This window comes from Camelus ferus, chromosome 11 (assembly GCF_009834535.1).
Source record: "Camelus ferus isolate YT-003-E chromosome 11, BCGSAC_Cfer_1.0, whole genome shotgun sequence".
Classification (NCBI taxonomy): domain Eukaryota; kingdom Metazoa; phylum Chordata; class Mammalia; order Artiodactyla; family Camelidae; genus Camelus; species Camelus ferus.
The window spans coordinates 44,398,072-44,510,572 of record NC_045706.1 but is presented as its reverse complement, the minus strand read 5'-3'; the positions used below and the strand labels follow the sequence as shown (position 1 = coordinate 44,510,572).

Below are 112,501 nucleotides of genomic sequence, written 5' to 3'. Positions count from 1 at the left end.
TTCTATATATGTTATTTAGGTCAAGTCTGTTAATTTTCTTATTCAGATCTTCTTTACCTTTAATGATTTTTTTTCACCTTAGAAAAATTTTTTTTTGGTGAGAATGCATAAGATCTACCCTCTTAGCAAATTTCAAGTATTCAATACAGTATTGTCAGTTATAGTCACTTGCTGTATGTTAGATCCTCAGAACTTACTCATCTTATAACTGAACATTTGTACCCTTTGATCAACATCTCATTTCCTCCACCCCTAGCCCCTGGCAACCACTATTTCACTCTCTGTCTCTCTAAGTTTGATTATTTTAGATTTTGTATATTTAGACATTATTTGTCTTTATCTGTCTGGCTTATTTCACTTAGCAAAACGCCCTTCAGATTCATCCAGGTTGTCACATATGGTAGGATTTCCGCCTTACTCTGGGCTGAATAATAGCCCATTGTGTGTATATATGTATGTATACCACATCTTCTTTATTCATTCATTTGTTGTTGGATACTTAGGTTGCTTTCTTATCTTGGCTATTGTGAGTAATGCTCCAATGAGCATGGGAGTTCAGTTATCTCTTATCATTTGATTTCCTTCAGATATATTCCCAAGAGTGAAGTTTCTGGATCATATGGTAGTTCTATTACTAATTCTTTGAGGGGCTGTTTTCCATAATGGCTGTAGCAATTTACATTTCCAGCAACATTATTCAAGGATGAATTTTTGACTGCTTGTTTTATCACCTAGTAAAAAAAGTAAATTCTCCCACTATTCTTGTAGACTTTGATATTCCTCCTCTTAGATCTGTAAGTTTTGCTTTTATATATTTAGGAGACTTATAGTCAAATACAGTATGCAGAATTTGTTTGAACTGTGATTGAAAAATGTATTTTAAGACACTAGGGACATTTGAACATAGGCTAAGGAATCACTGCTAAATTTGTTGGATGTGGTGATATCTGCTGGGGATACATACTAGGGTTTATGGGTTAAGTTTTATAACATTTTTATAGAATTTGCTATAAAGTAAATTAAGAACCAGTTTGGCGTTCAAATATTCATTGCTTTAAATACTTGGCTTCATAGAGTAAATATTCTATCAATTGATTTTTTTTTCATATTTGATTCTTTATAATTTCCTTTTATAAAATGTGTTTTTTACTGCATTCATAATTTCATTGCATTTGTATGTCAAAGCAACAACTTTAGAGAGAAAATCAAGAAATTTGAAGTGATAAAGCTTATCACCTCCTAAAGCTTACCACTAAATTTGGGAGGCCACACTGTTATACATAGTCAAGAGGAAATTTGGAACAACTATTGGACAGATTTGCTTAGTGAACTTATATCTCATTTTATATTCATTTGTTCCCATGACACTTATTTAGCTCTTTTCCCTCATGGTACCTTACAATATTAATGAGAAATATATTTCTTTTAAGGTTTGTATACCAAAATGCTTCTTCCTTTTCACAAAGATATGATAAAGATGACTAGCAAAAATGTGATTTATCACATGCTAAATAAGTAAAACTGCTTGTTTTCTCATGGAAAGCTGACTTGGTATTATGTCAGATGCCTTAGTCAAACATAGACAAGGACTCCATTTTTTTTAAACCACTAATTGATCATTTTTCTTTCTGTCTTTCTCTATAGATGAGCCAACAAATACTCTGGAAAAAATAATACAGTATATGCAGTTGTGGGTGGATGGAAATGTTTTCAGAGTGAAATCAGAAAACCCTCATGACGGTTAATTTTATGTGTCAACCTAGCTGGGCTAAGGGACTCCCAGATAGCTGCTAAAATGTTATTTCTGAGCGTGTCTCTATGAGGGTGTTTCTAGAAGGGATTAGCATTTGATTCAGTAGACTGAGTAAAGAAGTGTGGGTGGGTATCATTTAATCCATTGAGGGCATGGACAGAACAAAAAAGGAGGATGAATGAATTCCCTTTTTCTCTTCTTGAGCTTGAACATCCATATTTCCTGCCTTCAGTTGCTGGAGCTCCTGGTTCTCTGGCCTTTGGACTTTGGGACTTACACTAGTGGCCCTCTGGTTTTTAGGCCTTTGGCTGTGGACTGGGAGTTGCACCATGGGCTCCCCTAGTTCTCAGGCTTTCTGACTCAGACTAAATTAAACCTGCAGCTTTCCTGGTTCTCCAGTTTGCTGATGGCAGATTATGGAACTTCTTGGCCTCTATAACTGTGTGAGGTAATTCCTATAACAAATCTCCTCATATATATTTTATATATATGTGTGTATATATATACATATATACATCCATATACATCCCACTGGTTCTGTTTCTCTAGAGAACGCTGACAAGTAGAACCCATAAGAAAAAACTATATTAAAAAAATTAAAACATTCTCTGACTAAGGGGAGCTTTCTAACTAAGATAAGTTTGCTAAGATGTACACTGTCATTAGTGCCCAGGGACATGAGCCAGTAATCTTCAACACAGGAATCATCCAGCAAGTCTGTGAGCAACAAAATATAAAAAGAGAATGCCATTGGGAGGACATTCAATTAGAATTGCCTTTTGATCATGGAGAACATTTAATGGAAACTAATTATTTTTCCTTTATTCCATGAGTTTGAAATCACTGCCGAGTAGCTCTTAGAAAGTTTGTGCAGAGATATTAAAAATGCCATTTGCCAATTGCCTGAGCTCACTTCTCTATACTCAATATGATGGGTACTCATTTTTCCTGTTTTCAGATGTAGAGATTGAAGTTAAGACTTCCTCATATCCAGACAGTGTAATGATAACAGCAACCTTTACTGAATAAATACTATGGGGCAGGCAGTATGCCGCATAGTTTACCAGCATAACTGTCTTTGTATGGACGGTAGGATTATATTCATTTGACGAATGTGAAAACTGAGTTTCTGAAAGTGTAAGTGACCTACCCAAAGCTCTATTCTATGTGCTGGATAACTAGGATTCAATCTTGGATCCATCTGGCTCCAAACTCTGTATTCTTTCTTGTGTATCATAAAGCTGTCGACTGCCATGTGCTTCAGATTAAAACGAAAATTTAACTACCTTCATGTGGGATTGTTTTAGAACACATTACTTAAAATTTGTTCTTTTTCCTTTTCTTTGCCAATTGTTTTATTTCTTTGCTGTTTAATTAGTTTTTAAAAATTATAAAAGTATGCTTGCATGTGCATTTTTTAAACATCGAATAGTAAGAAAGGTATAGTTAAAAGTAAAACTTTCCCCATTTATATCCCACATCCTTCCTAGACATGGCTGCTATTAAATTCCTTACGTAGTCCTTTTCAGAAAATTTCTGTCTATATTAAAACACACACACATTTTTTTTTTACTTAGGTGAATGTATATTTTGCATATTGTTCTGCACCTTTCTTTTTTCACTTAATATGTCTTGCACTTTTTTCCACACAAATATATGTAGTTCTATATTTTGATTTTAATGGATACATATATTCCATTGTATGGATGTTCATCATCCAGGTAACCAATCCCTATTAGGGTTGCTTCCTTCTTTTCTTTTCTTTCTTTCTTTTTTTTTTTTTTATTGCAGACAGTGCTGCAATTATCAGTCCTGTATGGCTATCTTTGCATACTTATGTGATTATCTATCAAACTGAAGTAGGTGCTTGAAGATCAAGGATTACCCTCTAAGCAAGTCTTAATTTTGGCTCTAATAAGTAATGGGGCATACATTTCAAGGGACCCAAGAGACCCAGAAGTCAGTTAAAAGGAATTGTTATACATCATCATTATTCTCTACTCAAAGCAGTTTTATTCAGTATCAGATATTACCACATTGGCTTCAGTCTGCTGCTGGTGAGAAGTCTTTCAAATATCTGAGCTGTCTGGACTCACTGTGTTTTACCAAGATGATCATGGAGGGTTTTGCCTATAGGTGAATAACATTCTTCAAAGGACAAGTAAGTTTTGATTCTTTTAATTACCTTTCTTAAGGTAGAAATTATTGGGGTGTCCCAAGCCCCTCACTCTAATTGTTAAAGTGATGTTAAATAGCATTCTGAGGAATTTTCTTGAAGAAAGATTTTCCATAGACTCTGCAGTCATTATACATCCAATTTGTTGCAATAACATGAAGTTGTTTTTACTAAGAAAAGAGCGTGCACATCGTGATACATCTTGCTTGTGAACAATTGTTATCTCACAATCTTTTTCCTCAAGACACAGAAAGATCATTAAAAATATGGAACGTGTTAACACAGAGATTTGACTAGGAAGTTAGTGGAATGAGGGTAAATTCCTATAAGCAGAAATGTGGACTTAAATGATATGCCTTTAAAATTTTGATAAGTCTTGTTAAAACACCATCTAAAAATTGTTTAAATGTATATTCCCACAAACTTATACTGCTCTGAACACCACCTCTCTCCACACACACATTCTCATTCTGGAAGTTACTAATGTTCTAATTATGGAAAACATTATCTGTAAAATATGATATCTTATTTTTCAATTGCATCCTTAAATTATGAATGTGTTTTAGTGTCACATATTTCTTTTACCTGTGGACTGCCCAACTAAGAATTTCTTTTCAGCATCTCAAAGGAAAGTGGGGAAATCATCTCAGGATGATGAAGAAAGACAAGTCCAAATTTCCTTTGAAGAAACAGCTTCTTTTCTGTAGGACTGTTCAGATTTTTTTAGTATACTCATGTGCACCATGACCAAGAGAAGGGGTGGAAGAGAGAATTGAAGGAAAATCATTTCACACTCTTCCCCACCCCCCACTTCCTTACCACAGCAGTTCATAATGACTCCACCTCTGGTCCCTAGATGGTGTGGAAATATTATTTATGAGCATATATTTCTGCATGTAAAACTATAAAGTAAAAGTTTGTTGTTATTCATTATACAATTGTGTTATATATTTATTTTTAAGAACTATCTTATGTGATGATCAAAAAGGGGGTTAGATAGTGTAACAGATTGTCTGCAAAGATAACTGTTCCTTCCATCAAGCAGTGAAGATTGTTTCCCCTCCCCTTGACTCCAGTTGGTCTTGTGACTAGCTGTGACCTACAGACTTTTTATTCTATGTCTATGAATAGTCTAGAGGTAAAAGCACCTATTATAAAGGAAAATTCTAAGACCTTTGATTATAGGGTATTGAAATTCAAACCCAAACTTACATATATGTATGTGGTGTTTCCCAAACTTCTTTCAATATAGAAATGTTTTGTGTGTGTGACCTCTATTAACCTCTTTCAGCAGCAATAGGACACATTTGGGGAATGCTCTTTTAGAAAACTGCAGAATTTTTATTAAAATGGGCTAAATGTCATAATGAAATATTGAACACTCCAACCATGAATACTACATGATAACTTTCCAAAATCAATTCCATTTCCTTAATTAGAAAATTAATCATTTGAGATTATTAAACAAATATGAGGCAAGATTAAAATGATGATTTTCATTTCCTTATGGGTTAATTTTTAAATATTTAACAAAAATAGAATAATACTCTCAGAGAAGGCAAGATTGTAGCTGAGATTTAATTTAATTATATGGTAACTAGGCTCCAAAATTTTCAAACACTGTTGTTAACATTCCTGCCTCCTAAAGGCAATATTGACATTCATGTGAATAAAACCATCCTTCTTCTATACCCACCTGGCAATAAGCCATGATTTTCCAAAGAGCCAGGGACAAATAATTATTTCAAAGACTTTTGCTAGAAAGAAATTCTTGCTTTCTTAGGAGAATAGACTTTGTTCTGCTTCACTGTCTGATTTAACACCACTGAAACTGAAAATGTATTATTTCTACTTCCTATGAGTAGTTGAAAGACTCTCTTCTATCCTCCAGAGTTTGTTCCAATTGGTTCGTCAAATTAAGATAAACCAGCAAATTATTCCAGTCACTTAAAGATTTGGTTAAAATACAGGAAGATGTCTCTTCTCCCCAAATTCCTATTCATGGAATTTTGTTGATAGCAGCCCTCAAAGATCATCTTCCTCTACATTCTCATGTTGCCTGCATATTAGGGTGAGGCATCCAATTAAAAAAAAAAAGATTCCCAGGCCCCACTCCAGCCTAATCTCAACAGAGGGAGGGGAAGCAGACATAGATATCCTTAAAGACACTTTAGAGGTTCTAATGACGATTGCGCTATTGAGCAAGTCCATCCTGCTCACTTTATAGACGTGTAGACTGAGGGCCAGACAGCTAAGTGCGATGTCGCCATTTTGTTTATTTATGAGGCCATCCAGACTGGAGCGGTCTCAACAAGTGGTGGTTTTCCAGCTTGTGCATGAGTCACCAGGGTTGAGGGGGTCTCACGGGCCACCTCAGGGTGAAAGGGGACAGGGAGGGAGGGGGAGAATCTGATCTCCCACCAGAACACTCCGCCTAGCTGTTAATATATTGAGGTTCTTCATATTTTGTTTTAAGAGAGGATTCCACTGTTACAAGTATGCCAAGTTTGAAAAACCACTCTAAAAAAGTAAACATCATGTGTGCATTTGTGATGTTTGTTCAAGTATCTCAGGAGCCAGACAACAGTTCAACTGTTAATGAAAAGTAAAAACAAAAGAACAGAGGAGTGTTTATTCTTAAATCACATTTTTTTCAGGTGCTTTATGAGCCCTAAGGGGCTATCTAGACTCAAATATTTGTACCCATGGAAAGTATGTGTAGCAGGGAAGAATCTCAGGCCACAAGTGCAAGGTTTTAAAATGTATTTCATCTTTCTGCAGCTGACTTAATTTTTATTTTTATGTTTATGTTCTATTACCCTGGTATCTGATGCACTTTGCCCCTGCTCAGGGTATTTAGGTGATTCCAAGACATCAGGGAGGGATTGTGGTCCCTGATCCTTGTCTGCCTTCAATGGCATTCTCTGAAATTTCCTTCTTCCCACCTGGCCTCAGGTCATAGGTACACATGGATCTCATTCACTCCTGATGGCAAAGTCCCAGATCCAGCTCCTACCAGTGGCCTTTGTCCATTGCTTGGTCTCTCAGGAAAGCATTCTGATTCCCCCTCAGCCCTCCTAGATTTGGGGGACCATGTGAGGGTGTCTCATGCTCCTCTGAGCAGATACCCCTCCACCATATCTATTGCTTCCTCACCATGCTGCTGAGGGAAGGCCCATAAAACTTACTGCCAGTCCTGGCTCCATGCTGGACATGCGGCACAGCTCTTCTCTGTCACTGGAGCCCAAAGACTTTTTGAGGGTGAGGACCAAGGCCCAGGGCCCTTTTCAGAAAACAATAGTGTCTAAGTATGCTCTGATTTCTTCTCTCTTATGGATATCATAGTTGAGAGGATGGGGAAACTATCTTGAACTAAAAATATTTTCTTCCAAAACCATTATTCTGTTCTGAAGCCTTCAGAATCCAGGATCTTGCAACTCAGAACACCTCTCTCAAGACAATTTCTCCTGCTTTCATTCTAAAGGCCTATTTTAATACTCAAGCTCAGAGAATTGCCTACTTGTTCTTCCTTTCTTTTATCTCATCTCTTTCCTGTAGTCGCCCCAGTAGAGACAAGGAGAGTGATGAGACAAAGGAGGACAGGGAGAAGAAACTGCATCAGTTAATACATCAATGTTGTATCTTTCTACACATGCACAAGGGGGAGATACTGATAAGGTTCTGATCATCTCTTGACCTCTCTTCAATGCTTATCACTGTTCCATCCTTTTCTCCTTGTTGCATATATTCTCTAACCAGGACTGGCTACATAATTTGGGGAACCCAGAACAAAATAAAAATGCAAGGCCCCTTGTTCAAAAATTCTACTAATTTCAAGACAGCTATGGTAGAACATTAAGCCAAGCACAGGGACCTTTGGAATAAAATGGCCTGGGTGACTGCACAGGTCACACCCATGAAGCCAGCCTTGTTTCTAACCTTAAAGCACTTATTGAATGAGAAACAGGATGTTGGAGAACAGGAAGACATCAGACCCAAAACTAGTATGAAGTTCGGAGGCATGACATCACAGGATGGCTTCTAAAGTAAAAGAAGGATATTGTTTAGCCTTTATAATGATTGGTTATTACAATGGGGGTTTCCAGAGTACAGGAGATGGATTAAAAATGATTATCTTATACCATTTTAGGAAGATGACTTAAGTTTTAAGATTATCAGAGGCATTGATAAGAAATAACCTAATTTACATTTCATTTATATTCCTGAAATGAGTTAGATTTAGTTTTGCATAAGTGGCTTATATGCTTTTGTCAGCTTGGGGGATTTTCAAACCTGGTTTCCATTTCATTTTATTTTAAAAGGATTATCAAAATTACTTAAGACAGTCTAAATGTCCGGCAATAAGAATTTATTATGTAAATTACAGACTTTCCATATGATAGATGACTATGCAGTTATTTATAATCAAGAGAGGATACTAAATAACAGGGAAAAGTCTTTTCTTTTTATTTTTAAGGCTATTTTTAGAGCAGTTTTAGGTTTACAAACTTGAGAAGAAGGTACAGAGATTTCCCTTACACACCCTCCCCCCACACATGCATAGCCTCCCTCATTATCAACATCACTCACCATTTTCATCAAGGATGAACCTGCATTGACACATCATAACTACCGAAGGTCCATAGTTTACCTCAGGGTTCGGTCTTTACATTCTATAGGTTTGGACAAAAGTATAATCCATCATTATAACATCGTACAGAATATGGAAAGAGGTATACATGATTCTGTATATTGGAAATGTTAAAATACCTGCCCTGACCACACCCCATTGTGAGGGAAAGAGCCCCACCCACCCCTCTTGCAGCAGTGAAGGAGGTCCTTGTTTTATCACATGGTTCTTTCCACTATCACTGACTGGCTCAGGAGTGTGTAACAGATCCAAAAGTAACCTATTGTCTGTATGGGCTTGATGGAAAAATGAGCAGGGCCGAGTTTGAAATTTGTACTAGAAACCCAGGATTCGTGAGACAATAAGGGTGGGAGCTCAGTTAAAAGGTCACAAGGTAGAGCTGAAGCTGGAGGACCTGCTGTTAGAAGTAGTAAATTGAAACTATGGGGGAGCAAAAAAAGCAACTGAAGGCAGGGCAAAAAGACAGATGGGGGTAGCCAGCCATGTTGTCAACACATCTCTGCATCAGGGACTCCAGCTCCTGCTGCTGAGGGTCTTGGCAGCTGCTTGGGATCTAGACACACACTAGCCCTTTCCACAAGGGACCCACCCTAATCCAGACCCTGCTCTTAGATTTCCTTATTGTTCTTTATAAATTCCTTCAGTAGGCCCTTTACATGGACTGGCTTCAGTGGGTCTCTGTCTATTACAAGGGTATGTAGACTATGAGCTCAAATTTATATTTCTAATGTGTGCTTACATTTATCTATGTCTATGAGGTAGAGTCGCCAACGTACTAATACAATTCTAAGTGCACCAAAATTACGTGGCTTCTTTTATCTCCATTGATTCATCTGATCTCCTAAAAGATATTTCTCATTGGGTGCCTGGAACAATTAAGACTTGGCAGTCTTCTGTGGCATAAGTGTCTCTATCCACTGTACACATTCATTAAACTTCAACCTTAGGTTTTTGTTAAGAGATATACCTGCATGTAGACAAAATAACATATTTGTAAGGCTACTATTGCAGCACTGCTTGTAATCGCAAAATTTTATAGATGTCCATCAATAAGGAAAGAGTTGAATAAATTATGATGCATCCTTACAATACTCTCCAAAAAACAAACAAAAGAATGAGTACACACTATATACTATCCTGATACAGAAATCCCAGTGATATATTTTAAATGGGAAAAAGATCAAAATTAGTTATGCTACCTTTGCTTTAAGAAAATGAAAAAATAAGATTAATATTCACATTTCTAGTAATAATATCATAAAGAAACTCTGGAAAGATACACAAGATGCCAATTAAAATTGTGTTCTTTGAGAGGAGTGTTGTTGGGAGACCAGGAATGGGTACATGGGAAGCAAGACTTTTCTCTGTACATTGTTTTCAATTTATGGACCTTGTGAATATATTACTATAAAAAATGAAGCATATTTTTAAAAGCAGTAACATTAAACCTATGGAAGTGTTTCAAATAGTATCTTTCATGTGACTGAGTAAAATGATCTGTCCCTGAGATTTCCCCTAATCTCCCTGAATAGCATATCTGGTTAGTGTAGATTAAGTCATCTCGTGATGGTGTGGAGTGAGGGGAACTTGGATTCCTGCTGGTGACCTCTCTTCTCTGCCTGGTTGTGCCTTCCCTTGGGCACTGCAGCTGAAGTGGGCAACTGGTGTCCTTTACTGTCTGGTCTTTCGTAATGTGATCCAGCCAATGGTGGTACCAAGCTGACTTGGTCTTATCTTAGTGCTTGCTGATGCTCAGGACCTCCTTGGTCTCTCCCATATCCTCTGTCTGGCTCTGCTCTGAGTCTGATCCCTCAGCCTCTACTATAAGATCATCCTTCCCAGGCCTGCTGACTTCCACAGAACAATCTTCTGATTTGACCTCCACCCTCTACCTCATTCCCCACCTCCACTGGCAGGAAACCCTGGACCTAATCAGTGGCATGCAGGCATTGGCAGAGCTCTAGAAAGCTAGACTTCCATCCTCCATATATCTACCAGGGAGAGAACTTCCCGATTCACATCCATGTGGCCAGTTTCCATGTTGGTATGTGGGAAACCGGCAAGGATATCTTCCCAAGAGACCTAGGAAGAGATGTGGACAAAAGCCCCTGCCCTTGGCATTCCCTTCAGTTTTCTTACACACTTGGCTTTGGTCCAGAGGAGGATTTTGTTTTATAATTTTTACCTTTAAAAGGAGCAGATTTTTTAAAATGTTGATTTTCTGTAGTAACTGGTGAGAACATGGGAGTTTACCCTTTGTACTTTTCTGATTTTTTTTCTTAATTATTATTTTTTAAAATTTGAAGATTAAAAATTCAGTCAAGCCCTAAGTTTAATGATGTTTCAGGGCCATTTTTAGAACTATTTTTTTTGGAACAAGCTGGGATTTGATTAAGCATCACGACTGGTTTGTGAACTGTACAAAAAGTAAGGTGGGGAAGGGGTCAGAAAATTAAAAGTGGAAGATAAGCCCCCCCCACCACCACACACACAATAGCTCGATCATTCTTTTTCTTCCACTCTCCAGATGATTGTTGCAGATCACTAGTTTATTTGGCTGGTTCAGATCCAGCCTAGGAAACAGATAAGGGAAAATAACTTAACGTGGTTCTTCCATAACTATCTTTTCTCAGGTCCATTCTGTTTCGTCAAGAGAATGCTGACATCTTTAGGAGCAGCAGATTTTATTTAAGGTGAAAATGCACTCAGAAAAATACTACCTCTTTGGAAATCTTAGAAAGTCTGCTTCTAGATTTCTTGTGTAAAAAATAACTCTTGTGTTTTTAAGCCACTGTAGTTGCCTTTCTTTTAGTATCAACCTAACTTAATTCCTAACTGATACAGTCATGGGTGGGACTTTGTTCATTCATTCAACAGATTATTATTGAGAATTCAGGTTCCAGGCACTATGTTAAGTATGGAGTATTCTGGTACTAGATAGTGGAATAATGAAGAAATATAATTATACTGAGTCCTTTTTCCACTTGCCCCTCCAAACCCACTCTCCACACACCCTGCTTTGTACCCCTGGGGGCTGACCTGTATGTCATCAGTGGGCTCCCTTAGTCTTTGGCTCTAGGTGGATTATTTATTCCCCCAGCTCCCTCCTTGTGGGATCACTGTAAACTGGCTTCATCCCTCTACTGAAAGTCCCAGCTTCTGCCAGGCGGTCCTCTCCAACTGTCTGTCATTCTGTCTGTCTCCGGGTTCTGGTAAATGCCCTCTTTTCACACTCATTCAGGCCTCAGGTGGTCACGCTTCCTAGTTGTACTAAGCTCAAGGTTGTACCACATCCTCCCCAGGCCTTTATAAAGAGTTCCTTTACAAAACATTCCTCAAATTAGTCAATTGGAATGGGCCATCTGTTTCTTTCTAAAGACACAACTATCATCTATCAAGCATTTCTTGTGTTAAACACTGCTAGGTGTGCCATTTGATCGAACCTTTACAATCTTGTCCACATTTTGCCAGGTGAGGCTGAATGAATAGAGATTAACTATAACCCAGTTGTTAACTAGGTTATTTTATTTTCCCAACCAGTAAACTTACAGAGATAGGCTCACCCTTTGCAGAACAGCACCATCAGCATTCATCGCGGTGCTGCTCACCCCCGCTTTCTCCTCCTCACCCCAGCTTTCCTTTCCATGCGTCTTGCTCACAGCATCCTGGTGCTGCCTCCTGGGGTTCAAGGTTCCCTTCCGTGGTGCCTCTCTCTAGTTGGCCATCCCAGCAGTGCTCCTGGCTCTAGCCTCAGTTACGTCCCCTGTGCCACCAGCTTCCAGGACACTGCCCTTCCTTCCCTTCAGTAATGACAAGTTATCTAAATAATAATACTACAGCACCTGCCAATAATTATTCATTATTACCTCTCTGAGGGGTAGCAAGAACTCCAGTTGACCCATTACCTTAATTTAAATAAAGAGCTTAACCTGTACTGGTAATTTTAGAGACGGCTGTGATGGTTACAGGAGACGTGTTGGGGGTCACATCCTTGTTGACTGCAGACCCACTTGGCATAAAGTGCAAGTGGGTCCTGTGCAAGACACTAAGAAAATCTCTCATATTTAGTTTTGTGGAAAAATTCTGTGGGAATTTTCCACCAAAGTAATTTGATTCCTGAAATTGTTTTCCCTTATGTGTCTGAAAATCCTGAGATACATATTCCACATTAGGAGAGGAATTCTCTAGGCAACATGTGGAATTAACAGAGGTTAAAAAAAAAAAACTTTTTTTTTTTATAGTGAAACAATACTTCCTGTTACTTTTCATTTGGGTGGAAAAAGTCCAGCCAAGACCGTTTATCAGTATCAAGGAGAATAAGAAATTTAGCCTCCTAAACACACTCACATTCTCTTTCCACATTATAATACATTAAAAAAAAAAAGAGCTATGTCCAGAAGTGCATACACTGTGTTTCCCCGAGACAACATAATTCTATAGTTTCAACTTATTTCTTTCTAGTATTACTGGGAGGCAGGAAAAAAAAAATATCCAAATGGTTCTAGTTGCATAACAAAACCTACAAGCCAGGAACTCTTCAAATCACAATTCCAAAAGCAGCCCTCCAAATATGCAGTGTCTTGTTTCCATTATCCAAACAATGCTTGAGTGGTTTAGTTTATTCTCACCAGAGAAGCCTTTTTTATAGTGAATGATGCTAATGGCAAAGAATCTGCCGAAAACATTCTGTCACACAGGTAAGGCTTGCCTGAAGTATAGAACTCAAGAAACCCTGTAGTCATTTGGTTTGGCTTGGTACATTTAACCCCAGTATGAAATTTTTAAGAACATGTGGAATCCCTTGTAATATTCGTCTCCTAAGAGAGTGGAGAGAAATATATAGCTCACTCCTACCAATTTTCCTTGACTTCTGCAGTAATAAGACAGAGACAGAAGAGTAGAATAACTCTGCAGTTTTAAAGCATGGCTGCAAGTTCTTCGACACTCCTCCATTGAGAGGTGGGGTCTCAGCCCCTCTCCTTGAATCTGAGAAGGTTGTGACAGCTTTGACAGAGTATGGCACAGGGTTGCTACATGATTTCCAAAGCTGGGTCACAAAAGGCCAGGCAGCTTATACCTTGTTTGCTGGCACATTCTTCTGAGAGCCTTGAGCCACCATGTTAAGAATCTGACTGAATCCCTTGCTGGGAAGGCCTAGGGTAGGCAGTCCAGCTGACAGTCCTAGCTGAGTCCAGGCTCCCAGCCATCCATTCCTGCTGAAGAGATAGAAATGTTAATGAAGTTGACTTGGATGCTCCTGAACAACCCAGGTTTTCTAGCTGAATACCATTAAGCAAACAGAAAATCCCCCAGCCAAACTCTGCCTGAAATCCTGGCCCACAGAATCATGAGATTCTATTTTAAACCACAAAATTTTGGGGAGTTTGTTCTGTAGCTGTAGTTAACCAGAACAGTTACTTCCTTAGTTATCTAGTCATTGATGAGCACATCACTATCAAGCAGCATGTCTATTTGATATACAAGAAACTGAACCACAAAGTTACACAGTAATGCAAGCCTGAAGCTTGAATTCAGCTATTATTGAGAACTATGTGTTCTTTCTTCACTATGACATCTGTTCATAAAATTTTCAAGCTAGAATATTAAAAATCACTAAGTCATTGGTTATTGACTCATCACTCAACAGGAAATCATTATCAATCAGTAATCCATGAGCTTCCTTTCCATAAATGGCTTCAGCTTCTTATTCTATCTTACTCAAAACAAGAGCTATGGATAGAGAAAATGTTAAAAGTCATATCATTTAATCTCTTGCTGAAGACAAAGGGGGGAACGGAAGGAAGCAAGGAACTGTAATAATCCAGAAACAGAAATAATTGGATCCCAATTAAGCAGAGTAGGGCCATGTATATAACAGTACAAGGCAATGTAGAGCTTTTAAATTGCTATAAAATTGCCAAAATGAGTCTTCAAGAAGTCTCACCCACTTCTTTGTGTTGTTTATTCAATTTTGTTGAGAGCAACTCCTTAATTATTCCAAGAATGTTTTAAGTGCTGCATGTTTCAAGTAGCGTTTATGTAACATACTTTATAAAGATCAAACTAAACACAGGTAGGAATGTAAGATAGTTTGAAAAAGAAATAGGCCACTTGAGAGGGTGTGTGGGTGATTTCTGAGCATCTACAGGTATAGCGATAACAAATCAAAATGTCTCATCAATTTGGTCATAAAAATTCAATCTCTTCAGGCAAACCAACTGTAGAATCTGTGAACCAAATAACTTTTTTTAAACTGAAGTATAGTCAGTTACAATATATCAATTTCTGGTGTACAACACAATGTCCCAGTCATGCATATATGTACGTATATTTGTTTTCATTAAAAATTATTACAAGATATTAATATAGTTCCCTGTGCTATACAAAAGGAATTAGTTTTTTTACTTTATTTTTACATATAGTGGTTAACATTTTCAAATCTCAAACTCCCAAATTTATCCCTTCCCACTCCTTTCCCCTGGTAACCATAAGATTCTTTACTATGTCTGCAAGTCTGTTCCTGCTTTGTAGATAAGTTCATTAGTGTCCTCTTTTTTTCTTTTTTAGATTTCACATATGAATGATCTCATATGGTATTTTTCTTTCCCTCTCTGGCTTACTTAGAATGACAATCTGTACATCCATCCATGCTGCTGCAAATGGCATTATTTTATTCTTTTTTATGGCTGAGTAGTATTCCATTGTATACATATGACTGGATAAAGAAGTTGTGGTATATTTATCCAAATAACTCTTAATGACTGAGTTAACACTGTGGAGTCTTCATTTTTAAAGGTGCAAAAGGGGATACTTTAACCTTTCTATTTTAATTTAAATTTAAATAGATAAAGGCTCTGCTTGAACTCTTGAGACAGTCCAGCTGTAGGAACAATCTTTCCAACTCATTCTGTTCTTTAAAAGACTTCAGTTTTGGCAAAAATCGTTATCAGTTCATCCACAAACTCTTTACTTTGCATGGTCTGTGATTTCAACCCAGAAGTGTTTTTGTTTTTTAATAGAGAATGCTCATTTATCTGGCATTCATATCATGAAATAGTGTGTTACGGCAAACTAAAATTCCAGACAATGATCATTTTTGCTTCATATGAATTGCTGCCTTTCACATCTATTAAAAAACAAAGAGATTTCACCTAAATTTATCCTGGTGATTATTTAATCTTTGATGGTTCAAATGACACATCAAAGATTGCACCTCAGCATCACATTGACTATGATAATAGATATAAATGATGACAAATATTGAGCTAGGTCTCCACTAACACATGAGCAAAACTTTGACGTCTTTTAAAACGAATTTGTATATGAGTTCTTTAGTTCCATTTGTCTAGAGGTATCCTTAAAAAGAAAAAAATTCACTTCATACATACCCACAAATACACATAGTAACATATATTTATCTGTCTCCCCAAATTGGAGCTGAAATCTGTGACTACGGCCTGTGTCTTGAGGCTTTATATGTAAAGTCCTAGCACAGAAGCACAACTCAAAGATGGTACTCAGTGAAGGTTTGTTGACAGAATAGGTAATAAACAGTACTTTCACTTACATTGATTAGTTTTGTTTTGTTTTTTACAACTACCTCATGACTGAAGAAGTTTGATTAAAAGAATGAGGCTTAAAATATTTGTCACTTTTATAGCCATAGTGTTATTATATGTTAGAATCAGGATTGGACTTTCTGACCAAATCTTGTCTCCTTTCTACTCTTGGACCATACCTCCCCTTGCAGAAGGAGGAAAATAAAAGCTTTCAGCTTCTGTTTTGTTGTTATTCCAACAAAGGAAATGTGTGTTATAATTTGTTAGATCATTTATTCATTTTTTTATTCTCTAGTACTGTGCCTTTTTCATTTGCTTCACAGTCCTTATTACAACTTGTAATTCCCTATATATGTGTTTGTTTGTTTGAGTCTGTCTCTCTTATTGGACTACTGTAAGTTCCACAAGAGCAAGGAGCAGGTCTGTTTAGTTACCCAAAGCCCAGCCTAGCGCTTTGTGCATAGCAGGCATTCAAAAAACACTTGTTGAATGTTTGTTGAAAGTTATAGGAAATGTTTCCATTCCTTCTTCAATCTCTGAGCTACAGTCGTGTTATGAAGCATGTTTACCTGGTTGAGGGGGGAGGGTATATTGAATAAATGGCCCAGCCAGACCTAGAACCAAGCACACAGGAATCTATCCTCATGTGTTGACCACACTTTCAGAGCCAAGTAACAGATATTTATTCTCAAAAGTTATCTTTTTGTCTCATTCAGATGTTGTTTCCAATAGAATTTGACATTTTCATCCATGATTGACTTCCAACATAGGAAAAATAAAGTTTAGAATCCTTCTTATTACTTGGTAGATTTTTGTTTTGTTTTGTTTTGTTTTGTTTTTTTAGTTTTGATAGTAAAACACTTGATATAAAATTCAAACAAATAATATATAATAATAAATAATAAATAATATTCCCTAAACCAGTTTCCATTCCCAAAGAAAATCTCTTTTTAGTTCCTTGTAAATGCTTTCCAAAAACTTTTATTCATTTACTCCTGTGTGTGAGTACATGTGTGTGTGTGTCTGTGTATGATGTTATAATTTATTATCCAAACCAAAGACACTTGTTGGTGAAAGGAGGTTCTATTAATAATTACGCAGACAGCAATCATAAGCCAGGAATGTCCTTAGCAAAACTTAACATGTGGGTACTCAGTCTTGAAGTGTTACCCAAACCCCAGCATGCTTCCTCCTCGAAGCCTCTGTGCTTGCAGGGTCCTCTGCCTCCAGATGCTGGTATGATTCACCCGCTTCTCTAACCATCCTATGTAAAGTAAAGTGACAAGTATCCTCCACCTCAACCCATCACTCCCTATTTCATCTTGCTTAATTTTTCTCCCTAGCCCACCATCTGACCTACTCTCTTTGTTTATGTAGTTATTGTTTATCTCTCCCACTAGAATATAAGCTCCTTGAAGGCCTTAGCTTTATCTGTTTTGTTCATTGTTGTGTCCCTAATGCTTAGAACTGTGCCTGGCTCATGATGGGTGCTTGATTAACAATGAATGAATGAATGACCACACTGGTCTAGAGTCCCATGATTCACTCTTAGGCTTGAAGTAGAGACCTGTCTTTCCTAAGATCAAGGGATCTCCTTCCTCTAACTTAGTAGGTCTGTCCCTTAGCAGGGTGGAAAAGGCTGCTGAGTAGGTGACAGGCAATGTCTGCCACAATGTTTTAACTTGGGAAGCTGAAAACCTGAAGACCTTCTGTTGGTTCATCTAATTTGTAAAAAATAAAACCCCAAATTATAGTATCTAGAAACCTTGTTGGCCATCTTGCCTCTTTGCACAGTCCCTTCAATAGGGCTAATGACTTCAGTCCTCTCTCCTGAATTGAACAGTCTTTCCAGGTGCACCGTCACATCCTAGTGCACTGTCCATCTTCTCTGCACTGACACCTGACAGCCTCCACTTCCCAGGACTGCCCTTTGGACAGCATCTTTTTCACACTCCAGTCTCCCCTGCTGTGGAAAATGGGACCCAAATAAAACACTCTTCATGTGTCTTAAATGTAAGTTCCTAAGAAGCAAATCATCAATAAATCCTAATGGACTACATCAGTCAAAACTGAAGCAAAATATATTAGACCCATTGAAACAAAATATATTAGAAGGCACATGCATAAAACATTTAGTAGTGAAGTAATTTTCACTCTACTGAGTTGAATCAAGGTTTTAGTCCTTGGTCAGGAGTTGCCATTGGAAATGTAATCAGATTCAAAATAACACAGTCTGAACTGGTCTTTTAATTCTCAGAATTTGTTTTCTGCCTCTCAACTTCACCCATCTGCCTCCACTTTTCCCTGGGCTGTTAGAAACTTGTATGAGGAGTTCACCTCTATTATTAGCCCAAGATTGTTTTTAGCAAAATAAAGATCAAATGTTAGGAAACTGGTAGCAGTCTGCCTGATTCTATGCTGCACAATTTGGAGAGTAGATGTGCCCACAATGTGGAGAACAGTCAGTGGGGTTGTGGGTGGGAGACGAGAGAAGGGAGGACAGATTCCCCTGTCTCTGGCATGCATGGAACATCTGTTCCTTTTTATTAAATGGAAAATCAGACTCACCACAGCACTATAAACCAACCTCTGAGGCATAATTGGGTAGTTAATGTTCAAAAGGAATAGTATGCTCTGTAAGAACAAGCAATTTTCTCTTGGCAAGTGGTCTTTTACTTTTGAAATTCTATATAAGATTAAATAATCTCTTATCACCACTTCAATATTGGATTTCAAAAAAAAACCTGAAAGTTTTGTCTTATTTCATCTGGTCTCATGATGATGAACAGATTGATGGTCCTCCCCTCTCCATCTCCCTGCTTGTTCTCTGGTGCACATATGTGTATATGGACATATGTAGCGGACAGTCATTAAACCAATAGGAGTTGAGTGTTTATTAGGAGTCAGACACTGTAGGTGGAGATGAAAATGTTCAAGATCAACAATGTGCCTGCTTTCAGGGAGCTTACATTCTCGTGGAACATGACTATAAATATCATACAATAAATGAATAAGCAAGTATATATACACGAGTGCCATGTACTGCATTAGAGAATTAAAACAGATCTGAGAGCTACTTTAGGTTGGGTAAGAAGCCACCTCTAAAGAGGTGTCATTTAAGATGATATCTAAGAAGCAGCCAGCCACAGAAAGGTCAGGAGATCTTTCCAAGAAGAGGGAACACCTAGATCAAAAGCACTAAGGGAGAATAAGTGATACACTTGAAGATCAGGAAGGCCAATGGCTAAAGCCAAAAGGAAGTGGGGGATGATGTTGGTCAGGTGAGCAGGGCCCAGGCTTTGAAAGCCAAAGTAAGGAATATGGACTTTACTCCTTGTCATACAGGATTCATTTTATTTATCCATTCTGTAGTTGATGGGCATAGAGTTGTTTCCAGCACTATACTGAAGGATTTTATAATGAAAGGGTGTATCTACACGTCTCTAACTCATTTGGAAACACATAACCCCCAACAGCTAACACATGCTTTGTTTACATATTAATAAAATATATCCAGAGCTTGATAGCACATTTTTACATTTTAAAAGTAATACATGTTCTTTCTTAAAATGTGGAGGAAAAAACTATAGAGAAGAAAATCATCATCACCGGTATCCTAACACCCAAATGTGCTGAATACCTTCCTTTTGCCTCTACAAATCCACTCTCCACCTGGCTGTGAGCCCTGGAAGCCTGATCTGTAACCAGCCCCCTTGCCTTCTGGCTTCCTATTAGCTTTGGCTAATGGGAGGCACCAGCAAGAGATTGGAAGGGTGGAGGAGGGGGGAAATTGGGGTATTTATTCTGCTTGTTCAATTCCTGCTAGATATCCATGGATTGGCTGTATCTCTGTATAAAAGTCCTCCTGTTAGACAGCCCTCTTCACACAGCCATCCCCTGGGTTCTGACAACTGTTCTCTTTTAATCCTTCTCACACCGTTGTACATAGTCCCTCTATTAAATTCTCCTCAAAATACCTAGTCAGGAATCTGAATGATAGACCAGAGATAATATTTTCTATATTTATTTCCAATATATTTCCAGTAACTAACACTTATAGCTTGGATCATGCTTTTGTTGCTTAACACTATACGTTCCCATATTATTAACTATTATTTGAAAATTTTACTTGCATTGTAATATTTTTCCATTCATGATTTAACACTTAGATTATTTCCTATTTCTTGCTGTTATTATATGATGAATAATATCCTTATCTGTATTTCTACATTTCTGATTCAAAAGATCTTTCCTTACTCTGAGGTTATTAAAATATTCTCCTACGTTATCAGCTAAATCTTTGTTGTTTTGCCTTCATGTTTAGATCTACAATGTAACTATAGTGGAATTTTCTTTCATGTGGATACCCAAGCTGTCCCAGCCCCATTGATATGAGTGACCAACCTTTCTCCCTTGCTCTGCAGGGCCACCTTTTTTTATGAATTAAATGTCCATATATGCATTGGTTTATTTCTGGGCTTTAGTCTGTTCACTGATTTATCTATTCTTGTGCCAATACTATATTGTTTCAATTAAGGTAATAAGCCTTGATATTTAGTAGAATAAGTCCTTCTATCTAGTTCTTCTTTTTTCAAAATTGTCTTGGCTATTCTTTTATTTATTTGTTTTTTAGGAAGATAAGTGGTATTGGAGGGTTTCCTGCTGTGTTTTTATTTTATTTTTAAATGAACATATAATAATGTTGACCTTTTTGAGGGGTATTATTTTATGAACTTTAACACAACTATAGATTCATGTTACTACCACTCAAGTCAGGCTGTAGATGGTTCCATGACCACAAAACTCTCTCAGGCTATTCTTTTACAGCCACCTTCTTTTCCATCCCAAGCCCTGGCAATCATTGATCTGTTCTCTGTTGCTAGAGTTTTTCCTTGTTGAGAAAGTCATATAAATGGAATCATAAGTAGGTTGAAACTGGCTTTTTTCACTCAGGACAATGTCTTTGATATCCACCCAAGTTGTTGCGTGTTCTTTTTTTATTGCTGAGCAGTATTCCACTGTATGAAGGTACCAAAGTCGGTTAAACATTCATCCTTTAGAGAACATTTGGGTTGATTCCAGTTTTAGTGATTATGAAGAAAGCTGCTATAAACATTTGTATATGAGTTTTTGTGTGAACACAGATGTTCATTTCATTTAGGTAAATACCTAGGAGTGCGATAATGACTGTATGTTAAACTTTGTAAGAAACTGCGGAACTGTTTTCCAAAGTGGCTATACCATTGTGTATTCCCATTAACAATATTTGATAGTTCCAGTGGCAGAGCACTTGATTTTGTCTTTTATTTTAAGCCATTCTAATAGTTTGAAGTGGTATGCCATGGTTTTAATTGGCATTTCCCAAGTGGCTACTGATGTCAAACATCTTTTTGTATATATATTTGCCTTCTTCTCTTCGGCGAAATGACTACTCAAGTCTTCTACTTTTTTTTTTAATTTGCAGAGTTTATTTTATTGTTAAGTTTGACAAATTCTCTCTATACACTGGATACAAGTCTTTTTTGTAGGATATGTGATTTTGAAATATGCTATCCTCATCTGTAACTTGCCTTTTCATTTTCTTAACTGTATCCTTCACAGGGCAAAATGTTTTAATTTGAGAGAGAACTTTACTTTGATGGTGGTGGCTGAAGCAATGGTTGTGGTAAAGTCCCCTGATAGCTTCAGAGCAATGTCGTACCAGGGTTGTCTGTCGTAATGGTTGTAGGAACCAAAAAAGGAAGGCTTGTGTGACCTTATGTGGTCACCATCAAGGTCTTGCCCTCCAAGTGCAGCCCAAGCACGTGAACAGCAAGTAGCAGCAGCTGAGATGGTGAGTGAAGAACAAGTTGGAGCAATACTGTCTGGGGTTTATGGAAGTGACATCTTAACACATTTCCCTTAATGGTGTAGAGTTCAGAGAAGGGGGTGGGACTCCCTTTTGTACAGAGTGGTAAATTAAGATGAGTTCTTTTATTTAATTTAATACAAATTAAATTGTAGTAATTTCTCTTTTTCTTGTCCTGGGTGTTGCACTTCACTAGCTGCAGCAAGTTGACTATCCCGTTAGCTTGGTACAACCTAAGAACACTCAGTCTTCCAAAATAATTACCTGGGGTTCCTCTACAAAAGGTCAAAACTTTCCAATAACAGCAAATACAAAGATGTGCTCTAAATAAGCTGTGTGCCCTCTCATAGTTTCCTATGTCAGATTTCCAGAGAAAGCCCATTATTCCTCCAAACGAGTTTCTGATCACCTGAACAAATAGAACATTCTGTTGCTCTCATTATTTGTCATAATAAATATTTTTAAAATAATCTATCACACACTTAACATGTATGACGTTGATTCCTTATAAATTTGTTCTCAAACTTTGAAGTAAACAGGCTCATGGCAGCAGAATACATCTATACAGTTTCAAGTATTTTCAAAGCTCATTTCTATTCCTACCATTCTAATTTCTGAAAGAATAACACAGGCATAATAAATGCCTCCTTTCCTGAACATAATTTCTTGAATCTAATGAAAAATATAGGACACTAAAAATGCTAAGCCTCAAAAGTGAAATCTTCCAATATTTGTCCAAAAAGTATTAGCTTCTGTTCCATATTGAGATGTTGATTTTAATAGACAGAATTTTGTTGTTACAATTTAGAATTAGATGTTATTTTAGAGTAGTGGGAAAAAAGGGTAGAAAAGAGAGGAGAATCTTTCTTGTTTCTATAAAAGAAGATGTTTTCTAAGATGAAATTCTAAATGTTTATAAATATGGGTCTATTCCAAGTTAATATGAACATTAGGACACATTTTAGATTAATATAAGTTTAAAAGCGGGGTTATTTTGCAAAAGTACTTTGGTAACATGGTCAAAGCTAAAAGTCAAGACGAAAAATAAATCCATATTTATTAAACAAAAGGTATTAAGAGATAGTAATCTCTCTCTCTATTTAAGAATAAATAGGCGCCAAGTTCAGGATGATCAATAATCTGACTCAAGTGTTCTTAACCTGTCACCAGAGGACCTGCCCCAGGAGAAATTTTCTCTTCTCAGCTTTAACCTCCTTACGTAATTTCTGTTCCCTTTATCCTCTTCATTTTCTGAACTTTACTGCGCTATGCAGTGGGGGTGCAGTAGGAGCTTAGTAATTCAGATTTTCACAATAATTATAGTAAACATGTTCCTTCATGTGGGTAAATGAATGTGAATGGGTCCTTGAAGCCTCAAAGGAAAGCCAAGTGAATTTTAGCTTTAAAAAGATGTATTATCAAAACAAAACAACTCAGGAAAACACCAAATGAACTTTTAACTTTGACAACGTAGTTTCTTGGTGAACTCCCTGAGAGGAAAACAGTAAAATGTATCCCTAGAAAATTAGTTGTTAACTATAAGGCAGTTAATTTTAGGGGAACATTTTCCAAATGTGATCATTTTATTTATCTGTTTTTTGGTGTTAAAGTATTTTTTTTTCTGGCAATAATTAGAAAACTGGACCAGTTGTCAATTCATTTCATGATTGATCAAAATTAAAAATTCCTTGTTTTTTAGGTTTCTGTCATATCCATTGGCAATATTTGTAACAAGAAATTTTAATAGAGTAATCAGATTCTAAATCTGTAAAGAGCCTTGGAAAAGTCATAACACCCTTTCCCTACTTCACAGCCCACCCCCCATTTACTTCCTGATGTGAACAGAGAGACTAGAACACTTGTCCAAGGCCACAGGCAGTGTTGGAAGTAGCCTACAGTTAGCCAGATGCACTGAGTTCATCTGCCTCTCTGACTGTGCTCATGGCGTTATCATCTCAACTTTTAAAAACTCACCTGCTGTTAGAAAGTTTTTTTGCAGAAATTTCACCTTACTCCTCCTCTCCCGTTCCTTTGCAAAATCATGACGTGCAGTGCACATGGCATTTATCTTCCATGTTGTAATCATGGATTTCCCTTTAACTCCCTCATTAGACTGGGAGGACAGGTATTGTGTGTCTGAATTTCTGTATCCTCAGCACCTACATAATATCCAGAATATATTAAGAGTCTTAATGATCTATGTCTTTAAAACAACTAATAGAGTGAAGTTCTCCCTATTTCCAAGACTACATTTTTCACTACACATCCTATACTGGGCATCCCTATATTGGGCAGTGTAAACATTTATTTATTTATCTATCTATTTATTTATATTATTGCACTGAACATCTGGAATTTTTTTGTTTGCTTATTTGTTTTGTTTGTCTACGTGGCCTCTGCCTCCATTTTTCAGTTGACTGTATTGGGAAATCATTCTACTCTCTTTGTGGTTTGGGTAGGATGGACCCCATCTCTAGCTCCAGGGGTTGTCAGGAGACCTGATCACTCTTTTGTGTGTCTGTGACTAGAAGGATTGTTCCAGGAAAGGATACAGAACTCAAGTCAGATTCACCTGACTGAGTCCTGGGATTGCTCTTGGAAAAGGCTGAAACTATAGCAGTAAATATATGTTAGTTTGAACCTGCCTGGGGCCACTACCTGGAGCCTGATAATGAAGCCAACACTGAGGAAAACAGAATTTTGAGAAAAACCGATGGAGGTTTTTTAATACCCCTTAAGCTTTTGAATGTAGCCATGCTTGAAATCAGCAGTATCAATTAGAATGCTTTTGGCTGTATATAATAAAGTATTCTGTTTAAAATGAACATTTCCTTTCCTCATATAACAAAGAGTTCGGGGGTAGGTTGTTCTAGCAGTGATTCAATAGATCAAAGTACTGTTCTTGACTCACACATTTTGTCCAATCACTGCAGCATCACAACCTCACACAACCATGTCCAAAGACAAGAAGAAAAGTGGATTCTCCTCAAGGACTTTCTTTTTTTATAAGGAAGGAAAGTCTTCTCTAAGGGTCCCAAGTTGACTTTTTTCTTATGTCTTACTGTCTAGGGCTGGGTCACATGCTCATAGGTAGGTGCAGGGGGGTGTTGGTTAAGTGCAAATCTGTAATTGTTACCTCCATGGTGAGAAACAGGCTCTTCCAGCAAGGAAAAAAAAATGGTAGTGGGGAAGGTAGACCACTAGTAGGGTCTACCACACTGATTTTCCATGGAGTTTTCAGAAACATGAAGAAAAATAATTCGTTTATTTAAGACACTTTGAGTCAAGTTTCTGTCCGTTACAACCAATCACGTGTAACAAAATGTTTCATTTTAAACATTTGTCTTTTATTACATTGTTTAATATTTAAGAGAAGTTTCTTATAAATTATGTACTATTTTCAAAGAAACAAAAAATTTTTTAAATTATAAAGGCAATTCATTTTTTGCTGTCTGTATTTTCAGATAGGTTGACCTGAACATTCATGTGTATTAAGTAGAGCATTCATGCACTTACTGAGAAGATAACTGAACTGTTATCTCACAAACAGGGCTTTGGTACAATTTCAACATAAAATCAGTTAATATTTTATAGGGTTCTTCATCGTTATCTTGTTTTTAATCTATGAGATAAAAATATTTTTAGAATTTAAGATTAGTGTGCTCTTTTATCCACCACACATTCTGCAAATGCATGTCATTCCACTGCTCACTGTTTAAAAACAGTTCACAGAAGAACAGCATAGAGCATAAATACATAAAAGCTGTATACTCAGTTGACTGGCAGAATTGGGACTCAGAAGTTTTCTTTCCTTCATGAAAAAAAAAAATAGGCTACTTCCAGTAAAAAATGTATTTCTTTAGTGCATTTTTCAGTAACTAACTTTTAAAGATGAACCATTTGTAAATCAGATATTCTTTCCAACTTTTTTCTAAATGATGTTGCTTTATTTTTTTCAAAGTTAGGACAGATGGCTTTTTTATTTTCAAATTTAATTATAGCTGTACATATGAAAAGCAAATTTGTCACGACTTTTGCATGAATGTTCTCAAAATTTTGCAGACAATTTTATAAATACTAAATTTTCTCAGCTTTCATAATGGGTTCAGAAAATAGATATCAGCAGGGCAGCTGTACTAATTTGGAATGAGTAGATAAAAAAATGGGCCTTTTACCTCAATCACAATTATATTGAGATACCAAACTCTTCGGAATATAATTATATTTTAGTGAATAAAAATATAATCTGATCTGGGAAACAGTTGCTAATCCTAATTGCAGTTTTGAACTCTCTAGAGTCACTAGAATATTTTTTTAACCTATGATATATCTCAAGTCATATGTTAAAAATTATTAACATTGATGTAATTAATGCCAACAATTACTGCCTAAAATGTGAAGATGATAAAAATATTTAGAGAAACTGGAAAAATTTGGGGAAAAATCAAACTTCAACATGGCCATGCCTCTAGAGTTTCTCAACCTTGGCACTGTCGACACTTTGAGCCAGACAGTTCTTGTTGGGTCAAGGGGGCTTTTCCACGTATCATAGGATATTTAGCAGTATCCCAGGACTCTTCCCACTAGATGCCAATAGCCCCGTTCTCCATTATGACAACCAAAAACATCTCCAGGCATGTCTCCAGACAAATGTCCCCCGGGGGCAAAATTGCCTCTCCTCCCCAATTAAGAGCCACTACTCTAGATCCAACTACCAATTTATAAGAAATTCGGAAGACAGAGGAATAAGATGCCATCAGCAGCCAATTGTAATATATGGGATATATTTTGACCCTGATTTCTACAAAGTATGAAAATATTATGCAACAATAAGAGGACTATGAACACCCTGACTGGATATCCAATTTGATGATAGTATGGAACTACTAGAAGTATGGGATTGTGGCTATGTTCCTAAAAAATATTTTATCTTTTAGAGAGTCTACTGAAGTATTTTCAGGAGAAATGATATGCTGTTTGGGATTTGCTTCAAATTGATGCAGGAGGGCTGGGACTGGGAGGAGAGGGCAACTTAGATAAAACAAAACTGATTATGGGTTGACAGTGTCAAAGCCAGGTGATGGATTTATGAGAATTCACTAATTTATTCTCTTTACTTCAGATTATGTTTAATATTTGCCATAATAAATAATTTAAAAATATTTAGATGTCTTTTCTAATAGTTTAAGCCTTATACACTATCTCTACAGTAACAGCTTAATTTTTATACTGAGTGATTTGTTATTAATTAATAACTTAATTGCCCAGAGAAAAACACAATGCATTTGCTTTATTCTAAATTGATTGGCTCTACTGATCAGCTTAACAAAAGTACTGCTAAATTGCTATCTTATATTAAGTAGACAGGGCAAAATCTGACACAATGCCCAGTATGATAGTTTTCAGGTAGTGCCCCCCAGCAACCCTGGGGTCCTGCAGAAGTACTTTCAGAAATATTTGATTCAAATTTCACTTTTTAGACATTTTTTTCCAATTATTTTTTTAAAGTTTCATTTAAAAGAATCCAACTTGGAGATTTATCTACCTGTCACCATATATGTAAAGTTAACTTGTTTTTCCTAACACTAAGGAGCGAAGTTACTTCTGCTATCACCATTTAATTAAATAAAGAACACACTGCAATTACAAGATGAATGGCTTAAAAACAGTGCAATTTCCATTACTAGTTTGTGTGAACTGAAAACTTCTTAACATTTTGTAATCTCTCCAAATATAAATGTTTAAAGTACCCTATGACTTCAACTTGCAATCCTAATATACAAATATTAATTTTTGTTATCCTTGATCATTATAATAGTACAGAAATGTTTTCAATTGTACTAAATAATTGTATGCCAATCAAATGCTGTATCATTTACTTTATGCATTTGAAAAAGTAGTTGTGCTAGAGCAAGAAGTTGGAATATCAATGTCCACGTGGAAAGAAAATCAGGAGACTTGGTGAGGTCTGGGCATCAGGTTTGAACAAACATACCAGGTGCATCTGAGGCAGAGCCACATGTCAAGAAATGAGACCTTAAATGTTAGAAATTTCATTTCAGTTAGAAGTCAGGAATCATGTCTGGTTTGTTCACAACTGCATGCCCAGATCATTACCAAGGAGTGGCTTGTGAGAGCTTTATTTCCTACCTGAATCTCTATCAGTTCCCACCAAGACAGTCTAAATTTGAAATTAAAAAAATAATAATAATAATTTCCCTTTTGTATCAGTCATGATACCTGCATGAAAGAGAATCCAACTCAGAAGTTTCAAGGGACTCTAAGGAAGAGCCTCTTCTCTGAGATGTGAACAGAATGAAGGGAAACAAGGCATGATGAGGTACCCAGAGTTCTGCAGCAGGGGAAGCCATCAGTGCCCTTAGGTCTGACGGGGCAAAAAGAGGAAGTGATCTTACTGAGGTCCAGTGGCAGCTGGAGCCTTGGAGTAGAGGCTGAGCCTGGAAAGGGGTACAGCCACTACTCAGAGCAGGAGGAAGTGAGGAAGAAACCCCAGTCCCTCTGCTCCCCCCAACTTCCAACTCCTGCCAGTGCCTCCCCCTGGCTGAACGAACTAGAAGCCTGGTAGATGCCCCCACAGCACAGAGCAGGGTAAAGACTGTGAATGGATGGATGATGGGGGCTGGCAAACAGAGACTAATCAGACCTTCCTTTGGCAAAATGAGTACTTAAAATCCGCAGGCTGATGTTGTCACTGATAAAATAATAAAAGAATGAAATTAAGTCAATCCTTCAATCTAGGGTTAGAATGCTTGGCTGATGAGTAGGAAGGAAAAACAATCCTCATCTCTGCTTTTGCTTAAAGATTCCATTTATGTGAACAGGGCCTACTTATTTATAAAAACTTTTTAAATTTCATTTTGTGGTGGTCAGTCAGTTCAGGTTTGTTCCCTCTCCTAGGGTGGCAGTCTTATACAGTGTCACTGTCTCTGCCTCCTTAGTTGCAGGTCTACACAAGTTGCTGGGTGTGTCACTTCAAGGCCCATCAGCAAGGTCCCTTCAGGTCCAGTGCTCTCTCTGCAACTTCAGTGCCACTCAAGGTGCCCTGGGATCTGCTCCCAAGCTGTGCTGGGCTCTGAGAGGGCTGGCAAGGACCCTTCCCGCTGGGCACTGGAGTGGGTGTGGGAATCTTTCTTTGTTGCTGCAGAAAGGCAAGGGAAGTTTGGGAATGGTTATGGAGGGAAGCCTTTTAGAGTTTACAATACATCTCTCCAAATCTTTTGTCTATGGTAGAGACCAGGGTTTTGACATTTCTTCTTTATAGCAATAACCATATTGTTTTAAATCCTATTAGACACAGACTCTCCTATTGCGTTGTGCTGTGTTGTGCTGTATTCTATTCCATTCCATTCTATTCGGACAGGTAGTGTAGTAAGCTCCAGAATCAAACTGATCTGGTTTTAAGTTCAGCCAGGTTGGCCACTTATTAGCTGTGTGAATTGAGCAGGTTACTTAAATTGGAAGTCCTCCTCGACACTTTTGTATTTACCTGCCTCAGGATTGTGAGAATTGAATAAGATAGAATATATAAAGCACTAAGCATCATGACTGCAAAAAAACAAAACAAAACAAAAAAAAACCCCAAGTACATTTTAGCTGCTGCTGTTATTTGAGGTCTCTAATTCAGACTTTATCTAAGGTTCTTGAAATGATTAAATTACTATCCAAGCAAATAGACTCTAATTCCACTTTTAAATGGGGAAAATATTAAAATATTTAGGAGTAGAAAACACTTAGAAAAATGGCATGCTTTTCTAAGCATATCATTTATTTAGCATACTAAGGTCCATAGATATAATTTAAGAGTAGAAGAATAAGCCATGAAATCAAAGCCATTAGGAAAACATATACTATTATTAAGTAATGTAGATAAGAAAGGAATTGATCCTAATTAAGTTAAATGATAAACTTAACATTAAGAATAATTGGCTGGTAGAATTTTCCAAAGAGAATTGTGTCTTCAGGATAATGATTCTGCTTATCTTTATTCTGTGGTTGTTTTCACAATTTTTTCTTTTTTATTATTCATCTGTAACTTAGCAATTGCTAAATGAAGTGGTAAATTCTATACACACATAAAGGGAATGACCTTTCTCAAATATGGAAACCATGGAAGAGCTTAAGCCTTTATAAAAACCTATCTCTTCTACATGCCTAGGATTCAAAGATTTAATTCTTATTCAGCATTTCAGATCTGTATTCTTTACTGTAGCTTGTTAGATAATATGACTCTTGCTAGTATTATATCCTCTGCTAAAAATCAAAGAGTTTGATTCTTAATCTCTTGGGCTGTAGCCAGAATTCATGAGCTTTGTGTAGCAAACATGGAGTCACAAAAATCCAAACCAAAATAATTTAAAAATTAAAGATGTTAATGCCCCCTTTTATACTTTTAGCTAAACATTTTGGAAATAAGTTTTCTCTAATCAATAGTGTAATAATGAGAATGATGTTATCCTATGGAGTTCAACATGATTAATTTTTGAATAAATCAATATTACAAAATTTATTAGAAGTAGAACTAATAAAATTACTGTGGCACTAGTATATGATAATTAAAGAGAAAATGAGCATGTCAAATTTCAGTGATGAAACATGATTTATAATATCCATAAGGATTAATAACTTACAAGAGAATCACTCATTTGTTTAAACAGTTTTGGTTTATTAAAAAATAGAAGTATGACATGACTAGCACTCATTTCATATTGACCTATTTTAGAAAAAAGCAAGTTGATTATTAGGAAAGCAAATGAGAGCCAAGAGAGATAAACTATCCTAATTGATCATTAATTAATTTTGACTGGTTATTCTTGCTAGACATTTGAATGAAATTATTAATATTAAAAGTACTTTAGTAATTTAGCCAAGTATTTGACATAAGTTATTTTAATGATACATGAAAGACATCTTGTTAACATTCTGGAATGAATAGCTTTATTCATATAAATCATAAATATGATGATCATAATAATAGATTCAGATTTGTAGTCTCATTTTTTAAATTGATTACTGTGGCATCAAACTGATATATCTAGTTTCGTATAGTTTTGATATTAAACTTGTTAATTTGAGGTTTGTAGTCACATAAATAAATAATAATGATCTTAAGAAATTATTTAATTCAAGATACAGAATTTTACAAAATATATGGGAGTATTGAGGCTGAGGGTGAAGGTGGCAAGGCTTTTTGTTGTATTTTTCATCTAAAAAATTAAAGACTCAAAATTCAGTAGATAAAATACTAAGTTTGGTTATACTTATAAAGGTAACCTTTCTCTAATAAAACCTGAAAAATAATTCAACAACATTGATTCTGACTCTTGGCTTTAGAGAGAGAGATGTGATTGTCGTTCAAGCACTCTAGATTTTGCTTTATTTTTGAAAAGAAAAATTGCTGCTACTGCCCGGGAAAAAAATTGCTTTCTCAGTGGACGAATGAATATATTTGTTCTTTGGCGAGTGCGGCTGTACCATAGTGCAGTCAAGGAAGCATTTCATTTAAAAGACATTGCAACTGTCATGACCCCTGAGCGCCTGGTTGATTAATGAATCTTATATAAACTATGACAATTGGATATGGAAGACAGGGAAACAAGAGGCACAGCAGGATCTTCAGTACTGGGCATCTTTTCCTTCTCACTCTCTCTTTTCTTTCAACTGTCTACATGTTCAACATAACTTATAACTTTTAGGCTCACAGCTGGAAAGAGAAACTGTAGCAAGAGCCTTTCATATCTTGCTATTGTAGTCAATGAACATAAGGAGATGGTCCTTGGGGAAATCATGTATGCTACCTGGGTGAAACCTTTGACAATACTGTAAGCAGTCATTTTAAAAAGATGGAAAAATATTGTGGTAGCCAACTATTAACAACCAGTTCATATCCTTCAGTAAATGTTGTCATCAAAAAAGCCACATCAGAAAGCCATTTTGTGAGGTGTTCTTTTATCAGGTATAGAAATTGTACCTCAAGATGCCTTATAGTATGTATCAATGTTTATAAAGATACATAACAAATGAAAGCTAGCAACTTATGACACCACTAAAGAGCTTTAGGAAGAGATTGCCAGTATGCCCTGGTAGCAAACTACAGGTACTTAATAAGGAGTAAATTCTTTTGTTATTTTTATAATATTTTATAATCATTACATTGTTGCTATCCTCTTCTATAAAATTATGGAATAGAATTAGATAGATAATCTCTAAGGCTTGCTCTAATTTCTCAAATTCTATGATTGAATTTCCTTTGCTCTGAAAGTCCTGTAATACATTTTGACAATAGTTACAAAAATTCTGACCTGATTGAGCCATAAAGAATTGATATCAACCTACATCTTTTTTTGCTAACATTGTTACACAATAGATTTTATTTTGTGCCTTAGAAAAATATAGTATAGCATCTACCGTGTACATTTGGTGGTAGTTACTAAGCCATTCTCATCTTCAAAATACGTGTTGTAAGATCTTCTATTTACTTAACAAATCTAACCAGTTATTTTATTAAAATGAATTTTCTGGGACAATCTACATTTTTTCAGTGGGAAAATATTTTGTTTGAATAATAAAAGGTGATTAACATGCTTAATCAACAGCTTGTTTCCCCTATTAAATGAATTAAGACATAGGAAAAAACAGTAAGATATACTAAGGACTTTTATGAATTTTGAAAATTCTTTCTACAGACATTTTCAACTTATAAGGCTCATTTTTGTTAAAACTGCAGTGTGTTAAAAAGTAATTTATGATAATCCTGATTTCTTTAACTGCTTTTATTTTTTTAATTTCATGAATTTGAAACACAGTTAATAGAGGCAAATTTAATTTCAGTAAATAAATAATGTACAAAGCAGAAGCTAATTTCACATTAGATAATAAAATACGTATCATTTTGCACGTAATTTCTATAATTAGCTTGAACATAAGAAACTACTAAGCAAAGAAGCGAAGTAGAATTCAATTAAATAAAAACTATGTAGAAAAATAAAATATTAGGCATTGGGAATAAAATTCTTTCAACAGGAAAATTACTTCACCTTTTATATTTAATATAAATATCCTTTCTCAGCACAATAACATTTGAAAGGATATTTTGGTTAGATATTTTTCAGCAATGAATCAAGTATATCATTACTACATAGGATTCTTCAAAGTAAGGAGAGCTACACATTAAGGAAGATATATTAAAACTGCAGGTAAAACCTCAGATTTTATTTATACTATGCTAGGGAGAAAGAGTTATATTGTTATACTAACATCTACAAAGCAAAGACATGAAACTCCAAAAGATTAATATATTGTTAAGACATAAAAAATACAGATGTATATTCTCTACTCAACTTTTTTTTTTGATGGTGGTACTGGGGATTGAACCCAGGACTTCATGCATGCTAAGCATCTGCTGTACCACTGAGCTATACCCATCTCCCATGACTATATTCTCTAGCATGCATAAATGTCCTTTCATGAACTCAGAGCCACGTTATTTGAGTTACAAGACACACATTTCTTGTTGATAACTATATGCTATTTTACACTTTATTTCAACTAAAGAATTTAGTGCGTGTTTTATAAATAAGTGATTATATTTCTGTAAGTAACAGAGAAATGATTTGAAGAATTGAAATTGTGTTTATGGCAGGATTAACAAATGGAAAGAAATTTGAACAGTTGTCAGCAAATAGTAAGCTTTCATTTAGCATTAGCTGTTATTTAACACCTAATTTGAGCATAACTAATCAGTAAAGTTTATACAACTCAAAATGAATGCCAAATCTTTTTAGATTTCCCAACACAAAACTAGAAAGGACAGAGACAAGTAATCTGTTCCAGGTGTCTTATATATATGAGAAGGAACTCAGCATTTCGTGTATAATTGTTCATCACACATCATCATCATTACTGTGGTAGCACCAGTCAACATAGCACTTTATGAAATTAGCATGGAGCCCCGCCCTACCTGCCTGGACATTCATACCACAGTAAATGGCAGGCCAGAAACAACATTCCTGCAAGACCCAGAGCTCCTTCTCACAGACAGCTCTAGTGACCAGTTCATGGTCTTCGTTAACCAGTGCAAAACTGCTCAACAGGCTCACACACTCTGCAGAGTGGTCACAGGATGTTCTCCTGCCTTTAGGTTTTCAGAAAACAATAGGGCATTTTTACAGACTCTATGATTTATTCTTTCTAATGTGATGATCTTAGTGAAGACAAGGATCAAACCCTGGGAACTCAGAACGTGGGGGTGAAGGAAAGATAGATGGAGTTTGAAAACAAAGCAGTTTAATAAGCTTGACTGGAATTTGTGGTAAACAAGCCAATTTAATGCTCACCTTGATATCACACACACACACAAAAATAATACTTTCCAAGGCCCAAAAAACCTATTTTTCTTCTAAAATTATCTCTGGTTTTATTTTTGTTAGTCACAACTGCTTAACTTAAAATAGAATTTCAAAAGCATTAAAAAAGACTCTTCAAAGAAGTTTATGTTTGCAAAAGAAGGTGTGCATAGTTATTTAGCTGTATTAGATGGAAATATTACTTCAGGCTGAAATGATCAAGTCATTCATTCCACTGTTACCTGATTTTTTTCACTGTTATCTGATTTAAATCTTGAGTTTTCATAACTTTTCTTATGTTTTCTTCTGGGATTAGCATTATATAGGGGGGCATAAAACAATTCAGTGTTGTTGAGGACACTACTGACATATATTTGCACATGCTTTACATTTTTCAAACTTTCACAAAAACAAATACTGGATACCAAAAAAAAAAAAAAAAAAAAAAAGTCCTGTGAAGCCGATAAAGGCAGAGTGATTAGTCCTGTGTCACAGGTAGGGAAATTTAGGCTTACGGAGATCAAGTGATCTGGCACATAGATATTAGGTGGCAGGGCTTAGACTACAGATTAAATCCTGTCTCTTAGTTTGGTACTTGTATCAGTCAGGGCTAGGTAGTGCTACAGCAACAAACAATCCCCAGATCCAGAGGTTCAAAGCAACGATGTATTTCTTGCTCTTAATATGCATCCATCAGAAGATGTCTGGAGGCTCTCTAGTTCTCTCACTCTGAAACCTAGGATACTGTACCATCTGCTCTCTGGAAAGTTGCCTGTCACTGGGACAGAGGGAAAGAAAATTATAGCACATCACACACTTAAAGCTGCTGCACAGACACTTCTGCTCATGGCTCATCAGCCAAAGCATGCCTCATTGACATGGATAACTGTGAACAGGCAAGCCTATGAGCAAAGGAACCAAGCCAGAAATATTTTGTGAATGTTACTGATTACAACAGTCAGTCCTATTAGGCACTAAATATTCAATTCATTTTCCATTCTACAGGCAATATGTATTCATCACTCCCTGAAGGAGAAAACCCAGAAGTGCCTTTCAATGAAGACATCAAGTTCAAAGAGCAGGATCTATGAGTGGTACATTGTAGTCATGCCTGGGTGTGGCTCTTCTTGAACCAAAAAACCTATGAACTAAAAGGCATCTGCTCTCCAAACATCCAGTATACACCGGTAAAACACGTTCAGGGTAACCTCAGTAACTATTCCCATTTAGAAAGGAGACAAATGGAAAACAGCAGCTGCTGCCCTGTCGCAGGTGTGAAATCCCAGCAGGCAGACACTGTAAGGATCCTGTATCCCAAGAGGGGAGAAATGTTCCTTTATTAGATCTGGAAGGTACTTTCCAGTCCATTTACTCTCCATGGCTCTCTGTTCAACCCTTTAAAAAATTTTATCTTTTCATTTTCCTCTTTGGACACATTTGAAGTGAGCTTCAGGGACTATGACCTTGTTGGGACACTGAGCAGATTTTTCAGATGGCTGCATTTACAGAAGAAATAACACAAAGATAATTTGGTGAGTTTCCCTTAAAACGAAATATGTGTGATTTAAGACTGCTCTTTATTTTGTAATTATTTACTTCTTATCTTTTTGGTGTTAAAATATACTTTCTAGTGGACTTCTATATCAGCAGCATGATGGACTTCATGAATAATGGTTCCTCTCACTACTGAATAAATTTACATGAATCATAGATTTTTCATATAATACAACTTTTGTAGCATTGCTGAGAACTCCAGAAAGAAAAATCTCTAAGGGACTAAAATTAGAATAACAATAAAAATGACCAGCCAAACAAAAAACCTTGAGTTGAAACCAGAGTTGTAAACTGTACGTGCACACATGCATATACACACACACACATATATGCACACACACACAAAGAGGTTTGCTCTGTCAGTGGCCTGAAGGACCTGTACGTGGGATTCTTGTATCAAACCTAAGAATCTGAGTTAACTAATCTCAGATACCTAGAGCCTTAAGGCTCCCAGCAGAAGCATAGGCAAATCCTCCCTGGAAGAAAGTTGAGATCAGCTGAATTTAAACATGATAAATAAGAAAGTAGAGTAAGATTTAACCTATTAACTGTAGTCCCTGAATGACAGAATAGAGAGAACAGGGGAGAGGCAATTTTTGAAGCATTAATTCTTAAGAATGAAGAACATAAATCCAAAGTTAGAAGGTAAACAAAGTATACTTGGTGAGATAAAGACATAGTTAAACATTAGAAAAATTTCCTTTAAAATCAGGAAGAAGACAAAAACTCCCACTATCACCACTTCCATTTAACACTGTATTGGCTGCATGTCCTAGCCACTGCAGTAAGTCAGGTAAAAAGAATATGAGAATCAGAAAAGAAAGAAAATTGTTATTATTCACACTTAGTCATCTACACAGAATACCCCCCAAACCTACAGACAATTTATTGGAAATAATAAGAGAATTTAGCAAGATATCTGGATATAAAACCAATAGATGAAAATCAGTTCTATACTAATTCGCAAATAGAAGACACTTTTAAAGCATTATTTACAGTAGCAAGTAGAGATACAAGGAATCCAAAAATACATGAAACAAAGATATGCAAGACCTATGTGGAAAAAACTATAAAAGTTTATTGAAAGACATTAAAGAAGATCTAAATTTGCAACATATGTGATGTTCATGGATAGGAATGCCCAATATCCTAAATATATAATTTCCTCCTAAATTCAGCGCAGTTCTAATAAAAAATCCTAACAGGCTTCTTTTTTTTTTCCCTTTGGAACCTGAGAAGCTAGTTCACAATGTTATGTGAGAAAGCAAAGACCCAATAATAGCCAAGATAGTCTTGAGAAGGAGAAAACGATGGTGAATATCCATAAAGGGAACCTCTAAAAAACCAAAGCGGGAAGAGAAGAATTTGTGCTTTAAACTTAATTGATGGCATTAATGAACCTAAAGAAAAAAGTTACCTAGAGAAGGAGCTGGATCTGTCCTGGAAGCTAGAGGTGCATCAGAGACTGTGAGGGAGTTGGGAGTGGAGGGAGCAGGATCAGAGAAAAATTTAAGCAAGTGAGTCTGCAGGTGTGCCTTTCTGTTAAACAGATGTGTCTGAGTATTGTAACGTCTGCTATTAAATATCCAAATCAGCAGTTTTCAAAAAATTTTGTGCAAAACTCCTAAAAGAATTTTTTAAAAACTTTAATCCTTAATTTTTGAAGTGGTGTCTGTTATGTTTTAGCATATATTTAAATAGTTACAAATAGTAATTGCTGATGTATTGAAAGCAATTACAGTTTAAAATTTAAAACGTATTAAGTGTATCTAATGGAATCCAAAATGTTAAAGATTTGATATCCAGCTAGCATTTAAGTATATTAACAACTTTGTCTCTAAGTTGGAAATTTTAGTGTTCCTTTTCCTACTTGCACTTGTATTTTTATTCCATTTCCTCCACAGAATTTTATGCTCATATAAAATATTTTTATGCTTGAGAGGTCTTTATTGCTCATCTTATCATGTTTTTCCACAACAAACATATGCATATAAATTGGAATTTTATAAATTTTTACATTTCATGTGACTATAAGATTTAATTGTCAAGAGTTTTCTTTTGGGTTGCATTGGTAAAACGATTAGTAGTACACAATTGATAAAAACCAAATAAGTATATTACAAATTATAATGGATGAATATTAAACATCAAAAGTAAAATTTTCTGGGATATGAATCTCATATAAGATGGATGAACCTTTTATTCCTTCCAATTAGTTTATGTATCCATGGATGACTATTATAAATAATGCTAGACTGAGACAGCTTTCAACATCAAGTCCACATGTGGTTTTCATTTTTATAAATGTAAGCACTAAGCCTGTGATTCATTGCTTATAGCAACATCAACACCAATAAATTTAATTGTCCTTTTGGCTCCCAGATGGTTCTCATACCCTGGGGCATGCAGTAGGATTGGGTAAAAGTGATGCCTTTCTTATGTCAAATGGGAAAAGGTGACCTATGTGAGGCCTAGAGAACGGGCAAGTTGTTAGGTAGATCAGTTTTAGGGTGGGCGACTTAAGTTGAGGATCGTGATGATGATTCCTTTCAAACTGCCCAAGCCTATATAAACCTTGAAAAATCTTTGCCTGCTATAGTTGAGGACTATTGATTCAAGTCATATAACTAATTTCTCTCGCTGATTCGCTGGCTCAGTAAGGAGCCCTCTGATTTTAACGCCACTCAAATGTCCTTAGGCCTGTGTGTAATATGCAGGTCACATTAACAGTAATAACTCAAATTGCACTTAATTTCGTCCCTACCTGCTGACAAAACCTCTCATCCTTTGCAAATTCCACCCACCCTCTACTCCCATCCAAGCTCCTAAGCAGTGGCTCTTAAGTGTTCACAGATAAATCCACATGGCCAGTTCTTGTCTCTCACTGGGCATGGGCATTAGTGTATTATGGCTTACTCTAACTGTCACACAGCATAAAATGTACTGGAAATGAATTAAATGTAAGTCAAATTTTGTAAGCCAAAGAATATATAACTATTTTGCCAAGTAAGTATTTTTTTTAAAATACCATACCTTATCATAATTGTTTAACTTGTACAAGAATATTTTAAATATTTTAGAATTCTTTCTTATTATGAAATGTTTGAGACATACAAAAGAATATATGTGGTATATAGGTAAGTTACCAGATAAACATTAAAGTGCATACATGTGAACCCATCACCCAATGTAAGCACTAAAGCATTACCAGTAGCTTTATATCTGCATGCTTTGTCTCCATCCCATCCCCCTGCCTTTTTCCCAGAGACAGTCACTCTGGGTTTTTAGTCAATCTGAGTTTTGTTTTTATCATTCTATTTCTTTTTAAATATAAAAATTTACCATATGTATGTATTCCTAAACAATGTAAATTAAATTATTTAGGTTCTCTTATTCAGCATTATAAAAATTATGTATTTTATGTACTCTTCAATTTGCTTTCTTCATTATTTCTAAGATTTAGCCATGATGTTACTTGTATCTATAGTATATTCATTTTTACTGAAATATAATATTCCATTGGGTAAATTACCACTTTTTTTAATCCATCCTCCTGAAATGAACATTTAGATTGTTTTAATATTTTTGCTATTACAAGCAATGTTGCTGGTACACATTTGCAAGAATTCCTCTTAGGATATATATATACCTAAAAGCAGAATTGCTGGATATTCACATTTTCAACTTTACAAGATAGTTCTGAATTTTTTCCCAAAGTGATTGAACAAATTTATATCCTCTCTACCAGTGTATAGTATGCTTCTGATTTATATCTTCACCACCTAGTATTATCAAACTTCTTACTATTACCAATCTAGTGACTATAAAAAATTGTCTCCACAAGGTCTTAATCTGTAAATTTGCAAATTTGCAATTTACAGTTTAATACCAAAGTTGAGCTACTTTTCACATTTTATTTGCTTTTTGAATTTACTATCCTATAATACATGTCTACCAAACTTTTGATCATTTTCCAGTTGGCCTTTTTTTATTTGCAGGAATTTTTTATATATATAATCTCGGTATTAATTATTTTTCAGTGGTGGATGATCTATCTTGAATATAAGTTTCACTTAAGCTTTTCTCATTCAGTTCTGTGTTCCTTGGGTCCTGTACATTTGCTCACAAGTACTCATGTTTTCTTCCTGCAGTAGCAATGTCTCATGTTTGTGTGGAATAACCAGTTTACAAAGCAGTCTCACAAATCTTATCTCATTTGTCTCTCAACAACTTTTAAAAGACAAGCTGGGTATTATTATACTTGTTTTATAGATAAGAACACTGAGTGGCTTGCCCAAGGTCATAGGGCTAATAAGTCCTCTGCCTCTGTATTCCATATCCTCCTTAAGAGTATATGATGCTTCAGCTGTTTATAGATTATGGCTTATACATTTAAGCAAATGCTACACCTCTGTTTAGCATCCTTATTTCAGTTCCTTCTTTTTTATGTATATAATTCAAGCTACAACTCTAGTCTATGAATTTCATTCTGAATTCATTACCTACAAGATAACAGATGAGTAAACGAAGCACCAAGACAATTTTTAATAGAAAATTAAATTAAATGGTCTTGTTTTTTAAAGAATGTCTAGGAGGATATTAGAAACCACAACAGTTACTTGTTCTGGGGCAAATCACATTTTTTTAAATAATGGATCTTTTATGTAAGAGAGCTGATTTCAAATTCAGTACTTTTCATTCTTTTGGCCTTTTAGAGAGTTAAAGAGGAATAAAATGAATAAAAAGAAGAAAAATATCCTTTCATATTTATTAGTATTATCTAAATTGGCTGTCCTATTTATGTCAAATACTGATTTTCTATTAATTAATTATTATTATTTATTTGTTATGTTAGATATAACTAATACTTGTAATTAGTATTAAATGTTGAACTTATAATGGGAAGTGATATTGACAGGACAGTAATTCTATCACTCAACCTCCTACACCTGGGTATTTGGGTGAGTGTCTACCTGCTGTGGGAGCCCAAGGAGGGTGGGAATGTTAACTCTCAAATGAGACGTGCCCATGTATTCTCTCTCAAACATTTGAGGCAGCAAAAGGTAGTACTTCTTACCTTCTGGGAGTTGTTAAATTCACTCATTCATCCATCCTCAAGCTAAGCAAACTACTACACCTGAGAAACCTTTAACCTTTTGGTAGTTTCCATTTTACTTTCATCTACATCACATAGACAGAGCAGAGGAAACTGATGAAATTAGTAGTACTAAGAAAGGATCTGAGTATAATGAAGGAAATAGCATTCCAAATGTGAGGTATTTTAATCACTGTGTAATAGTTGTATCTTAAGCACTTCCTGGGCATATCCCTTGATGAATAATAAAGAGATAGAGCCACATCATTTCTTCTCAAAAGAGAAAGGCTTTAATAGCAACTGTCTGTTCTAAAGATATTTACTAAATGTGACCTCTCCCTGATCTCTTTTTTCCTAGTATAAATGCATCTCCACTTATATACCTAGTATTTACTCATCAAATATTTCTACATCAGTGTTCAATTTAAAATTGGTTAGCTTGCTCCTGTTTCCATGAAATGATAGTTTCTCTTAAGTATTTTGGTCTGAGTCTGAGTGCTGTGTGTGATATATGAGAAATAATATGTGTCTGATAATGAGCTCCCTGAATTTCTGAGTCAGGTACTATACTAGGCTCATGAGGCTCACTTTGAGTAGAGGATAATTTTACCACAAAGTGGTAAGCATAAGAGAGAGGTATGCACTGGGAGAAGGGTACCTAATGACTCTGGAATTCAGATCTGTGTTTGGAGAGAATGAGGTGAACCCTGTTGGTAATTTTGAGCTCCACATATTTTATAGTTATGTGTAAGGATGTGGGTCATCCCTAATGACCCACACATTCCTAATGTAAGGGGAGGGTCATTCCTAGATGGGCAACTTCTAGTATTACCTAGTCCAGGGCCTCAAAGAGACAAATTACCCTTTTGAGAGAAAGGGCATTCTTTATGTTTACAGAAGCTCATCTTCAAACTAACTGGTTTAAAAAGAGCCTTGTAGTTAATGTGAGTATATAATTTAATATCCATTTTGTCTAGGACAAGATCCGTGCGAGGTTGGGACAACAGACCCAAACAGGAACCGTCTCAGGTAAATAAAAAACATGGCATTTTATTTATGGAATGAAAAATGCCCTCAGCCTTTAAGAGGTGAGGGTCAGTGGGTTGATTTGATAGATTTTTTCCCTCAGGAGAAGAAATGACAGAAGCCAAGGAGGCTTCTGTTGCCTTTTCAAGGGAGTACAGTGGATTTTTAAAGACCGTACAAGGGCCTGAAATCTCTGGTGTTTGGATTTATAAAGATTCCATACTTTGCCAATTAATTATAATAATTTTGATTTTTAAAGGTTCTATACTTTTCCCATTATAATCAATTTCCCATTATAATTAAAAGGGTCTTTATATTGGTCTTTAGGGACAGCAAGAAATAACACCTCATTCTGCTGCCAACTTGGATGTTGGAGGGGAAAGACTAATCAAAGAGGTCTTTTGCGAGAGAGGAGAGACTACTTGGAGTGGGGGCATCTGGAATTATAAAGAAACACTGGGGACAAAAGAAAAGGCCTTGTGAAATGCCTGACACGGCGTCTCACCAGCCTGATTAACAGCCTGATTAATAACGCCGTGATCTATGAGTGACCCCGGGTAACCAGCTGTGCTGTGTGAGAGAGTGATCGCTGAGAGCGTGTCATTTGGTTCTCTGGGAGTGAGACCCCAGGTTCCTAGTGATGATACCATGTGTCTCGGAGTTGTCGGTAGGAGTCCAGAAATTGCAGCCTTGCGTCAGCCGGCCCGAGCGCTTTGGAGGAACTTCGGTGGGAAGGCTCGCGGCTCAAAGGGTTGGCCTAGAAAACCACCAGCCTAAACCTTACACCGGGTTAGGTGAGCTCAGTGATCAACGCTTTCCCTACGGCCCCGCCCACTCTTGTCCCGGGCCCGCCCACGTCTCAATCAGCGCCTTAAAGCCGCTCCTGACTTCCCCGGCACCCAGAACTCGGATCTGTTGGAAAACCTGAGGCGCCGGCCGCGCACGGGCCCACTGCGCAGGCGCGCGCCGGCTCGCAGACCCTCGCCCCTCCCCCCGCGGCCAGCCCTTGGTATGGCCGAGCGGCGGTTGGCGTCCTCCACAGCACCAGTCACGGGCGGGCTTTTCAAATCCTGTCCTTGGCGGAGTGGCGGCAGCCTCGACTGTGGCGCTCGGGATGGAGCCGCAGACTCTGAGGGGGCCCGAGCGCCGCACAGCGGGGCTTCCGGCCCAGCAGGTGAGTGAGGAGAGGGCCTGGCTTTAGGGCCTCTTGCTGTGGTTTCGTCTGCACGGCGGGAAAGCCCCCACTCTGCGCCTCGTATTCAGCCATGGCCAGAGACAAAGGGAAGGACTAGGCCACTGCACTTCTGAGGCCCAAATGGAGCTTGGAAATCCCCCTATTCCCACCTCCGGGCCTCCGCCTCCAGGTTCTTAGGGAGGAAACAGGCCTGGAATGGGGAAGCGATGCTGGAGTCTCGCCGCGCGTTTCTGGCTGCACCTGTCCGCCGCCCCTCCTCCCAGGGTTTGGACACTGTTTTTGCAAGTGCAGGTGACACCGGGGGAATGGGAGCCCTGGGATTTCTAGGAAGCTCAACCGTGGGCAATGGAAGACAGTTTGCTTATTACTAGATTTCGTGGAAAGCACAATTACTGTAGGCGCTGTGTCTGACACAGTATGAACTTGCTGGAGTGGGGTGGAAAAGCAAACTTCGACCTCTGAACTTGAGGAAAAAGTTGATTTGATTGTGGATTCTTTTTGAATTGAATAGGAGAGAAGTTTGGTGTTTGCTATTTAGCCATGTAAAATGTGTGTTAGACGCCTTTTTACTTAATGTAGTCTAATATTATTTCTTAGCAGTTATTAAAATGCTATCCCTTCCACTCTTAACCTTTAAAGAAAACTTAAAACACTCATGTCTTTAAGCTGAATCTCCATTTCCAGTTTAATCTCCACCTTCTTTTACCGATTTCTGAAGTAGATTAAACCATAAGAATTTGCCAGTTTTGTAGGTCAGTATTGGTAGTATATTAGTAATAATAGCAGCCTATTATCTTTGCTTAGCAACGTGTTTTCTTTTCTAGAAGTCTTAGAACCCTCACCAGATACAAAATAATTAGGAAGTCTTCAATAATACTGTGCTGAAAAGTAAAACAAGACATTAAGAATTTTGCAAAAAATCTAGTACCTTTATCAGTAATTTATGCTGTTTTATACCAGCATTTCAAAAATTTCAAACATCTTCGATGTGAAGTATTTCTTTTCTGTTATGTACTTTGGTTGTCCTAATTATTAAAATTTTTTTTGATTTCTAGTCAATTGCTGATGTAGTGAGGTACTTGCACTTATCATATAGATGTTGGTGAGACCACTTATTGTGCTGTGTGCAGCAGTAATATTTAGGAATGATACAAAAGACACAAAAAGATAAGGTCATAAAAGAAGTTTACATAGAATGAAAACAAATACTTAAATATACATAAGGACTGGATTATTTATATGATTTCTTAATGATTTCTTAGGCAGCAACAAATTCAAGTAATTGAGTTGTGGAATTCCTTCTGTTTGGATTTTGGAGAAATATTGCAAAATAGAAATAGGTTTTAACCCATCAGGAATACTGAGGGTCAGTAAGAGAATTTTGTACCTAAAACTGAATTTTTATTTGGTGTATTTCCTTTGATATTAATGAACCTGCCATCTAATAGGGATAAAACCAGTTTTTTTCAGATGGTTATTCACTGGTGAAACACCTTTACTCAAACTTGGTATCACCTGTGACTACTCACAGCGTAAAATATTGGCTTTGGAGTCAGATTAAGCCCAAAACCAGCTATGCTTGTTGTACAACCTTGAATACATTACCTGTCTTTTCTAAGTATCAGTTTACACAGTTGTAGACTTGCCTATTCTAGAAAGTTGTTGGAATTTGAGAACCTCTTTACTTAACCACAGTACCTAGTGCTGAAAACATGCTTGAGCGGTGACTATTTTTGTTATCTTCTGTCCCATTAATCTGAGCAGTTGTGGCAGCCACCTACCTTTTCTTACAAATGTTTAAGCTTTTGAAATCTTGATAAAAATAAAGTTCAAGAAATAATACTATATCATTGTGGGAAAGTAAACATAGAAACATGAATTTAAGAATTCTTTCTCCAACTCTATTCCCCAGAATGACTGCTGTTAACAATTTCTAGACTTTTTTCTATACATAAACAATTCTTAAAATATACGTAATTTCTTTTAGAAAGAGTATATACTGTATATACTTTTCTGCAGTCTTTTTCATCTTAGCTACTAACATGGTTTACTATATCCATTAGGTGGATAATGGTTTCTATCTGGATTACTACAGTTTTCTTACCATCAGCCAAACCTCTGTTTTTCTTTTTCTTTTTTTTAAGTCAGTGCTTAATTCCAACATTAAGGCCATTTTTTATACTTCAGTTTTGCCCTTCTAGCTCTTAAAATCTAGTATATTTCTGTTTTCTACATTATATGGGTTTTCACATTTAAGGCATCTATCTCATTCTTAGCCTTGCCCTATCAATTTATTTTTACCAGCCTGATTTTAAATACCTGTAAGATAAGATGGCTTCTGTTTGATCTGATTACAAGCAAGCCCTTATTTAGAAAATTGAAGAAGAAATAAAAAGAGGGTGGCTCTCTCTCCATTCTCTGTTCTTCCTGGAGACTTGAGTTCATATACTTCTAGGAGGGATAGATACAGGGAAACATGCTTTTGTCATGGGTCCTAATCATCTTGACTCTGCTGTTGTGGTTGAGGCACTGATGGTTTTAACTCCGTACTCTTTCTCTTTAAGGTCAGTGAACATTACCATTGAGTGCACCGTTGAGTCCTCATTACATGATCATTGTTCTCACTGTGGTTAGCACTAGACATCACTCCTAGCCTAGGAGCACTCTGCATCCTTTTGTAGCTAAAAAAAGTCCTTTGACTCCATAGGGATTTTTTTTGGTGGGGGAGGGCTATAGGAGTATCGCTTGACCAGAGATGTTTTCTCTGCATGTAAAAGTATAGATGTGTACTAAAAGAAGTATAGATGTGTACTGAAACTGGCTAACACAATGGTTCTTTTTTTTTTTCCACCCTGAATACATTAAGAAACATACATACACTTAACAACTTATTCCACTTGTGTCAGCCCTCCCAGTCCACATCTACTCATCACAGAGCAGGGAAGGTAAGATAACAGTTTACTATGTACGTTAATTTGGCTGGGTAGGGAGCAGCAAACCATTTCTGTAGGAGGACAGATAGTAAATTATTTTCAGCTTTGTGGGCCACACAGTCTCTTGAAATTATTCAACTCTGCCACTGTAACTTGAAAGTAGCCATAGACAACATACAAATGGGTGTGACAGTGCCCCAATACAACTTTATTTACAAAAACAGGCGCTGACTGGGCTATGGTTTGCTGCCCACTGCTCTAAAGAATGGAATTCTAGTATCTGTTAGTGATATCTCATTTCCTTAGTGAATGTTTAACCTTAAAAATAAGATTTTTTTAAAACCCTGACTTTATATTTCCTTTTCACACTATATCCCAAGACTCTATAATTTTATGAAGTTTTTATTAATCAGTGATGAAGAGAGACAATCTTCATTAATAAGATGGAAACCTTAGAAGTCCAAATTTACTTCTTAATGTGGCTGTGGCCACCTACTGGTTCCTTAAGGTTGTTGCAACTTTCCAGATTGCTTGGGAATTTCAAGTATTCCAGCCCTGGTTCTCTACCCGGGCTGTGCACTGAATCAGTGGAGGAACTTTAAAAAAAAATGCTCAGGTTCCACCTCCAGAGATCCTAATCATTTTGGGATAGATCATACACGTAGGTACTTTTGTAAGGTCCTTCCTCTCTGCCCTGGGGTGATTCTAATGTGCAGCTAGCTTTAAGAATGTCTGTGCTAGTTCAACTGGCTGCCTCACTGTAGTATTTAAAAAGCAAACTTGAATTTAATGGCACCAGATGGTATTTGTTTGTATTTAGGTCATGGGGTAAAGCTATTCATCCCAGCTTCAAGTTGCTCCCTAAGTGTACTCTCCAATATTAACCAGCCTGCCAGAGTATAGACATATGGGTCACATAGATAATTCTTATAATTAATTACTAATTATATTAAAGAAGAATTTACTTGGGACAGACAAGTCATAAAAAGATGAGATGGAGTTGTTGAAATTCAGTCATGTGTAAAGAAGAAAAACCAGCAAATGGCTACATTTATATAGTACACCAGTTTTGAGTTGTACTACAAAGGTTTTTATGTAGTGATTACATGATGTAATTACAGAAGGTAATTAAACAGATCTGTTTTCTGCATGTGAATAGTACATTTGATTGATTTGAATAGTCAAGTTAAATCATCTGCAGTTTTTCTTTTCAGGTAATCTTCATAGGCGATTGCTCTCCCAACTTTCAGCTTTTCTTTTTGAAAAGATTGTCTTTTTAATATCTGGAACTTTTGTTATCAGAGTCCATTCACATTTTTGATTCAGATTTTATTCCAATTAAAAGGTAAATTATAGCATTCATTCCTTTACTACAGAAGCCAGGATGATCTCTTTAATTATAGAAATAGACATGCTAAAATGAAAGATTATTATATGTTTGTAGTATAGTAAAGAGGAAGCATTATTATGTTTTGTAGTATAATAAAGAGTATCCAATGATTTATAATTTTTAAGAAGCCACTGAATTAAATCAGAACAGTATGCTTTAGTTTATAGAATTTTTATGTTACATATGAAACTTGTTTATAGAACCAGGCCATTGTAAGATCATTGTATAGAATAAAAAATTTTCAGAACTAAAATAATCTAGTAGTTTCAAAACTAAAATAAATATATCCAAATCTGTGCTCTAAATCTCTGTTCTGAGTAGCTAAAACTTCTGACATTTTCTAAGCACAGTGCTTTTATTCTGTTGTTTCTGAAATTTTATTTACACTGCTTACCCTAACAAACAGCCTTTACCTCCCTGCAGTTAAACCTTAGGTCCTTTATTCAGCAGCTGGTTTTTAGAAAGTTTTCCCTAGGTTAAATCAGTATCATCAGTTAAATTTTGCCATCCCACAATACAACCTATGTAATACATACATGTGCTACATTGTTCACATTAGTTATTATATTGTATTAGTTTCCTGAGGCTGTCATAACAAATTACCAAAATTGAGTGGCTTAAAACAAAAATTTATTCTCTCATAGTTTTGGAGTCCAGATGTCTGAAATTAAGGTATCTGCAGGGACATGTTCTTGCTGAAGTCCCTTGGGAAGAGTCTATCCTCACCTTCTCTAGCTTCTGGTGGTTGCTGGCAATACTTGGTGTTCCTTGGCTTGTAGACTCATTACTCCAATCTCTGCCTCCATCTTCATATGCTGTTCTCTCTGTGTGCCCTCGGTGTCTTCACATGGCCCTCTATTGAGGGCAGTAGTCCTTGGATTTAGGGCCCACACTAATCCAGTATGACCTCTTCTCAACTAATTACATCTACAAAATTATATCCAAATAAGATCACACTCTGAGGTTCTGGGAGGACAGGACTATTTGGGGGACATTATTCAACTTTGTACAGTTATGGGTAAGAATGTGTAATATTTTTCACCTTTGTTTCTGTTCTGTTTATCTAGTAAATTGTAAACACTTCCTAATAAAGCAAGAAATTAAAATTTTGCAAAAAAGTATTTAAGTGGAGGGAAGGTATAGTTTAGTGGTAAAGTGCACGCTTAGCATGCTCGAGGTCCTGGGTTCTATCCCCAGTACCTCTATTATAGATAAATAAGTAAAAAACTAATTATCTCTCCTCCAAAAAAAGTTTTTTAAAAGCTTTAAAAAATTTTATACTGTCATACTTAAAAACTTTGTTACTTTTCCAATATGGTATAAAATTGTAATACTATCTAGTACATTTGCCATCTTTTGGGGGTAAAAAGAAATGTTATAATTTTGGGGTTTTGCTACCCCCTTTTAATTTCTTTTTCTTTTTTTTAATTGAAGTATAGTCACTTTACAATATTGTGTCAATTTCTGGTGTACAGTGTAATGTTTCAGTCATATATATTCATACATATATTCCTTTTCATATTCTTTTTCATTATAGATTACTACAAGATATTGAATATAGTTCCCTGTGCTCTATAGAAGGAACTTGTTTATTTATTTTATATATAGTAGTTAGTACACGCAAATCTCAAACTCCCAGTTTATCCCTTCCCACCCTCTTCCCTCTGTAACCATAAGTTTGTTTTCTATGTCTGTGAGTCTGTTTCTGTTTTGTGAATAAATTCATCTGTGTGTTTTTTTTTTAAATTCCACATATAAGTGATACCATATGATATTTTTCTTTCTCTTTCTGGCCTACTTCACTAAGAATGACAACCTCCAGGTCCATCCATGTTGCTGCAAATGACAATATTATATTCTATTTTATGGCTGAATAGTATTCCGTCGTATAAATATACCACAGCGTCTTTATCTAGTCATCTGTCGATGGACATTTAGATTGTTTCCATGTCTTGGCTATTGTAAATAGTGCTGCTGTGAACATTGGGGCGGATGTATCTTTTCAAATTAGAGTTCCCTCCAGACATATGCCCAGAGATTGCTGGATCATATGGTAAGTCTATTTTTATTTTTTGAGGAATCTCCATATACTGTTTTCCATAATGGTTGCACCAAACTGCATTCCCACCAACAGTGTAGGAGGGGTTTTTTTTTCTCCATACCTTCTCCAGCAGTTATCGTTCGTGGAATTTTGAATGATGGCCATTCTGACTGGTGTGAGGTGATGACTTATGGTAGTTTTAATTTACATATCTCTGATAATTAGTGACATTGAGTATTTTTTCATGTTTTTGTTACCTTTTAAAAATGCTTTCTCTTTTTTTTTTTAAGGACTGCAGTATTCAAGAAAAAATAAATTTAGAAACTCGAATACGAGATGGGGTATGGAAACTCCTCTCTCTGAGCACTCAGAAAGACCAGATTTTGCATGCAGTTAAGAATCTCATGCTGTGCAATGCTCGGATAATGGCTTACACGTTGGAGCTACAGAAATTAGAAGAGCAGATTGCAAATCAAACTGGAAGATGGTTAGTGGCATAGTTTACCTGTGGTTCTTAATATACTTAAATATTTGCATTAAAAACACCATATAATTTAACCTTAAGATCAAATCACCAAAGCTTTTAAAAAATAAATACACTGAAGTACTTTCTGATATCGTAAACATTTTGACAGTAGGGCTTAGAGTAAACTTATTATTAAAGGAGCAGTTTTCACTGGGCAGTTTTGTTGTGTTCAGTACTTCCAAATTGTAAAATGAAGTGGTTAAGAAACAAGGAGTGAGGGAATATTTTTAAGAAGGACCAAGACTGATATTTGTGTGTACAGAAAAGTAAATTAAAAAAAAAACTAATTGCTTAAAAATAACTAGTAAAGAGATACTGCCTGAGAGTAATGGAAACTTAACTATCAAAACTGAAATGAGTGGGCAAGAATGGTAAAGATATAAATGTAATTAAAGATATGAATGGGGTTAAAACTATGGATGGAATTAAAGATATGAATGGAAGGGAACTTAAAAATCTGCTAGCATATTTCTTTCATATGGTAAATATAAATTCTAGAGAGGCAAGTAACTGACTCAAGGACGTGTTCTAGCTAGTGACAGAAGCTAATGAAGGGTACTTAGGATTTGCTAAGTAACTTCCAGTCCTTGTCTCTCTGTCATTCTGTGCCGCCCTTTTGGATCACACCTAGAATTTATGTATGAAATTTTACATCCTATCCTATTTACAATGCCAAGCCTTATTTGGACCTAAGAATTGACTCAGTTTAGTGACTAGATATTGGTTTCTTTTTTAGTATAAATTGTTTTACATTTTCCATTGTTCATCAGTCTTAAAGCTCTAGAACTAGTTAAAAGTTTCTTTTTAGACATTAGTGGCCATTAGGTTGTTCACAGTTCATCTCCATGAAGTTCTTGAAAAGTAAGGTAAAAACACAGGTCAGAGAAAGAGATTTCTGTGAAAATAAAATATTAATGAAATCATGATATAATAAAGACTTGTGTACAAGTGGCTAATATTTAATTAGCTTTATTATCTTGGGATGGCTATTTAATCTCTTTGTGCCTTAGTTCCTTCATTACAGTTGACATGATAATACTTTCATTTTGAAAATTAAGATTATATATATTAAAAACCTAATGTAATACCTTTTAAATAATTAGTACTCAAATATGTCAAGCAATTTTTATTATTATTTATCCCTGGCACTATAAAATGGAATTATTCCAGTATCATAATCTAGGAAGATATTTTTCAGATACACATACATTGGATTAAGTCATTGCTTCTCAAACTGGGTCAGATGTTATTATTGAGAGTACATGATTGTGTGTCAGGAGATATGCAAAGCCAAAGAATAAATATGACATATCTTTTTATAGCATGAATTTTAAAGATAAAGCATGAGAAATTTGGAATTGTGGCATAGTTTTGGGTTATGCTACTCATGGGGATATGTGTTCTTTCTCCTCAGCTTTTATAAGGATATTTTGTTAAGGGGGACTGTTTAAGAGGAAGAGTTTGAGAAGCACTGGTTTAAGTACAGTGTGGGACTACACACTCAATATTATATCATCTCTCACAGTTATATAGAATGTTCCTCTGGGAATTATATCTACCGTTCATATCTGTGTTCTTTAAATATTTGCAATGAATTGTAAATTGGCCATTTTCTTAATTTGGCAGTATAACTTTTCTGAAGTTGCTGACTTATAAAAATGTTAAATGAGCTTAACCCCTGTTGCATTTATATAACAAAGATAAGAAAAAATATCTGGGACTTAACTGAAAATGTGTTTTTACTTTCTCTTCTGATTATCTTTGATAGATGAAAATAGCTTGGATGCTATACACACATTTATACCTGTTCATCATTCATATAGAAGCATTGCCTCCCTTAATTATTGGATTATTTCTTCGAAAAATCTCAATGTTCTGTATGAATTATTTTGTTTACAACTTCATTTTGTTATGTGCAGTTATAACCTGAGGTCACTGATAAAGTATAACTGAAAATTGTAGTAGTTGTCTTCTTATTACATATAAATGGTCTAAAGATGAATGAGAATCTCATGGAAGTTTAATTCCTTGAAAAAGGCTATGTAAATTATGCCATTTGATTAGTCAATCCAACATTTATCAAACATCTACTACTTGTAGAATACTTTTTAAGTATTGTGCTAATGTATCCACATTCAAAGAACAGAATTTATCAAAATGTGAGGATATATGTGTGTATATTCAGCAGTCAAATATTCTACCTTTAGAAACTCGGCAGTCTGTTCCTTTGCTTTGTTCTGGTGGTCTTTAATGTAGAAAAATGCTCCATTTTTCATTGCTACCAGAGTTAAAATAGCATTTTAATGAATCTACTGCCTACTACTAATTTATCTTCTCTAAAATTTTATGATAAAATGCCAAAAAATTAACAAGCAATACATCTAGGCATTTTGAAAGAATCAAATCAGTATGAAATGGTAGAATTGAGGAAAGTCTAATGGAAGAATTGGGGCTGAATCTTCTAGATCATAAAGGATGGATAGAGTTTGGTTAGTTGAGTAGGAAGAAAGCAGCATTCCAAGAAAGAAAAATAGCAAAATAAAAGCTTAGGGTGAAAGATGAGTATGAATCATTCAGGAGCAATGAAGACATGTGTTTGGTTGAGGCTGAAGATCAAGCCAAAGTTGAAAAGGAAGTGGCTAGCAAGATTCAAGAAAGTTTACAATGCTAGAAGGTTAATGAGTATTAACTGACAGCCTTGTTAGGGATGCCAAATATTGTGCTAAGGTGTTTACAAATATCACATCACAAAATGAGAGAGGTATAAACTGCTTTATTAAAGATTTGGAAACAGGGACTTAGAAACATTAGATAACTGTTTCAAAGGACACACAGTGACTCTATGGCTAGGATGTAAACCCAAAAGACTTAAAAGCCTGAGAGCCCCTAAACCTCCCCTCCCCCCTAAAAAGTGCATCTACATTGTACTACCCCAAGCTGCCCTGGTGAATTGTTATAGGGCTTTATATTTATTTCATTGTTTATTTTCTGTCATTTTATTTTCATCAAGAAAGAGGCATGATAAAATGGGTGTTTGGGAAGGTTATCTGGCAGTAGAGTATTGAAAAGGATGGTGAGACAAAATGATTGAAATAACCAGTTTTTAGATAAACTATTTAAGAACAGGCAGACATAGAGGTGATTGAATAACTTTTGATGAGAGAAATGAGTTTTGGGATTTTCTAATAAATAATTTTCACTCAAGTTCCTCTCTGTACAGAAACAACCATTCTTCAAACAGTTTCAGTTATTTCTCAATTTATTATGAATTTATTAAGCAAGTAGTCTTACTTCATTTTACAGCCTGTTTAAACTGGGGTTCCAGGAAAGAGTTAAGCCCTAATGTCCTAAGACATGCGTTGTATATACTGACTTAACTTTTGTGTATCTAGAATAGTGCTGGTTTTATACTGTTTATGGGAGAATTGAGAAAATAGTCATTCTGTGATTTAGATGAGGAACCTCAGTTGAGAAATCAGTAATATAGTCATATTATTTGTTCTTTTTTTAAAACCACCATCTGAGAATATTGGTACCTGGTTAAATAGTCCACTACCATAACCCAATAATGTAACAGAAGCTTTGTTCTCCTTAATTGTGTTTAGTTATGAAACACCTTCTGGTATACTATCTACTTTATGTCTAAATATACAAAAGATACCTAGGTTTGTGTAAAATTCACAATAGAATCAGGGTGACAAAAAAAGTAGGCTATAGAAAGCTTTCTAGGTTGAGCAGACGGTAGGTAATGAGGGTGAGGGGTGGGAGCACAGACAGCTTACTTCCTTAGTTTAGAAGATAGGATTGCTTGGTTATAGCAATCTGTCAATATGCTAGTCTTTTAACTGGTAAATGAGACTATCTCCCTACCTTTTTCCTGTATGGTATAGCCGTATATATCTACTTAAAGACTTGCTTATATTGGTCCACTTCTTAAAATCTAAAATTTCTTAGATAAGCGTTGAATTCCAGGATCTTTGTGGTCTGATCTCAAACTGCTTTCATAGTCTTCTCTCTCAAATTTCTGCTTTACATATTTATCTTAGCCAAAGGCTTGATCTGTTTCCCCAAAACAGTTCTTGAATTTTCCAGTCTTCAGTGCTTTTGCTTATACTGAAGTGTGCCCTATCTTCCATTTCCATTTAACAAGGTCTCTTGTGTTCTGCAACATCCTACCTGAATCATCAGTTTCTTTGATAATTATATTCAGAAAATGATCATTTCTTCCTTTATGCTCGTTGCAAGGACTCAAAAATGATTATTTGCCTCATCTTAGTTCCAGTAGCATCTGAATGATAAATATCTCACTGTTATATACTATATTCTGTTTATGAACTTGGAGCTTGGAGGCTATTCAACTAATGTTGATTATTTTTTTCTTTCTCCTTTGTATGCCCTAGAACACCTAACAGTGCTAACTATTTAAGAACAATAATGTTTTGCCCCATCCTCCCTTCCATGTGTAATGATGAGCAATAGGATTAGAATTTATTAATAGTTAATTATATAACAGTTACTACTCTTTGTTACTTTCTTCTATTTTCTTAGGGTCTTACGTGTTTTGTTGGCCTCTATTCTTGCCATATTCCATATTGTCATTTTTTATTCTATATTTTGTTCACTTTTTTAAACCAACTTTTTATTATGAAATTTCATACGTAAAAAATTGTAAGAGTAGTATGATAGACATCATGTATATTTGTATATTCTCCACCCAGAAGGACCAGTTAATAGTCTGCTGTGTGTGTTCATCCAGTCCATTCTCCTGCTTTATCCTTGTACTTATACACACACATATGCACAAAAACATACATGCACATTTTTCTTTTTTTGTGTGTGTTGAACCATTTGAAAATAAGTTTCAGACAATATGGCATAGACATCTCAATAGTTTGGCATGTATCTTCCAAAAACAAGAACATTCTCCTACAAAACCAAAATATGATTATTGTATGTAAAATAATAATAATCCCATAATAATCATCCAATATTCAGTTCATACTCAATTTTACATGGTTGTAAGGAGAAAATTCTTTATAGTTGCTTTTCCAAAACCAGAATTCCATCAAGATTCATTTGGTAATGTCTCTTTAGTTTCTTTTATTATTTTACCTTTTTCTAACAACTTCTTTCCATTGATGCTTTGAAGAGTCTAGACTTTTAAAAATATCCTTTAAAAATATTCTGCATTTTGTATTTGTCTGTTTTAAGGGAGGGACAAATTTCCCTCTAACCCTCTTGATTCTTTTGGCTGGTCTAATAATTAAATTGATAACGAGACAGATTAGCAGGAGAAAAACAAATTTAATTTTGTATGTATGGTTGTCCCATTGGTGTAGGACTCAAGAAGTGACCAAAGCAGGTTGTTTATTTTTAGACAAAGAATAAATTATTTGTGAAGATTTGACAAAAGAAAGTGGTTTGGGCTTGTAGTGGCAAATTAATGAAGTAGTAGCAATGTTTGATTATACAGCTTCCTCTGCTCTGAATTCCCTTATCTCTGGCGATGAAGATACTCTCCATCCTCCTGGCATAGGGGAGGGTATCTTCCGTGGGAGCTTTGTTAAGTGCTTTCAGGGCAACAAAGGAGGGTTAGGGTGTTCTTGCACGGGCTGTTTAATCTAGTATAATCTAGTACCTTTGTTTTAGTCCTTGATCTGCAATTACATATATACAATGTTCACTACCTGTCCTTGTGTTGTGCTTTCCAAAATAATCCCTTGTTTAAAGGAAGCTCTTGATCTAGTAGATTATGCAATATGAGTACAGTTTTCTTTAATCTTGCATGTTTAAAGTGCTTTTCTCTAGTGTTGGTACCTAAAGGGCAGCTTGGCTAGATACAAAATTCTTGGCCAACACTTTTATTTCCTTGAGCTTCTTGAATACCTTGCTCCATTGTTGTCTTGTTATCAACAAATGTAATGTCTAATTTATTTCCTTTGTTGACTGATTTTTCTCCCTTTGTAAATAACTTGGGTTTTTTTTTTTTTTTTTTTTTGTATCAAGAAGCTAAAAATAGTTTTCTTTATCTTAAAGGCTGATAATTTTACTGGGATATACCTAAGGCTGAGCATTTTGGCTCATTTAGGGCCCTTACAATATGAAGGTTCAGTCCTTTTATTTTCAGAAAGTTTTCCTGAAGTTAAAGCCTCTGGAAAAAAGCATTAATTCTGTCCTAGCTCATTATTTTATTTTTCTTATTTAAGGACTCCAGTTGCACACAAGTTGAATCTTTTTTGCCTATCTTCTATGTCTGTCATGTTCTCTTTGATATTTTTAAACTCTGTATTTCATTTTTGTTCTTCTGGTTTCTTTTCATTCTCAGCCACTGTGTCCCATAGTGTACTCTGAGTTTTGTCATTTGGTCCTTGGGCATGTTGTGTTTTTCTCTTTATTTTAGAAATGATTTTATTTTATTTTTTTCTAATTTCTTTCCGTGTTCTTTCTCCCCCCCTCCCCTTTTTTGCATGTTTACTTACTGTTTGTCCTTTACTAGTCTGAGGTTTTAGATTTCAGATTTCTTTCATATTTGCATTAATTTATTAACTACACTTAATTCATTTTATTGTATTGCATTGCAATTTTTGCTACTTTATTTTTTTGGAGGTTGCTGGTGGAGTACTTTTTATCACCTGAATCGTTCTAATTCTACTTTCACTTTATAGTAGCTTTCTATGGATGTTTGGGTATTTTGTTGTTGTTGTTTCTGATGAAATATGTCAGATGTAGGATTTTCCTGGGCCAAGTGGTAGGGATGAGGGGTGGGTAGAAGTGGTTACTTGCTTTCTTAGTTCACGAGTGTTTTCTATTATTGGAACTATAAAAACAGTTTCTTTAATAAATGGTTCCTTTTGGAATGTTGGTTAGTTGGTTTTCTGATGCTTTGATACTGTGTTGTTTCTTAGGATTTTTAACTTCAGTTGCTTTCTTCTTCCCCTCCTCCTCTTCTTCCCCTTCCCCTCTTCCTCCTCCTTTACGTTCTCCCCCTCCTTTCCTCTTCCTTCTCCTCCTCTCCCTCCCCTTCCTCCTTCTGTTTCCCCTCCTCCTCCACCAAGCCGTCAGAGTATACTTCCCCTATTGTGTATCACGTGTCTCTTCTCCACAAGACTAACCACTTTTTTTTTTTGGTTAGAGCTTCTTTTATATTTATGGTCCCGAATACTTTCTTTTTTTTTTAGTATACATATATTTTTATTGAAGTATAGTCAGTTTACAATGTTGTGTCAGTTTCTGGAGTACAAAGTAATGCTTCAGTCATACATGAACATACATATATTCATTTTCATATTCTTCTTCACTATAAGTTGCAAGATATTGAATAAAGCTCCCTATGCTATACCATATAAACTTGTTGTTTATCTATTTTATATATATTACTTAGTATCTGCAAATCTCAAACTCCCAATTTATCCCTTCCCAGCCCCTTCCCCTCCTTGGTAACCATAAGTTTGTTTTCTATGTCTGTGAGTCTGTTTCTGTTTTGTAAATAAGCTCTTTGTCTTTTTTTTTTTTTTTCATTCCACGTATAAATGGTATCATATGGTATTTTTCTTTCTCTTTCTGGCTTACTTCACTTAGAATGACAATCTCCAGGTCCATCCATATTGCTTCAAATCCATTATTTTGCTATTGTTTATGGCCGAGTAGTATTCCATTGTATAAATATACCACAACTTCTTTATCCAGTCATCTGTTGATGGGCATTTAGGTTGCTTCCATGTCTTGGGTATTGTAGATAGTGCTGCTGTGAACATTGGGGTTCATGTATCTTTTCAAATTAGAATTCCCTCAGGATATATGCCCATGAGTGGGATTGCTGGATCATATAGTAAAAGATTAACCACTTTTGAGCCAGAATTCTTTTGGAGCCTCTACCAGTGCTGTGGTAGCCACCAGGTTTTATATCCATTCTCTTTTCTTCTAGAAGAAATCACAAGTGGATATTTTGTGTTTTGCAGTGTATCTATGACTCTACTGAGGTAAGGCCTCCAGGTGCTGGCTTTGATGGGTTCAGATTTAATTTCTTCACTTACATGTAAATTGAAATTTGTTATAGTCTCTGTTTCCTAGTTATGCTGTAGGTATGGGCTATAGGTGATTTTATTTGCTTTCCTTGTTGATGTGAAACCTTTTGTAGGATTCCTGAAGAGAATTTAGGTGGCTACCATTATCTTACAGAAACTAGGAAGTGATAGTCTGATCACTTTCCCAAATGTTTTAGTGCCTCTTCCGTAAAAGCTCCAAGCTAAATACTGAGGCCAAAAATATAAATACTCCCAAAGTAATCCTTGTATTTGTGTAACATTTCTAAGAATGATACAGAATACATTTAACATATTATTTCACTCAGTAGTTATTAGATGGGTAGATACTTCTGTTATTTTACTGTTGAGGATGCTGTGGCTGAGATGTTAACAGCAACTCATTAACATTAACTAGTTATTGATGGGTAAGATTCAAATCTAAAACTTGTCTACATCTACTGCCTGCTCCATCAAAATGACCATATCCTGTTTTTCTTCATTTAATATTCACTAAACATTTATTGAGCACCTTAGAATGTGATGAACTGCATACCAGGCACTGGTGATTGAGCAGTAAGCAAATAGACCAAAAAATCCCTGTTGTTCCAGAGTTTACATTTTAGCAGTAATGTTCTCCCCTGCCCCAACCTACTAATCTATGTCGTCTTCTTGAAACTTTATTTGGCTTTGTAAAAATACTACTGGCCAAAGTCATTTAAAGGACCTAATTATGTATATCATTCAGCATAATTGTGATTTTAATAATTCCACAATAACTAGTTTCTTATACTCCTGTTGCCTAGTTTAATTGCTTATATACTATAACTTAAACAAAAATAGAAAATGTAGGCTGCAAGTTAAACTTACGAACTGCTGATATTTCTACATTAAAACATGGTGTATAAAAAACATTACTGATTTTATTTTTTTTAACTTTATATTTTTTGATGTGTGTTGAAAAGAGTTTATGTCATGGTTTGAAATAGAAAACTCTTCTTCTCAAGGTAAGATGCTTATGAAGGCATTAATTTTATACCACAAAGTTTTAGAATGGTTTAAAATTCCATATTTCTCAGATGCATTTCTGAGTGTTTTAGTTTTCACTTACTTGTATAAGAGATGAAGGATTTTATAATTTGCTTTCAAATAATAGAATCATCTTTAGAATTTTTCTAGTACATCATTAAGAAAATATAAAATACTTTTATCATTGTGTCATTTCTCATTGTATCTTGTTAATTCTGGCAAACAAATGCTATTCTAAATTCCCACATAGAACAATATAAAATAGGATAATCTGTATTTACTCAATTTTAGTACAGATTTTTGAGCAACAGAGTGGCTGATTGGCACCCTCTGTTGGTCATTTTATTTACCTACAGGCAGAAATGTAAGAAATAAAACAAAATTAAAAGTTTGTCTTTTATATTTTTATCTATCTTTTAAATTAGTATTTAGAACTCTCACCAAAATAATGCTCTACACTGAGTTCATGAGAATAAGGTACACTAATATTTAGCTGTGTTTTATTTGAATAATTTTGTGGTTATTTGCTTATCAGCCTGGCTCTCTAATTTAGAACTGGCATTAACACTGCAGATTTTCAAACAAGTATTTATTTAACTGTAGCAAGCAATTACCTACGGTAGCACATTTTAAATAGATAATATATAACAATTTTATTGTCAATATGGATTAATTAGAAAAAAATCACATTCTAGCAACCTAAATAACAGTTGAGGAGTTATTTGAATTGAAAATAATTCAAGCTTCAGAAAAGTGAGGCTGAATTACTTTAGTTCATCTCTCCATTTTTAATAAACAGACTTACTTATTCTGTAAGATTGTATGGCTAATTAGATTTATATTACAGTTTGAAAATATTTGTATATGATAAGTTTATTGACTGGTCCTGGAAATGCCTGTGCACATTATTTATAGTTACAAGGAAGAAAGCTGTACTCTGCCAGGAGGTTGAATAGTTTGGAGGGGGAAATTTGGGGGGTAAATATTCAGGAAGTTTGCTTTTGGTGGTTCTAGTATTTTATAATTTCACTTGTCTGCCAAAGCCTTAATTTTAATCCAATTTAATAATACTTAATGGATCTCAACTTTAACATAATCTATGACCTATTCCATAATACTCAAGTTACTTACCGCATTAGAGCTTCATTGTATTTTTTTCACTGAATAAGTATTTTAAGAATTTATGTTATGCATTGCTCTTATAGAAGGTGTTTCTAGAAATATTACTTACAAATGCCAGCCAACTATTTTTATATTGTATTTCTTATACCAATTTAAGGAAATTGAGATTTGTGTTTCATTTCTGGTGGGCTTTTCAATATATTATTTTCACCACAATATTGTAGACTATTCAATTGAATCTTTTACTCTGATGAACTAGTAAGCCAGCTGATATTCTCCAACATGACAGACTGAACTTGTCTAAAATATTGAATTTGACTCTTTAAAATTTATGATTCAGGAAAACATTTTGAAATAATCAATGGGTACTTTTATTTTTTAATTGAGTGAATTCCCTATTTGAACTTAAATACCAGTGTGACCATCAAGTAATTAGATAGGATCCTGAGAATTTATGACTTTAAGCACACTACATTACTTTAGTTATACCTGGTGTTTGAGTCTATAAATACTGTATAAATGTCCCATATAAGCTTATTAACTTAAAGTACAGCAGTAAATTATTTTTGCTCATTTGGAATATATTTCACCTATAATACTTATGTACTTAATCCAGTAAGAGTAAAAAAAAAAAAAGAAAAAGTAGGATGATGTATTTTGTTCTCAAACTTGGGTGTATGGTAATGAGTATGTATGCCATCTTTTTAACAAGGTTGCTGAAATGCATTGAGATGGTGTCATAGTCTTCTGAAACTTAGATACACTTCAAATCCCCACCCAGTCTTTCTCTGTACACCCTCTTAGAATCAAAACAATGTTCAAATGAAAAGTTTCTATCTTATCACATATTTGAAGTATCTAATTAAATTAACCAGCAGTTAATTAGCTAGCCAAATTAAGTAAGGACCAAAAAAGAGTACAAAGAATAATATTCTTGTATATATTACTCTATAAATGGAATGCTAATCTCTAAATGCAGGTTATTAGGAAAATAGAATATTGGAGAAATAATCAAAGATGGGATTGATTTGGTGTAGTAGGAGATAAGTATGTTGAAAAAGAATTTATGTTAATAGTATATTCCAGTCAGATCTGGAAGTGTGTCTTATACACCAAGAATTTCCTTTGAGACTTTTTTAATTGTCATGATAATATTTTCCTCTCCACATTTTATTCTTTCTAAATGGCCATTCCCTTCCTTTGCCACTTTAGTTTATTTATTGTTTTAGTATAAACCTTGATTTTTTTTTTCTGGCAAAGGAATGAAATATATTACTTCATATAAATATGTAGCAAAGAGTAATTTTCTTGATATTTGTTAGATTATATAAGGATAAGATACAACAAGTTCATGGTTGGGAAATTCATTAACTTTTTCAGGGAACTATAATCTGGTAAACTAGAAATGTAATTTATTAAATGGTGACCCATGGTATTATACTTCCTGGGACCTGGACAAATATTGCACATTTTGTTTATAAATGTAAGAGATCACAAAAGGCTTTCATTGTGGAATAAACCAGTATGTAATCATCAGGGAATGTAAAGCTTACATGAAAAAAATCAAAGAGAATGGCTCTGTATATTTCTTTTAAAGCCAAGCTTGGTAAAGTAGTTAATATTAATTAGCAGTCATTATTATTTGAGAATATGTGTTTGTTTTTAATATCTAGGCATTTGTGAAAGATTGTTAAAACAATTTCTTAATAGAAAAGATTTTTTATTAACATTTTTTTCCTTTTGACAGTGATACGAATTTTGAAAGTAAAGCACGAACAGCATGTAAAGGAAAGATTGCCATATCAGGTATGCTCTAATGGATTGTTTCTATATTGCTGAATAAATTCTATAAGTAACTTGCTTGAGTTGGTGGGTGCTTTTTAATTCCCTGTGTCCATTCTCTTTTTTCATTTTATTTTGTGTAACTCTAAATATTTTTTCTAAAATGGTTTTTGTCATTAGGCTCTATATTTGCATAGAATTTTACAGTTTGAAAAAACTTTCATGTACATTACACGTATATGCAATTTTCTCCTCAATGCAACTTCGTGAAATAAGTAGGGTAGTTCTCTTTTCCTACAGACTCAGAAGTTAAATGACTTCCTGAAAGTGGTTGAACTGGGCTGCAGGCTCAAGTCTTTTGATTCTCCATTCCATTTCTGCTCAGAAGTTTCAATAATGTTTTTAATGTTGATCTACTCCAGAATTTCCATGAGAGTTGGAACTATGTTTGGTTTATTCATAACTATATACCCAGAAGCTAACACAATGCTTGTACATAGTCATTGCTCAGTGAATACTGATTGGATGGATGACTACTCTCTGTTGCCCATAGGATAAAGACTAGATTTTTTTCCCCTAGCGTTTTCTTTTCTGACCCAACTATTTTTCTAGTTATTTCTTCCACTGCTCTTATACATAAGCTGTTTGCTTTAGCCATATGTTTCTCTCCCCATTCTGTCAACATACCCCATGTTTCTGATACCCAGTTAGCTCTCAAAATAACTGTATTATCTTCAGGATCTTTTTGCTCATTATAAAGCCTTCCCTGTTATCATTCCAGCTATAAGTGATGTTTCCCTTCTCTGAATTCTTAATGCAGTAGGAGACCCTTTACCACTAGATGGCACTTATGCTGTGTTGTCTCAGTTTCTCCAAAGTGTTAAGAAAGCTAAAGACAATGGCTTGGAGATGTCCCAGATTGAGGTGAATAAATAAATGGCTGACTTCTGTGTATGCTAGTTCGATAATTCACCTTTTATAAATATTATCTCGTTAGTACATTTTGCAAACAACAAACCTCCATCTGTCCTTAGGTAATAACTAGGTTGTTTCATTGGCCAAAAGCCTTGCTGTCTTAGCTCCAGGGAGTCTGCTGCTGCATTTCAGGCCCTCTTCCCCAAAGAACTATTTTCAGAAATGTCTTTATGGTAAATAAAAATTCTCATACAGGTAGGATAAACCTGAATTTTACATATGACATAATTGTCCTAAATCAGAGGAACTGCCCTCAGCAGAAATTCTTTAGAAAAATAACTGAACTGTATAAAAATCTGCTGCTTGTTTTATAGCTATTTATATTTATGTTTTCATCTTTCTAATTATGAGTGAAATAAAACATGTTTTATATCTCATTTTACCTTTTGATGCCAAACACAGCACTTTTACAGTTTAGTTGTTCACTGTGTTCAGTACATTTTAATGTGAAAAAGCAGAATATTATAGTTCTTTAAAGAGGATTTTCTAAAAATACTTAAACATAATCCTCTATTCCTTGATTCTGATGTAGTGCCACTCAGTACACAAATGAGATATGTTAAGTTGCTACTGAAGACTGAAATGCTGTGATACAGTTGGCCTCTACTGTCATTTCATAGTGAACAGTTTATTGACTGGAGCAATTCATGAAATTAGCATTAACTGTCCACTTACAAGAATGTTTAAGTAAAAGCATTTAAAATAAGAGGATAAAACTGTTTTCCTGACCACAAATACTCAAGTATAGAAATTAAACTTATTTCTGCATGTGTTCCTTCTTTTTAAAAGATAATTTTAAATTAAGGAACTGAAAGTCTCAGAAAATGGGATACACATGTAATTTCATCTTTGCTTGGACTTAATTATATCTTGTGTGTGTAGTTGTAAAAGATAAAAACAAAGTACATTGAAAACCAATTTACTTATAAATCAGTTTTTTGACATTGGAATGCAAATGTGACTTTTGTTTTGATCAAAATGAATATTTGCAACAAACTTTCATAATGTTTCTGAGATTACATTGATTTCCAGGAGATAACCTGGGTTTTCTGTTTCCAGCTTCACCACTCACTGTCAAGATCTTTATAAAATTAAAAAGAATGATTTAGATTTAGCCTGATTATTTTTGCTAAACAGCAGATAATTGCATGTGGTAATTGTCTTAGCTTATTCACTGACTACTAACTCAAAGACTAAAGCCAAATCAGCTCATACAGTACCTCAGTTTTCACTTAAAAATGATAGACTTCTAGGACCTGATAGCATCAAGTTAGCTATCCTATTAGGGCTCTTTCAGTTTTCCATTAAAGTGTAGATTAAGATACTAACAAGACAAAACTAAGAATACTGTAAACTAAAACTGAGTCAACCATTTGCAAGAATCTGGAAGGAATTTCTACTATTTGAAGGTGAATTTAAAAACATAGTGAATTACAAAAAAGTGAATTACACATCCTTTGCCACCTGAACAGTACATGACCAGCTAGGAAATAGACAAGAAATGTCCACCTTTTCCTTTTGAGGCTCTGACATAGCTAGGCATGGGAAGGAGCAAGACTGCCAACAGACTGTGGGTGTACAGCAAAGGAAGCCAGGGTCCATGTTCCTCCCAACATAGTGTAAATAGTTAATATTACCCTAATAGGAAAAGAACAGCTCTGAAAAAGAACAGTTGTGAAATGCAATGAGTCAGCAACTGTGGTCAGGCAAGAATCAGGCCCTTTAATGGGTCATCAGCCAAGTCATAATTATAAAACAATAAAGGCAATCCCACTAAAGACAAGAACAGAATAACAACGTCTATTAAAATCACAACACAGTTTTAGAAATTCTAGCTAAAATAGAAAGAAAGGTGAAACTACTGAGAAGAAATAGACAAACTGAGTACTATTTGAAGATAGATTATAGACCTAGAAAATCCAAGGAAATGTATTGAAACATTATTTGAATTAATAAAGAAGTCAGTGAAAGTGGCTAGATTCAAGATAAATATACAAAAAGTGGTAGCCACTCTCAAAACCAGCTATAACAAGTTACAAAATATGATGGCAAAAAAGATCTCCTTTACAATAAAAAGCCCCAAACAAAAACATTAAGTACCCCAAGAATAACCTAAATAAAAATGTGAGGGTAACTATCATGCTACTCTATATAAAGATAGAATATTGTAAAGTTAACAGTTCTCAAATGAATTTGGATAAGAGAATTCTAATAAAACACTTCGGAGGGGGAATTTTGAAAAAAATATTTCTAAAATTAAAGAAATTAGCAAGTAAGAATAAGATGTTTTTGGAAGGATGTATTTCTGACAGTAAAATATATTTTAAAGTTTCAGGGGTTATAATAGTATGGTATTGGTTTTAGGATAGGAAGTAATTAATAAATGATTCTGTTAGATTCATAAAGCATGTAGCCAAAGAAAAGACACTCAGAATGGCATATGTGATAAAGATGGCATCATTAAATCAGAGAAGAGAAGGCCTATTAGATATGTAAATAGAGCTGTAACAACTTTTTATAAGAAGAATATTTGTTTTTACCTCACATACTCAAAAATCTCACATAGAAATAATTAGCTTTTGAAAGTACAAGCCACAAGCAATATGTTTAAAAACAGAAAAATGGCGCATGGATACAAACAGATTCACTAAACAGGCCAATAGATGTTTTAACATTTTTCTTGTTAATCAAGGAAATACATATCTAAGCAATTAAATCCTGTCACTTGACTGTTGGTAAATATATTTTAAAATCATTGTTGGATGAGATATATGTAAAGTGTTTAGCTTGTCATATGGGGAGAGCTCCGTAATATATATATATATATATATATATATTTTATCAGAAATGCTAAGGCAGCAGTGGGAAGAGCACTCAGACATCCTGTTTGGTTGGGAAGGGTAGGGATGAAGGAGTGGTAGAAAGCTGTTCTAGAAAGGAAATTGGAAATTGGCATTTGGAACCTTAGAAAGAATTCTAAAGAAATACAAATGTAGACAAAAGATCATAGGATCTAAAAGAGAAGCACAACATAAAGGTAGCCAAATAGCTGATGTTCATAAAGATTTACAATTATTTGAAAGTGGCATAATTAATAGGTACAAAAATATGCACATAAACCTCCTAAGTGTAATATGGAAGTGTCTTAAACAAATTATCTACAAAAGTTTGAGGGATTGATACAGTTTTTGTACTCTTTGAGTAATTGAAACTACTTCACTTTACCATTGAGATCTCTACTGTGCTGTCGTATGTTATAGTCACACATCTTAATCTATTTTGTAGAGTGTTAATCCTCTAACTGAAAATACATAGATAGTGTAGGAATGTCAGAAGAAAATTGTTACTACATAATGTTAACCTGGTATTAAAAGTGGAGGGAAGAGGGGAGGGTGTAGCTCAGTGGTAGAGTGCATGCTTAGCATGCACAAGGTCCTGGGTTCATTTCCCAGTACCTCCATTTTAAATAAATAAATCCAGTCCCTCCCCCCCACCCCCAAAAAAGGGCAGAGTGAAGGAAACTAGGAATGAAAAATTTTGACTATGTCAAAGCTCTAGATTGACTTCTGGAATTAAGATCATTAACACAGTCACTTTATAGTTTGAAGAATGTGTGAATGAGAGGAATATGTTTAGATCACTTTTAGAACGTACGCCCTTTTCTTGGCCTGAAAGAAATGACGCATTTCCCTTTTTAGTTTTATTTCTTAAGAGGAATGCTACAGTTTGTAACATGAATATACAAAGATCTGCAAATTCTTTTGTAGACAAGTTAAATCTTCTTAATGGAAAGAGCTTGGATTTGTTTGTCAAGAGCTGGGTCTCTCCCAAAAACCAATGATCTTAGACAAGTCACTTAATTTTCTTCATCTTTTGTTTGCATAGTGGATAAAAGTTCTAAAGTCCTTTCTACCTCTACTGTTCTATGACTTTGAAGTGTATTTAACTACATTTGCTGCTACTGCTTATCCAAAACAGAAATTCAACACTGGATTCCCCATGATTCACTTATTTCAAAAACATAAATCAAAATGCAAATGTTATGGCATAAGCTTATTGCAGATCTTACTTAATAAATTAATTTCTTGAATAGTTGGTAGGTTTTCTTAGTAAATTATTTAAATAAGCGTAACATTTTATATTCCCCATCTAAACTATTTTAAAGAGAAAACATCACAGTGTTAGAAAATTCTATATTGGCTTTAATGGTCAACTCCATTACGGGATTCAGAGGTTTATTTCACTCTAAGAATTGAAATTCACCAAAATTATTACTTGTCATTTCTTTTTCCCCTTCTTTATAGATATTCGTATACCACTAATGTGGAAAGACTCTGATCACTTCAGCAATAAAGAACGTATGTATGATTTTAATTCTAACTGAAAATTTTCTTTAGTGTATGATTTTCTTTAGTCTGTGATTTCTGGGAGAAAACTTCCATGCTGAAATAAATTGATGTGTTGGACAGAATAAGCAGAGTCTTGTTGATGAGAACCTGTGCAAGGGTAATGAGTAATGGATGGGGAGGGAGTTGTGGAACAAAGGAAAATGCTTAAGGAGTAAAGGTAAAGGCAACATTATTTGACCAGAAATCTTGGAGATCTTTTCTGCCTTGTTTCGTTACTTCAGATTATTTAACAGGGTATAAGAGGGAAAGATTTTTAGCTTGATCTCATTTTTTCCCCTTCAGCATTTTATGGCTTTATTTAACAAATAAATAAATTATTAACAAATATTAACAAATCCATGTATTGCTTGGGTCATGGAAATTAACCTTAAATGATCTCTAGTTGTTAGAAGCAAAACAAAAAAGATACGAACAATCCTTTATCTTTCTTGCCTATTGTGGTAACTTTGTTCTTCATACTTTAAAAACTAAATCATACTGAGAATAATTAGTTTTATATGAAAAATCCAAAATCAGGTTAGTATATTTGTTATTCAATTAGAAAATATAATTTACTTTACAAAGCAATACATGTGGGAATTAAATACATCTTTCTGATTGCTGTAGAGAATTAAGTTTTTCTGAAGAGCTACATTTTCTCAATAATGAGGATTTAGCTGTTTAATCACCTGATACTTTGAAAAAAAATCATCAAATTAAAAGGCCCAGCAGCTATGGTTTTTGTGTTCACATGTCTACTTTTTATTGTTTTTGTGGTTTCCTCCCTTGCTGTTAAGTTTGGTGGAAAATGTTTGGCTGTTGTTAACGTGCTTGCTCTTAACCTCTTGTAATAGAAAACTTAGTTTTTTTAAATATATTTAAAAACCAAAATGACAGGGGAAATAGTATATATATATATAATAACAATAATAAATTTGCTATTAATTAAAACATAAAGAGTTTTCTAGGAATAGAATTTATGAGTTTGGTGGTTACTTTGGGCTGCTGAGAGGCCTGTTTTTAACTTAATTTTTTGATGCTTGGTGGTTGTGCTCTAGTTGGGTAAGATATTAATATACACTGACAAAACAGGCTATAAAAAGTTAAAAGATTATAGTGTACAATGTATGAAAATAAGAATACTAACAAATATTTAAGCTAATTTTTTTCACTTTCAGGTGGATTTTAACATAATGTAGGCTTGATTAATCACAATCATTGCTTTAAATGTTTTTCTTCTCTAGGATCACAGCGCTATGCTATTTTTTGTTTATTCAAAATGGGAGCTGAAGTTTTTGATACTGACATGGTGATTGTGGACAAAACAATCACAGATATATGTTTTGAAAATGTAACCATATTGTAAGTATTTTTTAATCTTCATTGAATGAAAATAATCTAAAATTCTACCTTTTTCAAAGGAAGGCAAAATCATTGGATTGTTTTTGAAGCAGTAATGTCTTTAAATATTTAAATTGATTTTTTAAATTGCATTATTCAAAAGAAGCCCATTTCTGCACTTGAAGTTTTCTAATGTAAAATAAAATGGAAATCATGTAACATTAGTAGTAAAGCTATGAATACAATGGAATCTCATTATAGCATTACTTTATATAGAATGAATTTGAATATAAACCAGGTTCTTACATCTCATAAAGGAGATTTAGTTACAGAAATACTGAAATAATATAACAACTTTATAAGATAGTCCTGAGATATGTACCGTAGGAAAACTACTTTAGTAAAATTTTGAGATGTTCTTTTTCTTATGGTGTACTTCTTTCATGTATTCCAAAACAATAAAAAATTGGGTGATCTGCAGAGCTGTTTTTATTGCCTCTGCTCTTTTACAGGCTCATTTTATTGTGGTAATAATACAGAACCAGAAAGAACTCCTCAGGTAGCCATAGAAATCATTTTTAACTAACATAAGTTTTTCCTGGCCTTTTTTTCTATTGGCCTAAATCAGTGTGTGATTTGTATTTTTTACAAGGTTTCAAAGATAGTGTCTTTGTATCTCAATATTAATAGCTACTTACCTGTTAAAATAAAATCAACATATGTTGATCTTTAGCTATGGAGCTATACAGTTGAGATTGAAAGTACTAGTTTTCCCACTCACATAGCATTAAGAAAAATATTGCAAACCATGTTTTGTGGCTTCTGTCCAGTGTCCCATAAGTAATTGTACAGCACAGAAAAATAAAACGCATTGTTCTGAGTTAGTAGTAGTAGTGCAGGCCATCTTATACGCTCTATTGAACTAAAGGAATTTATTTAGGACTCCCCCAGATATTGCCAAATGCTTACATAATTGGGAATAAAAAATTAATTTTGGTTATTTATCTAACTACATTTATTTCCATTATCAACTATTACTAATACATTTTTTTCTGCCAAAATCATCCTGTTAATGGGCTCTTTTCTTCACATCACTTTTGTTTGTTTTTTACCACAGACAAAAATCGTTTTTTTCACAGAAAGGACAATGCAAGTTACTTGAGAAGATAACTCATGATTTATAATTTTTAAAAAATTCTGTAAATATTTTAAATTGTTCTAAAAATAACTGCTCACAGATGTTTTAAATGTTTAAAAATGTGCTTTTTGTTATGATTGTTTTTAACGAGTATTCAATATTTGTGGATCTCTGGTTTTTCTCTAAATATTGACATTTGTTAGTCATTACCAGGAATACTGTATGTTTAAAAATTGCCAAATATTAAACTATAAAAATATTTGGAAGTAATTCTCCATGGATTTATTTAAACTATAGATTGGCTATTTAAATCTTACAAAGTCTATACTGCATTTTTAAAATCTCTGTGACTGATGGATCTTCCTCTACAGGCAACATCTACTGCTGATGGACCTCCTTTGCAATTTTAAGTATATTTTATTGTTAGTAACATCACCACAGTCTTTTATGGTAAAGGTAGTTCATTGTGTCCGAGAAAAAGGAAAGCTAGTCTTGACAATGCAGATTTTCTGCATATTGGTTTAATAAATACATAATACGTTTTATGCTAGATTAAGAATACAAAATTACCAAGACAGCATTTACCCTCAAGTAATTCATGCCTTGAAATATATCTTTTTATATTTGTTTTGTTTGTTTGTTCGTTTGTTCTCTTCTGTATAGCCAAATAGTGAAGTGTTATTTTAGAGTTATTAGGTACAAAGGTGGCGCAGGAAGGAGGGGCACAGTGGTGAGTGAACTGTAAGTGATTCTTTATGAAAAAGACATGAAAACTACAGGTTTCAGCAAAAGAAAGCTTTTGTTTCTTTTTCTTTTTTGTTTTCAAATCTTTTTCTTTTGGAGGAATGGTCATTTCAGGAAATCACATGTAATGTAAATACCTTAAAAATAGGTATATTAAAGGAATGACGAGAAGAAATAGCCTTGGCGACAAAATGACCAGAGCATTTTATCCTTTTTCTTTAAGTAATTTGCCTGTATGTATTGGTTAAATTGAGTTACGATTTCCCTCCTTTAAAAGCTGGTAGGTCAAAGTTGCAGTGACTCTCTCAGGTCTCTTAGATGCTAAACAAACACAGGAAGATTCTGTCTCAATTGCATATATTAACATAAACCTCTTGTAGATGCTGATTTCAAATGCTTTGAAAATATCAAAGGATGTTACAATTTTATTTTCTACTAAATTAAATTTCTAACATTTTGAATGTTCCTGTTTTTAGTAATGAAGCAGGGCCAGACTTTCAGATAAAGGTGGAAATATATAGTTGCTGTACAGAAGAATCTTCTATAACCAACACACCAAAAAAACTAGCTAAGAAACTGAAGACATCTATAAGTAAAGCTACAGGGAAGAAAATAAATTCAGTGCTTCAAGAAGATGATGAAACGTGCTTGTCCTTCAGTTCTGCTATTTTGTAAGTTTTCTTATATAATATTTATAGTGACATAGTATAATTATGTTTGTGACATTTTAAACTATTTTATGTGGAATATATATTTACATTTTAAATGGGAAAAAAAAACACCCTGAAGCAGAAACAAACCTTGGTTGTCTGGCATTTACCCAGCTGAGGTATCCTTAATACCTTCCTTTGAAAGCAGGAAGTTGGATGACAGTGCGTTTTTAGTGATTTGGAATGTCAGTATCTAGAGGAAAGATGAAGTGTTTTTCTTGAGAAGGGACCATCTATATGTCACAATGTTTGTTATCTATCAGTCTACTAAGTGGATTTCTGTATATATGTCATGTTTCATTCTTATCAATTTTAAAAAAATATTTAACTTTTTATGACAAAACCACATTACCATTATACCCAACAAAATAAAAAACAAGTCCTTAATATCACCTGATATCTAGTCTATATTCAAATTGCACCAATTCTGAAAAAGTTCTCTTGTGATTTGTGCAAATCAGGATCCAAACAAGGTCTACAGGGTTCCATTTGAGTCTTTTAAGTTTCTTTTACTCTTTAACAATTTCTCATTTACTTTTTTTCCTTGCCATTATTTATTGAAGAAGACAGATCTTACAGAATTTCTCATGTTTTGAATTTATCTGATTGCATCTGTGTGGTCTTTTTAAACATCTTTTTCTATCCTCTGTTTTTCCTACAACTGATAGTTAAATCTAGAGAACTGATCAGTTTCAGGCTCTCTTTTAGGGCAATAATACTTTATATTGTTTATATGTACTCCCTGGTGTGTCCCATTAGGAGGCCTTGTCCCTCTTTCAGTCATGTTACATAAGATCAGTGGGTTCGGGGTCGTCAGCCTGATCCATCCACTATAAAGTTCCCTATTCAATCTTTTATCTAACTGTTTTTGCAGCCATTGCTGATTATTTATTATTTTATTAAGGATTATAATTTGTTGACCTTCTAAGTTTGTCTTGTATTCCTTTTTAAACCTGGAATTCTCTCAAAGAAGAACTTTCCTTCATGAATTCTCTGGATGTAAATGCAAAAAATTGATGAAGGAAAAGGGGGAAAAATATTTGGTTCTTTTATTTACCCAATTTTAGAATAAGTTGATATCCTAGGAACCATGGAAGTGATCAATGTTTTGTTTTATTTGAACTCTTGAATTTTTATATATTTGTTTCTATTTATTATAGTCATTATTTTCTTTGAAGCCAAATTTTCCCATCTTTGATCGGTGGGAAACCTTTACGTTGACTCTTGCATCCTTTTGACACAGCCTAATTTCTGATAGCTTCTTTGCTTTCTGACACAAGATGTTGCATGTTCGTCTTATATTCTTCTGCCCAGATTTGGAATCACCATCTCTTCAAGGAGCCCTGGCTCCTTTCACATACTTTCTTTAAACATTATGTTTGTTGCTTTACATATAGTTTTATGTTTCTGTTTCTTAGGAAAACTGTTGTATATGCTGCATTCCTAAAATTTCTTTGCATGTCTTTGTAGAGTTGGCTCTTCAGCATGTCAATAATTTTACTATAATTACATAAAGTAAAATATTTTATGTGTAGATCGTGGAAATGTCAATCATCGAAATGTAATTGAGTAACTGTTTTCATGTCGGATATATTACGTGTGAAAAATGCCTTGAGACTCTAGCATTGTGGCTTTCAGTTTATTTTGATTGAGACCCATGTTAAGAAATAAATTTTTTGTCAGGACTGATTGCACAGCTACATATCATCTAGACATATCATGAAACAATACTTAGCTATTTATAATACAGTTAGACTTTTATTCTAGTTATTTTCAATTTTTAAAAAATGCTGTTTATGGATTATTAACTTGATTTCATGATTCATGAATGGGTTCCATCCACTAAATAATAGTCATAGGGGATAAGTCTTTCCCAATAAACATGTCATTAAAAAGGAGGAAGGGGACACCGTTTAATTTTCGTACTTTAGAATTAAAGCCATTTTAAAACCTTTCTAGATTAAGATTATGACAACTGCTTGCTGGAAAATGCTTTAATTCAACCGTAAGGTAGTGGAACTGTCTCTTTTTGATGATTAAGTGAACAATCGTATTTCTGTTTCTAGGCTGAAACAAAATTTGGAACTGAAAGAGACCCTAGACATACTCACCAAGTTCAGTAGTCTTAAAACATTTTTAAGCCACAGAATTCTTTATGTAAAAAAAATGACAGGACTAGTAGTGTCCTGGACAAGTTACCTTATTTCCTGGGCCTCAGTTTTCTTGTAGGAAAGGTAAGGATGCTTAGACACAATAATTTATTTTTAGAAGGCTCCTCGGAGACCTTTTAGGGTTTCATACACCTTTAAAGCATATAAAAACGAGGGGGCCTCTCAAACAGTTTAAAACTTCATTGTTTGGTAGGGAATCCTTAACTTCTTATCCTGTCATTTATTATTTGTGTGATCCTGGACGGATTTATTTACTTTCTGAGTTTTTGTTTTTCCCTCTGTAAATAAGATTATCATGAGATTCAAAAAGATAAATCATGAACTTGGTATATACTAAGCATTTAATAAATGTAGCTCTTACCATTATTGTTAATATTTTTATTGTTTCCAGACCAGTGCTTTTTCTGAACTTTTTTTTTCAAATTCATGCCAAAGTATTGCAGTTTAGAAAGTTTACATAGAATTATAAAATGTAGACAGATATTTTAAAATTTAAAACCAATGTTTGTAATTTCATAGAAGATAATCTAAGTATACTCCACTTCACAGCCTAGAGGTATTTTTGAGAATAATTTTATTAGTATTACATTTTTTCCTATTAAAATTTTTTTTAATTGATGTATAGTCAGTTACAGTGTATCAATTTCTGGTGTATAGCACAATCTCCCAGTCATGCAGATGCATACATATATTTGTTTTCATATTCTTTTTCATTAAAGATTATTATAAGATATTGAATATAGTTCCCTGTGCTATTCAGAAGAAACTTTTTAAAATCTATTTTTATGTATAGTAGCTAACATTTGCAAATCTCAAACTCCCAAATTTATCTCTTCCCACCCCCTTTCCCGTGGTAACCGTAAGATTGTTTACTGTGTCTGCAAATCTTTCTGTTTTGTAGATGAGTTCATTATTGTCTCTTTTTTCTTTCTTTTTTTTTTTTTTTAGATTCCACATGACTGATATTATATGGTATTTTTCTTTCTCTTTCTGGCTTACTTCACTTAGAATGATGATCTCCAGGTCCATCCATGTTGCTGCAAGTGATATTATTTTATTCTGTTTTATGGCTGAGTAGTATTCCATTGTATAAATGTACCACAGCTTCTTTATCCAGTCATCTGTCACTGGACATTTAGGTTGTTTCCATGTCTTGGCTATTGTAAATAGTGCTGCTATGAACATTGGGGTTCATGTATCTTTTCAAATGAGAGTTTCCTCCAGACATATGCCCAGGAGTGAGATTGCTGGATTATATGGTAAGCCTATTTTTAGTTTTTTGAGGAATCTCAATACTGTTTTCCATAATGGCTGCACCAAACTGCATTCCCACCAACAGTGTAGGAGGGCTCCCTTTTCTGCACACCCCTTCCAGCAATTAACGTTTGTGGACTTTTGAATGATGGCCATCCTGACTGGTGTTAGGTGATACCTCATTGTAGTTTTGATTTGCCTTTCTCTGATAATGAGCGATATTGACCATTTTTTCATGTGCCTATTGGCCATTTGTATGTCTTCATTGGAGAATTGCTTGTATAGGTTTTCTGCCTATTTTTGGATTGGGTTGTTTGTTTTTTTGTTATTAAGTTGTATGAGCTGTTTATATATTCTGGAAATTAAGCCTTTGCAGGTGCATCATTTGCAAATATTTTCTCCCATTCTGGAGATTTGTCTTTTTGTTTTTCTTATGGTTTCCTTTGCTGTGCAAAAAAGCTTTTAAATTTAATTTTGTCCCTACACTCTTTCTAATAGGGATTGGCGTATTTGTCTTGAAGTGTTCATTCTCATATTCAGATTGTCATTGTGTTTGGTTTATACCTGAATCCAAACACTAATTTTCTTGTTCAAAAATATTTTTGTTTATCAACATTTTCCATGAAACTTGCATGCAATTTGCTTTATTATACCATTAAAGTTGGTCAAAATATAGAGTAAAATCTTTTACACTATTTCAGCAAATTATATTCTCCTAATACCAAGCATTCTTTTGAGCTTTTGGTGTGAATGTCAAGTGTACTGGGTTAAACTCAAAGCCCAGGACTACTTTTACCCTACAGTTCCTGAACTGACCACTTCATCACCACCGTTTGAGAATAGCATTAGTAATCAGAATGCGTGAGGTTCAGTTTTTTTTCTTTAACAGTGATCAGTTCAGTGAGAAGATGCCTAATAAAGCTTTTAATTTTTAACCAAAATGGGCAAAATATCTCTCCTCTAGTAATATGGCATGTGACCAAATATAGCTGTTCTTTCTGATGAAAGAGTGCATTTTTTCAGACTACCATTTTAAGTAGTCATTTAGTTTTTCATAACGTTTTTAAAACCCCTGCTCCATCAAATGTTATAACAATTGGCCCATTTGATAAAAAAAAATGTAGCTGATTAAACTTTTGGGAACTCAATATTAGGGTTGGCTAAAAGGAATGAGAGTAATGTTTTAGTAAGAAAATGTTATCCTGACAAGAATGTTTTAAAAGTGAGATCATTGTTGATTTTGGAAGCATTGGCATTGTAATTAGTCATGGTTTAAAAATGAAGTAACTTGAAATATCATCATAAAGTATTGTTTGATCTGAAAGAAGACAGTGAACATTTTTGGTAATTTTTAGCATGCTCCCTGGTGTGATTCATTTACTCATTTTTTATTTGTGGAATTTAGCTTACTGAAATTCCTTTAGTTAGATTTTCCCAGTGCTTCTAATAGCTGAATTAACTATTTTATGCTCCTTGAGAACCATTTAGTACATTATTCTTCACTGTATAAATATACATCATTTTAAACAATTATCTTGTGAGAACTAGTAAAATTGAGAGTGATTATTTACTTGACAAAAAGCTATATTAACTTAAACAAAAGCCTATCACAAATCCTACATTTATTATCTCATTATAAAATTAATATAAACTTGAGAAGTAGAATCTGGAAGAGAAAAAAATTTATTCATAATTCACTCTCAATCAAATACTTTTTTTTAAAAATAATTTTGAACTGGTATTTTTCCTCCCGGTTTTAAAATACTTGGCTTTGGGGGATATTTAGATATTAAGAATTATACTGTACATTCATATACATATACACACTTTTCCTGAGTTATTATAGTCTTCATATGATCATTTTAATGACCATATTATCTATAAATTGACTATCATGGTTTAACCATTCTTAGAGGAAGTTATCAGTCACTTTTTTGTACTGTTATTTTAAGATGTGTAATTCATTGGAAACAGGCACATTCTTACATGTTTACCTTAATATAGTTAGGGAAAAGATGTTTTAGCCGCAATGATTTTTTGGCCTGAGAAAACAATTAAACCTCCTCTCCAACGCACTCAGTACAACTGCACAGCCTATAACATAGCTGCTTCCTGTGCATACTAATGGCAGTGTTTTATATCCACTGTATATGGAAATGATGCTGTTCCTGAAGTGAAGAATACTCCAAGGTTTTTAGTGGTCCCTGAGAATAAATTATGTCACTCTTCAAAATAAAACACAGAAGTACCTTCTTTCCCTCTTTCTGCCTCTCACCATTTCAGATATTTTCCTTGGTGGACTTAAAATACATGTAGACTGTCCATCTAATAACTTGACCTCTAAGTTTCATGTACCTCCTTTCCTCCATTGAATTTGTTCTGGTGCCTATTTTAATCATCCACCCCATGACTGCACTCTAGATCTTGTCATTACTAATAATTCTACATCCTCTAAAGTCTCTGTAGTAGGCATCCCACTCTACCTGTCACCTCCCACATTTCCAGCTTACTTCGTTCAGTATTCTAACTCCAACTTAGCTTAAACTCCATGATTTACCATTTTATCCTTTCCTAACGTTTCTCTCCTTTTGTTATACTTACTTTAGAAAAACTCCAACCTTGGTTAAATCCTACCTTTAGTTCCTCTGCACCTGCACTCATGAGGAATAGACATGGAAGCTGGAGAAAAACAGTCACACTGACTGGTCTCACTTTCGAGTGATCACTAACCTTGAGTGAGTTCCAATGTGATCCTACTAAGTTTCTGTAGTTTCCCACTTTACCTCTTGTCAGGGTAAGTATTTTATGTCATATTACTCTCTTCTGAAACTTCCCGTACTCACTCCTTTCAGTCCTTATTTAAAGCTGATGACTTTGATTTATGTATCATTGATGCTACTAAAGTAATCAGAAGAGAACTCACATATCCTCCATCAACCAAATCTATCAGCCTACCTGCTTCTGTGTCTTTCCTGCTTTCCTTCCTTGTGAACTGCCTTTGCGCCACCTGAGGCCACCTACCTTTGCACTAGATCCCATCTTGTCAAGCACTCAAAAGTAGGCTCCCTACACATGTTCGTCCTCTGCTATATCATCAGCTTTTCTTCTACTGTATCATTTCCAGGAACATAAACAAAACCAATAACATAAACATGCTGAAATACCTCCCAATTTCTCCTTCCCCATTTCACAGCTATCCTTTACAGAAAAGCTTTTTTATATTCTCCATCTCCACTTCCCGTCCTCCCGTTCTCTCTTGGACCATTTCAGTCAGGTTTCATCATGTTACTTCCATCTCATCCTATAGAAACTGCTCTTGTCAAGGTCAACAGTAATCTCCACATTGCCAAATACCGTGGTAATTTATCAGTATTCCTCTTCCTGGACCTTTCCACATTATTCAACACAATTGATCACTCTCCTTGAAACACTTTTTAAACGTGGCTCCCAGGATACCACTTTCTTTGTTTCTCTTCTACCTCAATGACTCTTCCTTGCCTGTCTCCTTTGTTCATTGCTCTTCAATTTAATCAGAAGTGATAGAATACTTATATTCCAATATTCAGTCCTCACATTATATTTAACTGTCTAACTTTCATTAAATTTCGTCTATATACTGGTAACTCCCAAATTTAATTCTCCAATACTTTTTCCTCTCCTAACTCCAGATTCATATGTCCACATGCCTACCCTACAACCCAGTCTCAAATTTAATCTTTTCAAAACTGAATTCTTACTTCCCGTATCTATTCTTCTCTTAGCCTCATTGCAGTCAGTGAAAATTCCCTTTTTCTGGTTGCTCAAGCCAAAAGCCTTGGAGTTGTCTTTGACTCTTTCCTTTCTTTTACATCCCATGTTCACACTGGGTCAACTTTAAGACTGTATTGGGAATCTTACCACTTCTCATCACCCTACCAACCACTGCCCTGTTCTAGGCCTGCACCAGCTCTTGGCTGGCCAGGTGCAGTCGCTTTCTAGTTGGCATCTCCATTTTCACTCTTGGCCTCTGTGTTCTGTTCTCCACATGACAGCCAGAGAGATCATTTAAAAATAACAATCATAGTGCATGCCTCTGGTCAAAACCTGCTATTTGCTTCCCATCTCACTCAGAACAAAATCCAGGGTCCTTATCATGCCTATGAAGCATGCCCTAGTGCAGTGTACAGTGTCTGCCTTTACCTTTTAGATGCCTCGTCTCCCTCTCCCTCACTGTGCCCAGCCATGCTGGCTGCCTTGGTTGTCATATACACGTAGTGTCACTCTCTTGTATCACTTACACACTTAACTATCAGAAAGTGACACATGCTGTTCTAAAATGCTAATAGGGAGTCTATTTCACATATTTTAAGTGGGAAAAATTGTGATGTAGTTGTATCCATGACAAATTATCATGTTGAGATAATGCTTAACATATTGCACCCTGATTACCAAGCAACTAGTATGATTGTTAATAGGCAGTTTTGTGTTTAGTAATATTTGCTCTTCCATTATGATTGCTGTTCTCAATTGTTTTCTTTCTCCACAGTTTTCTTTAATACTTCCTCAACTTTGAGGGACACTCATTGTGTAACAGTAGGAAAAAATAAGAACTTATTATGAAAGGCTCTATAGAAACTTGTTCAGGATAAGTGAAAATAGCAGTGAATGGCCCAAACTGAGTATAAGGCTGGTGCTTCTTAGCTGTAGCAACATGGAGATTTGTTGGTACTAGTTGAACTTTTCCAAAAGTCTACATATGATTCTGAATTATACCAGTTGTGTTCAGAATGTAACTTGAAATTTTGCTCATGCATTGTTTTGTTAAAATTTTTTTGTTGCTGAGTTCTGGAGACTGGAACATAAATTCTCCTATGTAAACACTGAAAAAAACATTGGCTATTGAGAGGTATCTCTGGTCTATGATGGTTGTATATTAAAAACCAGGATAAATCAAACCATCATGATATAAACCTTAAACTTATACAGTAATATATGGCAGTTATTTCTTAACAAAACTGAAAAAAAAAAACCCAAAACCAAGATGCGTTCTCCAAGAGAGCAACATTCTGTGGGGTTTGCCATTATTCATTTAAAAAGTGAATACATGCATTGCATTCTTGCTACATGTATATGTATTTTTTGTAATAGAGACTTTATTACATATTTAGTAACAGACAAAAGTTTATGAAACATATCACCTGGCACAGTTAATAAAAATCCCCATCAGAGTTCACATGGTAATAATTCTTTTTCTAATTTTTTGAAGAATCATCATACTGTTTTCCATAGTGTTTGTACCATATCACATTTCTGTCAGCAATCCAGTTTGTCCACATTCTGGCCAGTACTTGTTATTTTCTCTGTGTGTGTGTGTGTGTGTGTGTGTGTGTGATTTTTTTTTTTTAGTAATAGCCATCCTAATCCGTGTGAAGTAGTATCTCATTGTGGTTTTGATTTGTGTTTTCTTAGTGATTAATGATCTTGAGCATTTTTTCATGTTTTTATTGGTCATTTGTATATTTTCTTTGTAGAAATGTCTATTCAAGACCTTTGTCCATTTTTTAATCAGATTGTTTATTTTGTTGTTGAATATCTAAATATTTTATGTAGTAGAAAATACACTAAAATACTTAAAACATGTCTTTTTTCTATTAGTGATGCAAAGTATAATTTGCTAGCTCATACTACCCTGAGCTTGGAAAGTGCTGAGGATAGCTTCAGGACCCATAATCTGTCTATTAATGGAAATGGTAAGTCCAGTCTATAATTTACTTATTGTACATGTTAGGTCAACATGTATGTGGTGACAGTAATAATATCTGATTTTAATATGTTCCCCTGAAGTGGTTATTGGCTTAAATAATGTAGCCATGAGTGATTCTGTGGATTCTTTCAAATATGTTCGTCCCTTTTCCCTAAAAGAGTAAAGTTTGTTTTTCTCTGTTACTTGCTAGGGATTTGTTCTTGAGGCTTTCTAGGTGAGAACAGAAAGATTTTGCATATTCAGAATCCTTGTCTTTGACTTGAAATTGACAGCTTTACCACTCTCCTAATTGTCAGTCAAAGATCTATCTTCTTTTTAAATCTGAAACTTAGGAAGCCAACCCTTCTGTTGGTAAGAAAGAGAGGATATAAGGGAAGAAAGAGCTAAATTAATCTTAAAATGTTTTTCTCTGGATGATATTGGTAGTTATAGTTTATTGAAAAGAAATTTATAGCAAGGTAAAGAAGGAAGGTAAGCTATTAGGAAGATTTGTAAAACATAGCATGAGCATTCTCCCAGATTATGTTTCCCTATGATGGAAAATATTGAGTAGTGTTGGTAAAGTCATTCGGAAATATGATTTGGTTTATTTATTCTTGTTCATTTTTTAAGGTAGAATATATAAAATTATGTACTGCCTTACTTACACTTCTTGTTGTGAAGATAGATGACACTGTACATTTTTAAGTTTCACAGTAAAAAATTCCATTAAAAATAGAGAAAAGTTCATAAAATATAAATGTACATTTTAACAAATAATTATGAGGTGAATGTATGTATAACCCCCTCCATGCCAAGAAATAAAACATTGCCAACACTCCCCCTCAATTACCTAGGTGCAAAAATGTCCCAACTTTTATGATATTCACTTCCTTATGTTTCTTTATGGTTTTATCATCTATATGTGCTTCCCTAAATAATGTAAGTTAGTTTTTACTGGTTTGAACTTTATGTAGATGGAATCATATTAGGTCTTCGGACTGACTTGCTTTTTGTCCATCATCCATGATGTATTCATTTCATTGCTTATAATATTTCATTTTATGATTATAATAACTGTACTTATCTCTATTCAGTTATCTTTAATAGTTACAGGGTTCTTGAGATTTACTGTTTTTTATTTTGAGTCAGTTTTCATAAGTTCTATTTTTATACATATATAGCTATTTGATCTAAAATTTAAGGTTTATAAGCATTAACTTTTTCGTGACAGTTCCACTGAATTTCTGTAGCACCTGTAGAACTGTCCCTCCTTCTCTGTTTCTGGTACTGGCCTTTTGTTTGTACCTTCTCTATTGTTTTTGTTATTAGTCTTACAGTAGGATTATCAGTTCTTTATTCAGTGGTATATTCTAGATATGCTAACTATTTGTTAGAAATAATTATTGTAGTCTCCATATTCAATATTACTGTAAGAGATGTGATAAAATCTGTTATGATTGTGGATTTTTTTAGTTCTCATAGTTATGTCTATTTTTGCTTTATATAATTTGAGCCTTTACTGTTTGCGCACAGTTTTTAAATTGTGTATTTTCCTTCATTCTTTTGCTTCAAACTGTACTTATTTTTACTTTGCAGATGTGCCTCTTCAAACAGGATTATATATTGAATTTAAATTTTTATCCCAATTTAGCAATCTTTCTGTTTTTTTTTCTTTTGCTGCAGCATTCAGTTATTTTGCATTTATTATCAAGTAGTTTATAACCCATATCATCTGATATAAATTATTTGGGTTTAAATCTATGATTATATTCTGTTTTTTCTTTTTGTCTTACCTATTCATAGCGGTTTTTCTGTTCTTTCTTGCCTTCTTAAGGATTGATAATTTTATCATTTCAGTTTTTCCTTGTTCTAATTAAAGTTATAATTCCTTTTCTCATCTTTTAGAAATTGCCTCTAGAAATTCTATTAATGATACTTAAGTCTAAAATTAAAAGATAATTTTACCTGTTTCTCAGACACTGCAACTCTATTTGTCTGACCTATGTACTATTGTTACATATTATAATTCCATTTGATTTTTAAATTTCATAAGATGTTTTGTTCATTTAACATTTATTTAGATTTACCTCCATGTTTCCATGTGCTACTTGTATCTGATACCTTATATCTGGGGTCATTTTCTTTCTGCTTGAAGTATAATCTTTAGAATTTCTTTTAGTATGTTCTGCTAGCATCATACTTCTTGGTTCTTTGTGTTTGTCTGAAGATGACTTTGTTTAGCTTCATTCTTTTTTTTCTCTATTTTTTTTTAACGTTTTTTTATCGAGTTATAGTCATTTTACAATGTTGTGTCAAATTCCAGTGTAGAGCACAATTTTTCAGTTATACATGTACATACATATATTCATCGTCACATTTTTTTTTTGCTGTGAGCTACGACAAGATCTTGTATATATTTCCCTGTGCTATACAGTATAATCTTGTTTATCTATTCTGACTATGCCTGTCAGTATCTCCAAATTTTGAAATCCCAGTCTGTCCCTTCCCATCCCGCGCCCCCTTGGCAACCACAAGTGTGTATTCTATGTCTGTGAGTCTGTTTCTGTTTTTCTTCATTCTTGAAAGATGTTTTTACATGATGTAGAAATTTAGTGGTTTTCTTTTCTTTCTTCTTTTTTTTAAATGTTAAAGATATAATTCCACTATCTTCAGGCTTCTTGTACTGGCTATTGAAAATCATTTGTCAGTTGTCGCTTCTGTGAAGGTAACTTTTAATTTTCTCTTTGTCCTTGGTTTTCTGAAGCTTCACTGTGCTGTGGTGTAGAATTTAATTTTATTTATGCTGCTTTTGGAAATCCTTTAACTACTTTGAATTGATTAATGTCATTCATTAGTTCTGGACAAAATCTCATTTGTCTCTTCAGACAGCCTCTGCTCCATTCTCTTGCCTTTTTCCTTTTAGCATTCCTAGTTGAAGCTATGTTAGTCTTTCTCACTGTATTCTCTGTGTTTCATTACTCTTCATGATGTATTCCTTATCGTTTTGTCTGTCTTTGCTGATTTTCTAGATTTTTTTGTGCACTATCTTCTATTTCCTTTATTCTCTTTGCAGCTCTGTCTCATCTGCTATTAACTCTGTATACCAAGTCCTTCATTTCACTTGTGGTATTTCTCAGCTCTAGAAGTTCTTTGTGACTTTTTCAAATCTGCTATGCCACTTTGTATTCTTTGTATATATTGCTAATATTATCTTTTAGGTTTTTAGTAAAAGAGTCAGCATAGCTATTTCATAGTCCATGACTAATAATTCAGATATATAAATTTTTCTGGGTCATTTTTTTTAAACTGGTTCTCACTCATGAGATCTTCATGTTCTGTCATTATAATTGGAAGTTAACCTATTGGAATAAGTGGATGCTTAGTGTTTCTGTTTGCTTCTTGCAGGCACCTGGAGGGATTATCACTATAGGCTCACTTTACCAAAGACAATGTCTGACCTTGTCTGGACCCCTCCCATCCCCACCTCCAGGCACTGGGAATCTGGGCAGTAAGGTTACTTTACTTGTGTTTCACCACTACTCTGTTGGTGATTCCTTAATATGAGGAGAATCTCCCATTAATCTGCTTATATTGTTCAGGCCGTGGACTGTGATTTCTGTTCTGCTTCTCTCCTCTTGCAGGATCATTAAGTCATAATTCAGATTTGCTGGGACTGGCAAATGCTCTCAGGACAAACATTGCTTCTGTGCTTACTTAACTCACTGGTTCTCGTTTATCAGATTTGTACTGGTAGTTTCTTGTAGTTTTGTTACTTCTTTGTTGCTCTGGGAAAAAGTTTTTAAATATATTTGATTCAGCATTTTCTGTAGTTTTTAGTGGGAAGATTGGTCTGAACAATGTATTCTAGCTTTCTGTCACCCACAACTTGAATTCTGCAATAGTATTAGCATTATCAACTTCGTCAGAAAATTTGGTGAATTAAGTTTGTTGTCATTCCGTTTGTGTCAGTTCTCTAGAATTACCAGTTATACCATATGTTGAGTGCCTATTGTGTGTCAGACACTGTTCTATGAAATATTATTCAGTCTTAAAAAAGAAAGGAATTCTGCAATATGTGACAGTTTGAATGAACCTTGGAGACATTCTGCTAACTGAAGTAGCCAGTCTCAGAAGTATAAAGACTATGTGATTCCATTTATATGAGGTATCTGAAATAGACTATTAGAAGAGAATGGAATAGCAGTTATCAGGGGTTTGGGGGAAAAAAAGGGGGAGCTGCTAATTTATAGGTATGAGGTTTCAGTTATGCAAGATGAATAAGTTCCAGAGGTCTACTATACAGTATATTAACAATACTGTATTGTACACTTAAAAATCTGTTAAGAGAGTAAATCTCCTATCACATGTTCTTACCACAGTAATATAAATGAATAAACAAACACTGTTAAAGCAGTTTTTATTCTTAGTCTCTGTGAGATGTAGTTATGAAGGAGCATTATAGTGACGTGATTAGTAGTGGGGACTATGGGGCCATCAGCCTTGGATTCATATTCTGCTTCTACCACTGACTAGCTCTGTGACCTTCGCAGTTTCCTCATTTTATTATCATTTACATTTTACGGATGAGTGAAATACAATTTAAGAGAGTATAACATGCCAGGTCGTGTAGCTAGCAAGTGGTCGAGTGGATTATATAATCCCGGACAGGCTGTGCTCTTTCTGCTGTGCTTTCTGGTCAGGCATGATGACTGATAAAGCACCTGTACTCAGTGTGTTAATAATGGAATTGATGATGAAAGGTCCATTCTTTCAGCCAGATCATCTGAAAAGTTGTGGAAAGGAGTAAAATTCACAAAGAAAGCATTAATTTTAGCAGTGATTCCTCAGTTGTCTTCAGTGTTCTCTAAGATATTACTAGAGTCTCCTTTAATAAAGTGCTCATGAGCAAATAAGTTTGGGAGCTCTGTGGTTTATTTCTTCCTTAGAGAAACACAATAAAGACTAATTAAAGACCATGAAAAGATCTATGCTTTAAATAATATCACCCCCAAACTCTTGACATTTTAAGTTGTAGATTCCACAGAAAAAATTTTAAGAACCCAAACCTATATGCCTCTTTTGACATAATAGGTATATTTCTAGAAGTGTGTGTAAATTAAAATCTTGTAAGTCAATTTTATTTTGAAAAAGAAGAAAGCTTGTAATTAAAAAGAAACAAAATTTTATACAGAGACAAGCAACCCTCTGATTTATTCATTAGTGTAAACCTATGTTAAGAGTTTTCCTAAGTAAAATTATGTTAGTGTTTACCAAATACTATACAATCAAAATACAAGATTTTTGAAATTAATAACTCAACTTTATTACTCTTGCTAGTTGAAGAAAAAAGCCAAAATGATATGTTAAGGGTTATATTTGTCATCAGGCAATTTTCATACTTCTTATAAAACAGTGAAACCACACTGTGAAGATTGGCTCACTGGGAACTGAGATGTTATCTGGATTCTTTCTCTTGCCTGCGTTTTGTTTTTGTTGTTGCTGTCATTTTTAAACTCCATTTTGTTCCCCATCTGAAACTACAGATGAATTAGATAAAATCATTCAGTAATGAAAAGTCAAACTGCTCTTTCACTTCCTGTTTCATTTCATCTTGTCCTAATACCTAGCTTGGTTAGAAAAGAAGAATTAAGTATTTTGATTAAATGTGTTGCACATGGATTGAAAGACAGCATTGAAAAATGGAAAGGATCTGGTTTGGGGAGTGAGAGTACCCTGGATTTGAAATTATGAGAAGCCTCTGTTACATGCCAGACACAATGATAAATGTGATGTACACATTATCTTATTTGATTTCATAACTCTAGTACTTAATAGATAGTATGTTTAAAAATGAGAAATTGATTCTCGGGTTAGTTAAGTGACTAGAATAGACGCCATATTTCTTGTCAGAAGTAGAAAGAAGCTGTGACTCTGCATTTTAGTCCACAGTGGTCCTGAGCTTAAAGAAACCTGGGTTAGAAGTAACAGGTGATTGCAGGGCATGTGGTATGTGGTCTGTAGAGCAAAGAATTTTACAGTGCAATATCCCTTTTCAAGGACTGCAATCAGGAAGGAATTATTTTTCTTGGCATGCCATGAAATCCGAACTTATTTTACTAGAGAAGCATAGTGTTACATTTGGTATTTAGGTTCCAGATACATTATGATTGAACAAACTATGAACTGGTCTGAAACAGTATCATTTATGATTCTGTTTCTTTAGGAGACACATCCTAACTTTAAAAAAAAAAAAAAAAACTAGCTCACAGATATTTAGAATATAAGCCATTCATAAATCTGGGATTACTATGTAAAGAAATTTGCTTTCAAACTTTAAATTCATAAATCATAAAGTTGATTTCAGATGTTTTACTCAGATGCATACTTTCATAGAGTTTTTATTTCATTTCCTGCCTATTTTAGGAAAGGAGATGCTCATTTATTTATGTCTGCATTTTCGAATCTTTGCCTGTTTTGTATCAATACATTGATTTCTCTCAGGTCAGACCTTTTATTTCTAAAAGACAGAAGCTTTAACAAGGTAATAGTAAAAAAGAATTGAGTAGTCTCAAACATTTTGTTGTGTGCTGTTTAGTAGAATGTTAGAGCAGGTAAGTTGATAAAAAACGTTTTTTGTTTTACTTTGTGCTTTTCATTTAGGCTCATCTTTTTCATTTAACCGATGTACCAAACCTTGGCTACACTGTATCTGAATATTAAATAATTGTGTTTTTACCAAAAATATTTTGCAGACTTACTAAGACATTTTGATCAGTAATAGTAACAGTCAGTGACCAGCCATTTAACAGGCACTAGCAACAAGGGTGCAGTGAAAACTTCAAAAATCCTTTTTGTATTATCTCTTGTGAACAAAGGGCCATATGTTGGGTTTTAATTTATACCCTGATACACAGAATAAATTATACAATGCTTCCTTTCCATACAAACATGAAGGTTCTATGCCTACCTACACACTACATTAAAGGAGTGTCTTAATGTTTTTTCAAAGAACTTTTTTAAACAGTTGCAAACTTAGAGAATATTAAAAGTTGAATGTCAAGATCTTTTTTCCCCAAAAAATGTATGAGAGCAAGTGGCTTACCTAATGCTCCATTACCCCAAGTGTATTAATACATATTTCCTACTAAAATACATCTGACTCCATCACTACAGCCATCCAAGTGAGGAAATGAGTACTAATACATTACTGTTATTACTGTTAATACCGACTCCATTCAAGTGTTGCTCCAGTCACATCCCTTATGATAAAAGGATCCAGTACAGATTAACACATTGCATTTAATTGTCATGCTTCTTTAGGTTTTTTCACTTTGGACCACTTATTCAGTTTTCCCCTGGTGTTTTTAACCTTGGCATTTTTAAACATCATAGTTATTTTGCAGTAGTTCGAAGTTTAGATTTGTCTGATATTTTCTTGGACTGAGATACAGGATATGTATCTCTGGCAGAAATGTAACAAAAGTGATGCTGTGTTCTCATTGCATTCTATCAGGTGGCATATAATTTTGATTCATAGCATTACTGATGATGTTCACTTTGATCACTTGATTAGGGTGGTGTCTGCCAAGCTTCTCTACTGTGAAGTTACTCTTTTGCTTTCCCCTTTGTTATTAATACATATTTTGTGTGTAGGAGGGGGATACTTTGAAACTATGTAGATTATTATTTACTAGGCTTTCAATTTGTTTATTGATTTATTTATATCAACAAAGAGTCATCATGTTTTACTGTTTTATTCAGTGCATCATAATCTGTTTATATCTTGTTTATTTTAAGATTCAAATTGTCTCCATTGTGGCCAATGGGAGCACATTCAAGATAGATTCTGTGTCTTTTTACTTGTCCTCATCATCCATTGACTACTTCCTTGCTTTACAGCATAACAAGATATCAGGCTCATCATGTACTTTCCCTGCCCCAGTCCTGGAATCAGCCATTTCTTCAAGGAAGACTGGTTCTTTTTAATAGAAATAGTATTTAGAAGACATGATTTGGGCTTTAGGTATATTCCTTGCTCTTAGCCTGTCACTATTAGGTGTCACTCTTCCTAGGCCCTCCCAGTGGACATACATGCATATATATATTTTTTATCTTACAATTCTTAATCTCTGGATGTTGAAACCCATGAGTTCACATCAGTACATCTAGTTGTATTTCAATACCAAAGGGTTTATTCTACACATTCATAATTCCTTTCTCTGATAGTGAGAAACCTGTCTTCTGTTATCTTTAATGCTTTTTATTGTTTGATCAGTCTCCTTGAAAACAACCATTTTTCCATCTCCCTCTCAGGGCTGCTTTCTTCTCCTTGCTCAGGCTCATAGAGCCCACACAAGGCCGCCCTCCTCGGCTTACTCAGGCTTTAACTCCCCATGCCTGGCTGTGCTCTGACGTCCAATATCCAGTACCCCTCTTGCTTGAATGCACTTTTCTCTGGGCTCTGACACACTGTTCTGGGTCACTGAATGTGGATAGCTTTTTCACTGCTTTCAAACTGACTCCCATGGCTGGCCCACCCCCCAAATGTTCACACTCTTCTTACCCTACTTGGGTTCTGACCCCCCACACCAGGCCAACCCCTGAGCAGAGCTCCCCTTTGGTTCTAGATTCCCCATGTGATCTGTCCTCAGCCCATTCAGACTCGGTACCTTGTGCCTGGTAGCTCTCCCATTCGCCCTCCTTATCCTGCCTGGCTCCAGCACCCGGTTCTGGCACACTGCTGCTCCTCCCCAGCCTCAGCACAGATGCCCAGCTTGGTGGGCTCCACGTAATGGCTTCCAACTGAACTGTTCAGTAAGAGAAAGGGAAGGACCAAAAGGTTTATTAAGTTATTATCTTAAAGTTGTACTCTTAAGTGTTTTATTCAGAGGATCGCTTTGCCAATTATTATAATGAAAATCAGAGCAAAAAAGTAGAATTTGACATACAAAAATCACTTTACTAGAATGTGTTTTAAATTAAATGAGTTTTCTTACGTGCCCTGAACTAACTCCATTGATTAAATACTTTAAGATCAAACAAGAGATCAAGAGACTAAAACTTCATGTTTATTCCAGGTGACAGCATGCTATAAACTATCAGTTTAAGTATCATCCTGTCCTAACTACTTTCTTTTATTTGATTTTGTCACTGAATATGGTAATTTGAGTAGGATTAAACTTTATATATGTTCTTATATAAAGCAAAACAAAAATTATTTTAAAAATCAAAATGTATAATGACCTTAAATAAACATCTATTTGTAACTTGATTTTTCTCTCTCTCATTTAAATAGAAGAGTCATCATTCTGGCTGCCCTTATATGGTAACATGTGCTGCCGATTAGTTGCCCAACCAGCTTGTATGGTGGAGGATGTGTTTGCAGGATTTCTTAATCAGCAGGTTAGAGGACTTTAAATATCCTACAACAATTACAGCTCTAATTGAGATCTTAATATTCTGGCAGTTGTTTGGCCTTCTGATATTGAGAAGTATTTTTTAATGAAGTCTTCTTTCAAATGGGTTTTCTCAAACTTAGCCATAGAATGGGGCAGGGGTTTGGGGGTGAGAAGGTGGGGGGGGGTTCTTACGCAGTTTTGATAGCTAAGGCACTACCTCTCCAGATTCCTCTGCTTCCTTAATAGCAGTAGCAGGATAATTAGTGACAGAGGACTCCTTGTGGGACCTGATGAGGACGCTCCACACCTTTCACATAAAGGCCTTTCTGGCAGACAGCTTTTGGCACAGTTTAGGCCTCTGGGCTTCCAAAGCTGCTTCCCTGCCACCCACTCCTGATTTATTTATAACCATAGTTATTTATATTCAGTAAATAATTAATTATGGCCTTCAATGAATCAATAGCTTTTTTAAGAAGATGCTATTAAGAGGAAAGAGAATTTGCATTCTTATGGGGCAGTCAACATTTTCCAGTGTTCTGAGAACAGTAAGGGAAAGTTATATTTTGAGTTTTGAGTTATTTTTATAATTTTCCTGAGTCACTAGATGAACTGCTGTGGGCTTTTAAGCACTAATTTTTAATAGACTAGCTTCTCTAAAACTTCATTGATTTATGATTTTATGAGTATAAAAGTTATATGATAATCATTACCTCCATTTTGCTTAATGCTTTTTAGAATTCCAAACCTGTCTTCTCTGATACTAACTTACTTTTTGATTTTGGGATATTGACTTACTGTGTAGTAAATTAATTGGTAACTATCACATTATGAAATTTCAAAAACCTAATTTAACTTTGATAATTTAAGTATTTTGTTGAATATAGAGTTAAAATGATAAATAATGATAAAAAGTTTAGAGTTTTTTTTTTTTTTTTTTCCAGCAAGTGTTAGAAGGTCTGATTAGCTGGAGAAGGCTGTATTGTGTTTTAAGAGGGGGTAAACTCTCTTGTTTTTATACTCCAGAAGAAATTGAAGCTAAAGTGGAACCAGCTTTGGTAGTATCCATTAACAAGGTAAATAAAATGCTATTTTGAAAATAAAGATATAGCATTTTATGAAGTTTGTTCTTTACTATTATAATTCACACCATTGGTCATCTTATTTACAAAAAGGGAAGGACTGCTAAAAATAGGTTGTTCCAAAAGATAATTTAATCTTATTTTTCTTTATGTTATAGAGCTTCTCTGGTAAAGGAAGTACTGTATATGTCCCAAGAAAACATAGTAATTGGAAATCTATACCAGCAAATAGATTTTAAAGCAGAGAATGTAAAATCCACAATAACAGAGTATTTAAATTTGTCATGAATTTATTTATTTATTATTTACTTATTTATTTATTTACTTATTTATTTATAACCCCTTTATCGTGGTGTGATTCCTGTGCAGTAAAGTACACTTGTTTCACATTTTGTGAATTTTAATAGATGTACATACCAGTGAAACCATGACCACAGTCAAGACAGCTAACATTTCCATCACTCCGCAAGAGGTGCAAATTTGAATTCCCAATTTATCCCTTCTCACCCCTTTTACCCCCTGGAAACCATAAGTTTGTTCTCTATGTCTGTGAATCTGTTTGTCATTAATTTATTTAATTAAGGGTTTTTAAAAACATAAATTGTTAAATCATGTTACAGTGATGATTTTTCTAGTTAACATTCAAATAAACCCACAAAAAGAGGTTAAATTCCTGAGTATACTTCCTGATTTCTTGCGGGATTGATGGGCAGTTGTTCAACCTTCTGTCAGAACAAGTAAGCCTCATATTACTGTTTAGAATACCTCACTCACACACATACACATACACATACACATAAATATACTAGTTTGATACAAAGGAGATTATAAAATTTTAGTTACAAATTTTTCACCCAAAAAGCTATAAGAAAACCTTTCTAAGGCAGACTTATTTTCTTTATCCTACAGTCCTAAATTTGTCTTTATGTATCTTCCAAGTCTAGTGTTTATTGGAGGATTTTTTTCCCTTCTTTTTATAGCATTCCTGCTCTAGAATTAAAATGTCATTTCTAGAGTAGAATATCATGTTTTCTGCCTATGAACTACACTTAGTTGTTTCTAATTGTTTTACTTTGCTTGCTTTTCAAGTGGTTGAATTAAAGTATATGGTAAAACATGAGCCATTACATCTGTTAACTGAAATATATGTGTTCTGCTTGTCTTTAAATGGTATTTTGAGGGAAAATGTAAAATTGTACATCCTGAAAAACATGGAGATACTGGTCTGTTAATCTATAAGGACTTAGTTAACTTGCATGATCTTTACAATAATAACATTTGGTCTGTTTCTATCCTACTTTTAGAAACAACATTGCTTTTTATTTTAAGGAAATCCTTCAGTGAGACCTTTTATTGTGTAAATTAAGTCCACTAAATTTATCAGTTTTATATATTAGAAGATTTGTATTGCTCTTAAATAACGTACTTCAGTATTACAACATAGTGAGTTTATTTTCATTTAGAAAATTAGGTTAATGAAACTATAATTTTGTTATTGGAAAATTGATACAATTTTTAAATTACTTGTTAACTTATTGTTTTGTTTTGTTTATTCAGTGTTTACTCCCTTCCTATAGTCTTATGAAAATTTCAAGTGTAAGGAAAAGTTGAAAGAATAGAATAATAAACACCTGATACCCCTCACCTAGATTTTTCAGCCATTGTTAACATTTTGCTACATACGCTTTCTCTCTAGACAGTTAAAAAAAATTTTAGAACTATTTGAAACTAAGTACCAAACAGCATTTCTTCCCTAGAATATTTCAGCATGTTTCCTCCTGAAAATGAGGACATTTATTTCATAACTGTAATAGTATCGCACTCAAGAAATTTATGGTAAATAAAATAATATTACCTAGTATACAGAGCAAATTGCCCCAGTTGTCCCCACAATGTTCTTTCTAATTTTTATGTTTAGTTTGATCCATAACCCCATCAAGGATCATAAACTGCATCTGATTACCATGTCTTGTTTTTTCCTTTTCATCTAAATTATGCCCTTCACTTGCCTTTTTTTTTTTGATCTTTCATTTCATTGACATTTTTGAAAATTCCAGGCAAGTCCCCAAATCTGCTTTTGACTAATTGTTTCATTAAATTCAGATTAAATATTTTTGCAAGAATTCTCCATAGATGATTTTGTCTAACCTATTTTCACTTAGTAGCTGGGTAGTAAGAATGGAATCCTACCAATTTTTTTTCTTGCATGTTGTACAATGAAATATGGTCATAAACCAAATTGAAGTGTAATCTAAACAAATGATATTTTTAAAGTCATTTGTTTGATTTAAAAACCATCTTCAAGGTATTGAATTTACTATACCTCCACCCTTTAAGGGAGGCAGAATAGTGAAGTGAGCTGTGTTGCAGGTATCTTCTCTCTATTTTACAAGTGAAGAAACATACCCAGAGATCAGATAGAACTTGTCTAGCTAGTAAGTAAAATTATATGGCTCATTCTTTTCCTAATGGGAAAGAAAAAATAGACAAGAGATAAATAAATATAAAATATAAATATATTAAAAAGGTAAAAATTCATGGATTATTTTTCTATTTATCAATAAACATATTGCTAGATTAAGTTTGGAAGGCAAAATTAGACTTTTTCCTATCTCCATATCTACTCTGAATCAGTTTTGAAAGTAAAAATTAGCTCTAAAATGAGGTTCTGACCCCAAAGCCAAGAATCTTCCTGTAGGCAATGACTTAGACATGTGTTGAACCTTTGCAATTTAAATTTAAGAGAACAGTTGTAAAAACTCCTCTGTTGTTGTAGCCACTGCATCTGTATTTTCTGGAGTCTAATTCCAGAAAAGTAGTTAACAGTATTTACATGGCCTGACTAAGTTGACCTTTTCAGTTGACTCATTTTTCCTCGTGGTAATAAAGGCTGATGGCCTGGCCACTAATGGGATTCTGTAGTCAGTCAACTCCATTATTAAGATGACTGGAATCAGCATACTTAGAAATCCCAGTGGTGGCTCCACAATTGAGCATTCCAAATTCACAAGAAAATGATTTATCTAGTAATTTGTATAGACTTGGCCTTAAACTTGGGGACAACATGGGCTGTATTTGACCATGAGGACTGATAACTTAAATATCTCTTACATTGAACATGACTTTTGTCTAAAGTACAAAACAGAAGTTTAAGATTAAACCGTGAGTTAAGAGTTCAGGTTAGGCAGATTGCTTATCTCAATGATCAAACTGATGACAAAGTGTTCCATGCTCTAGTTTTGCAGTATTGCCATAATCATTTTCTCCAGTGCTGATTCAAGCACTGATTCTTGCCCTTTCTCTGTAGAAACTTTCCCCTTTGTAGTTCCTACCTCTACCTCAGGTTTCCTTTGAGCCCTTTTCATTCACCTAAAAACTTCACTCTTTAATAGTAAATACCACTGGTCTCGTTATTTAAATACATTAAACACCATCTCAGTCAAGAAATTTATTTACTTCTGAAAAAAATATATCTTCTATAATTGTATCTTCTATTGAAGTAATTTTTACTTTTTTACTTATTTTTTCTCAACTTATGAAATTATTCACATTTACAGAAACGTTAAAAAAAAATACCATAGTGAACACTTGTATACCACGTACATTCAACCATTAACATTTTGTCATATTTGCCTTATCTCTCTATTTTCCTTTTTTGGGGGAGGAGTTAAACATTTTATATTTTATTTAATTTTTAATTAGCTTCATAGGGGTATAGTGTGCATAAAATTTACCAATTTTAAGGGTAGAGTTTCATAATTTTGACAGATAACATATAGCTGTGTAGTAATTACTACAGTCACTATTGGATTATCTTTTTTTGTTTTTTATCTTTTTTATGAGAACATTTAAGTCCTACTCTCAGCAAATTTCAAACATAGTAGTATTGCCAGCTATAGTCACCATGTTTTACATTAGCTCTTTGGACCTTATTTATCTTATAGCTGAAAGTTTGTGAAGTCTCTTACATATATTTTTTGCTGATCCATTGGAACATGTCTCCAACATTGATAATTTATCCCTCAGTACTTCAACATGCAACTCTTAAAAATAGGACCCTTTAAAATTAAATAAATGTATCTATATAATCATGTATATAATTATAACACCATTATCCCAGCTAAGCAAATTAATAATAATTCCCATCTAATATCTAATATCCAGTTCATATTCAAATTTCCTCATTGTCCACAAAATACTTTTTTATCTTTTGCTTCCAATCTAGGAGTATTCAAAGATTTTGCATCTTTTGTACTTTCTTCTAAACTGTAGATTAGATCTAGAGGCCTCATTAGATTCACTTTAAGCATTTTTTTTAAGAGACTATTTCATGGATAATGACAAATACTTTAGAGGACATTCTGTTCAGAGGCACACGATGTCAGGTTGTCTCACTGGTGGCAATGCCAAATTTACTGAATTGGTTAAGGTGGTGACCGCTAGCTCTGTCCAGCATAAAGATAAGCTTTCATTTTTTACACTTAGCAGGTGGTTATTGAGGTGATACTTAGACGCTGTGTGAATATCTTTAATGGTTTTAGTGAACTCATTGCCCTTGCCTGAATTGGTTATTACGTTGGAGAGAGTATGTTTTTCTTATACTGTCCTTCCTTCTATATGTATTAGCTGGCATTCTTTTGTAAAGGTGGACTTTTTCATATCAACTAGGAATGAATTACAGTCTCTCCTGAAAAGGTTGGATAAATGTTTAATGTTTTAATGGCCAATTTTTAGAGTAAGGAGTTGATATTGTATATTCGTACTGTATTGATGTTGGCAAATGTCTTGGAGTGGAGCTATTCCTCTAGAAGGCACATGAGTGTGATGTCTGTTGTCCCACCCCACCTCCAATATATATATATGACAAACTCATAGTTTTAAATCTATTTAATGTTTTAAGTTATTTGGTTTTTAAATATAAGGTAGATGTTTTAATTATTTTGCTTACTTAGTATGTCTCCTTTAGAAATTTACTATTAGTGTATTCCTAAATAAACAATATCTCTGATAAATGCCAACTTGGTATGTAGAGCAGGTAAGCACCAATTAAAAATTTTGAGTAGTGCTTTTGTTTCAGTTTTTAGTATGTTTCTAATGCTGCATCTCTAAGATCTTTTTGTGCTTAGTAATGTTAAATATTAAATACAAAGCAAAGTTCCTTTCTTTTGGTTGTCTGTCTTCTTCTCCCATGATTTAGAGAATAATTTTGTTTAATGCTGCTTTAAAAATTATGTGAAAACAAATTTTACAATTGCTAAGGTATATAAATAATAATTGTGTTATTTTGATCAAAAGATCTTTTCTATAACTATAATTCTTGTCCTTCTAAATGGCATTTCCTGTAAGACTAAGTCAGTTCATTAATTTTCAGAGGGAGCCATCTGTGGAAATAAGGAAAGAAAAGCCTAAAAGCTATTCCCCTCCCCTTTTCAATCCAAATTTGAAAGGATGATTTACTTCAAAGTGATTGCTTCAACTTCAAAAAACTTCCCTGTGAATGTTATTGAGCAAGACATTCTCAATAAGGGGTACTTAACTGGAGCCACTGAATCTCCAATACATTGTTGAAAGCATTTTATTAGCCAAAGTTTTATCCATTGCCAGTGGGGTGGGGAGTAGAATGGAAAGGAAGTGTGGGTCTTTGGGGTCAATAGTCTTTTCTGAATTTAAATACTATGCATCACTTCATTTTAATGAATAATAAAATCTATACTAAACAAGTTAATAATGCTAGATGGTGTTATAGTCCTTTGTTAAGTTGTCTTAAAATTACTTCTAACCATTATGTTTATCATGGACCTAGCAAGTAAAATTGTTAGGAAGCACATGAGATTTTCTTCTGATTGTGTTAGTCCTCTTAATGTATGAACCCTGTTGACTATTCAGATTGTCCTTTATTAAATATAGCAAAAATATTTTTTAAACAGCCCTTTCCTTAGATGTTTACATCTGATTTTGTTGACATAAATTGCAAATAATTGTATCACACTAATACTAATCAGACCAAATGCTTGGTTTAATTTATGGTTATGCTTTACATACTTGAAACATTTCTTGTTATTTATTGTAGAAGTTTTGCCTTCTTTGTCATTAGAGTATATATAAGATCTAAAGCTTATTTTTAGCCATCAGCAGTTTTGTCTTCATCCCTGATTAATAAGACTTTAGACCGAACACCTTTCAAAGTATTTATTTATCTTTACAACATGTTTGTGAGGAAGGTTTGAGTGAAGTATTATCTCTGCATTATAGGTAAGAAAGTAGACATTTAGTTTTTTGTACTTGTAGTTTATTTTTTCATTGTTTTTTTGAAAAATTTCAAGATAATCTATACAGAGAGTAGTATAAATGAACCCATCTGTACCCTCATACATTACCCCCACCATAAGATTATTCTGAAGCAAATCCTAGAGATCATACCATTTTACTATAGATATTACAATTGCCATACTTAAGAAAATGTATAATCATATATAAAATCAATATATCATCAAAAATCCAGACAGTATTCAGATTTCCCAGGCTTGTAATTTTTTTAAACAACATTTTCAATCAGGACCCAAATAAGAGTTGATGGATTGCATTGCAGTTGATTGATTAAGTCTCTTAAATCTCTTAATCTGTTGGCTTTCATTCACCCTCTTGCCTTCTCTCTCTCATACACACACAAATACACACAATTTATTTGTTGAAGATCTTTGGTCATTTATCCTACAGAGTTTTTCATAGTCCAAGATTTGCTTTTTGCATCTTCAGGTTATCTTTTTTCTTTTATTTTTGAATCATATTTAGGTCTGTTGGTTGCTTAGTAAGAATATATCTTAGTACTTTTATCAGGAGGTGTATAATGATACCTGGTCTTCCACTCATGTTAACATCCACTGCTGAACATTGCTTAGATTCTTTATTTCATTAGGGATTGTAAACTGGTGCTATTTTAACATTCTTTCTTCATTTATTAGCTGGGATACCTCTACTTCATCAGCTATTAGGTTGAGGGACAAGTCTTACAGGAAAGACAGGATAAAGGCATTGTTTTTTGCATTTATATGCTAGTTACCCAAACTGTGAAGCGGTTCCCTAGCACCCTTCAAAGGTGACCATTGAGTTAGTTATTAAATATCATTATGAATTTGTGGATTTAAAGACATGTCATACATCAGTCCGTTACCATTGTAAATCTTATTGATGTTCAGATTGTCCCATCTTGGGCTACTGGAAGCTTCTTCACATTTCTTCTTGAGTCCTTTTGATACAGCCCGAGTAATCTTTGACTTCTGAAAAGACAAGATAGTCCAGGATGACCCTATATATTTCCTGACCAAGGCTGGGAATGAACCTCTCTAAAGAGCTCTGATACCTTTTAGTAGGAAATAGTATTTAGAAACTGTGATCTGGGTACATAGTAGAGCCTTTTAAGGTCATATAATCAAAAATAAGGTAAGAAACAATTCATAAATCTAGTCCTGATCTAGTAATTTTCCATTGCCACAGCAATGGAGAGATTCTAAGTACAATTTTAATGCACAATAATAAAAAAACCTTAAAGAAACGTTCATTTGACTTCAGAGTTATATTTCATTACAAAATTGACTCTCAGATTATATTTTTTTTTACTTCACTTGGCCTTCTCTGGGTAACCACCATCTCATGCAGTGGAAGATTTTGGAGTTCAAAATGTGCTGATTGACAAAAGTAGAGCCAGCCAAGGATGAAAATTTCACAGTGAATAATCTCAACTCTATCTACAAATCAATAAAAATTAACTATAAAGCCTCCCAAATCAACTAAAAGGTTTGGGATTAGCAGAAGCAAAACAGGAAACTGACCTTGGTGAAATGCTGATCTCAGTACATGTTTCCTCACCTATAAATTAAACAGTGGATTAGGGGTTATCTCTAGGATCTGAGTCTATCACTGTAAAACTTTTTGTCATTATCTGAGTTGTTCTTTTGTTATCTCATTCATTTATTCATCAAATATTTTTCAAACAGTTAGTGGGTACCAGGCAACATTTTAGGTGGTGGAAATAGTTGGGGCAAAAGTACCCATTTCTTGCTTTCGTACCTTGCTAAGGGGAGATACTTACCTCATCTGTACATTGTATAATAGTCCTAAAATTCACCTTGTGTTTTCTAATCCATTCCTTGTTTGGGAAGTGAAGTCCTAAGTACTGTTATAGATACTTTGCTCATAGTGAAAAGCAGCTTGCATGAACTTTTTGACATTATGAGAAACTTTGTTTAATCATTTTTTTCTTTGACATGCAGCTTTTTGGTTGAAAAAAAATTCCCATTAGTTAAATTATTTTGGATGATATAATGTAGAAGTTAATTCAAATAATCTATTCTGTGTTTTATTTGCACCTTTTAAAAACCTCTCGTATTGTAAAAGTTTAGCAGTATTTATGGTTACCAGAGTTAATGGAGTGTACAGTGTTTATATATTATTGTATTATATTCTCTTAGAAGGATATAAATGGTCTAGTTTGTCAGAAAAAAACTTATTTAAAAGTTGAATACATTTTTATCTTATAAACAAAAGGTAGACAGAAATTTGTATTAGAGTGGATTTGAGTGGAGGGAATCAAATTTCAGAAACAAAAATACTTCATATTTTATTGTTTGAGTTTTTAAACTCAGCCCCCTCACTGAGCCAGCCTTCAATTAGTCTGAGAGAAGCATATCAAAGATTCTTCTAAGAGCTTAAGTCATTCTCTGCTAGTGATAATAAGCTGCATATTTAAAGAGGTTGATTACATACGTTATTAGGCTCCAAAGATGCCATTTAGGGCAGCATTTTTCTATATTGTATGAATAATTACATTAAAAGATTAATTCACGAAGTTTATTACTAAGACATAGAAATGTAAAAAGACCATATTATGGTAAAATTACAATGTTGACCATAAATATTAACAATCCTCTGAAGACACTCATATTCCTACTTCTTAAAAAATGACAGGTAAAACTGTCTCTAAGTTACCAATCCGTATATTGGAAGATTCTTGAAAGTTTCAAAGTTGTGTCGCTACTTTATTCAGTTTACATTTTTTTGGTCAGGTGATAATTGAACAAGAGTTCCTTCTTTCAGAAAAGAACTTCTTATATAGTCTAGATGGTGTTCACCTGCCCATAGTTACCTGTTTTTCAGAGAATGGACAGCTTTTCTTCTAAATTCTTTGGTACTTCTATAATGTCCACATAGATATTAAATTTGTATGTCGGTTTTGGCATGTGACTCTACATACAGCCTCTCTTCACTTTATACTCAGTGATGCGAAAAATTTCTTCCCACTCTTAATCAGCTTTTGTAACTGCCAGCCAAATATTCTTCTGCACACATTTCAGTAGGCTTAACCATATTCCTTCAGAACTGCTCTACCCTGTACAATAGCTGCTAGTTACCAGGGGCTGTCAAGCACTTAAAATGTCGCTGGTCCAAGTTGAGATATGCTGTAAGTATAAAATACAGACTTGGTTTTGGAGCCCTAGTATGAAAAAGGATTTAAAATGTCTCAAAAAATGTTTATCAATTTGTGTGTTAAAATAATATTTTGAATATGTTAGGTTACATAAAATACATTATTTTAAAATAATATATTATTACATAATTATTTTCACCAGTTTCATTCTACCTTTTTAAATGTGGTTATTAGAAAATCTTAAATGACTTGTGTGGCTCACATTATATTTCTAATGAACAGTATGCTCTAGATTAATGTAATATCAGTCATTATCCAGACAGCCACATCCCTATTTTTGCCTAATGGATAGGTCTATTCCAGACTTTTCCTCATGATTCACTGGAAACTACACGTAGGTGCAGCTTGTCACATGGCATGACCATACCTGTGTGTTACTTGGGAATAGTCTCTTCCACACAGAGACACAAGAAGGATCACGGCAATGGCGTATCTAGTACCACTCAGAAAAAAGATTTAGACTATCAACATGTATGAAACCATTGCCTTTGTTGTAGTGTTGCATTCATTATTTTGAAAAATAATTTTTACTGTTTTGGAGGTTGTATTACTTTATGAATCTTTCGCTGTGAGCGTTGTAAATGAATGCTCCGTATGCAATAAATGTAAAATAAAGGAAAGCCTAAGTGCTGCAGTGAACACTAAGTTATGGTTTTACTGCTTTAACTGATAACTGTATATTACACATGAATATTAGAATAAGAAACATACTTTACTGATTCTTTTATTTTATTACTGTTAGAAATGTACTTAACATAACTCACATTACAGTTATGACACGCTATACTTTTTTATTGCAAATTTTAAGATGTATATAAAAGACAGCAAACTCCTACTTAAACTGAGATCAAAACAGAGGTCGTTTTAATGTCATGTAATTTTAACATAAGTGCTATGTTAATAGCATACTTTGAAACATTACTCTATTTTTAATATAAAGCATTTTTTTTAAAAAACCTAAGTTTGAGGTTGAATATTGAAAATTCTCTAAATTACATATTTTAAATTTCAAACAACCAGCAATAAGATTATAATTGCATCTGGCATAAATATGGTAGCTAAGCAATGAAATACTTGTTTGATCGTTACAGAAATATTCTCTTGTATAACACCAGTTATTCTTAATTTTTAGGAAACCAGAATTCGGGCAATGGATAAGGATAAAAAGAAAACAATCCATAATTTCTCTGTCATCAACCCTGTTGCTGGACAGGCTATAACTCATATTTTTGCAGCTGAAAACAGAGAAGATCTTCAGAAGTGGATGGAAGCCTTCTGGCAGCATTTCTTTGATCTTAGTAAGCTGACGTTTGGATTTTCTAGTAGGTTCTTCATGTAGCATGAAAGGATGCACATAGCAATCTAAATATTAAGATTATAATTGTATAGTTTGTATCAAGAATTTTTCATACTCTTGAGTAAAGTGATAGTATATTATCGATACATCAATGCTTTTTTCTCTCAACCTTTCCCCAGTGCCTGACTGACTATAGTATAGTATACCTTTGAATTCCTAGTATCCTTACCTGTTATTTTTAAGTTCTTCAGGTCCCTAAAACAACTAGACCACATATTCTCAAAATATTAGTTTGAACTACTTAAAGCAGTGTGTTTGATCAAAGGGATAGTAAGCTATATGAGGAGTAAAACACTTCTCAGGATAGTGATGATCCTAAAGTTTTGAAATGTTCAAAAGGAGATTCATTTTTATGTGTAACCTTCTATTAACTCCAGATTCATTATATCATTTTGGACATCATCCAAAGACTTTTTTTTTTTTTAACTGCACATATGGTTTTTCAGTTTCAATAATACAGTTCAATGGCATGGATTATAAAAGCAATGTGATATAATGTAATAGAGTTCTAGTATGTAAAATATGTGAGGTTCTAATATTACCAATTTAAGGAGGAATTTTATCATCAGGAAAATATTGAAGTTGTATACTGAAAATATAGACTATTGATAGTGACTATTTCTAAGCAAACTAAACCTACTGTTAAATTCAGCCAGCATTTTATGTCTTTAGAATACTTTTCTGTAGAATTATTAAGTAGAGCCACTTCCAAACAATACAGAGTTATTTCTGCAACTCCTAGAATAATCCTAGAGATACTTTAGGGCTTCTTATGAACTGTTTTCAAGAACTCTATAAAATAGTTAATATCTGCAGTCCTCGGGTTAATTTTTATAAGCCTACTCTGATCCATGGCTTGGTCAATTATTACAGTTATTGTTGGGAAGGGGCAAAAAAGGAAACTAAATTTATTGATTATCTTACACATACCATATGGCTTCATTTATTTTTCATAACAACCCAGTGAGGTAGAAATTATTTCCCTCTGCTATAAAGATGAGACAGTTGAGGCCTGAAGAGGTTTCTGGTTTACTGCAGGGAACCAGAGGACTCCCTCAATGACATAGATTCTTTATGACTTGTCAGTATTATCCTTAGGCATTCAGTAGATGTTTAAATATTTCTTAAATATTGTTAAATATCAGGCACTCAGTAGATGTTTAAATATTTGTTCCATGCTTATCAGCATACACTACATTTCTTTATTTTAAAATTTCAGCTGATTTTAGGTATGTAACTTAAAAGACAATAACTTCCTTTCATTTGCTGATGACAGCTAAAATTTTAACTGCTTTCCTGAATGCTCTGACTTAGAGCCTGTCTTACAAAAGACTATGTTACTTTTAGAAATGATTCTGACATTTTATAATTCTTACGTAGACAAAAACAGGAAGGGGGGGGGAATCCCAAAATATTATAGTATGGGTATCACCTACTACTAGGTGATCTGTGTTTTCAGTTCCCAAAACATGTAAAATAATTTAGCCCGCTAAAATAGGGAGCTGGAAGGATAAGAATCTCATGACATTTTTGTACTGTCAGAGCAATAAGAAAATGCTGACAACTAGGTTCTCAGTTCTGGCTACTCTAGTATTTAATGCTTTGGGGATAAAAATCTGCCAATTGATCTTTTTAAGGTGTAAATTATATTACATCTGCTCTGTAGAATTCATTGTGTAAGATACGAAGCAAAGTTGAAAAATGTTTATACTACCCTAAAGATTGGCTTGTACTTTAGAATTTTTACCTTCCTAGTGATAAGTGTAGTCTCTTACTTCGGTGAAATATGATGTGTAGAACAAAGTAGAGGATAGTTATCCAGGACAGAATAAAGTAAGAGTAATTTATAATTTAATATTTAGAGCAAATTTCAATTATTTGTCTTGGCTTAAGAGTAGAAAGTCATGAGGGTGAGGTAATTATAAATCATGAGAGAACACTAATGGAGCTAGGTATTTTAGCCTCTGGAAGAAGAGCCTGAGGAGTGGAAGTTGGGAGGCAAGGGAGAGGTAATAGCTAATTTTTAATATTTGAGAGCTAACAAACATGTAAAAGGAAAAACACTTGTTTTGGATGATCAAAAAAGGGTAGAGCTAGGAGTGGTGGGTCAAAGATAATTTTTTTTCAAATGTTTAATATAAACATTGAGTTAAATAATCAGCTTAGCATAACAGATCATTTTGACTTGGGAATGTTATAACAGTAAATATGGTGGGATATTCAATATATGGATACTATGTAAACAAAATATATCCATTCAATATTTTGTATTGGGCCTTTGTTTTTATGTTAGCATATTGGCATCGTGCATACCTATGCATACTAATTTATTTACTGGTAAAATCAGTATTTTAATTGTAACATCTTGACCTGTGAACTTACCACATTTATACCTCTGACTTCTGTAACACATGGGATGTTTCCAGTTTTCAACAGTATTAGTATTCTGCTACCAGTTTAACATTGAAACGCTTTCATCTACCAATACAGAGAAAATACTGCACTATATAACTTGTCTAAGATTTGACAGAGAAATGTTTGCTAGTTTAAAGTGTCTCCTTATTTTTCCATTAGATAAGGCCTTTTTTTCCTGCCCACTAGAAGGAAAGGCTGGCTTTTATATATTTATCTAAAAAAAGGAAGTAGAGGGGAGGAATAAGTTATCAGATCTCAGATCCTACCAGATTAAAATTCTACATAGCAACCTTTGAAGCCTCAAACTGAAGATTTTATCCCCTTTATGAATTGCTATGTGGGTTATTTTGAAATTTTTACCGTATTCTATACTTAGCATTGTAATAAAGCATGCTAAAAGGTTTTTTATGTTTCTTAACTGTTTAAGGTGATGGGAATTAAATTTTATGCATATATTACCATATTAATATGACAATAAATTAGACTTAAAGCCACAAAAATGAATAGATAATTTGAATAAATATGAAATGTCTTTAACTTTTAAGTCATGAAAAGTAAGTTGGGTATTGAATATGGAGATTGAGAATATAATAAAAGAAAGAGAAATATATATCATAAAGCTGTATAAAAGGGCATATTTGTGTATTACATTTACTTTTCTACTGATGTAAGATAGAATATAAGAATGGTGAACCTCAGCAACTTACTTTTGTAATGAATATATGGACACGTTGTTTCTAGCACAGTTGTTACCCAGCATGCAGGTCCACAGTAAAGACAGAAAGGTTAATTTTTTTTTCATTCACTCTGGAGAAATAAATCTGAGAATTTTATTTTGAGATGAACATAGTAAAACTTAACTACAAGAAAAATTAATGTCCACATTTTTAAATTTTAACTTGATAAATGAAACAACTTATCCAGCAGTATTTTTCTTGTTATTCTGAGTGCCTGATGGCTTTATCTAAAGTGTCCTTCCTAAAATAAGTTAGATCCAGTTAGACTTTTGAGTGATCTTCTTTATAGTAAGAGGCTTTTTAAGTATCTTTACTAAAATGAAAATATAGCATTTTTCTAGTTGTCTCATTTTTGAAAGGGCATGATAATCATCTTGAAGAGATAATTGTTAAATAGGCAATTCTTACTTCTTAATTAAAATTTTCAAAGTTAAAATTATTTTTGAGAACCACTTTTTTTTTTCCTACTTCCGTCTAGGTAACTTTATTTCGGTAATTTTTACCTGTCAACTGTCTTAAATGCTGGATGTTTTTATTTAATATTTAAAATAAGAAAACTTACACAAACTTTTGCTGTGAACAGAAATTTTGGTTATTGACCATTCAGTGAAGTAGTACTTAATAGTAGTAATAGTAGTATTTAGTAGCCTACAGATCTTAGCTAGTGTCTGTTCATAGGAATTTGTTTTTAAAGTAGGGTACTTTTATGCCTCAACGTGAACTTTGAAATCATGGGTAGTATTAGGCTTCTTTAAGGCAATGCTTTTTAAATTCACTGTTATTTTTTAAAGGAAAAGATGTGTTGAAAATTAAATATACATCTTCACATTTATATTTTAAACTAGCCTGCCTTTTTCTGTCTTTTTTAGGCCAATGGAAGCATTGTTGTGAAGAACTTATGAAAATTGAGATTATGTCACCACGGAAACCACCTTTGTTCTTGACAAAAGAGGCGACCTCAGTCTACCATGATATGAGTAAGTGGGGTTTGTCTTTTCTAAGCTGCGGGGTAACAAAAACAACATTGTCCTTACTCAAGCAGCTTATTCTATTGACATTAAAATGCTAAAATTTTCAGAGCACAGTCAAAATGAATGAAAAAAGACTATGATTATAGACTAAGGAACTCATGTTTAATAGATGAATTAATACAAAATTAATGAATACACATTTTTCATAGTTTGAATGCTTAAGATCAAACAAAAATGTTAAGGCTTCAAAATGAATAAGGGTACACTGAAAATAAATATTAGCTGAGTAGCTGATGAAAATTCTGAAAATGTAAACTTGCAAATTCTAAAATATAATTATGTTCAGTAATTTTTTCTGTGTTTTATTAAATTTGTTTTAAAGTAATGTTGATAAATGAATATTAATAAATGGAAACTTCCATGTCCAGCCCCAAAATTGGTTAAGTTTAATACTCTGGAAAATTTTAAATTTCTGGACTCATTTATATTCCATTTCCCACACTTTGAAGGGTGTTTGTTTATCTTTGTGGGATTGCCTTGGTGAACAGTGTTGGGAACAAGCACAAGGCAATGCTAAATTCTAGTGTATTTTACCAACAATGTCCCTGCACTTACACGTATCTTAAAATGTTCTATTGAAAATTATACATTTGAGTTTACACATTGGAAAATACCATGTAATAGACCTTATTCTCTGTTTCTTATTTTCCCAAGGAGAATTTTATCCAGCATTCTTATCACCAGAGGGGCATCAGGGCCTCGTTCTGTCCCCCAGGGTTTTTTGTTTTGGGGTTTTTCCCGTTACAGAGACTTTGCTGGTCTTCTGGAAAGAATACTAATCCCAGTTTACAGTTCAGGGTTTTATAAGAGGGAATCCACCCTTACCTAGATGTTAGGATAGATTTTAAATCCAAGAAAAGTTGTTTAATAAATAATCTGTAGAGTGAGAAAAAAAATTCTGATGTAGCTCCACTCCTTTGAAAGCTGGAGTTTTGCACATTTATTTAGGGATATACTTGGGCATATAAACGTGTATGTGTGCAGTGTGTAGTGTGTTGTCTCCTTATTTTCTTGGTTTTATTGGAATGGTTATTTTTACAAGCAAACACTTGTTTAAAAAAAATTAGCTTTTCCTAGTCAGCTTTTGATGACCATTATAGGTAACATTATTTAATAACTTACTTGGGTAAAGTGTATACTGCTTTTGAATTTTTTCCATTTATCTTTTCTGAAAATTATTACAGGCATTGATTCACCTATAAAATTTAAAAGTTTAACTGATTTAATACAAAAAAAAATTGAAGAGACGAATGGAGAATTCCTTATTGGTCAGCATAAAGAATCCTCACCACCTCCTTGGGCCACATTCTTTGATGGTAATCATCAAGTTGTCCAGAAAAAGGTATTATCTCCTGGAAGCAAGCAGTTACATGATGGGAAAGGGAAAAAGAGACGAGCTCCCCTACCTCCTTCTGATAAAGCTCCATTCACCTTAAAAACACAGAACAACACTGATCAATTGATTAAGGACAACTGGGAAAAAACAGGTATATCTCAGACCTCTCCTTTGGATACCAGATTATCAACCTTAATGCATCACTTACAGAAACCAATGGCTGCTCCTCGAAAACATCTTCCTGCCAGGAAAAATAGTTTAACTGATGGTGAACATGCAGACACTAAACCTAATTTTGAAGCCAAGCCAGTGCCAGCACCAAGGCAGAAATCTATCAAAGACATTTTGGACCCTAGATCATGGTTGCAGGCACAAGTATAGAAAACCCATAATGTATAAAACATTTAACAAAATCTGTAGCTATGAAGCTTAATTCAGAAGCACTCTAGATGTAGTAATATGTAATTATGTAGGCAAATATGATAGTGATTTACATCAATAACTAATAAGCTGTTAGGTGTGAAAAATGTTTTATAATGAAGAAATGGGTTTCTCTTTTACTTCTGACTCTCAGAATATAAGTGATTTCTCCAGCAGAGTGCAAGAGGCAGTTTCTAGACAATATCCCGATTGTTGGAAGGGTTAATTTATTCCTAAATTAGTACCAGGCAGTGAACAAGCACTAGGCAGAAGAAAGCATTAAAATTTCTTTGGGGAGAGACTGTCTAGTAATTTAAAATGTGTTAAATAAGAGCCATATTCTCATTGTGAGAATTTTAATACTAATGGAATGTTTAAAAGTTTTATTCAAACCACAAATTATAGAATCCACCCAAGAAAATGTCTTCTTAGCATTCTGGAATTCTCATCTAATGGTCCACTGGCTCTCATCTATTGTTTAACTCACTAGTTAACTCAGTGACCTTTCAAATTCCTGGGGTAAATTTTGGAATATCAAATTCCTTGTTTTTAAAGGGAATGTGTAATGTGCTATTCAAAGTTGTTTCCTTGATGAGCCCTGAAATCCTGTTGACATTAACTTTTGTAAGTAAAGCATAATATTTCTTAGTTTAGGGAACGGATAGATGAAGTGTTCCTTACTTCCACTTTTCTATGCATGGTACTAATTTCCATTGTGACATTGGCATTTGGGGAAGTGAGTAGCTGATTAACACCTTAAAATTCATTTAATACTTATTTAAAAAGCAGATGGCTGATTCAAAAATATATCAGAAAAGTTGGCCATTATAATAATCTTCAGAATTAATCCTTCTAAAAAATTTTAATTAAATTTCCTTTTCTGGTAAGGGTTCATGTCTGCTATTGATATTCGCCATTAAAAATCATATTCTTACAATAATGACATTGGAATCATTTCCATAGGAGGTAATTTCCATAGCAACTAATCATAGTGACCCAAACAGAATAATGAAATCAAATGAGGATTAAATAGCAAGAGGATGAATACTTTGAAGGAACAAAAAATCCATTTTTAAAATAATTACGCTTCTTACAAACAAGAACTGGATAGTTTTAAAAATCTAATCAGAATTTCCCGGTAAAATAAAACAATTTCCATAAGGTGTCAGCAACAGCACTAAAAATCTCAAATCACACTGAACCCTAAATGTCATTGCAAGAAATAAAAATACAAGAATTAAATTACCACCCTGTGTATAATCTCTAGAGATCTTTTTAAAGCTCATAAGAATACTATTTAGATCAGAACTGCATTATTACAAAGTAAAATGAACACTTGACAAAAAATAACATTAATTTAAATGGAGCCTTTCATTATTTTTAGATAGCAGAGTCTTTATTCGTTTATGTAGAATGATGTAACTGCCAGGTTACTTTTGTGTTTGCCTAGGACTCCTAGTAAGAATTGGGACTGAAGGGAGTAATGATACAAAAGGTCTCTTGTGACTGGCGACACCAGGATAGATATAGCATTTGATGAGGAGGAAATCCTATGTGCTTGCCTGATAGAATTTAGAGACAATCAAGTGTATGAAAACCTAAAAAGGTAGGATTAATTTGCTTTTTCTAACTAGAAAGCTCTCGTAAATCTCTTTTGTGATTGCCAGTTCAGTAAATGATGTATTAAAAACCTAAAGGATATTATTGTTTGAATTGTTTATTTTTTAAACCTTCCTGCTGTTTTTGACAGCATTTTTGACTGTCAGTGTCACTCAGTTATTGAGCTAGAAGATGCTGCAGGCAAAATTGTTTCTGAAAACTGGCATCTAAGCATTCTTTATTTTTTTTAAGTTGAATCCTTCCTTATAACAAACCAGTGTTAAAACTTCCTAGTTATGCTCTTGTCATTTCTCCTCATGCATATTATATCAAGAAGGATTTAAGTTGTACAGAAAAGAGAATTTGTTCTTAGAGAAATTACTTAGCAGTTGGGCACTTTGACACAGGCTGAAGCCCTTCTTCCTAGAACCATTTAGGTGAAGCCTGAAGAAGAACCCCCCCCCCCAGATTATTCAGGCTGTTTGTAGGGGCCCATCTTACTGTATGTTACAAAGCCTTTGAAATCGGGCTCAAGTCTTCAGCTGTAGTTCCTTTGCCTTTGTGCTCATTAAATGTTAGTTCGCTTTGCCCCAAAAGGTATAATACAAAGTTGAGCCTCTCTCCATCCCTCCTTTCCTTCCTTACACAGTAAAAAAAAAAAAAAAAAAAAATCTGAAAATACAACACTTTGTCAAGGAGTTGGTCAAAAGAAGAATTTGTTCTCTCATTTCCTAAACCGGAAGTTTATGACAGAGGAAACTATGCCATGTAATAAAAGACATTTCAACTTTTTATGAGCTGGCTTTTCACATTTCTTGTTTGTCCTTTTAATTTGTTTCTTGATACATGAAGACTATAAACTTGAAAAAAAAGAGTTAGCTGTCAGATCTTGATGATAATATTATAATTGGGGAAACATAATAGAATAGTATTTATGATATTATAATTCTGACAATCTGATAATAATAGCTTAGAAAATTACTTTTGAAACTCTGGGATATAAATTACTTACAGCAGCATTAAGATAATATTTTAATTGCTACAAAGTAGTGAGCTCTTTATTTAAACCTCTTGCAAGGACAAAGAAGGCATTTTATTATAAACGTACACCTCCTAAGGTAAAACAGTCTTTCAAAACGTCAGGCGTGCCAACTCTTGGTTAGTTGCATTAAATCCTTCCTCCCTGTCTGCAGTGCCCCCTGACTTCTTTTAAATGGATGTGCATGTATGTGGAAAACTAAATCTATTTTTTATAAATGCCTTATCTTTACCCTTTAGGATCCTACTAAATGTATTTTACCTGAGTACTGTTTATTAAAATGGAGGCTGCCTTGATTTAAAGACAGTTCATGTAAGATAGGCTAAGCAGTCAAGTATTTCTTTAGGCTTATGTTCAGCACCTCAGCCACCTACAGAGAAGTTAATTAATTCAGTCCAAAATGAAATTATAGGGCAGTTCGGTGCAATTTATGTTAAATGCTATTTGAATGTAATCACTTTGTTACCATGAGTGAAGAGCATCCATACTCGACAGAATACTGCACCATGAACAAGGGAAGTGCTTTGGCAGGAAAAATTTCTGTCCTGTTGTCAGAATTTATCAAAACTCATTGTCTTTTTAAAGAGTGAATTGAACAGTAATTAAACTTTAGTTGATGACCATTTGTATTCTCATAGTTGTCTTCACTGTTCTATTGGTTTTAAACTATAATGAAGATAATAGAGTTGACTTTTTGTATTTACATTTCAAAGACATTACTATTTTTAAATGTTTACTTGTCTCTAACTGCTTCATTGCTAATAATAGTTATAATGAAAATGGTTTATTCTGGATCACATACTCTTAGTTAATACTAGAAAAGATGTTACCTTTGAATTTTTAAAAGACAAGATTTTATTTGAAAATATGTATGGTAGGGTGTATTATTTTCTGCGACATACTTGTATAATTGGAATTGTTTGTCATTTTTATTTTTTAATTAAATGTGGGTCAAGCTTCTGGATTAAAAAGATATATATTTTTTAAGTACTAGATATTGGTAAGGAAGCCAAGGTCATGTGATTGAAACTTCTAAATGTTAAAAGAACTGATATATGAAACTATTTTCTAGGTTTTTTTTTTTTTTTTAGGTACCCACTCTGGGCTAGACTGATAGAAGTAAACAGTGTTGTGAAGTCAAGTTAAACAGAGAAAGACATACCCAATAGCTGGTGCTAATCATTGCAAGACTAATAGTCAATAGCTTGGCATAACTAATACTTATTAAAATGTTTGTAGATAATCCTTTTACAATGTAATCTTTTAAAAATCCATTAATGTAACTTTAGGTTTTTAAGTTTTTTATTTAAAACAATTTAAAAAAAATTTTATTGAAGTGTAGTTAATTTACAATGTGTTAATTTCTGGTATACAACAAAGTGATTCAATTATATAAATATATACACACACACACACACACATATCCTTTTTTTTTATACAGAGGAAACTTGTTTTAATCTATTTTTATATATAGCGGCTAACATTTGCAAATCTCAAATTCCCAAATTTATCCCTTCCCACCCTACTTTCCCCGGTAACCATAAGATTGTTTACTATGTTTGTGAGTCTGTTTCTGTTTTGTTTAATGAGTTTGTTCTGTTGTTTGATGAGTTCATAGTGTCTTTTTTTTTTTTTAAGATTCCACATATGAGTGATATAATATGATATTTTTCCTTCCCTTTCTGGCTTACTCCACTTAGAATGGTGATCTCTAGGTCCATCCATGTTGCTGCAAATTACATTATTTTATTCTGTTTTATGGCTGAGTAATATTCCACTGTATAAATACACCACAACTTCTTTATCCAGCCATCTGTTCATGGACATTTAGGTTGCTTCCATGTCTTGGCTATTGTGTATAGTGCTGCTGTGAACGTTGGGGTGAATGAATGTTTTCAAACTAGCATTCCCTCCAGATATATACCCAGAAGTGGGATTGCTGGCTCATATGGTAAGTCTATTTTTAGTTTTTTGGGGAATCTCCATACTGTTTTCCATAATGGCTGCACCAAACTACATTCCCACCAGCAGTGTAGGAGGGTTCCCTTTTCTCCACAGCCTCTCCAGCATTTATTGTTCATGGACTCTTGAATGATG

At 34.3% G+C, this 112,501-nt stretch overlaps 1 protein-coding gene across 2 annotated transcripts; it reads left to right on the top strand.

Moving 5' to 3' along the window:
- The first annotated feature begins 35,381 nt into the window (after window positions 1-35,381).
- Window positions 35,382-111,570, top strand: RTKN2 (rhotekin 2). Of its 2 annotated transcripts, none has more exons than XM_032491474.1 (13): window positions 35,382-35,881; window positions 41,976-42,027; window positions 49,874-50,070; window positions 62,029-62,087; window positions 67,343-67,396; window positions 68,671-68,788; window positions 71,126-71,320; window positions 80,419-80,513; window positions 89,805-89,911; window positions 90,849-90,980; window positions 101,603-101,768; window positions 105,849-105,956; window positions 107,195-111,570. In XM_032491474.1, the coding sequence occupies exons 3-13, from the start codon at window positions 49,988-49,990 to the stop codon at window positions 107,725-107,727; spliced, it is 1,650 nt and encodes a 549-aa protein (XP_032347365.1). In that variant the 5' UTR covers window positions 35,382-35,881; window positions 41,976-42,027; window positions 49,874-49,987; the 3' UTR covers window positions 107,728-111,570. The 2 variants fall into 2 exon arrangements, with proteins under 2 accessions (XP_032347365.1, XP_032347364.1); XM_032491473.1 differs by lacking the exon at window positions 35,382-35,881 and adding an exon at window positions 41,679-41,698.
- Window positions 111,571-112,501: the final 931 nt, after the last annotated feature.

Excerpts from the sequence above, each read along its gene's own strand:
- RTKN2 (XM_032491473.1), top strand. Across the intron at positions 62,088-67,342 it reads AGGAAAGATTGCCATATCAG|ATATTCGTATACCACTAATG; the intron begins GTATGCTCTAAT and ends CCTTCTTTATAG. Across the intron at positions 101,769-105,848 it reads GCAGCATTTCTTTGATCTTA|GCCAATGGAAGCATTGTTGT; the intron begins GTAAGCTGACGT and ends TGTCTTTTTTAG.